General features: G+C 41.1%; 1 protein-coding gene across 1 annotated transcript; it reads left to right on the forward strand.

Moving 5' to 3' along the window:
- The first annotated feature begins 13,958 nt into the window (after window positions 1-13,958).
- On the forward strand, window positions 13,959-88,086 carry uqcc1 (ubiquinol-cytochrome c reductase complex assembly factor 1). Its single transcript, NM_203977.1, is given in 10 exon segments — window positions 13,959-13,995; window positions 26,483-26,578; window positions 34,903-35,010; window positions 37,544-37,651; window positions 41,135-41,207; window positions 42,762-42,819; window positions 52,384-52,492; window positions 76,320-76,397; window positions 76,701-76,814; window positions 87,165-88,086. Coding segments are annotated over 10 exon segments (903 nt in total). The 5' UTR covers window positions 13,959-13,971; the 3' UTR covers window positions 87,300-88,086.
- The last annotated feature ends 49,134 nt before the right edge of the window (window positions 88,087-137,220 follow it).

The following is a 137,220-nucleotide window of genomic DNA, read 5'->3' on the forward strand; positions in this document are numbered from 1 at the left end:
TAGGACAGGCAGAGTGCTGCCTGTGTGTGCCATACTCTGCTTGCCCTATGCTGCTTGTGGGAGGTGAACCTGGCAGGGGTTTGTTGTGGGAGTTTGTTAGCAGTTGGAAATAGCCCAAAGGTGTGTAATTATGTACTGGGGGTTGCTCTGCTATCCACAGGGGAGGAGGAGGCAAATGGAATTTAAGGGTATATCTTAATATGACATAATTCTTTCACATATGAGTGATGGTTGATATCCCCACAGTAAGGACCAAGCATTTGGGATTTTGCTGTGCTACCACCATTGTGATAAAATAGGTGTGGTTTGATGTGGGTGTGGTTTCAAAAAGGGGAGTGGTCAAAACTGGGTTCCATTAGCGGCCCTCCACCATGTATGCTAGAGAAATTCCGGCCCTCGGCACCGTAGAAGTTGGACAGCACTGGCATATGTAATTTAATTTACAGAAATAGGATCACATACTTGGAAACCTAACTAAGGATTACTTGTTGCCAAACCCCACAACCAGAGAAGAAGACAGGAGTGTAATTTAAAATAATCTTAAATGTCTGTCAATAACGTGAAAATTACATTTGCCGGATAATATCACAACCGATAGCCAAGTTTCTTTCAACACAAACTGCTGCCAAAAAAGGATACGGTAAAGTTAACTAGACCTAACACCATTAAAAACATTGGGCACATTAATAGTATCACACCTTCATGGCTGCTTAGTATAATTCTGATGTATGAAACCCCAAATAACAAAATTGCACAACAATAGCCTTATTAGTGATCAGTGCAGTTAGATATACGTTGCACAAAAGATGAAAATAAAACACATTTGTAAATTGTATTAAAACAAAATAAATAGCATTCCTTAATATCCTAGACCTAGGGAATATGCATTTGTTGGGCTTACAGAAATATTCCCAGATTAATGGCAAATTTCTCCTCCATCACATTTCAAATATGTAAAAATAAATGTGGATAAAATGCAGTCATTGACATTCATTTTTGTCAAAAAAGAAAACTAAGCCAGTATTTCAAAAATAGGCAATTTCTTGACAACTATTTGCTGAGCCTAGGTTGTCCAGTTACTGTCCACCTTCAGGTACTAGTGTACTCAAGTTCTAAGTACATAGGCATTAGTCTAGATCAGTGATCCCCAACCAGTGGCTCAGGAACAACATGTTGCTCACCAACCCCTTTGATGTTGCTCCCAGTGGCCTCAAGTTTTAGTTGCATAATAACCAGGTGTACTGCCAAGCATAGCTTCCAGTCCACATAAGACCTACTAAATAGCCAATCATAGCTCTTATTTAGTGCGCCCAGGAACATCTTTTAAGCTTGTGTTACTCCCCAAATCTTTTTACATTTGAATGTGACTCATGGTGTCAGGATCTGTTGGGAATCAAACTTTGGACTATGTGCAGAACCCACTGCACTGTGACTGTATGACTTCAAGCAGTGTTTGGTCAGTTGCCCTGCTGTGTATCCAGCATATCTACCTGTTTCCCTTTTGTCTCCACCCATCTTGTTAATCACAAATGCTGTTGGTCAAGCAATTAATGGGCTTTATAAGCTGGCTCCTTGCAACAGACAGTGCTCGATCATCGTTTGTTCCTGAGCCTGTTATCCATGATTCCTTATGCCTGATTTCTGAGTTCTCTGCCTGTGCCCTGCCTGGTTCTCCTGTTCCCAGATGGTACCCTCTTCTGTGGATTCAGTGGTTTGACATCCGGCCTGTTTACTCAATCCTGCTTGCTTGCTGTCTGCCACTGACCTCAGCCTGCCTTACGAACCTTGCCAGTCTTCTCCCAGCCCTGACCATTTTGCCTGTTACCAGACTCCGCTTATATATTGTTTGCCTCATCACAGACCTGTATCTTAACTCTTATTTTTGTTCTGTTTTTCATCTGTTTTGTTACTTAGTTCTTTAAATCTATTTTTCTTAACCTCACAATGGTCTTTGTTCACTATCCTGCCATAAAGGGGAGTTTCCCAAATTACTCAGCACATAGCCTCCAACCTGCTGGTCACTCACCAGTGGCCAATCCTGACACATGGGTAAATAAAGATTGGAGACCCCTGGTCCATCTGCCCATGCATATTTTTAGATTTACTAATATTCAAATGTCAGAATTTTAAGAGTTTTTCAATATTCAATTTGTATGAATTCAAACGCAGTTTTTGCTACATTGACAGCATAGTTACATAAAAAGTAAACTGTGTTAAATAACACTAAAATCACATTCTACTTTTCATTAACAACGAGTCTGCTAAATCATGAACATTTTTTAAATTTTAAAATAGCCCTCCCACTGATTTTTTTTGCAAATAAATCTCAAAAAATCAAGTTAGAAAAACTGGAATTGGAAAATAATTGTGATCACAGAGAGTTTAGAATTGCACACTTCAATGAACAACACCTTTACTGAATAATAGGCTCATTGAATTTGGTGACAATTTGGGAAATAGCAGGCTTTCTTCAAAGAAAATTTCTTTCTTGGAAGTAATTAATTTTTTGGGTTAAATTTCCCTTAAGAAGGGGGCATTGTTAAATACTTTGGGTGGTTCATTGCAAAAATCAGGTTTTAGGATTCTGAATAGCTAAATTTTGAATAAATGCAAGAATTGTATTTACATTTCTGTGAAGTCGTAAATATTTAGTGAAAGGTATGTTTCCATATGGCAATATGAATTTCATTACAGAATTTTTATAAAAACTGAGACTTTATGAACTTCTTCGATTTCAGGAAACATGAACGATGCCTTCCAAGGAACTACGATTTTAAGCAGTGTGGTTTTAGTGAATGGTTGTGTTATTCAAAGGGGGTGGCAATTTCGAATTCCTTGTGAAATTTTAGAGTATAGTAGCATTCCTTAAACATATTAAAGTTTAGAAAATGACAGGCTCAACCGTATACTTTCTAGGATAGTTGATATACTGTAGATATTAGACTTTTGCACAAAATCCACTTTGGGCCAGCTTATATATTGTTCTGTAGTACAAACCACAGGTAAGACCCCTCAGCAGTACAGTTTTGGTCTCCAGTAAACAAAGAAACAGAAAGGCCAGGCATGCTAGACAAGTGTCAGTTATAATGTGCTGTGTATGATTGAGTTGCTTACATTGGAGAAGAGGTAATAAGGGGGGATGTAACCACCTTGGATTCTCTTTTTTGGCACGGAGGTTAACATTGCCACCTTGAAGTGCTGGGTTGCTTCCCTGGGTCCCAGAGCATCTAAGATTGTAAGCTCCATTAGGTCATGGCTGCTGTGAAGGATGAACACCATTAGTAAAGTGATGGCATGTATATAAAATAAGGATAATAATAAATTCACCAGTAGGTTTTTTTAAAGGAGAAGGAAAGGCTAATAAAGAGTTAATCTCAAGCTGCAGGCATACCTTCAGTTCTCTCAATAGTGCCCTTAAGTCTCCCCATATTTCTCCTGTTCAGAAGATCAGAAGCCAAACAGGAAGAAAAAATGCTGAGCTGTGTAAAGAAAGTTCCCATAATGCCTCGCTCCTGCACAGACACCCAGACCAAGTGTACATGCTCGGTTTGTTAGACTATGGGGCAGATTTATCAAAACACGAGTTCGAATCCCGAATAGGAAAAATTCGAATTGGAAACGAAAATTTCTGAAGATCGCAAATACCACTAAAATGCTTATGAAAAAATCTTATTAGTCACGATAATATCGTATTGGCGATCCGAAAGTCACAGAATTTTCGTACCGAACCAATGTAAACAGCGGCAGAGCCGTTATGTAGTGTAGATCAAAAAAAATATCGGCTGCTTGCTGTTCTAGCAAGTATGACATATAAGACTGCTCACATTAATACTAAACAGTAAAATATTGATCTAAACATAAAACCATGTAGGGTTTATTTGAGCAAAAAGGTTAAACTTATCAGAATCAAGCTTTCTGGAACCCCAAACTATAAGTGCACCTCAACTGACAGAAGACTTTCACAATCACAAAAACAAGCTCCGTTAAAGCACATTTTGATTTTAGGGTTACCTGTTGTATTTGCAGCACTAATAGCCCATGTGGTGCGGTTTTGTGGTACTTGGTACTAGGCGGCCAATTGTATGAAAGCTTTTTATTCCCTGTTCCTCTGAGGAAAGAGTGTACTTTTATCTCAGTCCAACCACCATCTTTACTTGCAGTTACCTAAGAGGAAATATACACAATTAACTTCACTGACAGATTTAAATCAAAAGTCCAAGTAGCAGGCAAAAAAACAATGACTATATTTAGATTCATAAAGAAATGTTGTTCGATTTTCTGAATCTATTCGGTAGTCTACTATATTAGTCTGAAAAAGGAATACTAGCAAAAGGATATAAATGAATAAACCTGTATTCAATGCAAACCAAGCATTGCAAGTACTATCTCTATATTTGCTGATGATATTAACTTTTGCAACAAGTTCCATGCAGGTTGCTGTCACTGTGCAGAGCGATTTGACTAAACTGGGGAACTGGGCAGCAAACTGGCAAATGGGGTTCAATGTTGATCAGTGCAAGGTTATGCAATTTGGTAAAATGATAGTGTGTTGGGGTCTCCTTAACTGAAAAGGATTTGGGGATTTTTGTGGATAACAAGCTGTGTAACTTTAGGCAGTGTAACTCAATTGCTACTAAAGCAAAAAGTGCATAAAGAGGGCATTATCTGAAGAGATGAAAACAAAATTTTGCCTTTTTATAGATCTCTGGTAAGACCTCAGAGTTCTTAAGGACAATAATGAGCTGAAAAAAGTGCAGAGATATCCCACTAATTTGGTGAGCCAAGCTTGTGGTCTTAAGATCCACAGTTAGTTTGGCATAGGTAACAGTATATATAGATTATATTTGAGAATGTATTGATAGATCAGTATAAATATATGTTAACTGGGGTTCGTTTGGAACAGTTGAACTTGATGGACTTCTTTTCAACCAAAATGAATTATCTAACTATGTAAAAGTTAGAACTGAACACAGTTTTGTTTTTAAAGCAAGTCCTGTGGATGCTTTAAACTTATTACTACTCGATACTGGAAAGCTGAAAGCAAATTATATATTTCCCCTCAAGCACGCCAGAAAAATGTTTAAATATGGCATGACCCAGTATCTCCATTTTATCTCATAAAGCAACCTCAGAATATGATCTTGTTAGTAAAGCTAATCTTACTAATTGCTGTGGTCTCTCAGGTAGCTATAGCTGATACATTATATAGCTTTAAGAAGGGGCTGGATGGCTTCTTAGCAAGTGAGGGAATACAGGGTTATGGGAGATAGCTCTTAGTACAAGTTGATCCAGGGACTGGTCCGATTGCCATCTTGGAGACAGGAAGGAATTTTTTTCCCCTCTGCAGCAAATTAGAGAGGCTTCAGATGGGGTTTTTGCCTTCCTCTGAATCAACTAAAAGTTAGGCAGGTTATATATAGGCATTATGGTTGAACGTGATGGACGTACGTCTTTTTTCAAACTAACTTACCATGTTACTATGTTACGTTAGGCGAGAAGGTGAGCTTCTATAAAAGTCTATGTAAGGTATTAGATTAAAACCGACTGTGGTATACTCTCGTATACAAATATGAAAACAGACAGCAAGTCTTGTTAGGTGTCAGCATCGCTTTGCTATATAAAATACTTTCAAGAAAAAAACAAGGAAAAAGTTCAGACCATTCTAAATCAATAAATTCGCCTCTACAGACAAACCTTTAGCAGGAACTGCGAGTTTGGCCTGGGACATTGCCAGTCTACGCATTTCGAATGGAAAACCCGGTGATAAAACGTTTTCACCCATCACCAAAGCTTCAAAGACATTTTTCTATTTAGAAATTCTCAATATCTGCTCCCGCAGCAAAAAAGATAATTTGCAGCAATATCAATAATACTTTGAGAGAACAAATAATGGTTTCTTCTTCACCAGAAACATTATTTCACTAGGTTTGACCTCATCACTCATTTGCTCTGCTTTTACTCTTGAGTTTCATTGACCACATTATAAAGTTCTTTATCTTCTGGCAGACATTTCGGCAGCACATTTAAATTTTGCTGTCTAGGAAGAAGAAAGTTAACAATGCACCTTTTTACAGATTTCACATGTTTGAATGAGGCAGTTTGCCAATTCGTACACACAGTAGAACCACAGGCTGGAAAATGTTACATTCTGAATCAATTTTGTTTCTAAGTATATTTCATTTCTCCAATTTATTTCAACATTCTTATTTATGTTAAGCCCGTGTTTGTACGGTGGCGTTGTCATTGATGACCTTTCATTATTGTGTCTTAAATCTAAATGACGGTTTCATTTTTTGAAATTTCTGTATTTGGGTAAAGCAGATTTTAACAATGATCCTGTGGGGAATGAATAGGTTTGTGTATCGTACGTCATCCCATGGTGTAAATCAAATGTTCTTCTGGTGTTGCCCAAAATGTAAACATGTATGTTAAACATATATGGTTCTGCTTCTAGTCACTGCTGCCTTTGATCACACACGCCATTCATTTAAAACGTATGTAACAGGTGAAAAATGTTCTCCATGTGCAGTAACCTATAGCAACCTATCAGCAGCTATCATTAACTGGTCTTGTGTAGGTAGCACAACAAAAGCAAACATCTTATTGGTTGCTATAGATAACTAGACGTTTACAACATTAGCTTGTATATTTCTGTGGTTGGAAAATGTACCAGCTCCCTTAGCATCAGACAGATAAACCATTATATAACAAACACTAGCATCTTTTTTGCTATAGCAAGAAGTTCTTTCATGCCCTGCTTATTCTACAGGAATCTTACACACCATAGGACCTAGTTAAAGTAGAACTGTGCTTTTCAAAATGTTTTTTTTATTAAAACATCCATGACTATTATAAGGGTATTTAAAAATCTTAATGTCAATCATATCTTTCCTGTCCTGCCTCTATGAGACATAGTGGGGGGCAGGCAGTTACTTTCACTTTTCGATTTTGCACTTCCTAGATGTCACTGTCACTAAATTTGTTAATTCTAAGATTGAAGGAAACATAATTTATATATTTTATATAGTGTAAGTAAAGTTTATTTTGCCTGACTAACACATTAGAAAACAATTTGGAATTATTTCTTAGGGTAACAAGCCCCCTTTTAAACACCTGTAAAATATATAAAGCTGACTCTAATTAGGGTACGTTTCAACTTAAGTCACTAAGAACCACTGATTTTTCACCCTCTCAAAGCACCCCAAACAGGAATGGCTGTATTCCCAATGTGCTATAGTTGTATATGTGATGTGGTTATAAAAACAACTTCCAAGGGGCTAAGGACCTCAGAGGCTGCCATGGAGCATAAGATGTCCCCCCCACCTACATATGCAATGAATACTTTTTTATCATCAACGTATTTATGGGCAAGGCCATGATACTGGTCAAAGGGTTTGTATTTAAAATGTTGCCTTTTGTTCCAAAGCGTATATAGGAAATAGCCAACTGCATGGCTAGGCGGAAAATTTGTCTGTGAATTAGTCGCGCACAAGTGACATTTAAACAACATTTCAATTTTGTGACATTTAAACAACATTTCAATTTATTGGCATTTTTGTGAATTTCCCCCATTGTCACAGACCCTAAGAAAAAAAGAGGCCTGTTATACAAGTATGCAATCCTTTATCAGGAAACACATTATCCAGAAAGCTCCAAGTTACAGGGAGGTCATTTACCAGTACATTGTTCCTTGTACTTGGGATCAACTACATTGTTCTTGATCCCAACTAAGATTATAATTACCCCTTATTGGGGGCAGAAAAGCCCTATTGGGTTTATTTAATGGTTAAATGATTCCCCTTTCTCTGTAATAATAAAACAGTACCTGTACTTGATCCCAACTAAGATATAATTACCCCTTATTGGGGGCAGAACAGCCCTATTGGGTTTATTTAATTACATTTTTTACATTAACATTTATTTATAAAGCGCCAACATATTCCGAAACGCTGTACAATAAGTGGGTTACATACATTGGACATACAGAGTAACATATAAAGCAATCAATAACCGATACAATGGTTAAATGATTCCCTTTTCTCTGTAATAATAAAACAGGACCTGTACTTGATCCCAACTAAGATATAATTACCCCTTATTGGGGGCAGAACAGCCCTATTGGGTTTATTTAATGGTTAAATGATTCCCTTTTCTCTGTAATAATAAAACAGTACCTGTACTTGATCCCAACTAAGATATAATTACCACTTATTGGGGGCAGAACAGCCCTATTGGGTTTATTTAATGGTTAAATGATTCCCTTTTCTCTGTAATAATAAAACAGTACCTGTACTTGATCCCAACTAAGATATAATTACCCCTTATTGGGGGCAGAACAGCCCTATTGGGTTTATTTAATGGTTAAATGATTCCCTTTTCTCTGTAATAATAAAACAGTACCTGTACTTGATCCCAACTAAGATATAATTACCCCTTATTGGGGCAGAACAGCCCTATTGGGTTTATTTCATGGTTAAATGATTCCCTTTTCTCTGTAATAATAAAACAGTACCTGTACTTGATCCCAACTAAGATATAATTACTCCTTATTGAAGGCAAAACAATCCTATTGGGCTTAATGTTTAAATGATTTTTAGTAGAGTGGGAAGCAGAAAAAAAAGCACAAATATTGACTTATTTATTAAAAGCTCTGAATATAAAAAGCATGAAGGAATAAAAATGCAGAACAAATACAAACAAGATTCCAAAACCTCAAAATCCACAGTTTCATAACAATTTTTATGTACTTACAAATGAAAAAAAACACATTAACCTCTAAAACCACAAATTAAATAAAGATTGCTACAATTTGCCCAGGACGGCTCCCATTGACTACATGACCTCACAGCTTTTAGATGGTGTAATTTTGTATTAGTGTTTTTCGTTGTTTTTACACTTGATACATATAAAAAAAAATAGCATTTTAAGTTAACTTAAAGTACGGATATCCAAATTATGAAAAGACTCCATATCTGTAAGACCCCAGGTCCTCAGGTCCCATACCTGTAATTTAATATCTTTGTAACAGTATTTTAAGGGATCTTGTCTGCATTAGAGTGACAGCTGGAAAGGTGCTAATACATACTGAAGATTCTTGAAAGCCCTTCCCTGAAAGTTGTCCTAATATATAAGGTCACTTTAAACTAAGAAAGCTTTATCAGAAAGGTCTATGTAAATACAGCCACTCACAGAAACACTGCACTCCTCTATCAAAAGAAACACAGGATTTTTTGTCTCCTTTTTTGGGAACATGTTGTTCGGGTGTCTGACTTTCTCTCTCAGAAAAATCTTGAATTCCCATGGCCAGAGTCTGCACAGTTCTCTCCTCTCTCCTGCCCCCCCTCCCATAAGAATTCATAAAACTCACTCCCCCCTCCCTTAGGAATGTGTGATCTGAGCTATAACAGCTAGACTGCAAACAGGAAGCTATAAACACCAAGATAAAATGGCAGCTGCAATCAGAAAAAGCTTCTAGGGCTCTTTACTCAGGTATGATAAAGTTTTATTCAGAATAAATACAGCTTTCTAGGTGGCACTAATGTGGCAAATCTATTGGCAGTAAAATGCCAAAATGACTTTCCTTTTCTTTTAATAACATTGGAATATTTCAGGCATTTTTCCAACCTACATTTCATAGTATGGTACTTTATATATGTATCACGATCAGTATCCCAGAACAAAGAACAGGCACCAAGGGTTCGGCCTCGGCTCACACTTCTGTCTATAACAGCCGCCTTTCACGTCGGGAGAAGCCCTTCGTTACTCGGATGTCACCAGGACTTATAGTGAGAGACCCAAGGAGAGAGTTCTGAGCAGGCAAGGGAACCGAAGGTTTTTCAGGAAGAGGAACAATTTGGAGTAGTCAGGAACAGGCCGGGGTCATCAACGATCAGGCAGCACGGTACAAAGTCGGAATCCAGAAGAATGGGCAAAGATCAGTTCAGGCAGCAATACAGGAATAGTCAGGGACAGGCAGGAGTCAGAACACGGCAAAACAATACATAGAACACACCCAGGAACTAACAGGAAGTAGACCTACGTTGGGCAAGGAATACAGGGCAGTAAGCGCTTTAAATATTTGAATTTGGCGCCAAAACGACGTCACACGTGCCGAGCGACAGAACGCAAGTGCGCATGCGCGTTAAAAGGCAGAGCAAAGCGCGCGCGAGCCCGCCGCCCCACTAGACCACCAGGTATCGTTACATTATGAGGCTCATTTTTAATGGGTAGTAGTCTAGAACAAATATTGCCCTTAAAAAGTATGCTTAGAGTAATAAGGAACTCTCCCATTTGGTTATTAAACAGCAGCTTAAGTTATAATTGCATTTGATCCTTGCAAGGCATAAAAGATGACAAAGTGTTGCTCTTAAGACCTGCATTTTCTGGAAGTTCCACAATTCATATGCCTTACCGGTTGTGAGTCACGCTGACACCAATGCTAAGGTATTTTCAAGTGATTTTTTGCTCGTAGATAGCGTAGATTTAGCTTGGGTAACACATCTCCCTGTGTGCTATAACCCTCACAAACCTATATAACTGATTAAATTAGACATTACGTGGCAAGTTGTGTGAGTATATACATACACATACTGTTTAAAAGGGCAGTAAATTATATTTTAACCTTTAAACGCTTAGGAACTGAAATAGCCATTGAAACACTATACATCTGTAAATTACTGTTCAAGTTGTAAATGTGAGAGGACATTCCATAACTATCTTAAAGACTTCAAGTGGGGTCGCTTAAGGGAAGGCAAGTAGCAGGTTGTTAATCATGGGAAGGAAATTCTAATATTCATGCAAAAATATTCATTTTGCTGCTATTACTGATGTAGATCTCAATAATCCCCTTGTTATTCCAGAAACTTATAGAATGGGTTTCCAGGAGGCCAGGAAATTTCTCGGGCACATTGGGAGTGTTCTAGGCAATGCAGTATGTCTACTAAAACATCCCTGTACTAATCACATTTTCAACAAAAAGATGCCACATGAGCTATATAATCCTCTCAAACTGTAGCGTTGCTGCTGTATATACCCAAAAATACAATCTTGTCAAGAGCCATGCAATTTATCATGCATATTAGCCAATTTGGCTGCGGTCAAGGAAATCTGGAAACTACAAACACTTCTGAGTGTTTCAGCTGATCATGTATCCGGTGGTGGTCCACGACAATCAGAGCTCAAAACAATAGGCAGGCCCCGACTAGCGACCTGTGGATTCGTGAAAATGCCAGAGGGGCTGCTGTAAGATGCCATAGACAGTGCTATTTATTGGGCTGGCGGGGGGATGTTTAGGCCTCTGTGTACTGGAAATGCCAGGGCCTATTTTGACTCATAGTCTGGACCTGACAAATGGTACTTTGGTGTGGATCCAGGTCACTCATGCTAGTTTAATTTAGTTATTTTTCCCTTAGCAGGGGCAGATTAACTTCTGCATTGGCTCTGGGCTGTGCCCCTTTACCTGCCCTGTCACAGCCCAGCTCCACAGCAATGGGCTACCTTGCAATTAGGACAGGCCTGCCCTGACAAAGCAACATAGTAACTTAGTAAGTTTGGTTGAAAAAAGACATCTATCAAGTTCAACCTTGATGGCTATATAACCTGCCTTTTGCTACGTGTTCCAGAGGAAGGCAAAAAACCCCATCTGAAGCCTCTCTAATTTGTCACAGAGGGGGGGGAAATTCCTTCCTGACTCCAAGATGACAATAGGACCAGTCCCTGGAACAATTTGTACTAAGAGCTATCTCCCATAACCCTGTAGTCCCTCACTTGCTAAAAAGCCATCCAACTTTGAAGCTATCTAATGTATCAGCCGGTACAGGTGATTCAGGGAGGGAATTCCACAACTTCACAGCTCTCACTGTAAAAAAATATTTTCCGACTATTTAGATGTAAACTCCTTTCTTCTAATCGGAATGGGTGCCATTGTGTCAATTGGATGGACCTACTGGTAAATAAAACATTAGAGAGATTATTATATGATCCCTTTTATATTTATACACTGTTATAAGCGCCTCTTCTCTTTTCCATATCCTTCACCAACTTAGCTGCCCTTCTCTGTACTCTCTCTAACTCAATATCTCATTTGAGCACTTGAGACTAACACTGCATGGCATATTGCAGATGGGGCCTTACCAGTGCTCTGTAAAGTGCAAAAATAACTCCCTCCTCTCGCGAATCTATAGTTACATAGTTACATAGGGTTGAAAAAAGACCAGTGTCCATCAAGTTCAACCCATCCAAGTGAACCCAGCACACCTAACCCACACCTACCAATCTATACACTCACATACATAAACTATAAATACAACCACTAGTACTAACTGTAGATATTAGTATCACAATAGCCTTGGATATTTTGATTGTTCAAGAACTCATCTAGGCCCCTCTTAAAGGCATTAACAGAATCTGCCATTACCACATCACTAGGAAGAGCATTCCACAACCTCACTGCCCTCACCGTGAAAAACCACCTACGCTGCTTCAAATGGAAGCTCCGTTCCTCTAATCTAAAGGGGTGACCTCTGGTGCGTTGATTGTTTTTATGGGAAAAAAGAACATCCCCCATCTGCCTATAATCCCCTCTAATGTACTTGTACCGAGTAATCATGTCCCCTCGCAAGCGCCTCTTTTCCAGAGAAAACAACCTCAACCTCGACAGTCTCACCTCATAGTTTAAATCTTCCATCCCCTTAACCAGTTTATGTCCTGCCATTGCTTGCCAAGTTTATTGTCTACAAGGACTTCAAAGTCCTTCTCCTTCTTGCTTGCCAAGTTTATTGTCTACAAGGACTTCAAAGTCCTTCTCCATTATGGATTTGCCAAGTGCGGTCCCATTAAGAGTATAAGTGGCTTTCATTTATCCACATTAAATCTCATCTGCCACTTAGCCGCCCAGATTGCTAGTTTGTCGAGCTCCCAATACAAGAATGCCACATCATGGATAGAATCTACTGGGCTGCAATAAATTTTGAGTTGTGTGTCATCTGCAAACATTGATACATTACTTATAATGCCCTCCACTAAATCATTAATGAACAAGTTAAATAAAAGTGGACCCAGTACAGAACCCTGAGAGACTTAACTCCAAGTAGAGAATGTACCATTAACAACCACCCTCTGTTCCCGATCCTGTAGCCAGTTTTCTATCCATTTTTACCTGTGAGCCACATTCAAATGTAAAAAGAGTTAGGGAGCAACACAAGCATAAAAAAGGTCCTGGGGGTGCCAAATATGGGCTATGCTTGGCTATTTGGCAGTTCCTATGCAGGCTGGCAGCCTATAGGAGGCTCTGTTTGGCAGTATACCTGGTTTTATTAATCAAAACTTGCCTCCAAGTCAGGAATTCAAAAATAAGCACCTGCTTTGAAGCCACTGGGAGCAACATGTTATTATTTAATGGGTGTTTGGGTCTCTGTCTACTTGAAATGCCAGGGCCTATTTTGAGGCCTAAATTAGGGGCCAGGAAGACTGGACTAGATTGCAGTCCTGGCTGTTTCTGACTTTGGTGTTGTTATTCATGGGCTCTCTCTACACAGGAACTACTGTTGCCAATTGAAAAAGGACTAAGTTAGCTGGACAAAACAATACTAGCCAAGAATGTGCACACAGCCATTCTTAAGTCTAACAAGCCGTAGACCTATAAATGTCTATATTGAATAGGGAAGCCTTGCCTAACAACCCGTTGAAAATGAAAATTAGTTTTATATCATATATATATTGACAATCTTATTTTCAGTTCAGTGTTCAACACCGTATCTCAGTATGAGACACCTAACTAAACTGAAACATTTCACTCTAAAATCGGAACGCTGTTTGTCACAGCGCCGCTGCCAATCACAAGATGGCGGACTATTGACAGCGTTCGTCTGAGAGAAAGGCGGATGTGTGACGCTGTAACCATCGGAAGTGCTTCCGTACAGCATGAGAGCAAGAGATAGGCTCCGCGTCTGCGAGTAACACTCCGGCGTCACTATGGCAGCACTCGTCAGATTAGGAGTAAGTAAATTAATGATGTATTTATCCGCCGTGCTTCCCCCCCCCCCGCGGGCGTGTGTGAGTGGTATGGTCCATGCTGTGTCTGTCCCACCTGGAAAGGGGCTTGAGTGATTTGAATGGAATGGCTTATTATGGAACAAGGTGACCCTGGGTCATCATAGTGCCTTTATACTCATTTGTAGCAGCTCTGAACTTGTGTGTTGCTAAGTCACAGTGTTCTGTATATGAAGGGATGCATACAGAGAATAATATTGCTATATTGTAATGTACCATTAAACTCCTATAAATGTATAGAAGGAGGTATGCACTTTTGTAGATTGTAAGCTCTTTTGGGCAGGGCTCTCTTCCCCTCTTGTATCGGTTATTGGTTGCTTTATATGTTACTCTGTATGTCCAATGTATGTAACCTACTTATTGTACAGCGCTGCGGAATATGTTGGCGCTTTATAAATAAATGTTAATAATAATAATGTAGTCATATCAATGGCTAATATACAGTAGAGCCACTATGGTGCCTGACAACTTTGCAGCCCTAAGTTATTTTAACTTTTCCTTCCTTATGGCGATCTATATTATGGATCCCTTATCCAGAAAACCAGGGTCTTGAGCATTGTGGGTAATAGATCCCATACCTGTACAGGTTTTTCGGATCTTTCAGGATAAATGGTTGGATCATAAAGTGACACGTTATGATTTTGAGTATTTTGTCAGCTGAGTGGTTTGTAGTTCTGCAGCTGGGGGTCGAAAATCCAAATAGTCCTTAAATAGTGATCTTGTGAAAGCGCCAGTGCATTTTCTTGCCATTTTCGTCACTTAACGAACCTTCAAATAACTTAATTTCCAAGCTGAGATCGTAATCTCATGATCAGGTACCATACCTGATGAAAGAGTGTCTAAGAATCAGGGCTGTGGAGTCGGTAGATAAATTCTCCAACTCCTCAGTTTCTGATATTTCCGACTCCGACTCCACTACTCCGACTCCTCTGTTTTTAATACGCTAATGTATTTTATACATTCATACAGTCAATGAAAAGCTTCATGGTCACTCAACATGTTCGTTTATGCACTGCGTGCATTGGGCTTTATTCTTATAGCAGAGAAGTAATTAATTATGACTGTTTGTGAATTGGGACATTTTAACTTGCTTTATTTATTTTTTTTTTATTCCCATTTAAGTTTTTTTTAGTAGGAGTCGGTTCATTTTTTGCCGACTCCGACTCCAGGTAACCAAAATTGCCTTCGACTCCGACTCCACAGCCCTGCTAAGAATATCAGAAACAGAGGCCATTGTAAAAATGTATCTAGCTCTCTAAGTACCCGGGGGTGTATGGTAATTTTGTTTGCACGTTGTAAAATCATCACATTACAGCATTAGACTGAAGGACTACAAAAGGTAAAAAAAAAAAAACCTGACTTTTACTATTAAGGCATTCTTTGGTAGGACTTACAACTCTAAGTTATTCCAGTATTTCTTCTGACATTCAGTAGGAAGTTACCGCCCCACTGCCCTGGGCAGACTTAAGGTGCAGTAGCCGATTATTTTCACACGCATGCCTGACGAATAAAGATTTCTTCCCTGCTATGTTCCCGCATCTGCAGTACTGCATTGAATGTGAAGGGAAGTGGCGCTTACTTTAGTAAGATGGCAGCAGCATTCAGAAACCCGGGTTACGACTTTGGAACAGTGAAAACTATTTAAAGATTCATTTAGGTATGGGGAAATTTGTGCAAACACAACAGCTCTTGCTATTGTCAGTAAGCCCTAGTGGGTCAAATTCACTAAGGTACGAATCTGAATCACAAAATCTGATCATTTCTGATGATTGCAAATGTCATAAATTCTTTTCGTACTTATGATCCGAAAGTTCCAGAATTTTCGCATTGAAACGATCTTTTCCGATTGGCGATCCAATAGTCACAAAATTTTCATATCCGAACGATCGTAAACGGCTGGAAAACCTTTCTGACTTTGACCCTTCAGTGCATGATTTTGGAAACCTCCCATAGGACTCAATGGCACTCTGCAGCTCCAACCCGGCCCAAGGAAAGTCTCCCATGGGGCTCAATGGCACCCTGCAGCTCCAACCTGGCCCAAGGAAAGTCTCCCATAGGGCTCAATGGCACTCTGTAGCTCCAACCCGGCCCAAGGAAAGTCACCCATAGGGCTCAATGGCACTCTGCAGCTCCAACCCGGCCCAAGGAAAGTCTCCCATAGGGCTCAATGGCACTCTGCAGCTCCAACCTGGCCCAAGGAAAGTCTCCCATAGGGCTCAATGGCACTCTGCAGCTCCAACCCGGCCCAAGGAAAGTCTCCCATAGGGCTCAATGGCACTCTGCAGCTCCAACCTGGCCCAAGGAAAGTCTCCCATAGGGCTCAATGGCACTCTGCAGCTGCAACCTGGCCCAATGAAAGTCTCACATAGGGATCAATGGCACTGTGCAGCTCCAACCCGGTACAAGGAAAGCCTCCCATAGGGCTCAATGGCACTCTGCAGCTCCAACCTGGCCCAAGGAAAGTCTCCCATAGGGCTCAATGGCACTCTGCAACTCCAACCTGGCCCAAGGAAAGTCTCCCATAGGGCTCAATGGCACTCTGCAGCTCCAACCTGGCCCAAGGAAAGTCTCCCATAGGACTCAATGGCACTCTGCAGCTCCAACCCTGCCCAAGGAAAGTCTCCCATAGGGCTCAATGGCACTCTGCAGCTCCAACTTGGCCCAAGGAAAGTCTCCCATAGTGCTCAATGGCACTCTGCAGCTCCAACCTGGCCCAAGGAAAGTCACGATACTGAAGCTTGAATGAATCCGAAACTTTCGTACTCGTTGCGACAAATACGGTTTTGTCGCACAAATTGTTGCGCAAATTAACGAAAAAATTGCAAAAAATACGCACAGTTTTCGGACTCGATTGTACTTTGATAAATGGGCCCCCTAGTGTGTATTGACAGCACCTCCTAATTTTCATTTATTTATATAGGGCCAGGAAGTGCATTACAATAGAATTAACTTACAGTCAGTACTTTATTGATCTCAGGGATATGGGAGCAAATAGTTTTTGGCCAACCCTCCGCCTATTAGACTGCAACAGTTGTAAATCAGTTGGCGACATGTGGAACGTGACCCTGCATGACCCTGAGTATTTGGCTATAGGCCCTAGGACATTTTTGCCAAGCTTCAAAAGCACGGTCCCCCAATTACAGTGTAACAGAGTGGCATGCCAAAAAAATCTGTAAAAAAAAAAAAATGTTAAAACCCCAAGTTGGTGTTTTAGTTTCCCAAGCTTATTGTGATTCTTGATCCAATCCCCTGCATGTATGTATGTATGTATGTATGAATACACACGTGTGCATGCAATTAAACTGCACAGTGGTCGTGTGCTAATTGAGAGACAAATCAGGCAATTCAGTAGACTTTCGGGGATATGGTATGAACGCAGCACTTAATATAAACATGGTATTTTCTTTGATCACGCCGCCATCGCACGTCATATAAAACGGAAATGTTCCATGGTCGTTGGTAGAGCGTCACCCCAAAACAGACTGGATTTTTATTTGCATGTTAGTGTTAAGATGAATTGTGGCTTCTCTGAATCCAGGGAATAATCGGAGGTGGTGCTACGCTGCATTGCACGTACGTCAGTAGCGTTCCTACGGTGAAAGGATGTGGAAGAATACTGTGTTTAAAAGGCTCTTTGTTGCTTCTGGCAATAATTTGACAAAGCCGTTGTACTGTACAGACTTGTCCTGCTAGCTGGGTATTAAAGGAAAACTATACTCCCAGACTGAATACTTAACTAATAGATAGTTTATATTACATTTAGTGGCCTAAGAAAGGAGAAGGAAAGTTAAAAAAAATGGGGGGTGCCAAAAGTTAGGCACCTTCCCAGTGACTTTAATCTCTTCCCTTTTACCCCTGTTAGGAGAAAACTGCACCAGGCCGGGGTAGCTGCAAATGAGCAAATGATCCTCTTCCTTCTTTTGTCTTCATGACGTAAAAAAATGAACTTTAACAAAATAAGCAGCTCTTTCCCAGTATCTAGAAGAATTAAGTCTAAAACAACTGGACTTTTCTGAGTTTTTTTCCTTGAAAATGTTTCACCACTCATCCGAGTGGCTTCTTCAGTTCAAATGACTGGTAGGGAATTCCCCGGTATTTAAACTCTTGATAGTAGTACAGTCACAAAACTCAGAAAAGTCCAGTTGTTTTAGACTTAATTCTTCTAGATACTGTATATCATGACCTGGATGAATGAGAATCTTCATAGACAGCTCTTTCACAGGTTTCGAATCCCATACCTGTACACTAATCAGAAAGTTGAGGCTTCAATAACTAGTATTAATATTAACAAGTATTTATAAAGCGCCAACATATTCCTCAGCACTGTACAGTAATTGGGTGCTTACATTATGTATAAGAGGGGTAATTTCCGACAGCAAGTTCAGTTCTCGGGCCACAAATTTTCCTGCAGAGCGTTCCTTGAAAAAGCCCATTGGTTAAAGGTACTTGAGTCCACATGCGCTCCTTCTGTATCTGGTATAGTTGGGCATGGCTGTGTATTGTAATTATTGGCACAGGTACTCTATAGCAGGGGTGCCCAGACTTTTGCGCGCCGATCGACTTTGGCTTCTCCCAGCGTACGTACGCGAAGCAGCATACGTACGCATACCCAATAAAAGCGCCACACTTCTGCATTTCATGGTTAGACGTGGTCTACCAGAAGTCCACGGGGGACCGACTGGTGGACCGTGATCAACGTTATGGCCATCCCTGCTCTAAAGCTACCACCATCTCCAAACTAGGCACTATCTCCAGGGTTCCAACTGGGGGCCGCCCCAATTGCTGCAGAGCAGATTATTATAGATTTTAAATTATTTGCCTTCTTTTTCTGACTCTTTCCAGCTTTCAATTTCAAATTTCCATTGACCCCAGCAGCCTCTGTGAGGCTACAATTTTATTGTTATTGCTACTTTTTATTACTTATTTTTCTATTCAGGACCTCTCCTATCCATATATCAGTCTCTCATTCAAACCACATCCTGGTTATTGAGGTAATTTGGACACTAGCAACCAGATAGCTGCTGAAACGCCAAATTGGAGAGCTGCTGAACAAAAAGTAAAATAACTGAAAAAACAAATAATAAAAATGAAGACCAATTTCAAATTGTCTTAATATTATTCTCTACGTTATACAAAATTTTATATAAATCTGCCTCATGGTGTCTCTTCTGGCAACCTTTGCCCTCAATGAAGACTTATTTACAAAATATGTAGCTATGCAGATGCTCTGTTTACATTGCTAATAAGCAATGTGGAGTTTTTCCCCTACTCCGGATCAGAAGGTTGCTTGGTTTTTAGGAGACAAACAGCTTCTGAAAGATACTAAGCGAGAGCTTACATTGTAGGCTCTCGAGAGCAGGGCTCAACAGTGTCCAAATGCAACAGGGAATCAATTCTAGTAAAATGTTTGTATATGCAAACTGTTAGGTCTAGTAGAGGTGTGGGATCCCTTTATCTGGAAATCCGTTATCCAGAAAGTGCCAAATTACGGAAAGGCCATCTCCCATAAACTCCATTATAAGCAAATAATTCTAATTTTTAAAAATTATTTCCCTTTTCTCTGTAATAATAAAACAGTACCTGTACTTGATCCCAACTAAGATATAGTTACCCCTTATTGGGGGCAGAACAGTCCTATTGGGTTTATTTCATGGTTAAATGATTCCCTTTTCTCTGTAATAATAAAACAGTACCTGTACTTGATCCCAACTAAGATATAGTTACCCCTTATTGGGGGCAGAACAGTCCTATTGGGTTTATTTAATGGTTAAATGATTCCCTTTTCTCTGTAATAATAAAACAGTACCTGTACTTGATCCCAACTAAGATATAATTACCCCTTATTGGGGGCAGAACAGCCCTATTGGGTTTATTTAATGGTTAAATGATTCCCTTTTCTCTGTAATAATAAAACAGTACCTGTACTTGATCCCAACTAAGATATAATTACCCCTTATTGGGGGCAGAACAGCCCTATTGGGTTTATTTAATGGTTAAATGATTCCCTTTTCTCTGTAATAATAAAACAGTACCTGTACTTGATCCCAACTAAGATATAATTACCCCTTATTGGGGGGCAGAACAGTCCTATTGGGTTTATTTAATATTTAAATGATTTATAACAGACTTAAGTTATGGAGATTATGGAAAGATCCCTTATCTGGAAAACCTCAGGTCCCGAGCATTCTGGATAATAGGCCCCATACCTGTATTTGTATCCACTTACTCTTTAAAACACTCTTTAAATCAAACTAAAAAAATTAAAATCTCACAGCCTAAAACCTGCGGATATGCCAAGAAGTCAACTGGAGAAGCAAAGCTGTCAACCCGGTTGCACTGTGACACACTTTGCATCCCCTGTGACATCACCGGAAGTGATGTCACTGCACATGCGCATAGCAGGAAGTGATGTCACTGTGCATACGCACTTACGCTTCTGAAGCCTCTGAATATCCCTCATTCTTATTGCGCATGGGTGATGGGAAAATTGCCACAGAGTCTGTAAAACCAGGAGAATTGGGTGTAATGACGGAAGACTGGGGGCAGAGGGTCAAAATCGGGTAACTCCCAACAATATCGGGGGGGGGGGGGTTGACAGCTCTGGAGAAGTGTAAACTTTGTTTTTAAAAAACAAATGTAAGCTCTTTTGAGCAGGGCCCTCTTGTATTGATTATTGGTTGTTCTGTATGTTTAATGTCTACACCCATTTGCACAACAAATGGGTGTAGACAAATAATAATAAATTGCCATTTTATAATACATACATAAACTAATTTTAACATCAGTACTCATGTGCCCAGGACCTTAACTCTTAACAAGAAGTTTAAGAATTCATTTCAAAATATCAGTTATTTTTATCCAGTACTGCTAAAAACGAGCTTTGCCGATATCATGTATCTGTTGCTTAATGAAAGGCAACCAAAATCTGCTGTCTCAAGTGGAGCCTTACATAATTCTTATTTATGACTTCAGTCGGAATGCTCTACAAAGAGAAAGGTCAAGGCATCATAGAGGGTAGGAATCTAGCAGACTACTAAAGGCAATATAGGAACAAGCACAGCCATAGGGTGTGACATAAAGGGAAAGCCTCATGTATTTGTTTATTTCTATATTACACTGTTTACATAGTAAATAATTCACTCTAATTCACACATTTTTAGCTGTAATATTGGTGTGTAGGTGCCATCTCAGTGCATTGTGCCTGAGTCTGAGCTTTCCGAAGGAGCCAGCACTACACATTAGAACTGCTTTCAGCTAACCTATTGTTTCTCCTACTCCCTTGGATTTCTTACTATTGAGTGCTAATTTGATACCTACTGGGAGCTGCTATCTTGCTCCCTTCCCATTGTTCTGCTGATTGGCTGCTGAGGGGGGGGGGGATATCACTCCAACTTGAAGCGCAGCAGTAAAGTGTGACTGAGCACACAGGGTTGAACTGGGGTGGCTGCAGGGCCCACCGGGGCTTCTGCTTCAGGGGCCTCTGCACCCCCAATGGCCCCCACTGTGGCCTTTATAAATGAAACCAGAGGATCGGTGGAGGGCCCTGCGGGGATCGGATCGGGGCACACCGGGTTTTTTCCCAGTGCCCCGGCAGCCCAGCACTGGTCACATGGCTTTGGCACCCTGGGAAATAAGGAATATGGCCGTGTGAAATTTCAAAATTAAATATGAAAAAATCTGTTTGCTTTTTTGAAAAATGGATTTCAATGCAGGATTCTTCTCTATTAACTGATGCATTTTGAAAAAAAAAAACATGTTTTCCCATGACAGTATTCCATTAACAAAATGCTGGACATTCCTCTCACTCCTACTCCTTTAATAATAGACAGCAAATCTCAAGCATATGCCAAATTGTTATTCATTTCAAATGCTATGGGTATGTATGAAATCCTTTGTTTTATCCCAGCCTATAGAACATATGCTCATGACTCGGAGGTATTTTTCAGCACTGTAAGGATTACCTGATCTTGATACAGAATGGAATGCAGAAGACTTAGGGAACAGCAAGCATGGACTGACCAAATTCCACAGAGTATTCATACTAGTTTCTAATGCGGTCCAGCCTTTGCCAATAAACTCTTCCATTAGCCTGCTTATGGCTTGCATGTTTTGCTACCTGAGCTAAAATATCCTGTTTGTGTTAGTTAGACATTACTAGACTGAAGGTGCAACCATGCAAACTAAATGCATCAAAATCACCCAAGAACCAAGAGCACCTGGATTGTAACAATAATTTCAAAACACAATGCAATGTACAAAATGCAGGACACCAAAAAAAAGTTGGAACTGATACATCCCCTGTTTCTGCTTCGACTCCCTAATATTTGTGGTTTGGACCCTTTGCGTATTGGTTTAGTATATGTATTTCTGCTTTTTTTGGCACAATTTAATTGGGACTATGTTAAGGGCAATGGACTAAGTATAAGTAAACCGGAGTCTTTTTGCTGGGTAACACTGGTAAACAGCTCCTTGAACAGTCTTCTGATGAGGATGGAGTAGTCTAAACTTATAAGTGGGTAACAGACCGAAGCTAAGTCTGAATTCAAGCCAGATGCCAGAGCAATGACAGAGGTAGAGTTTAATGAACTGGCCACAGATCAGGGTAGGTGGCAGGCAGAAGTAGAGTACAATGAACTGGCCAGAGATCAGGGTAGGTGTCAGGCAGAAGTAGAGTATGATTAACTGGCCAGAGATCAGGGTAGGTGGCAGGCAGAAGTAGAGTATGATTAACTGGCCAGAGATCAGGGTAGGTGGCAGGCAGAAGTAGAGTATGATGAACTGGCCACAGATCAGGGTAGGTGGCAGGCAGAAGTAGAGTACAATGAACTAGCCACAGATCAGGGTAGGTGGCAGGCAGAAGTAGAGTACAATGAACTAGCCACAGATCAGGGTAGGTTTCATGCAGAAGTAGAGTACGATTAACTGGCCAGAGATCAGGGTAGGTGGCAGGCAGAAGTAGAGTACAATGAACTGGCCAGAGATCAGGGTAGGTGGCAGGCAGAAGTAGAGTACAATGAACTGGCCACAGATCAGGGTCGGTGGCAGGCAGAAGTAGAGTACAATGAACTAGCCACAGATCAGGGTAGGTGGCAGGCAGAAGTAGAGTACAATGAACTAGCCACAGATCAGGGTAGGTGGCAGGCAGAAGTAGAGTACAATGAACTAGCCACAGATCAGGGTAGGTGTCATGCAGAAGTAGAGTACGATTAACTGTCCAGAGATCAGGGTAGGTGGCAGGCAGAAGTAGAGTACAATGAACTAGCCACAGATCAGGGTAGGTGTCATGCAGAAGTAGAGTACGATTAACTGTCCAGAGATCAGGGTAGGTGGCAGGCAGAAGTAGAGTATGATTAACTGACCACAGATCAGGGTAGGTGGCAGGCATGGGCTCAGGAACAATGGAGTCAGTAATCACAAGGAGGCTGGACCACAGTGAGAAGCTTAATGATCAAGGAACAAGATGTTGCAGGAGGAAGCTTGTAGACTGCTGACACTTGGGGGCGTATTAATTATCATTGGATGCAAACATCAAAGGTGATGTTGCCCATAGCAACCAATCATATCTTTGCTTTTGATCTCTAACGTGTAGGTGACTGTTCTAATCTAATTGCTGATTGGTTGCTATGGGCTACATCACCAGCGATGTTTGTGTCCAATGTTAATAAATACGCCCCTTAGTTTTAAAAAGTTAGGAGGAAATAGTGAAGAAGGTAGATATACTAGAAGCCTGATATGGTTATTGGCTAGTAAAAGCTCCTAAACCCTACAGTAGTATACCAGTTATACCAGGTCCTGACTTTGCCCCCCTTTAAAGGAACAGTAACACTAAAAAATAAAAATGGTTTAAAATAATTAAAATATAATGTACTGTTGCCCTGCACTGGTAAAAGTTGTGTGTTTGCTTCAGAAAGACTACTATAGTTAATAGAAATAGCTGCTGTGTAGCCATGGGGGCAGCCATTTAAATTGAAAAAAGGAGAAAGGGCACAGGTTACATAAGAAGATACCAGATAAACTGTGTAGAATACAATGGGAATCTGCTACTTATCTTTTATCTGCTTAGTAACCTGTGCCTTTTCTCCTTTTTTCAATTAAAATGGCTGCCCCCATGGCTACACAGCAGGGTATTTATATAAACTGCAGTAGTGTTTATGAAGAAAACACACAACTTTTACCAGTGCAGAGCAATAGTATATAATATATTAATTATTTTTATACACTTTAATTTTTTGGTGTTACTGTTCCTTTAAGTACACTTATATCTTCTTTTGGGTTGTTTTTCAGCATGTCCATTATGCTGGCATGACTAAACCATTGGGCTTTTATCCCCATTAATACCAGTATATATATGTTTTTTCTTTGCTAGTTTCTTAGTCACTACACTGACCAGCACTGTAATAGGCTAAGCAGCAAACCCAAACCCATCTAACTGTGGCTTGTATGGCCGATATAGTACTACGGCTTTAGGGGCAGCAGGCAGCTGCTTTCCTTGCTTAGTACATGTTTCAGACTGTCTTTATAATGGCAAGTCCATACATCATTTAAATAAAAACAGGCTCCTCGGTTCATTTAAATGCTATTTACTTTTTTTTTTTCATACCTGAAATGTACCATGAGAAATGCCATCAATAATAGGTATAGTCGGGCTTTACTACGCGTAAAGTTTCCAGATTAACCTGTTTAAAGGTGTTGTCCCATTTCAGTCTTCAGAATAACATTTTTTTGAAAGCAACAGTGTGAAACAACATTAAATCCTCATCATTTTTGCTGCAGTCGATTTATTTCTAAAATGGACGCGTTCCAGGTGCGTGGCTTTTTGCCGTAGGGTTGGTACTTGGTCAGCTTGCAGGGGAAAGGGCTGCTTACACAACCCATTGAAGACAAACTCAGACGATGATCCTTTCTTTTATGTGTGACATGGCTACCTAACTGTGTCACCATTATAATTATATGCACATTTATGGTATATCCCAAGAAACACCAGGCCCAGTGGCTGCTGTAGGGCCCCATGAATGTGCTGCTGTTTCATGTTTCTCAAAGATTTGAGTGTTTGTGCCTTATACATTTTCCTGTGGGGCCCAGTACCTTGCCCAACAAAGTTTTCAAATCTGCTTGATAAAATTGGACAGATATCTGTCCTGAATTGTCCTTAAGCTGGCCATACATGCACCAATAATATCGTACGAAACCTTGTTTTGTACGATATTCGGTGCGTGTATGGCGGCTCAATGAGGCGACCGATATCACAAAAGGCTGCGGATATCAGTCAACTCGTCGATCGGCCAGATTAAAAGATTTTGATTGGGCGCCATTGAAGGAGCCCAAGCAAAATCTACGTTCAGGGCTGAATCAGCAGAAGAAGGTAGAATTCCTATTGTTTCTTCCTCCATATCTGAAGATTCAGCCCTGAAAGTCAGTGGAGGGTGGGAACGATCTTTCGTGTGACCAATGGGCGCACAAAAGATCGAAATTGCTACGTGTATGGCCACCTTTAGGGTGGCCATAAATTTGGACACTGTCACTGAGCCTTGGTTCCATTTGAGCATTGAGCCTTATGGGGTCATAAATTGCCTCACCTAGCAGATATTCCAAGTTTAATGGTTCTATCTATAACAGTGCATTTGTGTTTCCCAAGACTATGCAGTTATAGTCCAATAGTTACGTTCGATGCAGTTGGTCACATTTAGAAACCAAGTTTCTAAATTTCAAAAGCAAGTTCGGTCCCTGGGCACTTGGCAATTCTGAAATTGATAGGCCACCAATCAGACATATATATTTAATAGAAATTGTGGGTATTAGACTGTTTTGCCATAGGGACCCTTATGTGAGCAATATATTATATAGATATATGGAGATCAGCTGTTTTAATCCATACTGTTTTTTCTTACTTGGCACTGTAGGGTCTATACTTATGTGAATGGCATAGATGATCATATTCACCCAAGAAATAGGAATGATATATCATATACAAGTATATCCAGAAACCCGTTATCCAGAAAGTTCCAAATTATGGGAAGACCCATCTCCCATAGACTCCATTATAAGAAAATAATTGTAATTTTAAAAAGTATTTTTCTTTTTCTCTGAAGTAATAATGTAATAATAAAACAGTATTAATGGTAACTAAGCTATAATAGATCCTTAATGGAGCCAAAACAGTTCTAATGGGTTTGATTAATGTTTCAATTATTTTTTAGTAGGATTAAGGTCTCAAGCATTCTGGATAACAGGTCCCTTGCCTGTATTTAGGGCAGTTTTTCAAAAAAAAAATTCTCAATAAATGTTTCTAATAATTCACTAAAAAATTGGAATAGCTTTTGGAGAATGTTCTATTGTAACTATTTTAGTTCAGTGCATTTGTTCCAGCCTTACCAAACAATGTGAAATGATTTATTAGTAATCTGTTTCCTGTCTGTTTTCTTACACCCTTCAGATGAGAATAAACACACCGATAGCAGCATGCAGTGCATTACCCCAGAGCAGCTTTGTGCCCATACATTGCAGGGCAGCACGGTACAGCACAGGCCAGGTAAGTGTGTATGCTGTCTGTTGTTCAGATGGTTGCATGTCTAGCACACAAATACTTGTGTCTTCCCTGTATTCTTAAAGGAACAGTAATACCAAAAAATGAAAGTGTATAAAAGTAATTACAATATAATATACTGTTGCCCTGCATTGCTACAACTGGTGTGTTTGCCTCAGAAAGACCACTATAGTTTATATAAATAAGCTGCTGTGTAGCCATGGGGGCAGCCATTCAAGCTGGAAGAAAGGAGAAAAGGCACAGGTTACATAGCAGATAACTAGTAGATAAGCCCCATATAATGGAGGTTTATCTGTTATCTGCTAAGTAACCTGTGTCTTTTCTCCTTTGAATGGCTGCCCCCATGGCTACACAGCAGCTTACTTATATAAACTATAGTAGTCTTTTTGAGGCAAACACACCAGTTGTACCAGTGCAGGGCAACAGTACATAATATTGTAATTACTTTTATACACTTTCATTTTTTGGTGTTACTGTTCCTTTAAAGAAGAAGTAAACCCTTTTAGTCCCTGCATTCAAGTCTGATCTAGTTTCTAATTTATAAGTTGAAATGTCCAGCTCCTTTCCTCTTCTTCCTGGTACAGCATGAAGCCCCGTCCCCTCTTCCTATTCAGCGCTCCTCATCTCTTCGACTACAGGGTACTGCCTATTTCCCAACCCTGTGATGTCATCACCCCCCCCAAGTGATGTCACTGTCCGCCCCCCCAAACCCGAAGTCCTGTATTCTAGAGAAAAAAAGGTGGCAACCCTAGCAACAACCAGACAGATAGTGGAAAACCTACTAAATGGACTGTCTGCTATGTATGAGTGACACCACCAGACTTGTAAAGCAGCTCTATTACAATGCAAAGATTATTTTTGGGGCTTTAGTTCCCCTTTACTACTAGTCACTAGTGACGATATATACCCATATTTTGCCTATAAATATAAAACACGGCACTTGCTGTTCCTAAAAGGAGATTACTGCATGGGCGATTACTGAAAACTGCAAGTATTAACTGTGACGTTGGTTACTTAGCAGCAGAAACTGAACAAAATATTTGCCATTTAAAGGTCAGTCATTTTTCCACTGTAATATTCCTTAAACATCATAGATACCACGATCTTTAAGTGAGGTTTCTAAAAATGAAATCCTAAGAAAAACCTTATTTTCATAAACGTGGGGGAAAGTAGCTTGTGCTGGTTTGTATATTATCCAGACTGTAGCTATTTGGGGGTATGCTGTTTATTTATTGTAATCATCCTCCTATATTTCACATCAGTTCATCAACACTGGGCAAATTTGCCCTTGGGCAGTAACCCATAGCAACCAATCAACGATTGGCTTTTTTTTAGCCAGCTGCAGGTAGAACAATGAGTGCAGCAATTTGATTGGTTGCTATGGGTTACTGCCCATGGGCAAATTTGTCCAGTGTTGATAAATGACCCTCACTTGTTTTTGTCTGATTTCAAAATGGCTGCTTTAAAGGGGAACTCTGACAGAAACCCCTAATATACTTTTTACTGTAATCTGTTCCTTAAAAAAAGTATGAATAAATACCATTTTTATATGCAAAAATCCATCTGCAAAGTAGTTCTTTCTGCATCATTTGAAATTCTGGCGGGGGAGGAGGGACTAAACATTCATGTTACAAATTGTTCTCCACAGCTTACAGACAGCATGCAGGAACTGGCATCATAGATAGAAAGCTTTGTCAGGGTAGCCTGACCTTTTTGGTATCACGTAAACTGTAAACACATTTAAAACAGATCAAGTGAGATTTAAAGGGGAACTAATGCATAAATTGAATATTTAAAATAAGGCTCATCTCACTGGGTGTGATTTTTTTAACACTGGGCAAATTTGCACCTGGGCAGTAACCCATGACAAGTAATCAGAAGTTTACTTTCTTTGTTCTACCTGCGGCTGGCTGAAAAAAAATCTAATGATTATTTGCTATGGGTTACTGCCCAGGTGCCAATTTGGCCAGTGTTTATAAATGACCCCCAGTACTAAAATGCAAAACTTTCTGTACTTCAGCTAAATATTATTTACTGTTTCTAAATCAATAAAGTTACTCTGCACTATCTCTCTCAGCAATATGTCTTTCTTCATTCCTACTTTCTGCAGGAGTTGGAGTCAGATTTTGATTGACAGGTCTAATATATCCTTTGTGGGGGGTGCTCCATTTGCCTAGACAATGCATTAGAGCTCACTCTTTTAAAAGCATCAGAAATATTCTCTATCTACATTCAGGATTTGTGCCAGAGTCAGTTAATATGTTAGATTTTGTTTGTGCTGTAGTCAGTTATTTGAGATAGTTCTAACACATCTGCTAGTAAAGGGCACACCCCCTAAAGTGATGTATTCAACCTACCTGTCAATCAAAATCTGCACTCGAAGATTAACTTGGTTATCTCAGAAATGATGCTGAATTTTTAATTGACTATGTTTAGAAAGTTTCTTATTTCAGTGAGATGAACTTTATATTCATTTTTCATTTTTAAAATAGTTTCCCTGTAAGTAAATCAGTTAACTAACCCTTTTAGCAATCCCTATCAACCAATGGCAAGTTTGGTTTAAGAAGGTGGTCTGCAAATGTTACCTTCTGATTGGTTGCTATAAATACTAGAGCTGGTGTAAAGTTTATACAAGTATAGACCTGTGATCCAGAATGCTCAGTACCTGGATAAGGGTTTTTTCTGTACTTTGGATCTCTCTACCTTAAGTCTGCTAAAAATCATTTAAACATTACATAAATCCAATAGGATTGTTTTGCCTCCAATAAGGGGTAATTATATCTTAGTTGGGATCAAGTACAGGTACTGTTTTATTATTACAGAGAAAAGGGAATCATTTAACCATGAAATAAACCCAATAGGGCTGTTCTGTCCCAATAAGGGGTAATTATATCTTAGTTGGGATCAAGTACAGGTACTGTTTTATTATTACAGAGAAAAGGGAATAATTTAACCATTAAATAAACCCAATAGGGCTGTTCTGCCCCCAATAAGGGATAATTATATCTTAGTTGGGATCAAGTACAGGTACTGTTTTATTATTACAGAGAAAAGGAAATCATTTAAACATGAAATAAACCCAATAGGGCTGTTCTGCCCCCAATAAGGGGTAATTATATCTTAGTTGGGATCAAGTACAGGTACTGTTTTATTATTACAGAGAAAAAGGAAATCATTTTTAAAAATGTGATTTTTTTGATTACAGTGGAGTCTATGGGAGCGTTCTGGATAACAGGTTTCCATATATTGGATCCTATACCTGGAGCTTTTTTACATTATCTATAACTCCTACTGATCCTGGTTTAGTTGGGACAGTCACGATTTTGTACTCTAACATGAACAGGACTTACTGCAAAGTGGGCAGGGGGCTGATATGGGTGTAGCTGGACATGGCCAGGACACATTGGGGGTACAGACTGTCATTTTAACCCTACAATTGCACAGATGATTATACAGTTATTAACTGGCCGTTTTCATTATGTCTCCAACATCTTCATAAATCTGACATTTCAAGCACTTTACTTACATATGTTCTGGTACAAATGAAAGCATGGGGGAATGGCATAAAGATCCACAGCTGTGTTTATTATCCAACACTAACTAAGATCCTAGTGGAAGTCTGTTCGTGGCATAATACCTCAATGATCCCCAGATGTTTTTCAAATGACACTTAATCAGGCAAAAGTACATAAATAGTAAGAAATATGTTTCATAAATCACTGTAAAGTCAGCTGCAAAATCTCAGCATTGAAATTATTTTAGAGGAAATTCCAATGCCGTTGTTTATAGAATTATCCTATGTTAGTAATGTCAAATATCTCCAAAAGTGCAGGAGTGTAATGCAGAAAAGGCATATAACCGTGGAAAGCACGCGGCATGGCGAGAAGCGTCGCTGCCAGCGCTATGACACAGGAAGGCCCGGCGCCAGCGGCCCAGAAGGAAGACGATGACCTATATATCATGGGTTGCTGTGTAGTGAGAGCCTTGGTACCCACAGAGATTGTTTTGATACTGGAAGTTTTACTGGCAAGTGCCCGAACACGGTACATAGCAGCGGAACAGTCTTCTATTGTGGGATCAGCTCCCTGCTATTCCTTTTGGAGACATTCTCTTCTATAGGCAAACCACAGACAGTAAAGAAATCTGGCTTCAGAGATGCAAAGCTGCATAGCGGAGCCTAAATGCACAAGGCCTTTGGTTCACAGGATACTTTTGCTAGTTGATTGGAATTCGCTGTTCACGTCTCCTCAGTTGTACAAAAAGTGATTGTTTGGCAGTCCCGTACCAAAGGTCCCCTACTGAAGTATGGATATCTAAGCGTTTGCAGAGAAAAGCTACAATTCCACGTTAAAGCCATAAAGGGTCATTAATGAACGCTGTGCAATATTTAGACATAAATCTGCATGTTATTTACCCACAATGCAGAATGTCAGCATAATTGGGGCCAGGAAGTTGCACCTACATCAGTCTTGCGTCTAATTATGCTCATACAAATCATATGGAAGTTGTGGCTTATATTTTAAGGGTGGGGACCAGGGCGGTATTCATATAGATATAAATATATATAGATATATAGGCACCTAAGGGCCTTGTGCCTAGGGTGGCAGCCTTGGGTGCCTACAGTATATAATTAAAAAATGAAAAAAATAAAAACCGTTCCCCTGCCTTTGCCAGACCTACCTGTAAAAATCTGGCATTTGGAGCTTGGGTGGGGAGGTTCCAGGGATCTGGTGCATTGGGTGACATTACTTGCACCCATGTGTGCGACGTCACTTCTGCCATCAGAAATCATGGGGCCCCTCACAAAAACATTTTCTGGACTCCTCCCACACCCTGCCTCCCAATGGCCCCTCCCCTAATGACTCCTCCTATCAGTACAGGACACACAGACATTGGTAGCCAGGGCCCCTCTAAAACATTGATAGCCCAGGGGTTACGTTTTAAATTGGTGCCAACTCAGGCGTCCACCTGCTTCCTCCGGCTGCGACCTCTTGCTATGTCCCCTGGCTCCCTGCTGCATCCATTATTTTATACGGTTGCGCCCCGTGTGTATTGACGTCACACATACGCACGGGGCGCAACCAATCGGATTACCCGCTGACCACCAATGACAGGGCCCATAATTCTTTAAAGGGGTCCTGAGTTTAAAAACATTATCACTGCTGGGCCCCCTTTAAAGTGATGATCATCCGTGCCCAGGACAACTGTCCCCCCTGTGCCCCCTTGATGGCGGCCCTGCTTCTGCTGTTTGGTCCAGTGCCACCCTAGTGGAGATGGCTTTCAAATAGCATTAACTTGTGACTCTTTTTATGCAAGTCTGCAGCTCTCCGAGGGAACTCTAGAACTACTGCAACGTTCAGGGTGGCTTTTACTACAGGGTGCCCCAACATCTATAGGTGCACTTGCACATGATTCAAAGGTTGCAATGGCATCATAGAGCAATGATTTGGAAATGGATAGAGTATGTTTGAAGGTAAGTAATAATAAGTGTCAACACATGCAAAATTTCATCCATTTTAGCGTCACCACTTATGGCTGCCTTTGTAAACGACCCTCATAATGTTGGTATCGTATTAAACATGATCGAACTTTTGTAGAATTGGGAGAAAAGTGATAAATCAAGCTCCAGGTTCTGATCAGTCCCAGATCATTTGGGGCCATTTACAATGGAAATGTGCCCGTTTAGGGGCACTAAACCCTGGTGCACTGCACTGCTCAACCAAACTTTACTCAGCTGTTGGCTGCATTCAAATGCAAAAAATCCTCCAATGAGAATCCCAGCTGATCTGTGTAAATCTGGCTCCCTGTTCTCTGTTCCTGCAATTGGAGTTGGGAGCTTTAAGCACAGTTTCCCAACAATGATCAAGTCTGTCCCTTTATCCCCATGTCTGATTCCTTTGCCATATAATGAGGAAAAAATGACATTATCTCTATATGTAAGATAATAGCAAGATGTCAGGCATAGTTCTGGGAATCAGTCTTTTCTCTTCCACTAATACATTTTTTAGTTAGTAGAATGCTTGTTGAATTTTCTTGCATCTGTAATTACCGGTTTTGAAAACTTCTAGAGCAAAACTAGGGGGCGCTGTGGGACAGTGTTATGATTGGGTTTACATCCCCTTTAAAATAGCAGTGTTCCAGAATGGCATCACCCGGTGGCACACTTTGGTATTACTTTGGTTTGGCTGATATGAAATAGTGACATGTAGTACAAATTGTGTTATGGCTATAGGGGAGGGGCAAAGGGACTGCATATGTTTCAGTCAAGAGATTGGAAAAAGATGGGTTTTGAATTAGGTATAGAATGTGGCTACAATCATTTTAGCATGTATGAATAACCACAGTCTGCACATGGGTATATAGACACGGTATAAACATAATTTCAAGTAACTGCAAAATACATCAATTAAAAAATATGCAGCCTTTTCATGATTTTTAATGTAATAATATGGTTTGGAACAGTTCCCTAAGCCCCGCCCCCTGTTACCCTGCTGATCTGGCTGACTACTTTGAGACGAAAATGTAACAGCAGTCAACTGTCTTCAGCCTGCCTTCAGCCTGCATCCTCCCAATCCCACAATTCCCTGCTGCACACGTGATGTCACTAAAGAAAGTAACATTGCAGTGCAATGCATTGTGGGTTATGTAGTACTTGCATGCTGTCTGTAAGCTGTGGAGACGTTGTTACAATTTGTAACATCAGTGTTTTAGTCCCTCCTCCCCTGCCAGGCTTTCAAATGATGCAGAAAGAAAAGAACTGTTTTGCAGCTGGATTTCAGCATATAGAAATGGTATTTCACTATACTTTTTAAAGGAACAGGTTACAGTGTTTTTGATATACATGGGGTGTCTGTGTTGTGTGGGGCTCTTTAACAAATGTTGGTTTGGAAGCCGGAGTTCATTCCTTCATTCCTGATAGCATTTTTTCAGCCTTATACACCAGGTTCATGAAAAGGATCAGGAAGTTCTGGTTCATGAGCCCCAGGAACTTTGTCAAAGAAATTAAAGTGGTTTGTCTTGTTCTGTATCTTGCTTTGCAGGAGACATGTGTCCCACAGCAACCAATCAGACTATCATTATTTATACATTTCCTAGACCAGTAAAAGCCTTACTACTGATTATTTGCTGTGAATTACACTTGGTTTGTGCTATCTTCATAGTTTTAGAAAGAGGGCAACATGAGTAATGTAGTTAACCTTTTCCTGCTATTCTCCCGGTGCCTTGTTCCTTATAACCTCCATTTCGCCACAACAGACACCCAGCTGTATATCTCGTATAGTCTTCCTACAGATTGCAAAGGCTCACCTTGAAAAGGAAGTGACCTTCGTAGTAAAAATGATGATATTATTGGATTTGCTCAGTGCCAACCACTTAATATAATACTACGGTACCTTTAATTGGGACATGGTCCCTAGAATTTAGGTTATTTTGAGGTATGGACATTGGTTCTAGGTCTAGGGACTTTCATGGACTACCAATAGGGCAGCAAAGAAAAAGAGACATAAAAACAGTGACCAACTTGACGGACATCTAGTATGGCCCTAGGGCCAAACGATTGCATTAATAAGATATCACTGACCCAAGGTGGGCATATTGGGTGCAAGATTCGCTCGTTTGGCAACCTTGACAAACAAGCGAATCTTACCGTGTATGGCCACCTTTATACAGTGTGTGCCAGAGCTCTAATGTTCCATCTGTAACATAGTAACATAGTAAATTCAACCATAATGCCTATATATAACCTGCCTAACTGCTAGTTGATCCAGAGGAAGGCAAAAAACCCCATCTGAAGCCTCTCTAATTTTCCGCAGAGGGGAAAAATTCCTTCCTGACTCCAAGATGGCAATCGGACCAGTCCCTGGATCAACTTGTACTGAGAGCTATCCCCCCTACCCCTGTATTCCCTCACTTGTACTGAGAGCTATCTCCCCTACCCCTGTATTCCCTCACTTGTACTGAGAGCTATCTCCCCTACCCCTGTATTCCCTCACTTGTACTGAGAGCTATCTCCCCTACCCCTGTATTCCCTCCCTTGTACTGAGAGCTATCTCCCCTACCCCTGTATTCCCTCACTTGTACTGAGAGCTATCTCCCCTACCCCTGTATTCCCTCACTTGTACTGAGAGCTATCTCCCCTACCCCTGTATTCCCTCACTTGTACTGAGAGCTATCTCCCCTACCCCTGTATTCCCTCACTTGCTAAAAATCCATCCAACCCCTTCTTGAAGCTAACTGTAGACTTGTTCTTCCCATTAAAAAAGGAAATTATATAAATGTTGTGAAATGTTATGCTTGTGTGTTTTTTTTAGCATCTGAGTCATTCTAAGGGCGATCTGAGAGAAGTATTGAGTGGGCCTGTACACAGAACCCCTGCAGTAGCATCACAGATATGGAGACCACTGCACGTCACTCACACGGTAAGGATGATTTTGGACTGAATGTCTGGTTTGCTTATATAAGCCATTTTGTTGTCAGTGCAGGGTATTATGCATCTATAATATATGCTAAGGAGAAGGAAAGGTAAAAACCAAGTATGCTTTATCAGAAAGGTCTATGTGAATACAGTTACAAGCATTTACAGAACTGCTGCTCTGAGTCCTCACTGAAAAGAAACACCACTTTTCTTTTATTTTGAATACATGATCTTCTATGTCAGACTTCCTGCTCTCAAACAAATCCTTCAGGGCATGACACGAGTCTGCTCAGTTTTCTCCCCCTCCCATCTCTCCTCTCTCCCCTTCCCATCTCTGATGTGTAATCTGAGCTTAGAGCTATACCAGAAGCAGTGTGCAGGCAGGGAAGACTATGTCAGACATCCTGCTCTCAAACAAATCCTTCAGGCCACGACACCAGTGTGCTCAGTTTTCTCCCCCTCCCATTGGTCCGCTCTCCCCCTTCCATCGCTGCTGTGTAATCTGAGCTTAGAGCTGTACCAGAAGCAGTGTGCAGGCAGGGAAGTGAAGTCAGACCAAGGTATAATGGCAGCTGCTTAAAACAGACAGAGGGGACATCTATGGCTGTTTACTCAGGTATGGTAAAGCATTCAGCAAAATAAATATAGTGTTCTGGCTTGCGCTATTGTAACTTTCTATTGGCTATAAAATGCCAAAATGCCTTCCTTTTCCTTTAACTTTTGGAATGGGCATTGAAATAAAGAAATGTACAAATGGCCAACCACCACATGGACCCCTGGCTTTCTGCCTTTATTTGCCAGCAATGCCTGACTTGGTTGCTAAGCAGTGACCAATCACAAGTCTAGGAGGCCTGAAAATAATTATAGGTCATGTATGTCAGACCTGTTGAAGGCAGGGGTATAGAATGGGTTGTTGTTGACAGCAGCAGCAGCGGAACAAACTTCTGGACCCTGCCTTAATGCAAATAGACCATAACACTTTAACATACACAGAATGAAGCAGTCTGTTATTTTCCAACCAGTTGGAGCCCTCAGCTTTACCTGCACTGATTTCTCCTTCTTTCCTGCTGTCACAGAACATTACGGTGTGAAAATGTTAAAACAGACTCTTTGAAATCAGTTCTTAATATATTTGACAGTTTAAGAAGAAATGCAGGGAGAACATTTCCCCCACCTGCGAAATGGAAACTTTTACACGTGTAACGTGAGCCTTCACACAAAACCCATTTCTTTACATGCACAAAATGGCTACATCAAGGAGGAGAACATCTTTATAAAGCATGGCTAATGGATTCCGTAGTTGGCTGCTGTAGTCATGGGTCCTGCTGGGTGCTCAGCCTCCTACTTACCTAGAGGCACAAATGTTATATTTGTATAGTATAAGTCAGATTGCTCTGGTGTAGGCTAAAACACTTTATTGTTTGACCATCTGGGTAGTATGGTTAAAGAATAAGTAAACATTTTTTGTTTGTTTGTTTTTGAAATCTCTAAAATGAGTCTATGCAGCCCCCACAATAACATACCTTTCTCCCTTTTGGCACTCCTTGTCTCTCCAACTATAATAACCTCAAAGAGGTACCTACTGGGCACGCCTGATTAATTTTAATTGGAGCAGAGGCAGTGAGCATGCCCAGTAGGCACCTCTAGGTGCCTAGTTGAAGATAAAAAGAGTGCTCAGGAAGCAAAAGGGGGCAGAACCTTACGCTAGACAAGGCAGTGAGTAAAAGAGCTGCAATTTAATAGAGAAACAAAATAAATCTGCATGAAAGGAGGAAGGTTTTTTAGGGGATTTAAAAACAAAAGACTTAAAGGAGAATGCAAGTCAAAATTTAAAAAGCATACTGCCCATAGTCCTCCTATTGTTTAGTAAAAATGCCACACTTTTGGCTCATCTAATCAAATATTTACTCAGTCACACTTACTTCACATTTTCTAGAACAGGCAGCCATCTCTAAAAAGGTATTCTCCCTTCCTTTCCCTCCTTGCTTCATACTGCACATGTGTTTCATTCCCTCCCCCCCTCCCCTCTGCCAGTAACCTACTTAATGTTGTACATCCAGAGTTAGAGAAGGCAGCAGAGGCTTGTGTTTAAGAACCTAGCACCCCATCCTCAGTTGTGCCCTAGGCACGTGCCTCTGCTGCCTACCCCTAGTTCTAGTCCCGATGTCTGCCATATTTTAGTGTATAGGAAAAGGACCATGACCCTTGGACCTTCAATCTTAGTAGGGTGCATCTTGACCAGAAATGTGCTTCTTCTTTTTGTATAAATTTTAAAAACATGTTTGCAATACAATTTGTGTAAGAGATGCCCAACATGTGTTCCTCAAGTTCTACAGCTCCCAGTGTCCCTTAGCTTGACTGCTGCATCACAGGTTGGACATCTCTGTTTAAGCAGTGGGTATGCCATATTGAGGGTTTGACGTTAACATGTTATATCACTCAATTTTGCAATTTTACTGTATGACTTAGTCATTGATATCCTTAATTGCCAAATTCGTTAGTGTTTGCTCAATTCAAGTCTGTTTTCCTTCATATAGAACCAGACAACAAAAGACAAGCTTCAGCCATCAGAGGAAGAAGTTTCAACTTTTACTAAAATAATTGAAGCGATGGGTTTTACTGGACCTCTGAAGTACAACAAATGGGTGAGATGCATATAGTGGATCAGTAAACACTTGGGGTGTCAAACTCAATCACATGAAGGGCCGAAATCTAAAACACAGGCTAAGTCGCGGGCCAAATTGTTATTAATATACTTAGTAAGATACTAAGGGGTATATTTATCACAACATGTAAAAAGTGGAGTAAGACATTACCTGTGATGTTGCTCATAGCTCATCGATGTTGAAATCTGATTACTGATTGGATGCCTTGGGCAACATTACTGGTAATGCACTTCACGTTTTACACAGCATGATAAATATACCCCTTAGTCTTAGTTACTATCTGAGGAAAATGGAAATTGATCAGGCTGGATGGTCAGACACACTCAACAAGGGCCACATAAAACAGCCAGGTGGGCCGGATTTGGCCCCCGGGCCTTGTGTTTGACATATATGCTTTAGAGGGAGTGTCCAGATAAGGGGGGTATAAAGGATGGATGGGATGGATGAATATTACCAAGGGAATTAATGTGAAGTTGGTCCTACCTTTGTTGCTATAACATTCTCTACTCTTCTGGGAAGTCTTTCTACTAGATGCTAGAACAGTGTTGGTTGGGTTTTCTTTGGTTTATATTTGATACTTGTTAGACAATTAGGCTTGGCTTGCATGAGCATTCCAATTCATGGCGCAGGTGTTCAGTTGGGTTGAGGTCAGGACTTTGTGCAGGCCAATCTTGCACTTCGAAAACGAGCCAGAAATGATGGTTGTAGCTTCAATGGCCAGTTCCAGTAAGGGGTGCCTGGTTACTTTTGGCCATATAGTACATATAGGCTTTACCACCATTTCAAAAATATGATTATCAGTTTGTTATGTAGTGCTGACACATTAAGCCGGGCCTAAACTGGCAGATCTTTGCATGGGCGGCCAACTTGAGGTTTTACCTGATTGACGTAACTGGGCGGGTTGTTGTTTATCCCTTTTAAAACCCAACACCTAAAATACCCTGACCAGGTTGCCCCCTTTATTTGGATAGTGGTACTGCAAAGATGAATTAAACTCATCGCTGACCTAACAGTTATGCTTTTAATAAGGGGCTCTGTAAATAAGAAGTTGTGAAAAATCAGTATATATCCTAAGTTAGTCTTAGAAGAATTTAATGAGAATTTATGTTAACGGGTTTAACAAGTGGAAAATTAAATATGGCCTTCATTTTCCATTTACTTTAATAGTTTCAGCTTAACTTAATTTTAGGGCAAAAAAAAAAATCTTAATGCACATCAGTAAGTGGAAAGTGGAGCCAATTTTTTTTTTTTTTTTTTTAGAAAAAAATTAATAATTTTTATTTGAAAAGAAGAAAATAAGCGCTCTATGAAGTATTTAGTGTGCAAACTGTAGGACATCTGTTCCTTGTGGGTTTGTGGCATCTGGCATGTTCTAAATGCTGACATTTTAACTCCTTTTAAATAAAGGTTAAGTGATTTAATGAAAACGTTAGTCCCAGATTTTGCCATTTTGGGTGCGTTGAATCACACTTTTTGTGTATTTTGCTACCTTTAGATCCTTCGGAAGAACTTTCCTTTAAACACTTCCAAATTTACATAATGAGTCTGAATTTTGAAGACTTCGCTTGCTGAACGCAAGGTGTTCCATGGGGTCGTAGTACCTTGGAGACGCTCTCAGTGCATCAATGGGTTTCACTAATTATAATAGGAAGCAGACCCTGCACCTGAGAGGGGGGGCCAGGTCCCTCTGTAGGGTGACTGCGGGTGACCCCCCAATTTTTGTTTTGAGGGTGACCCATAATTTTGCCCAAAGGGGGTTGGTGAAACTCCTTAAAGGAACAGTAACACCAAAAAATGAAAGAGCTTTAAAGTAATAAAAATATAATGCGCTGTTGCCCTGCACTGGTAAAACTGGTGTGTTTGCTACAGTAACACTACTATAATTTATATAATAAGCTGCTGTGTAGCCACGGGGGCAGCCATTCAAGCTGGGAAAAAAGGAGAAAAGGCACAGGTTATTTAGCAGATAACAGATAAGTTCTGTAGAATACAATAGTGTTTTATCTGTTATCTGCTATGTGCCTGTGCCTTTTCTCCTTTGAATGGCTGCCTCCATGGCTACACAGCAGTTTATATAAATTATAGTAGACTTTCTGAAGTAAACACACAACTTTTACCAGTGCAGGGCAGCAGCACATTATATTTTAGTTACTTTTATACATTTTTTGGTGTTACTGTTCCTTTAAAGCCACTGTGTCATGATTACGGCACTTCCAGCCACATATGACTAGACGTGGCTATAAAGGGTCGTTTGCTATAAAAGGGTGTGGCTATAAAGGGTCTCTCACACACCTTGCACACAGGCTAGACTAGCAAAATAGTACCCCAAAGCTCAACCAACACCTATAAAACTAGGGATGTACTAAACCCACTTTTTTGGGTTTGGCCAAACCCACCCTGACGGATTCTGACGAATCCAGAATCGTGGGACTGGGAAGGGGCAAAAGTTGGCGCGCACGGCGAAAAATTTTTTCCCCCTGAAACATAACCCTTTCCAAAGGCTAATTAGCATATGCTAATTTATGCTAATTAGGGTTCGGTTCAGACAAAAAAGGCTGGATTCGGCCTAAATCCTGAACCAAATTCGGTGCAACCCTACACAAACCTCACACAAAAATTTTCTGCCACTACTCTTCTTCTGCTTCACACTGGCAATGAGAGATGCCAACACTCTAGTAGCTAAAGGGTTAATGTAATTGACCCCAAAGTAAATCTGACTATTTTTCACAGTTTGCATGGACATAAGGTAGCTGGACACTCCACCCTCCTACAGGGATGCAAGGGGGAGGGGCCTAGCAGGATACAGCATGAGCATGAGTTGGTCCTGGACTGGACCAAGAATATAATGACTATAACTCCCTACAGGAACATAGGAAATGTATATTATATTCATTGGTAATTCCATACATGCTAAACATCTCTGTGTGACCTGCCTCTTCCCAGATATTCCCATCTGATAAACCGGCTACCCAAAGCCAGTCATGTTTGGACTCGTTTGACAGGCAATATTGAATTAAACCTATACCTAGTTTTAGGTATGCAGGGGTGGGCCAAACAGATTGGGCACCCTAGGCAACCTGGTCGGCCAGGGAATCACAGGTATGGTTGCCCCCCCCCCCCCCTTTTTTTTTCTTAATATTATACCAGCCTTTCTGTCAGGGAGCAGGTGGGGGTGTCACATGGGGCAAGGAAATGGGCGGAGTATAGGCGGGTCTGGCCTTATAACATGGCTGATTCCAGACCTTTAGTAAACAGAGGCCTGTTAGGTATCTGTTTCTGGTATCCATATCTGTTTCTGGTACTGACCGAATGAATACATTGGACTGCTTTGTTATTAATAACTTTTACAGGCCTGTATCATGACACGCTGTATAGTGTATGTATACTAATCTAACTCTATTTTTGTCTTGTTTATAGATAAGAAACATAACCCTAGTTAATCTATTTTTGTCTTGCTTGCAGAAAATCAAAATTGCTGCCTTGCGCATGTATACTTGCTGCGTGGAAAGAATAGATTACGATGAATTTTTTGAAAGTAAGTATGTTCTTTAGCATAGCTCAAAATGTGGGACAGGCATGATGGTTGTTTTATGGGATTCTGTCCTTAGGTACAAGAGCATAATTAGGATCACCTTAATGTGTATTAATATTTTATAGTAAATGTTTTATAGTAAACATGAAATGAACCAAATAGGATTATTTTGCCACCAATATGGATTTATGCAGTTACTATCAAGTCAAGCAATTTATTAAGTGGACTTTTTTGTGTATATATATATATATATACACACACACACACACACACACACACACACGTCTCCAGAATTTTCCATCCCTTACTGTAAGTGAAATAGGATGTAAGCCATGGGGAGCCGGGAGGCCGGGGGAGAGGTGCAAATATAGGGTAACTCACGAAAATATGGTGGGGGGGGGGGGTTGACAGCTCTGATAAAAAATATATCATCTGCCTAGGTCCACGTAGTACTGCACTTTTTTTGGGGGGGAGTTGGAAACCCAATATGATTGTTCTGCCCCCAATAAGGGGTAATTATATCTTAGTTGGGATCAAGTACAGGTACTGTTTTATTATTACAGAGAAAAGGGAATCATTTAACCATGAAATAAACCCAATAGGGCTGTTCTGCCCCAATAAGGGGTAATTATATCTTAGTTGGGATCAAGTACAGGTACTGTTTTATTATTACAGAGAAAAGGGAATCATTTAACCATGAAATAAACCCAATAGGATTGTTTTGCCCCCAATAAGGGGTAATTATATCTTAGTTGGGATCAAGTACAGGTACTGTTTTATTATTACAGAGAAAAGGGAATCATTTAACCATGAAATAAACCCAATAGGATTGTTTTGCCCCCAATAAGGGGTAATTATATCTTAGTTGGGATCAAGTACAGGTACTGTTTTATTATTACAGAGAAAAGGGAATCATTTAACCATGAAATAAACCCAATAGGGCTGTTCTGCCCCAATAAGGGGTAATTATATCTTAGTTGGGATCAAGTACAGGTACTGTTTTATTATTACAGAGAAAAGGGAATCATTTAACCATTAAATAAACCCAATAGGACTGTTCTGCCCCAATAAGGGGTAATTATATCTTAGTTGGGATCAAGTACAGGTACTGTTTTATTATTACAGAGAAAAGGGAATCATTTAACCATTAAATAAACCCAGTAGGATTGTTCTGCCCCCAATAAGGGGTAATTATATCTTAGTTGGGATCAAGTACAGGTACTGTTTTATTATTACAGAGAAAAAGGAAATTATTTTTAAAAATTAACAAATAATTACATTTAAGAAAAATTATTTGCTTATAATGGAGTCTATGGAAGAATTCAGAACTTTCTGGATAACGGGTTTCTGGATAAGGGATCCCATACGTGTATATCATATACAGTTCTTCAAAATGGACATACCAGTGTTGTTTTTGACTATAGGAGGAAACCAGACAAGAGGTGAACATAGAAACTAAATGCATATAGTTCCTAATTATTTGGCTGTTTAATGTGTAAAGTGTAGTTGCATATAATTTTGTATTATAGAGGTATATCTGTGTCTTTTTAATTACAGAATGCAGTCTACCTGATACGCTAAACTCCTGGTTCCTCGTAACACAACTTCATGTCTGGTAAGTAAAATATTAAGTACGGGCCACCTGTTATCCAGAATGCTCTGGACCTTGGATTTTCCAGATAAGGGATCTTTCTATAATTTGGATCTCTATGCCTTATGTCTAAAAAAAAAACAAAAAAAAACAAGCTTTAATTAAACCCAATAGAATTGTTTTGCCTCTGCTAAGCATTCATTATATCTTGAGCTGGTTGATATTTATACCAAGGTTAATGCAGCAGGAGAGCTACTTTAGCGTTACCAGTTGCTAGTGAATAGGTGGATAATTGTACTGGTTATACTGTAATTGGCTGTAATCCACCTAATCCAGCTGTCTTGTTTAGATTCCACCACTCTTTCCTCCTTGCAGGGGATATTACTATGTTATGTTACTTTCCCAAACTTAGCCAACTAGACTAGATTAAAGGGGAACTCCACCAAAACACAACTTAAGCTTTTTGAAAAGTAAACATTTCAAGCAACTTTGCAATATACCTCAATAAAAAATATGCAGCCTTTTTCATGATTTTTAATGTAATAATATGGTTTGGAACAGTTCCCTAAGCCCCGCCCCCTGTTCCCCTGGCTGACTGCTTTTAGACTCAAATAAAATGCAAAAGGTGCCACTGTCCTCAGCCTGCCTTCAGCCTGCATCCTCCCAATCCCACAATTCCCTGCACACGTGATGTGAATAAGGAAAGGAACATGCAATGCATTGTGGGTTATGTAGTTCCTGCATGCTGTTTGTAAGCTGTGGAGTTGTTGTTACAATTTGTACTATCAATGTTTTAGTCCCTCCTCCCCTGGTAATATTTATAATAATACAGAATGAATGGTTTGTAGCTGGATTTCAGCATATAAAAATAGTATTTATTCATACTTTTAAAGGAAAAGATTACAGCAACAGGTATATTAGGGGTGTCTGTGTTGTGTGGGGCTTTTAACTAAGTCCCACAGCAGCCACTCATGTTTTTAATTACAAACGTAAGGACTGTGTTTACCTTTGGTGAGGGAGTGCAGCCTTCTTTCCCTTTTTTTCCGTCAGTGCAGAAGACAGGGGGCATAATATTTAGAAGCCTTATTCCCGAATGTTATCCTGACTGCATGTTATTGCTCAGAATACCTTCATCTGGTTATTTGTTGACCTAAAAGCATAATACCTTAGATGTCATGTGGCTGCCTTCAACTTTGGATGAGCTATCTGCCACATGAAGTTTAAGATACCTTCCTTTGTTGTACTTCAGAGAAGCTTTAAAGAAGAACTAAACCCTAAAAACAAATATGGCTAAAAATGCTATATGTTATATATTGTACATACTGTGCCAGCCTAAAGTTTCAGCATCTCAGAAGCAGCCATGATCCAGAACTTCAAACCTGTCACCGGAGCTCCCCATCTTGGATATTGTCTGCTACACTCACATGGTCTGTGTGCTCTGGGCAGCTGTTGAGCAGAAAATGAGGTTGGCCTGCCATATCAGCTGATGCTACAGGGCTGATTATTACATCTTACATCTTATGCTAATTGCACTGGTTTCTGAGCTTCCATGTACTGCTCATCTGTATTAATTACTAGCCAGCTTTGTCTTTTGAAATTTATATTCTATATACAGTAGAAGGGTGAAGACACACTACTACTAGTAGCAGCTACTTGTCGTGGCTACTAAAATAGACAATGCTGATCATTTACTGTCTCTGTGTGTGTTTTAGCAGAGGCAATTCTCAGTATTGTCTATGGGAGGGTATTTTCTGGCGCTTAGTAGATGTAAAAAAAATAGCTGCTACTAGTAGCTCTGTGTGTATTCACCCTAATGTGAGTGCGTCCCTAAGCTCAGGTAAGTGACAGCAGCACAAAGCAGAAAAGAAGATGGGGGGGGGTTATTAGGGCATCTTTGGGAGCACAGATCTTCCCTGCTAAAGATCTGTGGTTGCCTTGGGCTGGTACAGAAGCATGAAACATAGTGTACAACACTTCTGCCCTACTTCTTTAGTTAAGCTTTAGTTCTCCTTTAACATACACCATGGATAATATTTTCATTAAGTGGGGGAAGTCATGCAATAATGGGAAACCCTTTGCATTAGGGATTGCATTGGACTGCAAATAAACATTTGTGACAATCTTTACTTTGTCTTAATAATGGTGATGTCTAGACGCTTTTGGCTGTGATTAGTATGGGAAGTAACTGTAGGTTCTTCTTAGATCTCCCACCGTGGAAGTATAAAGTTCTAGTGGGCTATGAAACTTCAAGATGCAATGTGTTTCTCGTGCAGGTCTGGACTGAGATTCAAAATAGGCCCTGGCATTTCCAGTACACAGAGGCCCAAACAGCCCGATAAATAGTGACTGTCTTATGGCAGGGGTGGCCAGACTTTCTTCCTCCGTGATCGACTGACGACGCGGAAGTGCGGCGTGAATGCGTATGTAAGCGACGCAGAGTACATACGCATTCACGCAGCATTTCCGCATCCCCAGCTTGATCGCGGTCCACCAGGAGTCGTTGGGGATTGACTGGTGGACCGTGATCGACGTATTGGCCACCCCTGGTCTATGGCATCTTACAGCAGCCCCTCTAGTTTCCCACTCCTGGCCTGTCCTCTTGAACGTAAAGTCCCTGTCTGAGAAACCAAGGGATCCTTAGGGCTGCAGGTAGCATTGTTAAACCACGGAGTATGCAGAAAATAGCAGGATATATTACTGCTTTAAGTTCCTTAACAGTGGTTTAACTTACACGTCCCAGTTGGGATTTTCCTTGCACGTTCTCAGTGGATTTCAAGAGTTATTGCTCCGATATTTATGTTACACCTTAAGAATCCACATGCAATTTTCCTAAATTGCAGATTTGTTGCTTGTGAAAATATTTAACACCTAAGCAATATTTTTCCTTTTCATCTCTGAAGTAAATAGCCAAAAAAAAAAAATATTGTTTAATCTAGCATTATTGAAAAGGTCACAGTGTGTTGCAGGAGAAGGAAGGTATATTTCTTAATGTGTAACAGGAACCTTTGCTAAAGTACATTCAAACATTTGCTAACATGCCGGCAAGAGCTAGCACATCATAAATTGAACTGATTGCTGAGGCTGCCTTGAGAAGAAATGTATGGAGCCTTATTTAAACTCTAGAGTATATTTAATGTCTCAGACCATGAAACGGTTTCTTTAGGTCTGGAATCCCCCTCTGTATAGCCGCAGATATGGAATGTTCAGGCAGAAAAGGTTTGCAGGACTTTATCCTGCTTCTGGGGTTATGGTGGGTTGTCTGGAAATGTTACTTGACCTTGAAGACTGGGTGGACTTACAAGAGTGAACATTTGTATATGCTGCGTTTTATACAGAGCGCACTCTTCCATCCATATAATCATTCACTTGAGCAGATACGTGGCATTAACCACAAATGGGCAAGCTTGATGCATGTTCCTGTTGGTGGAAGTGTATTTAGAAACATATATTTCCTTGGGAACTATTTTTTGACATCAGTTCTATTTTTACCCGCTATTAGGGATTTTAGGCTGTGCTGTATCTGACGCTATCTGGCCAGGTATATCCACCAGCCTCCTTTGGAAATCTTATTGAGAACTTGCGCATGGGAAAATGGAAATGAAAAACTGATGGCAATGTTTCCTTATGAGGTCTTAGAAAGCACAAAGCAGTTTAGTAAGGGCTACACCAACCTCTAGCAAAAGAGAAAGTTGTGCTCAACATGAAACCATTAGAGCAATGTTCTCCAACCAGTTAACTTGGGAACAAAGTGTTGCTCACCAACCCCTAGTGGCCTCAAAGTTGGTGCTTATTTTTGAATTTTTGTCTTAAAAGCAAGTTTTGGTTGCATAAACACCATGTGTACTGACAAACAGAACCTTCTGTAGGCTTCCAGTCCTCACAGGCGTTACCAAATATCCCAATCGTAGCACTTGTTTGGGACTCCTTGGTGCATTTTTCATCCCCGTATTAAAGGGTTCTGATTCATCAAGAATTTTCCTATTCCATAACACATTTTTTTACAGGGACTGTGTTTTACTTGCAATTTGTTTTCCAAGATTAAAACTGAGATAAAAGTGAGGGTAGGACTAGCCTCAACAGAGATGAATTGGACGTAGTTGGCCACCATGAATATATTGCAATCAATAGGCAGAAAAATCCTGTTTTGTTTAAAGGGGATGGCATTTATAATAGCTTTATATATTTTGTATATATGAAATGGAGTTCTTAATGTGGCCCATGTTAGAACAGCTCTTAAAGGAGAATGAAAGTCATTTTGGCATATTACTGCCAATAGATTTGCCACATTAGTGCCACCTAGAACACTATATTTATTCTGCAGGAAGCTTTAATGTACCTGAGTAAAGATCCCTAGAAACTTTCTTTGTTTGTTTAAGATAGCAGCTGCCATTTTTAAGTAGCTTCCTACTTGCAGCTATAGCCGTTGGTAGCTCAGATCACACATTCCTAAGGGTGGGGGGGAGTGAGTTTTATGAATTCTTATGGGATGGGTGAGCAGGAGAGAGCTGCGCAGACTCTGGCCCCGGGAATGAAGAATTTTTCTGAGAGAGGAAGTCTGATTCCGAAGAACATGTTTACAAAAAAGGAGACAAGAAATCCTGTGTTTCTTTTGATAGAGGACTCGGTGCAGCTTTTCTATGAGTGCTTATGGCTGTATTTACATAGACCTTTCTGATAAAGCTTACTTAGTTTTTACCTTTCCTTCTCCTTTAATATCCTAATTATATTGATATGGGTTAGTGCAGAGGAACTCTTGTCTTTGTAGATATGGATTTTGTAGACACCCTCATCGCACCCATTTGCTGTAGTTTACACAGGAGCAGTCAGTGGAACCCTGTTGTGTCCAACAAAAATGTTTTATGAATTAGATAAAAGTGGGTGTAAGACTGGCCATACTGGCCAGCTTGAATATATATAGTTACATAGGGTTGAAAAAAGACCAGAGTCCATCAAGTTCAACCCTTCCAAGTAAACCTAGCACCCACACCCTATACTTGTCAATCTTTACTATCACATACATAAACTATATATACACAACCAGTAATACTAACTGTAATATGTTGCAAAATATGGCCAAAAAAACATGTTTTTGTCTAAAAGGGGAGCTTTATACACAGAATGTCTAAAATGTTTTAAATATCTTGACATGGGTGAATGCAGAGAATTTCTCATCTTTGTTTGACTAATAAGCCTAGCTAGCTTATTGTTAAGTAACTATGCTTTAATGAGTCCCATGGTCACGCTATATAAATAATTGCTTCTCCTTTTATTCTTCAAGTGTGCAACTAACTCTACATAGAGCGGGTATGGTAGGTACACTGAGGGGTCTGTTCATCAAATCACGAGTTTGAATCCCAAAATGGGTATAATTCGGATTGGATACAATAATTTCTGATGTTTGCAAATATCAAGAAAATGCTTATGAAAAAAACGGAATAATCACGATAATATCGTATTGGCGCTCTGAACGATTGTAACCAGCGGGAAAACCTTTCCGACTTTGATCCTTCTGTGCATGATTTTAGAAGCCTCCCATAGGAATTAATGGCACTCTGCAGCTCCAACCCGGCCCAAGGAAAGTCTCCCATAGGGCTCAATGGCACTCTGCAGCTCCAACCTGGCCCAAGGAAAGTCTCCCATAGGGCTCAATGGCACTCTGCAGCTCCAACCTGGCCCAAGGAAAGTCTCCCATAGGGCTCAATGGCACTCTGCAACTCCAACCTGGCCCAAGGAAAGTCACCCATAGGGCTCAATGGCACTCTGCAGCTCCAACCCGGCCCAAGGAAAGTCTCCCATAGGGCTCAATGGCACTCTGCAGCTCCAACCTGGCCCAAGGAAAGTCTCCCATAGGGCTCAATGGCACTCTGCAGCTCCAACCCGGCCCAAGGAAAGTCTCCCATAGGGCTCAATGGCACTCTGCAGCTCCAACCGGGCCCAAGGAAAGTCACGAAACCGAAGCTTGAATGAATCCGAAACTTTCGTACTTGGCGCGACAATACGATTTTGTCGCACAAATTTTGTCGAAATAGTCGTGCAAGCTACAAAATTGTTTCAGAAAAAACGCTCTGAGCATTCGTGATTAGATAATTATACTCCTGAGTATTTGGCTCAGCAACACCCCTTAGTTCCCCAAGTTCTTGAGGGAATTCCATCTTCCAGAGGTCAGGAGAAGGGAACACAGGAGACATCTTCAGTAACTGAATTTAACCTCTATGAGCCAGTGATTTAACCACTGAAACATCTCTTTCTTCCATAAGAAAGAACACTTATGCCAGTATCTCACAGATGTCAGTTGTAGTTCATAGTGTGCCAAGACAGATGCTAAGGTATACCCATGGCGCCAATAAAAGTCTTTTTTTTTTTTTTCATTTACACATTGAGTAGGCTTTATTGATGCATCTGGTGTGCACAATGTTCATGGCGCATCATTAATTGTAGTAGAAAGAAGGGTGTAGCCGTGTGTACCAGATGCATTAGTTAAGCCTGCTGTTTCTCCATGTCTACATTTTTTTTTGTTTGTCAGATGAGATGTTTAACTCAGTGACCTCAGTGATCTCACATTTCTCACCTGAAATCCAACAGGAATCATCATATACTCCCTGTCAGTTCCATGTGATAAAATGCTGCATATTGGGAATGACACTGGCCTGTTTCTGAAGGAGAAAGGTGAAAAAAGAGAAAAAAAACATGATTTCTGTTACGGAAAATATTACTAAAGTGTTTAAGCTCAGAATTCTAGTAGGTTTATTAACATTTTGTAAACAGAAATCCAATGTTACCTTTGTGGTTTGACAATGATGAGTCAGACTCTTAATGCTCTACAGGACCAGCATAAGGAACAGCGCTGATTCGAGCGGCGAGTTTTATTGACTGAGAAAACGTGTGTCTTTTAAACCCCAGATGGCAGGTGCAGTTGAAAAAAGAGAAGGAAACGGCAACATTTTCAAATAAAAATAAAGAATTCCATGACCTCACTGTTTCTACTGATAAATTGGTAGGCAACACTACATCAAGCATATACCTTCTCCTCGACGTTAAAGACTCGCAGAGTGACATGAAGTCAACTTGCAGAGTGACATGACTTCGTTTAGAGAAACCACATGAAAACGCACAAGGCCTGATTATTCTCAATCTGACAATATTGCCTCAAACTGTTTAGAGAATGGAACTTCATGTCTGGCAGGCATTTACTCAAGGGTCTTATTTGGTGTTTTAACAAGTATACTGTAAAGAGAAGTCCGTGATATCCCCTTTTATATAGGGCCAAGTTTGGACAAAGGTTTGTTTGTCAACTCGCCATCTCCAGATTCAGAGCTGTTATTGCAAATGTCATTAAGGGGAAAAAATGAAAGCAAAGTTGGGTGTTTAACTCATGGGATGTAATAGGTTTGGGCACTTGCTGGGTTTCCTAGTCTAACATACAGTTAGTGAAATTATGTTGTAACAGTTTCTTGAACATACTTCTGTCTGAAGTCGTGTAGCTTATCTGCTGCTCTTAACAATGTCGTTGTTGCAGTATGTAGACTTACCGTAAGTACTCACTGTCAACAGTTGGGGTAGGCCAATCAGATAAAGACAGGGACACTGCACTAGAAATGCTTCTGTGAGTCTGTACTTACTTACAAATATATAAAATATAGTTTAAGCTGGCCATACACGCAGATAAAATTGAACAAAACCTACTTTTGTAAGATTTTTGGACTGTGTGTGGGCTCAGAATTATCGCCCCGTTAATTTCATACCATGGCGATCAGTTGTTTAGTCAATCGGCCAGGTTAGAAAATTATGGAAATATAACGATAAAATCTGTATTGTGTATCTGACGATATTCTTGAGGGACCTACAATGCATTCCCAGAAAGTCACTACGATTGGTGTCTGCCAACTCTTTCATGTTCAAAACATTCTCCAGTTTGTTATTTTTAAGGCTTTATCCTACAATTTCAGTCTGAACATAGTTTCAGATCGTTGCATTTAAATGTACAACCGATATCCGAACATTTGTTGGAAGAAGACTAAACTCTGAACGTGTATGGCTCACCAGTAGAAGCGTAGGTCAGGGTGCTCATTCCCCAGACCTACAGCTTAAGGAGGTAGTCCACAGACAAAAAACAGTAGGCACTCACCAATGAACAGACTTATTAAAAGGAAAAGAGTCCTTTATTCCCCAGACTTATTACAGTAAAAATAAGCCTCAGTTTGGAGGAGTGTGAGCTTGGTAACCATACTTTATACCATTGTTGACCAAGGCTACCAAACAGCCTCATTCTAGGCTTGTAGAGAAATTTCGGTTCATTTTCACCTTTATCTGGACATAATTCTGATGGTGTGAGATGCACCAAAACATTGATACAATAAAAGAGACTGTTTTGTTCAAGCTTGTTGTCAGGTAGAAGTGCTAAATCGATGTGTATCGTTTTGGCATGCATATCCATGGTTCCTACCCTATCAAATTAATCCTACAGTTGGACTAAAAAAGTGGTTTTGTCTGTATCTAACTCAGTATGTTGCCCACAACCTTTGTATGGGTTACATGAACAACAGGTATCATATACATGGAGTGGAAACATGTTGTCACTTTGTCACTTGACTCTAAATAGTAATATTGGGGGCGATGTAAGGGGAGCAAGAGAAGAATAAAAAAGTTATGTTTTATAACCAACTACTAGATCCCCTTTGATATAAACTACTGCCAGGTTTCTGTAGTAAAATGGTCTCTTCCAATGAATACATAGCAACTATTAATATAAACAGCTTTTTCTCAACTGCACTTGACTGCTAATTGCTGATTGGTTGCCATGAACTGGGGCGAATATAATGCCCCTCTTGTTTCTTGAGCCCACAAGTTTTTTATTTAGTACATTACTCAAAAACTAAGGGGCAGATTTACTAAAGCTCTTACATTTCTCATTTTATTTTATTTAAAAAATTTGCAAAACTCGACTATTTCGAATTCTTGCACAAAAAAACAGCGTAAAAAAATCTGAAACCTCTAAAGTTTTTAAGCAAAAGAAGGATCCTCAAGGAAAGGGAAGGGACATCTGCCATTGCTGGGGGGCATGACACAGCATCTATGTACTTGCCCCCCAAAAATTAATGTGCCATTCAGAGTTAATAAGCAAAATTCTGTTTTTGTGAAGACTTGACTTTTTACTATATTATTATTATTATTATTATTAACATTTATTTATAAAGCGCCAACATATCCCGCAGCGCTGTACAATAAGTGGGTTTCATACATTGGACATACAGAGTAACATATAAAGCAACCAATAACCAATACAAGAGGTGAAGAGAGCCCTGCCCAAAAGAGCTTACAATCTACAAGGAGAAAGGGTTGAGGCACAAGGTGTGGATTAAAGCTTGCATATGTTTCTAAAGGGAAAATACACCATATTCCCTTAAATAAGTCATGCACCATCAACATCAATAAGGCACCAACAGAAATTGCTATTATTTATGATGATTTTATTTGACGCCAACCTGTATGTGTGGTCATTAACCTGCCAGTCTCAGTCTTGTCATGCTCTGAACAATAACAATTCATTTCATTCCGAGCCATTTCACCCCCCTTGATTTGTTTTGTTAGGATGTGCTTGGTCCGGATGAAGCAGGAAGGCCGTGCTGGCAAGTACATGTGTAGATACGTAGTGCATTCCATGTGGGAAGATGTTGAACAGCGTGGGAAAGTCATGGGGGTAAGTCCTTTTGTCTTAACGGATATTGTGTTAAAATCACATTGTAGTCTGAGCCTGATCGTGATACGTGAGCTGTTACAATGCGAACGTGATTTGCCCTAAATAATGAGCTGCCGGAATGTAGTCTTTGGATTTTTATCAGTACAGATTCTGCTTGATTTTTTTGGGAACTGGCAGTGTGTGTTGTCACGTAAGAACGAGGTGTTTCAATTACTCCATGTGCCAGTGCTCATAGCAAACACAACAATGAATACATGTATTAAAGGGGAACTCTGGCTTCCGCCCCACACAACACAGAAATCCCTAATATACCTATCAAAGTAATCTGTTCCTTCTGAAAAGCAAAGTTCCTGGAAATTATGTTTACTTTTCAAAAAGCTTAAGTTGTGTTGGGGCAGAGTTCCTCCAGTATCTGTGGTAAGTGTGTGTTTTCAGACTGATCAGTACACCTCTATCCACCTGTAACCACTTTCCATAGGATGTATGGTAAATGCCTAAAGCAGACGTCATAGAATTAAAGGAAAACTATACCCCCAGAATGAATACTTCATCAACAGATAGTTTAAATTATATTAAGTGACCTATTAAATAATCTCACCAAACTGGAATATATATATCAGTAAACATTGCCCTTTTACATCCTTTCCCTTGAGCTGCCATTTAGTGCTGGGCTGTGTGCTCCCTCAGAGATCACATGACCAGAAATAATGCAGCTCTAACTGTAACAGGAAGACATTCATTGGCTGATGTGGCCTAGCATGTATGTGTGCCTTGGCTTGTTTGTGTGCACTGTGAATCGTATGATCCCAGGAGGCGGCCCTTAATTCTTAAAATGGCAGTTTTCTATTTAGGATTACCCAATGGCACATACTACTTAAAAAGTAATTTTTTATGAAAATGGTTTATTTAGATGAAGCAGGGTTTTACATATGTGCTTGTTTATTTAATATATTTTTATAGAGACCGACATAGTTTAGGGTATAGTTTTCCTTTAAAGGAATGAAATCAATCTCGGATGCAGTGACAAGATAACCTAAGATGGAGTTCCAGTATTCCAGTAGAAATCAGATGAAGACGGATATTGGCTTTTGCTCCTGGGATAGTATGGCAGGGCCACACAGAGTAAATGCCAGGACAGCAAGCAAAAAGTATCTTTTATTCAGCCAACAGCAATACATGGAAAATAAAAGGTAGTTTTCTTAAGCAAAACATTTCAGAAAGAAAGAACAACTTACTTCAGCAGGATACAACAAAACATAAAGGATTTACAGACCTCTGGCCTGGTTACAAAGTATGAACAGGTACATAAGCTTCTATACGTTTGGTTCACAGACCTCTCGCTCCCTGTGTGTCTCTCACTCAGAGCCCTGAGAGACTGACAGGTAGGGTTTAAAGGCCAACTGATTGGCCACCCGAGGCTAATCACACCCAGCTGGTCAGCCTGTAGCCCCTCACTCTGGTACATGCTTTGACATTATAAGGCTGATGTCAGACATGGCGTATATTTTCGGCAAGCCGAAAAACGCTTGCCAAAAATACCGCCTTACGCCTCCTAGCAGAATTAATGAGATACGCTCATGTATGTGTGTGTCTGTGTGTGTATATATATACAGTGGCTTGCAAAAGTATTCGGCCCCCTTGAACTTTTCCACATTTTGTCGCATTACAGCCACAAACATGAATCAATTTTATTGGAATTCCACGTGAAAGACCAATACAAAGTGGTGTACACGTGAGAAGTGGAAGGAAAATCATACATGATTCCAAACATTTTTTATAAAGAAACAACTGCAAAGTGGGGTGTGCGTAATTATTCAGCCCCCTGAGTCAATACTTTGTAGAACCACCTTTTGCTGCAATTCCAGCTGCCAGTCTTTTAGGGTATGTCTCTACCAGCTTTGCCCATCTACAGACTGAAATCCTTGCCCATTCTTCTTTGCAAAACAGCTCCAGCTCAGTCAGATTAGATGGACAGCGTTTGTGAACAGCAGTTTTCAGATCTTGCCACAGATTCTCGATTGGATTAGATCTGGTCTTTGACTGGGCCATTCTAACACATGGATATGTTTTGGTTTAAACCATTCCATTGTTGCCCTGGCTTTATGTTTAGGGTTGTTGTCCTGCTGGAAGGTGAACCTCCGCCCCAGTCTCAAGTCTTTTGCAGACTCCAAGAGGTTTTCTTCCAAGATTGCCCTGTATTTGGCTCCATCCATCTTCCCATCAACTCTGACCAGCTTCCCTGTCCCTGCTGAAGAGAAGCACCCCCAGAGCATGATGCTGCCACCACCATATTTGACAGTGGGGATGGTGTGTTCAGAGTGATGTGCAGTGTTAGTTTTCCGCCACACATAGCGTTTTGCATTTTGGCCAAAAAGTTCCATTTTGGTCTCATCTGACCAGAGCACCTTCTTCCACATGTTTGCTGTGTCCCCCACATGGCTTGTGGCAAACTGCAAATGGGACTTCTTATGGTTTTCTGTTAACAATGGCTTTCTTCTTGCCACTCTTCCATAAAGGCCAACTTTGTGCAGTGCACGACTAATAGTTGTCCTATGGACAGATTCCCCCACCTGAGCTGTAGATCTCTGCAGCTCCCCCAGAGTCACCATGGGCCTCTTGGCTGCATTTCTGGTCAGCGCTCTCCTTGTTCGGCCTGTGAGTTTAGCGGGACGGCCATGCCTTGGTAGGGTTACAGTTGTGCCATGCTCCTTCCATTTCTGAATGATCGCTTGAACAGTGCTCCGTGGGATGTTCAAGGCTTTGGAAATCTTTTTGTAGCCTAAGCCTGCTTTAAATTTCTCAATAACTTTATCCCTGACCTGTCTGGTGTGTTCTTTGGACTTCATGGTGTTGTTGCTCCCTATATTCTCTTAGACAACCTCTGAGGCCGTCACAGAGCAGCTGTATTTGTACTGACATTAGATTACACACAGGTGCACTCTATTAAGTCATTAGCACTCATCAGGCAGTGTCTATGGGCAACTGACTGCACTCAGACCAAAGGGGGCTGAATAATTACGCACACCCCACTTTGCAGTTATTTATTTGTAAAAAATGTTTGGAATCATGTATGATTTTCGTTCCACGTCTCACGTGTACACCACTTTGTATTGGTCTTTCACGTGGAATTCCAATAAAATTGATTCATGTTTGTGGCTGTAATGTGACAAAATGTGGAAAAGTTCAAGGGGGCCGAATACTTTTGCAAGCCACTATATATATATATATATATATATATATATATAGTTTCTTAAGGAAATCTACTTGAACAAGCACATTTGTGTACTTACAGGGAAAAAAAGAAAATATACTATTATTTTATTAATGATTTAATTAATTATTAAGTTAGAACTTTTTCAAAACACTTTGAAAAATATATTATATTTGAGTCTAAGGTTAATACAGCTGTGAAAACAACGTCTGATCTCTTTGGCCTGGGCTCATATGGGTACATTCCATTTAAGCACATTACATTGCTGCCCTTAAGCAACCAAGTGTATAGCCTTGGCAGAATTTTTACCAGATAACCCTGTAGCCTAGCACTGACTTTTCATGGCATTATACTGTAACTAAATAGATAACCATAATTAGAAGTAATTTAATAGTTTAGCCTTACAGTTACCTAAACTGCTTAGTGGTGAACTCACATTTATGTTCCATTCTCTGAAAACGAGACGTGAGAATCATGTTTTGTATCGAACATGACACTGTTGTGTTTATATATTTAGCTGTAAAAGGAGGCAGTTTAGTCCCTTCAACAACAAACACATGAGCTACAGAGAGCTGATATTCTCATTGGAGAATCTTGCTGCATGTCAAATGAAAGAGGGCGTCGGCACAAGAAAGCATATACACATGCATACAGACGGAACACTGCACCCTATTGATTTGGAGAGGGAAGAGGGTGTGACTGTATGTGCTAGTAGTCAAAATAAAGTGTGCTTCACTGCAGTCCCACCATGCAATGTAAATGTATAAACCAACACCTGACTTTACTGGAGGTCTGTCTGCTTTTTTTTTTTCTTCTACTAGTTAAATTTGCAAATAGAATGCAGCAGCCAAAATACAAAATTTGGACACAAAACGGCATGTTTTTTAAACCTCAATGAAGTGTTTCCCCCTAATATTCCAGTGGGATTAGGAGTGCCGCTAAATTGCTCCAGATTTTTTTGATTAATCTATAAATTGATTGAAATTATGTTTACTTTTCAAAAAGCTTAACTTGTGTGTTGGGTGGAGTTCCCCTTTAACTAATCTGCCTGTCTCTAGTGCTCAAGTGGAAGTCCATAATATAAAAACTGGGGTTTATCAATGAACACAACCAACATGATGATAGAGTGGCTGCAGTGCTAGGTACAATACACCGTACAAAAAGCACTTGCACCTTGCCACTGTAGCAATTAACATGGTATTGCCTTTGGTCCAACAAATTGTATAGGTGTTAAGGGAACTTTTTACTCTAAATCTACTATTGACCAGGTATCAAGTACAGCTCCCTTTTCTTTGTTCCAACTGAATTGCATGCAGTTATAGCAGAGTTCCCCAACCTTATTTACTCATGAGCCATACTCCGAGGTAAAAAGTGTTGGGGAGCCACACAAGCATGAAAAATGTTCTTTGGGGATTCCAAATAAGGGCTGTGATTGGCTATTTGGTAGCCCCATGTGACTGCTGGCCTGCAGGAGGCTCTGCTTGGAGTAAAACTGTGTCTCTGGGCTTCCAAAACTTGTCTCCAAGCCAGAAATGTAAAAATGGCACCTACTTTGTGGCCACTGGGAGCAACATCAAAGGGGTTGGCAACATGTTGCTTCCAAGCCACTGGTTGGGTATCACTGAGTTAGGGTATGTAGAAAAATAAGTGGACTTCAGGTGAGATGCCCATGAATAGGTAGGTTCACGTCTCCATGTTGTCCTCATAACTCGATATCTTAATAAATATTTTGCCTCCTTTTGATACTGGTAACATCACCAATCATAAACAAGAGCGTACTGATCAACCATTGTCTTGTAGGCACCTACAGAGCATTCTGAGTGGAAGTGCTTCTTTCGCCAATTATATGTTTGTCTAAGATTGGAAATATAGAAAGCTATGGTAGATAGGTTTGGTAGAAAGGATCTTAAGCATCATGGGACTGAAAGTAATGTCTAGCCTGATCCATGATATAGCAGTAGAAGCCTTTAAGATTTATGTTCTGGAATTGAGTCCTTTTCAAAAGCAAGGTAACTTGGAACTTAGTGGCTCTTTACGGGAAGAAAGACCCTTTGAGTCTGAACGTAAATTGCATCCAGACAGCATTATTGAAGGCACAACAAATTATTGCAAATTAATAGTCAAACTGAAGTGATCTTCACCATTTTTTGGCCAGGGCACACTAAGATCTTTACTTAAAGAAGACTTCATTGCACTGCAGATAAATAACTTGACCCCCCCCCCCTCCCAGCCTGGCACTGGGCAAGCTGAGAGTAAGAACCATGTTTTGATTAAGGAAAGTTGGCAGGGCGAAGGGTAATCCTACACTATGCTGTCATTTTTGGCAAAACCAGCTTTACAAAAGTAGAGTTAATTTCAATCTTGGACCATTTGTTCAGTTTTTTTTTTTTTTCCTAAAGTTTGTATTTTGGTTTTCTTTATTTTTTTCATAAATCCATCTACAACAAATGATGAGGTTTTTATGCCCTGAAAGATGTAGGATGTCATTTTTAACGATGCTTTACACTGCTACCATTTTACTGCGGAGCTTATTTTCCACCCTTCTTTGAGTGCCGTCCTCCCTCCTTCCTAATGCTTGAGAGCAGAACCAGGGCAAAGCAATAATTTTTATTCACTTCTGAAAGGTTACAGTAATAAAGAGACCCTTGTTAAGATCAGAGAACATGGCAGCCCAAAGTTTTCACAGGCTTGTCATTGTTTATTTTATCTGTAATTTGGAACCTTCTGCACTCTTAAAACATTGGCAAGGGCATGTTTAACCATTGGTCTGCTTTAGCGGCACACAACCTGCTGAAAACCAAGTGTTCTTTTCATCTGCTCTCAAATGTACAGCACAATCTTAACACTGATTTCAAGAGTGTCTACGTTGGCAATAAAGGAAGCGTGGTTTTGTGTTACCTTTAAAACACGATCACACAAGTTCTCTGAAAAACTGGACAAACTGTACTATTCACCATCTGTGTAGTATAAAAGCCTATTCTTCACAGCATGGGCCTGTTTCATTACCAAATAGCGAATCATTTTTTATAGCCTTTTGCGCTGTCTGAGCATATAAGTATCAATTTTATCATCATCGTTGGCCTTAGAAAGTGCTACCGATTGTATTCAGCTCTGTGTATGACCTTGTTGCGTAGAGCTTAATGCCTAAGGTGCAAGGAGATTATGTGACTTGCCCAAATCTACAAAGTGCTGACACATAAGACATCATTAAAGGGATACTGTCATGGTTTTTATGGTGTACATTTTATTTCTAAATTACACTGTTTACATAGCAAATAATTCACTCTGACATTTAGAATCGTGTAGGTGCCATCTCAGAGTCTGAGCTTTCAGAAGGAGCCAGGGCTACACATTAGAACTTTCATCTAACCTATTGTTTCTCCTACTCCCATGTAACTGGAGGAGTCCCAAGCCAGACTTGGATTTCTTACTATTGAGTGCTATTCTGATACCTACTGGGAGCTGCTATCTTGCTCCCTTCCCATTGTTCTGCTGATCGGCTGAAAAACAGATTACAATGCAGGATTCTGCTGGAGAAGCTCTGTTAACTGATGCCTTTTGAAAAAAACTTGTTTTCCCATGTCAGTATTCCTTTAAGAATCAAAGCCTACCTAAGCTAGAGTCCACTAAAATAATGGATCATTTACAAAAGCAGCTGCCAGTGCCATTGTGCTAAAATGGATGCAAATATTGCCCTGCTTTAAACACCATTGTGTCTATCCTGATTCTACTCCTGAATCATGTGCAAGTTTGCCTGTTGACACTGGGGAGCCTTGGAGCTACTGCCATCCCGAGCATGGTGGTAATTCCATGGGTCCCACAGCAGATTGGGTCATTAGGCACAAAAAAATTCCTTCATTTCATTATAATCCATTGTGACGCAGTCCCCACTTTTTAAAATGCTAGCCTCAACTTACCCCCCATTTATAAACAAGAACATACTGTATATACTTGAGTATAAGCCTAGTTTTTCAGCACCCAAAATGTGCTGAAAAAGTCACCCTCGGCTTATACTCGAGTCGGGTGCAATGGGTCCCTCCAGACTAGCACCCTCTGTCCTTTGTGTGCAAATTAGGCCACCTGCAACCAGACCCTCCAGTGCCCTGGCCCACTCCCAGTTGCAATACTTATTCCCCCTTACGTGTCCTCCGAGACTGGGTCTGCTGCCAGTTCGCCAATGCACAATGAGCATGGGGTAGTACTCATATTGTTTTTCTTGACCCTCTTCTCCACTTACAGAGCTAGTTTACGGTTTTTCTTTTAAATAAATATTTTAAAAACATACCACTGATGCCTCAATTTATGTAATTTACTGGTTTTTATTTTGATTATTGAAACTTAGCAGAAGCTGCTGCATTTCCCACCCTAGGCTTATACTCAAGTTAATAAGTTTTTCCAGTTTTCTTAGGTAAAATTAGGTACCTCGGCTTATATTCGAATCGGCTTATACTCGAGTATATACGGTAGTTGCTTCTGTTTTGCACCATTGGGCACAACTGTGGCAGATACAACTGCCCCCATGGGCGTAACAATGCTGCAGTTTTAGGTGAAAACACTGCATTTTATATATAAAAAAAAAAAGAATGATTTGGGTCCAAAAACTGCACATTTTTATAAATCATAACCAGTTTTTTCCTGCAGCTGAAAGAGAACTGGAACATGATTTAATCTTGTTCTCTCTTATGACAGTTTAGATTAATATTGAACCTAGGAATCTAAAAGGGATAGATATTTTTGTTTTTTTACTAATAAATATTCATTATATTTCCTGTTGGAGCTCTTCATTCATTGCCTGATGGCACTAGCAGTCACTTGAGCTGAGCATTTCCATTCCATGCATTACCTCTGACAGCTCTAGAAAATGCTGACCAGTTGTTAAATACTGAACGCTTTCAGCTCTCTAACATTTCAGTGCTCCATTGCATGAACAGCTTTTCTTTATATCTAGCTGCAAAGTTTCATTAAAGTCCTGTTGTGGAGTTTGGGAGGGGGAAGATAAAAATACCAGATTCGAACAGAAGAAACAATAGTAATAGCATTAATAGTAGTAAAAATAAGAGGTGGAAAAAACTGTGTAATTGTATCATTTCATTGTACCATTTACTGCTATACTCCTATGTATTCCTCTGCTTTCATTATAAGTCTTTGGGCACAAGTCTGCTAGACTTACGGCCAAGTTCTGTAGCTCCTTGGTTACCCACAGTGTCAGTACTGGTACACGATTCAGCAGAAGTAGCAGGATGGACAGAATGATACTTGGCGCAACTATGCAAAAGTGCAAGACAAATTTTTGAGACCCAACCTGGCCCCACGGCCCAGACCAGCATTTTTGCTCACTTTGACCCACTACCCAAGCCACAACTTACCTTATCTGCAACCTGATCTACGATTAAACAGGAAGTGCTGTTGCTTCAAACTGGAAGTGGCATTATCAGAAGTGGGCAGGGGTAGAAAAAAAGTTGTTTTTTAAAAAATAATGCTAAAGGAGGAAAATGTAGAAAATATAGTTAATAAAAGATAAGAAATATGGATAAGACCCACAAGCCGCAGGGTACCCGCATTCAAAAATCCTACCTGCAACCCACAGGGTACCCTTTTCTCCTTGGGTACCCAACACACTGCAGGATTCTTGGAGCAAGTACCTTTAATAAATGGTGTCAAGAAGGGCAACATTTAGAAGGAAGAGGGCTGGAGAAATGTGTCCTGTAATGGAAAACACACTGAATAGATGTCCAGGCACAACATGCTAAATTTGAGATGGGAAGACATGATGTGCTTCAGTGGGCAGTGCAAACATAGCATATTACTGGAACATTGCTGAGAATCCATCATGTATTATTGTTTAACTGGAAGAGGTATCATGTTAGTTAAGCACATAGAACCAAAGGGCAGGACTGACAAACCTATGTCTCTAGGACTTGATATGACATGGGAATAAGAAATCAAAAGAAAGAGAACATAATGGATCAGAATCTTAGGGTCACTTATCAGTGCAGTTTTCAGACACAAATCGCCGTGAGTTTTACCCACAAATGACAATGCTGTGATCCTTTCTGAATTCCAACGTTATGCTGAGTTACGACCAGTGCGTCAAAACAAACATAATTGTGATTTCTCTGTGTCGGACTGGAGGGTCCGAGCCTCACCAGGGCCACCAACTTAAAGGGCCCATCACCCACACTCATTGCATACCCCCCCCATACCCTCTCGGGTTCCTCCTACATAGCTTTCATGCATCCTTCCTGCTTTGGCCAAAGCAAAATGATCACCGGGGCCCCTCAGATCCTGAGGAGACAATGGTCCTGGGTGCCCCGATGGCCCAGTCTGACCCTGGTGATTCTTTTGGCTGATGTGGCTTTTGGTGCAACCCACTGTGAGAACACTGGAATTACAGGCATCTTCAAGTGCAAGTACAAACACGAGTAAGCACAATCACACTTGCATTCCTATATTACCCTTTCAGTATCTTTTAATACAAACTTTCCAATAATCTTATCTAAATGGTCTTTTTTGTTCTGCCTCTCTCTATGGTTTACCTGAAAATGCAATCTGGTTATTAGAATGAGTGACCTCCTGGAGCCGGAAATAAGACAGGTTATGTAGTTAGATTTTTCTTACCATGATTCTTTTTGATTATTAACTAGTTACAGAGTAGTTACACAGTAAGTGAAGACACATGTCTACCAAGTTTAACCTTTTGCTAAAATAATTCCTACCTTCTTGTTAATCCATTGGAAAGTAAAAAAAACCCTCTAGGTAACGTCTGACTACACAAAATGATCCGTACATTACATTTCAGGTTGTTTATTATGCAATTAAATGCCATTTAGTAAAAGACACATGCCAAAGTTTCCTCTTAAGCAAATACTACGAGGGCCACAGCAAAAAAACAGAAGAGCAGCCCAAGCCCTATTCATTGAGCTCATGTTGAACTATTTCTTTACGTCATGGGCAACTTTAATATATTTGCGACCACAAAGCTAACATTTACAAAAGATTATACCCATACACACACCTCTACATACTAATCATATATGTTCCTTGTGCTTCTTCACCTAAAATCCAGCAGAGGCAGCCTGTTTGTAGGCATACATGGAGGAAAAGCTTGACACTGGCATTTGCGGTTCTGCTAACATGTCACGTGGATGCCACTGTGTCCACTAAGCAAACACAATGGCAGAACCATCATTCTTTTCACACATCATAAATATCCAAATGTCACCTATTTTTTAAAAAAAAATAAAAAATTCTTATTGGTTGCTATAGGTTACTGCTCCTGGGCAAACTTTGAACAATTGTTCCAGCAAGGAAAATAACTAAATGATCTGAAATCTAGAATAACTTCCTTCAGGGGTAAAAAAAAAAAATTTGAAAACATAATTTTGCCTCTTTATAGGTCCCTGGTAAGGCCTCACCTTGAGTATGGGGGGCAGTTTTGGGCTCCAGTCCTTAAGAAGGATATTAATGAGCTGGAGAGAGTGCAGAGACTGCAACTAAACTGGTAAAGGGGATGGAAGGGTTAAACTATGAGGTTAGACTGTCAGGGTTGGGGTTGTTTTCTCTGGAAAAGAGGCGCTTGCGAGGGGACATGATTACTCTGTACAAGTACATTAGAGGGGATTATAGGCAGATAGGGGGTGTTCTTTTTTCCCATAAAAACGATCAACTCACCAGAGGCCCACCCTTTAGATTGGGGGAACAGAATTTGGTAAGAGTGTGTCTATAAATGTGCACTGGGGTTCACTTAGAAGGGTTGAACTTGATGGACTTTGGTCTTTTTTCAACCCAACTTAACTATGTAGCTATGCATGATCTGATTGCTGGTCCGAGGAACAAATCAGAAAATTATCTGCTCATTTGGTGACCTCGCCAAATGACCAGGTCTTTAGATGTGTAGCCACCCAAAGGCCAGCCACCCATTTGGCAGCATTCACATTTGGCCAAATCCAAGTACCTGGCTGAACCAAATCCAAACTCTAATCGTCACATGACTTTTTACATTTTCATGTAACTTTGGACCAAAAGGTGACTGATTCTGATTTACCCCTTGATTTTAGCAATTCAAAATTTTAAAGTGGTTGAGAAACTGGCTGACTCTTTTGTGGTAGATTCGATATTCAACAGAATCCTGACATTGTCGGTGCACCCCAAAATGTTCTGCTCCGAAAATTGTAAAAAGGGGGGAAAGCATAGAACTGCATGCCCCCGTCCAAACTTTTCTAAATCTGCCTTTATGTTTGGAATGATGTGAGACACAACATTTGAAATCACTGTACCTTTGCACCCACAGAATTGCTCCCGCGATCCCTACGGGGCCTCGTAGATTTCAGTAGCGCAGGATGTCGAGCATCCCATTTATTGAGTCGTGGGAATATTAAGCGTAACCTCCTTTTCAACAGCGGCCAAATACACCAAGCTTACACCTTGTTCTGTTTGTTATACATCTGCACAAAGTAAATAGCAAACCCCCATAAGACCCACTACTGTTGATATATAATGTTTTGAGAGCAATTTGCTCAAGCTGTTAAAAAAGGACCAATTGACTACACAGCGTCAAGCGTTGAAGGGGTTAATGCCACATTTTAAAACTCTCGGGGAAAAAAAAGCATACACATTTAAGTAACACGATATGGGCCTTCATTTTCCTTTCTCCGAGCTGTTGGTTTTTTTTTTTACTCCAGGTACACGGCCCGAAGTGCTTCAATTAAAGCAGTCAATGTTTATTTTCCCTGATTCTTTACATTTGCCCGATGCCCCGTTTTGTAATAAGTGTTAAGCAATTCTCAAGGTAACAATTTTACTGTGTCATAAAAAGAGCATAGCAAATATATCGCAAGTCGCGGAATTTGTTTATTTAAAAACGGAGAGGTAATTTATTGAGTGTGCGACATGGAACCTGGTCTGCCTTATTAAAGCAAAGTAATGCTAATTTACAATGTATTCCGCTGAGAAAAAACATGTCTTGTAACTGGGATGGAAAGATCCTCTCTCATTGGTCAGACATGACATCATTGTTTGTGAGCTCCATAAAAAATATAATTGGACCAACAGATAAGTTGCAATCATAATGTAAACCTTCCAACGTGTCTTTGTTAGTTTATCAAGGGCTTATTAAAAAATTGTAATAACCAGATGTCAGTGGGACCGTGATCCCTTGCGCAGGTGTTTATAGTTCAAAAAAATTGTAAACGATCCACTCGTTGCTTTTATATGATGGAAAATTGATGGCTGTATATTTTAAATTTAATTACAAGCTTATTATAATAGCCAAATAGTTCTTGTGAATTGTGCAAGTCGCAGGAGAGTTGTCGGAGCAAAGGGCTTGGGTTAGGCTCTCCCATGCCTGCTTTGTTGGTGCTCAGGGATTGTATTTCTCCGATTTGAAAGAAATACCAACTCTAAATCGTATGTTGCTTTTATGCAGTGTGGAATGTTAGAATAACCTTGGATTTGGCTGTAAAAGCTCAACGCATTTGAAATTAAGCTAAATAATTGAGGTTGAATTGATGCGTATCAGTAAACTGGGGGGGACGTTACCCTCCTTGCATCTTTAACTTTCTGATGTAATTTTGGGTCATAATATACTAGGAATGCACTGGATTTGGTTCGAGATTCGGGCCGAATCCAGGCTTTTTTTGAAGGATTTGGTTGGGGCCGAATCCAGGCTTTTTTTGAAGGATTTGGTTGGGGCCGAATCCACGGTCCCGGACGAACCCAAAAAGTGCATTCGGTGCATCCCTGTAATATAAACAACTAGAGCGGGAGTTAGGTATATCTTCTTCTTGATAAACATTGACAGGTATGATCTAATATGCAGAAACCTGTTATTCAGAAAGATCCAAAATGTGGGAATGTCATTCCCCATAGAGCGCATTTTAAGCAAATAATCATTTTTTTTATTCTTCTTTTTTTTCTGTAATAATAAAGCAGTACCTTGTAACTGATGGTTAGTTTTGTTTGAAAAAATACAAAAATCTAGTTTAAGTTTGATCCTTTCAAATAATCCCCTGTGTATATATGTATGTATACCATTGTATCCACACATGACAATTAACTACACATGTGGCAACTATTATATACACAATGCATTTTTAGTGAATCTATGTAGTTATATCAAACAATGCCTTTAACAAAGCAGTACAGTACATATCTATACCATGCACATATACATATATATACTGTATATGCTACATTTTTTAAAGGCATTGTCTTCAATCCTTTTGACTTTTGCAGGTATACTGTCAAATTGTGGTGTTGGCAGTTGTTTGGATGTGTATCAGCATTATTTTCCATCCCTGTATGTTTGGAATATAAAAAGAAAACAAAAACCTATTATATTATCTAGAAAAATAAGTAATTAGACCCCTGGGGGGCACACAGTCCATCTTTTGGATCCAGTATTGTTGTATTTACTCACAGGATCTGTTGGACTTATGTTGCCATCCATGGTTCTACCCCTACCATAACTGAAGCAAAGATAACTGAACCTTCCAGTTCTTCTGGTTCTAGGTACCCAGCTTTCACATTATATATATATAGAGTGATGCTTTTATACGTCACTGTATATACTGTATTATGCTTCATTATATATATATATATATATATATATATATATATATAAACAGGTATCGGACCCCTTATCCGGAAACCCGTTATCCAGAAAGCTCCGAATAGACTCCATTTTAATAAAATAATTCAGAATTTTAAAACTGATTTCCTTTTTCTCTGTAGTAATAAAACAGTACCTTGTAATTGATCCCAACTAAGATATAATTAATCCTTATTGGATGCAAAACAATCCTATTGGGGTAAATTAATGTTTTATTGATTTTTTAGCAGATGTAAGGTATGGAGATCCAAATTACGGAAAGACCCCTTATCCGGAATACCCTTGGTCCCGAGCATTCTGGATAAAGGGTCCTATACCTGTGTATATATATATGTATATTTATATTATTAGCACAGGGCATGTGTCATATGTGTGTTCATTATACACCTTATACACCCCTCTAATAAACTTATATAGAGTAATCATATCCCTCAGGATTTCTTCAGACAAAACAACCCCAACCCTGACAGTCTAACCTCATAGTTTAACCCTTCCATCCCCTTTACCAGTTTAGTTGCAGTCTCTGCACTCTCTCCAGCTCATTAATATCCTTCTTAAGGACTGGAGCCCAAAACTGCCCCCCATACTCAAGGTGAGGCCTTACCAGGGATCTGTAAGTAAGGGATCTAAGAGGCAAACTTTATTCACTTTAGTAGACATTGATTGGCACTGCCTAGAGTTGGACAGTCTATTATCCTTAAACTCCCCAAATGCTTCTTAATTATAAAGTCCCTAACACAATCTTTTTTTCAGTGTATAAATGTATGTAGTAGACTTAAGGTATGGTGATACAAATTACAGATATAATATACCCCTTATCCAGAAAACCTCAGGCCCATTCTGGATAATTAATTCCATACCTGTACCTTTATTTTTAAGAAATATAAAGAATATTTCCTTATTCCCAAAAGCTTGTTGACACTGGGGGCCCTTAAAATACTCTCTGCCTGTTAAATAATACCAGGCATGCAATATTAAAAAATAAAATATTCTGAGGCAAAATGCTGGTCCGTATGAGATTTTTTTTAACATACCTGAGGATTATGGCCTAGAAGTAACTCGATTAGTTGAAAATACAAGGAATGTGATTTATAGAGGTAAGTTTCCAGGCTTTAAATTGCCCCTTGTACTGATCCTTACTGCTTTAATTCTTGGAGAATTATTTTTTGAGGGAGCTTTAGTTTTTTTACAAAAAAAAATGTTGCAACTCTAGTTCAAAGTGATCTAATCGATAAAGTTGGCGTTTTTGAGCTCTCTGAAAAGGCCTTCCTCATTAAAAAAAATGAAGTCTTCCTATCCCTACTCTTCCTTTATTTATGTTTGAAAAATGTTATAATGGTGTTATAACAAGTTTCTTAACTAAAAAGTGATCGACATTCCTCTGCTTATACCTAAAATGGGGGAAATATGGATTGTAACCTTTTAATGAAAAATTATTTGAATTTTTGCCACTATTTCCTATTCCTCCTTCTTGTCTGGGTGTTGACTTTGGCGCCATTACTTTACTAGTAAACAGAACTCTCCATATTCACACTTTACTTTTTGACGTACAAGCAATAGATTTCTAAAATTAATTCTAATCATTCCCCCCCTGTAGCTTTGCTGGTCATTTCAGTCTTTATTGGATTAAATGGTAACAATCATATAGAGCTGGGCGGTATGACCAAAAATTTATATCACGGTATTTTTCAAAATTATATCTGTGTCACAGTATTTGACGGTATTTTTTTTTTTCCATACATGATTAGGTGTTAACCCCATTTCCTAATAAATAAGAGAATAATTACTGCAGTATTGAAAATCAGGCAAGTGAAGGATCGGCAACAGAAAGTCGTAAGGTAAATCAGGCAGGCTAAGTTTCCCAGGCAAGGCCGCAGACAACATAGCACAGGAGGAGGCGTTTGATAGCTTTAAATACCCCCCACGCATGCGCAGAACCGGCACCATCAGCGCGTCGCGGGTGCTTTGACATGTACGTGTGCTTTGACGTACGAGCACTTTGACGTACGAGCACCTGGACGCGCGTGCGCAACATCCCGCGGGCAACAGGACGCGAAAGGAGGCGCGCGAGACCGGGCCGCACGGGTGAGTACCCTGACACCCCGGTATTGCTGTATCTGAAAAATTAATATAGTTAAAAAAAAAACAAAACACCGGAATTCGGTATTAAACAGTATATCGCCCAGCCCTACAATCATATAGTGTCAACATTGCTTCTGTGGGAGAAGAGTATAGTGATTGGACTGGCGTTACCTTGTACAGGTTCGAGGAGATTTCATTGAGTTATTGTTTGTACGAGCGGATCAGTGAATGTGAATAAAGCAGTGTTCAGCATTACGTTCTTCTTCTTACACATTTGTTGTTCTTTGGGAAGTTTAGTGAATGTTTCCTCAGCTCCCAGGCTTAAAAGGTCAATGGCAATTGCTCATTGCTGGGTTTAATATGTCCTGTGTAGTCAAGGGAGTAACGCAGAACGAAAGACAGAGAACGCTTGTCTCAATCTCACTGTTCCATATGCACTAGTGGTAAGAGTTGCGAGGGTCCTTTTCTCCAAGGCCAGATGAGGGCTGCATAAAGTCTATTGATAACCTCACCACTAGAACTAGAACTTTCGTACGATATTCGGTGCGTGTATAGCAAGTCGGCAAGTCGACCGATATCGCAGGAGGATATCGCCGATCGGCCAGGTTAAAAGATTTTGATCGGGCGCCATAGAAGGCGCCTGAGCAAAATCTGCCGTCAGGGCTGCATCGGCAGAAGGAGGTAGAAATCCTATTGTTTCTACCTCCTTATCTGCCGTTTCAGCCCTGAAGGTTAGTGGCGGATTGTACGATCTTTCGTGCGAACTATGGTCGCACGAAAGATCGCAAATCGCCACGTGTGTGGCCACCTTAAGGCAAGGAGACCAGTTATATGGCCTTTTATCTACTGCAAAACTCCTCTCAGTTCTTCAGCCGGAGTTCCACAAGACTGGAAACACGTTACCATGTAATGAAACCTACTTAAAAGGGTTAATGGGCAACTGTCCTGTTTGTGTGAAAGAATTTATAACGCACTTAGGGTTTGAAAGCTCATAGATTTTGTCAAGTGGACTTGAAGGGAATTGTAAGCTCGCCAAAGCGTGTCTGCAACTACAAAGCAAAAGTGTCTTAAATTTCCCATATATCATGACGCGCAACAAATCTATACACTCCATATAAAGAGAGCTATAGAAAGTGCTTCTGTTTTCAGATCTTGGCCAGATATTATATATTACCTAAGGAAGGAAATTCATAAAGCTGCGTCACACTTCATTGCCCAGAGCAACAGGAGTATGATTAGAAATCACCTAGCGCCAGCAGTTCCTATGTCATTGGAGGGTAAAATTGTATGTTTTCATCTTTCCATGTGAAGATCTTTTGTAAATGTTGTACCATACCACTGTACGCGTCCAGGTTTCTTGTTGCTTGATCTACTACCTACTGCTGTCACTCCATTAGAAGGCTCATATTTTACGCTGATCAAACAGGGGGTTTCTATAAAGATGAATTATAGTATTTGTAGCCAAAAGGATTCATGAGCAGCACACTGGGATTGAGAATGCTCTCCCCTCATTTTTATGCAAAACAGTAGAATGCTGAGGAGTACAAGTTTTACCTCTGACTTTTCCATTTTCATGGAGTGCCTTATAGACCATAGCTTAACCGGTGAGTTATAAAGCCTATCCAGAGGAACTGCTTGTCAGATCTCGAATGTTGACTGGTTTTGCTCTTATTTGGCACCTTTGTGGCTTTCTGACCAGCATATATTAAGGCGGCCATACACGTTGAGATTTTAATCTTTTTCGGATGAACATTCAGATATCAATTATATGTTTATATGCAACAATCTAAAACTAACATTCAAACTGAAAATTGTAGGATAAACCCCAAAACATAACAAATCAGAGGATGTTCTGAACATGAAATACGTAGTTGGCAGACACTAATCTTGGTGACATCCGGAAATGCATTGTAGGTTCCCCAAGGATATAAGGAAAAAAGGTAAGATAATATATCATATAAAGTAAAACAAAAACAAAAAACGAATGTAAATTTCTCTGCATATGATAATAAATGCTCCAATTCACAAAATACAATCCGTACCAATCAGGTCCGGGTGTAAAAACCCCGGACGTATCGCAAATGCTGTTCAAGGAACACAATGGTCAAGCATAGTCAGTACAAGTCAAAATAGCTCACCAGTATCCCTGGCTGGTCCGGGTGCTCAGGGCCCCGAACCCGTAGCTGAAGGGGAAAAAAAGCCGATTTCAAACGTAGTGGACACCAAGCGCTCCGGACTCCGGGGTCTTTCATAAAATCAAATCTTTATTGTTGCATTAAAAGAAGGAACGCATTCCTTCTTTTAATGCAACAATAAAGATTTGATTTTATGAGAGACCCTGGAGTCCGGAGCGCTTGGTGTCCACTACGTTTGAAATCCCCAAGGATATAGTCAGATACACAATACATGCACAGATTTTATCCTTATCTAACCAACATTTTCTAACCTGTCCAATCGACAGGATGATATTGAATCATTGCCAGTTAGTCCTACCTGAAGGCATGGGCTACGATGCTCATGTGTCCAAGGCACCCACCAACGAACAGCATGGGCAGGTAGGTTCATCTTCGCCGAAGCCCCCCTTCGCCTTGTAGCTAGGGGGAGTCCGTGTAATTCTTGGCCTGGGGTCAAGCCCAAAGGACTATGACACCCATCCAGGGTGCACAAATCAAACACAAAAAAGGTGCTGAAGTGTGCGGGTGCAATGCCATTGATTGCCTTGGTAAGGCTCCAAAAGAAAAATGGAAAAAACTTCCACCCGCCTAATGGCTGGGGCAAAGGAAGTGAAGCATGATTAGGCAGAAGGTGCATTTGCAAAGCCCCTGACTAAAAATAAGACAGGCACTATCCCTTATGGGAACACAGCTCCTCCACTTTCATCAAGCTTCCACTTGCCATCCTAATGGCCAGAGGACCAAGTGTTTCTCTTTCGATACTACACTTGATCTTAGCCAAAAGGCAGAGAAGCGACAGGATGATAATTCAGAGCCCACGCACGGTCCGAATTGTACTATTATATCGGTGTGTGTGTATGGCCTGTTAAGCCTACAAAGTGACTCTACTTTGGGATTGTGGAGACCATCTTTTGTTTGTATACAAACAGCAGGACATATGGAAAGGAACGCAAGTCTCCTTTCCAAGTTTTAACTCATAGCCAGTGTAGCTACAGACTCCAATTTTAACCCAGTTTCAGCCTCATTGGGGCTCCTTAGTGTACAGCCATCTGGATTATCTGATAGGCTGAAGCTCAGCCAAAAGTATATCATCAAATGTTTGGCAATGTCTCCTTTCCTTGTTATCAGTTTTCTTAACTGTCCCCAGTAGTTGAGTAAGATAATCCCAGCATTCTTGCTAAAGTTGCTGTTCTTTATACTGTAGTTGATCTGATCATTAGTAGTAGTGATCTGCAAGAAAGAGTGGACAAAAATCCTCACAACAGCAGTTAGAAGACTCTTAGCTGGATACAAAAGTTACATACATAAAATAAAATGTAACTGTGCATTATCATTAGCAAATATTTTTCCTTAGCAGGGAAGGTCGGCATCCATAAAGATGCCCCCAGTCATCTTTTCTATTGATTTAAAGCACATGTTCTGGGCTGCTGTCACTTACCTTAGCTTAGAAACAGACACTATCCTGCATATATCAAAAGCACCTAATTTTCCACTTGATGATTTTCCCCTAAGCTTAGCTTCCCAACGGCTGCTCAGAGCACACTGAGCATGTGCAGTGCCACTGACACTCCTAATAAAATACAAAATGATGACGTCCTGTGCTTAACTTTGAAGGCTCGAATCATTACTGGTATAGAGATTCTGCAACTTCCAGTTGGTGCACTATATAATATATGACTTTTTTTTATTCATATTTGTTTTTAGAGTTTAGTTCTTCTAACTCACTGATTACTACAGTAGTTCCTCCTTTTCACTTTCAAAAACTAAATATGTGATTCAGCCAGAGGCTCCCAACTTTTGTATTCGTACAGTTTAAGTAGGAGTAGAGGAAGAGCCATAGTTTCAAGGTTCCAGCTGTGCTACAGTTTACAAGAAGTTCAGCAAACTCCCTTCCTTATTTAGTCTTATAATCCATTCTTGCAGGTTGATTGGTTACACTGTTCATCCTGGGTATTTTGCCCTGACCATGGTGTTCTACAGAGCTATATGGTGTTGACAAAAATAGGGTTGTTATAGTGGAAGCTTCTCCTCCTGTATATGGGGCTAAGCCACAAACTTTCTCTTCAAATAGAATAATTCATGGGTAGACAATAGTGGTTTCTGTAGATGGAGCCAGTTGATATTTATCAATGACCCATTGAGAACATGGGTTAAAAAGGCATATAATTCTTGTCTTCCATTATATATAATATATATACACACATCCTGGCTTATAAAAAATGTTCTTGGCTCTAAAACATGTTGATTCACAAGATGCTGGTACCAAAATGGAAACAAAAAAAATCTAATTTACACACTATTCTAATATACTAACAGCCATACTGAAATAAGTTATATTTATAAGGTGTGGAAGTGGGGTCTTTGTACAGACACATAATAGATTAAAGAACACAAGTATAGCAAAAGGTAAAGCTGCGGCCTCCCTCATGGCGAATTGGAGCCAGATGTATTGAAAGCCATCTAAAAAAAACCATGACTTCATTATTTAGCTTTCCTTCCCAATACACCTATAATGTTTAAATTTTATGTAATTTTTTTTTCTCCTAAAAAGCAAAGATTACATTCTCACAGCAAGAGGGACAGACCAAGTCGTCTCTGCTTTGATTGACACAGCTAGTCATTGGGAGCTTAGAAGGCCCCCTGCTGTTTTGAGGGCCCTATTTGGATGACAGCCCAGTCAAGGTCTCCATCTCAGACCTCTGCTCTGCCGACCTGCTCTTAAGTGTCTCTAGACAGAAGAACTTCCAAGCTATGTCTGCCTTCTCAAACAAAGTTGGCTAGTTATTACCTAGTAAAGCCCTCCTGAGAACTGTCTAAGGCGCCGCTACAGCTGAGACCTGTGTTTTGAACTTTTGTTTTTCAGCCCATTACCACCTTTCAGGAATTAATTCTCCTTTATAATCTATATTTTCCAACTTTTGCACAGAGCTTAAAGTGTATGTACAAAAGGCCTCTGTCCCAAACACAGACCTTGTCTTTGTATCCAAAGGACTTTTATGTGCGGATGAATCTCTTGATTTGGATCAAATACTAAAGGGCTGGTTCACCTTTGAGTTAACCTTTAGTATGTTATAGAATAGTCAACTCTAAGCAACTTTTCAGTTGGTCTTCATTATATATTTTCTGTTTATGTGCTTCTTCATCTGACACTTTCCAACTTTCAAATGGGGGTCACTGTCCCCAGCATCCCAGAAACTATTGCTCTGTGAGGCTACAATATTATTGCTATTGTTACTTTGTATTACTTATTTTTCTCAGGTCCTCTCCTATAGATGTATCAGTCTTTCATTCAAACCACTGCCTGGTTGCTAAGGTAATTTGAACCCTAGCAACCATCTAACTGCTGAAATCTCCAAGCTGGAGAGTTGCTGAACAAAAGGTTAATAAAAAAAACCACACAAATAATAGAAAGGTGAACAACCCCTTTAAAGCTGCTTTGCATACCCTTCATACAAACTTGCTAGAACAACATTTGGTGTCCCATTAATGATAACAATTCTTGGTCTTTATCTGATCATAGTCAGTGTTTTGTAGTAAATTAAGATTGTGCCCATCTCCATGTGAATTAGTACAATTAAAAGTGTAATAGGTAATAAGGTGTCCTAGTCTTGTGGCCTCTCTTAGCATATTCTCTTTATGAAGTCAATGGATAATTTTGGAGACATCTTAGTTCAAGGGAAGAAGTTGATAAATTCCAAGACTAGACCAGGGATCCCCAACCTTTCTTACCTGTGAGCTACATTAAAATGTAAAAAGACTTGGGGAGCAACACAAGCATAAAACATGTTCCTGGGTTTCCAACTAAGTACTGTTATTGGCTATTTGGTAGCCCCCATGTGGACTGGCAGCCTACAGGAGGTTCTGTTTGGCAGTACATCTGGTTTTTATGCAACCAAAACTTGCCTCCAAGCAAAGAATGTAAAAATAAGCACCTGCTTTGAGGCCACTGGGAGCAACATCCAAGGGGTTGGTGAGTAACATGTTGCTCCTGTGCCACTGTTTGGGGATCACTGTTGTAGACAATAAAGAACTCCAATGCCAATGTAATCCAAGATTGTATCATGTTTGCTTGTTCCTGGCCTTGCCACCTCAAGCTTGTGTCACCAGATGGTGTCAGCTCTAGTCAACATAAATATAGAAATAATGCCAAAGTAAATGAAAGGTCTTTAAAAGGTACACAATTAGAAAACAAATGTGTGTGATAGTAAAACTTGTAAGCGACAGAGCCATTGTTTCCTGTTCCAGTGGGTATAGGGGTGTAGTAAATACTGATGCTGATATCCTTTGCGCTCAGAACAAGTCCATCTACTTTGGTCAAAGGAGTGTTGATAAAACCCATTTATAATTATTATAGCTGTTTGTTGGTTTGCCAACTGTAACACCCCAAATTCACCCCCACTGCCCCTGTGAATCACCTGAAATGTGTATAATATTTAATATAATAACATATGTATTTTTTTTTTTTTTGTTCTGTTTATTGAGCTCATCTTGGTTGTAGACTACTAGTAAATATAAAGATTATCATTATATACATTTAGGGGCACATTTATCAAAGTACGATTGATTCCGAAGACAAAAATTTGGTATTTTCTGCCATTTTTTTTCGTAATTTGTGCAACTTTTTCGTACTTTGCGACAAATTGTACGCGACAAAATCATATTGTCGCAACGAGTACGAAAGTTTTGGATTCATTCAAGCTTTGTTATGGTTACTTTCCTTGGGCCAGGTTGGAGCTGCAGAGTGCCATTGAGCCCTATGGGAGGCTTTCCTTGGGCCAGGTTGGAGCTGCAGAGTGCCATTGAGCCCTATGGGAGACTTTCCTTGGGCCAGGTTGGAGCTGCAGAGTGCCATTGAGCCCTATGGGAGACTTTCCTTGGGCCGGGTTGGAGCTGCAGAGTGCCATTGAGCCCTATGGGAGACTTTCCTTGGGCCGGGTTGGAGCTGCAGAGTGCCATTGAGCCCTATGGGAGACTTTCCTTGGGCCAGGTTGGAGCTGCAGAGTGCCATTGAGCCCTATGGGAGACTTTCCTTGGGCCAGGTTGGAGCTGCAGAGTGCCATTGAGCCCTATGGGAGACTTTCCTTGGGCCGGGTTGGAGCTGCAGAGTGCCATTGAGCCCTATGGGAGACTTTCCTTGGGCCGGGTTGGAGCTGCAGAGTGCCATTGAGCCCTATGGGAGACTTTCCTTGGGCCGGGTTGGAGCTGCAGAGTGCCATTGAGCCCTATGGGAGACTTTCCTTGGGCCGGGTTGGAGCTGCAGAGTGCCATTGAGCCCTATGGGAGACTTTCCTTGGGCCGGGTTGGAGCTGCAGAGTGCCATTGAGCCCTATGGGAGGCTTTCCTTGGGCCGGGTTGGAGCTGCAGAGTGCCATTGAGCCCTATGGGAGACTTTCCTTGGGCCAGGTTGGAGCTGCAGAGTGCCATTGAGCCCTATGGGAGGCTTAAAAAATATGCACTGAAGGTTCAAAGTCAGAAAGGTTTCCCGCCGTTTACAATCGTTTGGATAAGAAAAATGTTGTGACTTTCGTAACGCCATTACGATATTATGACTATTACAATTTTTTCGGAAGCATTTGCGTGACATTTCCGATCATCAGAAATTATCGTATTTAATCCAAATTTTACCCATTTCGGGATTCAAACTCGTATTTTGATGAATGTGCCCCTTAATTACAATGTTTTTTTAATGTATAATTCTGTTTCCAGTGCCAATATGGCCATAAACTGAAGTGTTTGTCTTTTGCATTTTAGATTGATTCCGTGACCCTGAAGAACAGTATGAGATCTATGACTGAGATTTTCTACGCTGCAATATTCGGCTATGACGAGGTATGTTATATTAATACTCTAATAGGGCAAAGTAATAAAAAGTGCAGTGTTTGCTCCGGGTCTAGTAACCCATAGCAACCAATTAGCAAGAAGCTTTTACTGGTTTGATGAAAGCAGGCATCTTATATATTGTTATTATCAAAGTATTTTTACTTCAAAGGGCAATATACAATATTTACGTCTAGGACTTGGATTCCTTGCACGTTAGCTCAAATATATATAGGGCCACAGCCTGTTGTTGTACGCTGCACTGTAGGATTAGTGGCTGAGTTGCATTCATCAAGTCAGCACTGTGTGTTTTAGGGAATTATATCTGATGACCGAATTCTGGCTGCTGCCCTGTGGAGGAACCTATTCAACAAACAATGTGATGACCCCCGAAAGCTGGAACTAATTGTGGAATATGTACGGAAACAGGTAAAACAATTGCCATTTTTTATTATTTATTAATTCATTTCTAATATTTTTATTGTTTTTTTACTGTAAAGGCTTCTTATCTCTAATTCAGTAAAATCTAACTTCTGTAGTGCTAATATTAGCCTCACGTTTGTTCCAAAAACTTGGGGATAGAGCAAGGCACGGATAGTTTGGACAACCAGCGGAAACAAGAAGGCTCAGTTGCGAATGTAGTGCAAGGTTTTCGGATACGTGTTGCATGTTATTCTCCACTATGGCACTGTACTTTACACTGTCATGTGGCCATCATAAAATATAGAGCTTTGTTATACCGACAAACTGGTATGTGGGATGACACAATTCATTAATGCACTGTATTTGCCGCTATGATATTTATGCTCCCGCTTATGTTAAACTATACACAGTGCAAGCAGTTTGGTGGGACTGGGACATTTTTATATATACGTCCCAATGAATGCAACATCATTGTGTTTTCTGATATATTGTGAAGAATGGGGCCAACACGTATATTTTCCACTGGGCCTTCAAAAGACTTGTTCCAACCCGACTCCCACCACAGTAGAGGTTCAAAACTATGAAGTCTGCTGGAGGATCTACACCAGTGATCCCCAACCAGTGGCTCAGGGGCAACATGTTGCTCTCAGTGCCCCCAAACCAGGGAGTTATTTTTGAATTCCTGACTTGGGGGCAAGTTTTGGTTGAATAAAAACAAGATTTACTACCAAATAAAGCCCCCTGTAAGCTGATAGGGTGCATAGAGGCTGCCTAATAACCAATCACAGCCCTTATTTGGCACCTCTATGAACTTTTATGGTGCTTGTGTTGCTCTCCAAGTCAATTTACATTTGGCTGTGGCTCACGAGTAAGAATGGTTGGGGACCCCTGATCTACACGAAGGCCAGTTAGGGTGAGATTTGGAGACAATGCTTATTTGCAGTGCAATATACTCATGGAAGCCCAGCATTAAGGTCACCCATGGAGACATATGGTTGAAGAGTATTCTTAGAACCACAGCAATGTTTTCATAAATCTATAAGCTTGTGTATAAATTAAGATGGCATCAGGGCAAATGTACCTCAAGGGGTGCTAGAACCCACAAAAGTCTAAAACACACATAACTGCATTACAAGAAAACCAGATTTCTGGTCCTGTTCCTGTGGGCAGATACACTAGACTGCCTTTTGATGCCCCTGTAACCTGTGATAAGCTGATATCCTCTCTGCTCTTCCTTCCATACAAATCCAGTGGTTGAATATTATAATGGATATTAAAGATGAATGAAAAGGCAAGTGGCACAAAGTTGGGAGAATGCCTTTAGCATACATACTGTTTGCTTGTACTTCTAGTAGAAAGTAGATTTTCATTAAATGAATTTATTGTTGATGTTGGGTAATTTTCTATAACGGTTATGGGACTTATCTCATATCCAGTGCTTCAATAAGTCTGAGTGCAGCCCGACCCGATAAACTTTTCCACATATGTGTGTGAGAAGCCGAGGTCTTTAAATGAGAGGAATGTTGAATTAATTTTAATTAACAGGGAACTAATGTGTTCAGCAACGTTCTGGCCATAAGCCCAGTGTAACTGGCACAGTTCCTGATGACTGGCCGCTGCTTGTTACTGCACTTTCCTCTTTGTGGCAGATAGAAAATGCACCCTGACGTGGCAAGAAGTAGCCAATTACTAAGAAGGGTTTATGGGGCACACCATAGTGATGCAGGGGTAAATAGCATGAAAATGACTCCCCTGTCTTGAGCAGGTGTCTTGCCCTCCCATAGGAAAAGTAGCAGCTACAGAGTGAATACAGAGTAAGGCATAACAAGGAAGCCAAATGATACTTTTAAGTCCTGTAAAAGCCACTGGCTCTGATCCACTATGCCACAGAAATATGTTTAATATCATAATAATAATATATTATTTTTTGGTGTGGCTGTGTCCAAAATAAAAGTATACATAAGGGCATTTTTTAAGATGGTAAAGGTTAGTCCTTGTATGCTTTCTTACCATATTTCAAAGCTGGGACTCATATTTTTTTATAGATAGTGTGATAAGTATGGTGAATTTTCAATCAAAATTCCCCAACATGGGGCAAACGGTCTACAATTACAGAAACAAGCAGTCAAGATCATTACAAAAACACAATAGTAGTAAACATAATTCTATTGGTAAGAATACCAAAAGCTTTCAATCACTGCATAGCAACAAGTATGATATGGGAATCCCATACATCAGCCCTAAGCCTTCTCCGCTTGTACAAGTGTAATTATATAAATATAGCAAAATAAAGTCTAAAGATATGGCTTGCTTATAAAGTTGATTTCTGGGTTCCGAAAACTGGATGTAATCTCTATGAGAGTTTTGATTCCATTAAGATACTAGTCTTATGGCCATAAATATGGGGACATCTGCCTGTCCAACATCTCCAAAACCAACGTTCTATGACGTTGCCCTCTCTTTACTGATAAACCTGCATCTACCCTGTACTCTTGTGGGGAGGCTTGCCCCCAGGTGTTAGAACGTTGTTGGTGGGATTTGATTCCATCATACTTAAAAGGTTGGGCATTAATGTTGGTGATTGGGCCTGGTTTGCAAGTTCGTCCCACATGTTCATCTGTAAAGGTGAAACTTATTCAGTGTGGACCTTTCTGGAGAGGGTTATTATACTGCTGAAACAGGACAGGGACTTCCCCAAACTGTTGCTGCAAAGTAGGAAGAAAGTAATAGTCAAGAAGGCCTTAGTATGATGTACTGTTATCTGTGCCAGTGGTGCTGTTTAAATAGCCAATGCCTATAATTAGAAGGGCTATTAACAAATATTTGACTCTGTAGTGTATTTGAGGCGTATGTGAGAGGTCCACCAAACAGCAGGATGTCAGTAACAGCATTTACCAGGACTCTTTGCTCTTTATAAAGGAGCCACGCCCAGAGATGACTTGTGAAACCCATGCTGAATGTGTGAATGTCTAAGGGCTGGATATATCTTCCCATTGCTTGTCTCTTCTCGACTCTCAGCTAGTAGAGACATTCAAACTTTTATTTCTTAACCAGATTCCTAAAGAAAAAAACATCTTAAAGGAACAGATAAACCTGCAACAAATTCTGGTAGCAAATAATGAAAGACATTATAAAGCCTTTATTTTATCCACTTTTAATATGAAGCAGGTGGCCGAGCGAGCCATTGTGCGGGGGAATCTGGAGCCCTGGACTTCGGTGACTGCGTCTTGTATTGCACAGACACATTACACATAGACCTGGCATGTGGTATAATTACCCACTAGGGGCATTTTCTATTATGGTCCTGTCCAAAGCTGATTCTTTTTTATTGCTTGCACATGGACCCGCGAGGTATACAGGGACAAAGGGAATCATCGCGTGCTACTTTCCATTACGGCTCGGAGAGCAAATATGAAGGTTTTCAGCACAACGTCTCTGCCGTTATCAGTCTCGTACCGAATCCCATAAAGGGAAACAAACGCTTAATAATCTTTCAGTTCGAAAAAAATGCCTTAATGTTTAATCTCAAGTGATTTTTTTTTTTGTAAGTCCGTCTATGGTTGGGTTTAATGATGTATTTTTCTGCATGGTCTGAACTGTGTAGCTTTGCAAAACACCTGTGTCTTACGTAATCCCCTTCCCAAATGACTGCATTCTCTTTAAACGGATTCTGGGAGATATTTTGTGAAGATATAACCAGTTTGGAGGAGTTGGGGAGTAGACATTAACCCTCTTGTACCATGGAAGCCTCAGCGCCAAGCACATTGCTCTGATTGGTGGAGTGGCTCCTGGAACAAAAATACTGGCAATCTAAGGTTTTAATTTTTTGTCAGCATAAGGGCCAATATTGCTATTTAGTCTTTTTAGAAACAGAAACATAAAAATAGCCTTTACCCTCGGTAGTACATGCACCATGGTGGGCCACTTCTTGAAGCCACACACGTTCAAATTGAATGTAACTGTTTGCATGGTGGCTAAATTACACTTGTGTTAAGCAGTGACTGTGCAAAAACAAATCAGTACAATTATGCAGACCTTAGAATCAATTTTCTCATAAAATCATTAGCTACGGCTTGTTTGCATGTTTTTCCCCTTCAGTGCCTGGGTTGATGAATGATTTTCCATAGACAGCAACATAACCCCAATTGGTCACAATGGGAGAAATATAGACATTTTAGCCACAGTCCCTTCCCAGAGGCTATTATCCCCCCACTGCTACTATAGGCACCATCTCTCCCTACTATACCTGCTATCCCACAGCCACAGTCCCTTCCCAGAGGCTATTATCCCACTGCTACTATAGGCACCATCTCTCCCTACTATACCTGGTATCCCACAGCCCCAGTCCCTTCCCAGAGGCTATTATCCCACTGCTACTATAGGCACCATCTCTCCCTACTATACCTGCTATCCCACAGCCCCAGTCCCTTCCCAGAGGCTATTATCCCCCCACTGCTACTATAGGCACCATCTCTCCCTACTATACCTGCTATCCCACAACCCCAGTCCCTTCCCAGAGGCTATTATCCCCCCACTGCTACTATAGGCACCATCTCTCCCTACTATACCTGCTATCCCACAGCCCCAGTCCCTTCCCAGAGGCTATTATCCCCCCACTGCTACTATAGGCACCATCTCTCCCTACTATACCTGCTATCCCACAGCCCCAGTCCCTTCCCAGAGGCTATTATCCCCCCACTGCTACTATAGGCACCATCTCTCCCTACTATACCTGCTATCCCACAGCCCCAGTCCCTTCCCAGAGGCTATTATCCCCACTGCTACTATAGGCAACCATCTCTCCCTACTATACCTGCTATCCCACAGCCCAGTCCCTTCCCAGAGGCTATTATCCCCCCACTGCTACTATAGGCACCATCTCTCCTACTATACCTGCTATCCCACAGCCCCAGTCCCTTCCCAGAGGCTATTATCCCCCACTGCTACTATAGGCACCATCTCTCCCTACTATACCTGCTATCCCACAGCCACAGTCCCTTCCCAGAGGCTATTATCCACCCCATTGCTACTATAGGCACCATCTCTCCCTACTATACCTGCTATCCCACAGCCCCAGTCCCTTCCAGAGGCTATTATCCCCCCACTGCTACTATAGGCACCATCTCTCCCTACTATACCTGCTATCCCACAGCCCCAGTCCCTTCCCAGAGGCTATTATCCCCCACTGCTACTATAGGCACCATCTCTCCTACTATTCCTGCTATCCCACAGCCCCAGTCCCTTCCCAGAGGCTATTATCCCCCCACTGCTACTATAGGCACCATCTCTCCCTACTATACCTGCTATCCCACAGCCCCAATCCCTTCCCAGAGGCTATTATCCCCCCCACTGCTACTATAGGCACCATCTCTCCCTACTATACCTGCTATCCCACAGCCCCAGTCCCTTCCCAGAGGCTATTATCCCCCACTGCTACTATAGGCACCATCTCTCCCTACTATACCTGCTATCCCACAGCCCCTTCCCAGAGGCTATTGTCCCACTGCTACTATAGGCACCATCTCTCCCTACTATACCTGCTATCCCACAGCCCCAGTCCCTTCCCAGAGGCTATTATCCCCCCACTGCTACTATAGGCACCATCTCTCCCTACTATACCTGCTATCCCACAGCCCCAGTCCCTTCCCAGAGGCTATTATCCCCCCACTGCTACTATAGGCACCATCTCTCCCTACTATACCTGCTATCCCACAGCCCCAGTCCCTTCCCAGAGGCTATTATCCCCCCACTGCTACTATAGGCACCATCTCTCCCTACTATACCTGCTATCCCACAGCCCCAGTCCCTTCCCAGAGGCTATTATCCCCCCACTGCTACTATAGGCACCATCTCTCCCTACTATACCTGCTATCCCACAGCCCCAGTCCCTTCCCAGAGGCTATTATCCCCCCACTGCTACTATAGGCACCATCTCTCCCTACTATACCTGCTATCCCACAGCCCCAGTCCCTTCCCAGAGGCTATTATCCCCACACTGCTACTATAGGCACCATCTCTCCCTACTATACCTGCTATCCCACTGCCACGGCTATTGTCATAATGTCTATAGGGCCTCAGCACTGCAAGGTAAAAGTGCTAACCACTGAGCCCACGTGGCATTAAAATGAGTGCTGTTCAGTATGGGTATAAGTGTCTGAAAGATAAATGATTATTTGTGATCCAGAACTAAAAGAAAGAATATTTTATAAATGACATGTATGTAAGACGATAAGACCAATGACTGATATTAATGCACAGCAGGCTCTGTATCATATGAAGCCCCATTTTAGTGGAACAAGGGCCCCTGCTTTAACGCTTACAGTTAACAAAATATCGCTATGTATTGAATGGCGCTGAAGCGTATGTTGCTATATGTGCTCATCAACCATTTTTACACAGTTACACAGTCATTGGTATAGAGTGTCAAGGTCCAGGAAACCAAATCCATAAAAGTGGAAAAAGCTGAACAATATTCGGCTATGTCAGTATAGTGGAAAGTGGTGACTTGGCAGGGGAACTCTGTAGGCTCACTGTTTGAGGCCTGATGCTAATGATTGGTGAGGTTGACTACAAATTAGCAAAACCTACTAAAAATTTGATTTCATACGTCTTGATCTACACCCTGTTTTCCAAAGAAAAATGCTTAGATCTCCTAGAAAATAAATATTACAGGGACAAGGTTTGTTTATATAAATCCTCACTAGTGTGATGTTTGGCAGGTAAAGCAAAGGTGAATGGAAAGCAGCAGGGCTTGCGATAGAGACGAGACTCAACGGAGTGATGGAAGCAGAGCCCCCACCCCCAACAAAGCAACGCTAAGTAAATCAGTGATGCCCAACCTGCAGCTTCAAATTCTCTTGGCACCCTCTTAGCACCCTTGGCTAACTGAAGGTGCTGAAAGTTGTAACCTTGCAGTTTAATAACGTGGATTTCAGAGCGTTGGGGTCGGGAGCAATATTGGGCACCTGGAGTAGGAGCTGGAGTTGGCAAAAATGTACCCACTTCTAATACATTTAAATTGTAAACTAAATGTTGTAAACTCACTGGGAAAATCACTATACAGTATGACTTACGGCTTATTGGGAAAAATTACAGAGAAAATGGTCATAGCAACAGCTTTGTTTATTACACGCAAAGCTGAAAGGATGTTGCTTCAGCTCATAGGAGCAATGCTGGATCCTGTTCTGTGTGGGATTGGGCAGAGGTATTGCTAGGGTTAAGGTCCCCATACACGGGCCGATTCTAGCTGCCACTATCGGTCCCTTAGATTGATTCGGCAGCTAATCGGCCCATCTAAGGGGACTACCGACAGACCTGCCCGACCGATATCTGGCCTGAAATTGGGCAGATCTCGATCGGGCAGGTTAGAAAATCTAGTCGGATCGGGGACCGCATTGGCCCCCGAATCGACTTTCCCTATACCCGTCATTATAATTCGATCGTATTAGCCTACACGCTCCCTGATATCGCCCACCCGTAGGTGGGGATATCGGGTGAAGATCCGCTCACTTGGTGATCTCGCCAAGCGAGCGAATCTCAACATGTATGGGCACCTTTAGGCATTTGATCTGTAGGATGTCTTTTGAGGTTCTAATATATGATGTGCAGAAGTATTTTAAGTTGTAGGCATAGAATGTTATTGTTAGGTCCTATCATATGATGCTTGGCAGGTATCATGTGGTCCTGGTGATGACGTTCTAGAGGTGTTTTAAGGTTCATAAGGGAACATTATAATAAAATCTAAAAAACAAACTATTGTATAGTAGGTCGGGGCCTTTGGATCTATTATAGGTGGCAGAGTATTCAAAGTTTGACAGACAGACATTGGGACATAAGCCACCAGTGTGACTTGTAGTCATTTCTAAATCCAAAGTGCTCCCCCTGTTTGCATTTAGAAGTTGCTATATGAGGTACGCAGATTCATTTCACAGGGGTAGATGCATTGAGTCTGGAAAGGCTGTGCGCTGATTACCGATACATTGGTGGAACTTGTAGTCACACCACGGAGACCTTGTCAGGTTCTATTCATTTAAGGCTCTCAAGGAAGTCGCTGAAATAGAAGCATAGACAGTGGGTTGGTTGTGGTGCAAGGTCTCAGGGCTGGTCCTTCTGGTTAATCTTTAGCAACATCTATTGTCTCCAGTTGGATTTATGTAGGTGCGCCCCCCTCTCCCCGAGGTGTTCTCACCTAATGTGCTTTGACCATTAACACCATGGAGCTAATGTAAAGTCAGAAAGAAATGGCAGAAGTTGCAATGAATAAACAGCAACATGCAGTGTAACTACTATTTGCTGTGTTTTATTTACAGCAAGGTTTTCCACAAACAGCTATTTTTCCAGTTCACTCAGTATATGAAAGATCATTCTTTAGACCCCAAACGGACTGGTCCACTGGCTCACTGGCAATCTCAAAAAACTTTATAGAAAAACTTTGTCGTGCTTATCCCCCATTTTCTAATTCTTCTTTCTAATTCCTCACTCAGCCCCTCACAGGAGTTTGACTGTATTCGCTATTTCAGCCTGAGTAAATACCCCCCCATCTATCCTGCACATCTGCTGTGTCCCATGGAGCATTCTGGGAGACATGCCTACTATTATATATACACATACACGTATATATATACTAATACTGTGTATTTTTGTGTGAATGTTTAGCCCAGTATAGGATTCTGCTATGAAGAGAGTGGTTTGATGAAAAAAGTATTATACCTAGCTTTATAAATAAAAAAGTATTATACATAGCTTTATAAGCTTTATTACCCCTTATTGGGGGCAGAACAGTCCTATTGGGTTTATTTCATGGTTAAATGATTCCCTTTTCTCTGTAATAATAAAACAGTACCTGTACTTGATCCCAACTAAGATATAATTACCCCTTATTGGGGGCAGAACAATCCTATTGGGTTTATTTAATGGTTAAATGATTCCCTTTTCTCTGTAATTATAAAACAGTACCTGTACTTGAGCCCAACTAAGATATAATTACCCCTTATTGGGGCAGAACAGCCCTATTGGGTTTATTTAATGGTTAAATGATTCCCTTTTCTCTGTAATAATAAAACAGTACCTGTACTTGATCCCAACTAAGATATAATTACCCCTTATTGGGGGCAGAACAGCCCTATTGGGTTTATTTAATGGTTAAATGATTCCCTTTTCTCTGTAATAATAAAACAGTACCTGTACTTGATCCCAACTAAGATATAATTACCCCTTATTGGGGGCAGAACAGCCCTATTGGGTTTATTTAATGGTTAAATGATTCCCTTTTCTCTGTAATAATAAAACAGTACCTGTACTTGATCCCAACTAAGATATAATTACCCCTTATTGGGGGCAGAACAGCCCTATTGGGTTTATTTAATGGTTAAATGATTCCCTTTTCTCTGTAATAATAAAACAGTACCTGTACTTGATCCCAACTAAGATATAATTACCCCTTATTGGGGGCAGAACAGCCCTATTGGGTTTATTTAATGGTTAAATGATTCCCTTTTCTCTGTAATAATAAAACAGTACCTGTACTTGATCCCAACTAAGATATAATTACCCCTTATTGGGGGCAGAACAGCCCTATTGGGTTTATTTAATGGTTAAATGATTCCCTTTTCTCTGTAATAATAAAACAGTACCTGTACTTGATCCCAACTAAGATATAATTACCCCTTATTGGGGGCAGAACAGCCCTATTGGGTTTATTTAATGGTTAAATGATTCCCTTTTCTCTGTAAGTATAAAACAGTACCTGTACTTGATCCCAACTAAGATATAATTACCCCTTATTGGGGGCAGAACAGCCCTATTGGGTTTATTTCATGGTTAAATGATTCCCTTTTCTCTGTAATAATAAAACAGTACCTGTACTTGATCCCAACTAAGATATAATTACCCCTTATTGGGGGCAGAGCAGTCCTATTGGGTTTATTTCATGTTTAAATGCTTAAAGCAAGAAGATACAAACTATGGAAAGATCCCTTATCCGTAAAACCCCAGATCCTTAAGGTCTTGATCTGTGGGTAGACAAAGGGTTAACTCCGTCTCACACGTATTCCATTCTTTTGTTTGCGGTTATAATGAGGCTAATGCTTGTCTCCACGACCCGTTACTGTATAGAAGTACTTTAATTTCTGTTATACAGCCTCTATTCACGGTGCATTAACCTGCCTCGCAACTTCCACTAGATAATCTGTTCCGCTATTCCTGGAAACTCTATATTGCTGCATTTAACTCCGCACCGGCCAGAACTGTGTCTGATTATTTGTTTGATGAATAACTGATTATTTGAACTGGCTGACTTATTAAACATCAGCCCTGGCCAATAACCCAGCCATTGCAATAATCTGCTTTGTATTTCAGGTGCAGTTCCTGGATACTCTCGATGGAGAAGACCTTCTGTTGACTGGTGAAGTAGTCTGGCGCCCTCTGGTGGAAAAAGATGCCCAAAGCATCATGAAACCTTCAACGCCGACTTATAACGACGAAGGTCTTTAAACAAACCGAGGGGACTTCATACAGTAACCCCGTAGGATGCCAAGAGAGAAGCCAAATGCGTGGGTCCTCCACCACGGTTTATGTGTTTGTCAGATGATACGGCATGTGAACGAGTTTTCTGAGTTAATTAGTTTACATAGAAACAATCAGGGAGTCGCTGTACATGCAGATAGCGTTGACACAATCGTTACCCCCTCATTAGTTCCATTGGGGGCTGAATTATACTGTGCAATACAACCAGTCATCCATTCTTGGATTAAAGAAGTTGGCCGAATTCATGTTCACAGCTAAATTTCTGTTCCTTTTCTTTTATCCAGAATATAACAAAATGTGAAAGACTGTTTGGTAAAAATGTGGGTTTTTTTAATTGTCTATTCTCTAGAGTTTCTTTATGTATGGCCCTCATTTACTAGCACAGGTGGAAATGTGCAGCTGGGCCCCAGTCAGTAATGAGCTTTGATCAGTCCAAGGCAGTTAGAATAATAAAAACAGGTGTCTGATTGGTCGGTAACATTTACACCAGTGCTAACAATATGGGGGCCTTTTTCCATGTTTATACTTCTCCCAAACTTGCCTAAACAAAGATATTTGTGTAAAATGTCTCCTGCCTACAATTAATGTAAATGTGACACACACAATGAGGGGCTGGGGTATATTTATTAATAGCTGAAAAGTTCAATACAGTTAGTCTTGTCTTAGTCTTCATCCTTTGATAAATATGCCCCCATTTCTTATTTTATATCTGTGTCCCAAGTGCCAAACGTCATTAAACATATAATATTCTGAAGCCTCAATCTCATTTTATGTATAATTCACCCTGTATTATGTATAATCTTTTAGAATTTGGGGGGGGGGGGGGGGGGGGAAACTAGTATTTAGGTTGCTTCTGATAAAGAAGAAGGTTGTTTTTTTGTGCAAAGCAGAAAGGGACTTTCCCCTGGGCCCGAAGCCTTGGAGATATTCTGCTGGCCACCAAATATCCATGATAAAAAGCCTTATATTTGTTGTTGATGTCAAGCAGCATCCATTGGAGGTCAAAAGCTGTCCAATAGTGCTAGCCCTTGTAGGTCACCTACAGTATATCTAGATGGCTACTGGTTGAATGTTTTCGATTTATGTTTTTGGTTCATGATGGGGGCGTCATTTCTCGAACTCCATTTGTTAAGTTTAGTTCTAGAGCACACTGACTATAGGAGAGTCCAACATTCAAACATTTTATAAAAGTGTTGTGTAATGTTCAGGAAACTATGAATAGAAATGAAGGGCAAATGTTCTTCTATATTCCACACCCTGGAGAAAGACCCCTTTAGCCTGAACGTGTTCCTGTTTTTTTTTTCTAGTCACCTCGGATATTGCAGCATTTTTTGAGAACGTTGATTTTGGTAAACTGACCATTAGTTGGTCTGTTTTCATGGAGCATCTCCAGTATATTCTACCTGTGCTTTATCCGCTTTTAGCACCATGGAAGTATCTCTCAGCCTTTTTAAGGTAATGGAGCTCATGAGACTATTCCTGTTACTTTTCCACCACCAAATGTTTGCGGGAACTAAGTTTATCATGGGTCATAGTTATATTTACAGTCATTAGAGGCTTCCCTTCTCTAATGCTACCAGCTCTTTTACTTACATTACATTATTGTTTGTAAAATGCTAAAATAAATATATATTCATGTTAAACAGTCTTGACGTGTCCATGTAGATATGTTCTCTCTCTGGCTTGAACCCAGTTTGCCTGTATATTTTCAAAATTAGGTAGCATTTCACCCTCAGCCATCAGTAGGTACAGAGACTCACCTACCCAGCATGCCACAGGCAGAGAAAGTCATTATTCTAATGTGTATTAGTTGCCCCAATGCCCTACGTCAGTGGTTCTCAACCTTCCTAATGCTGTGACCCTTTAATACAGTTCCTCATGTTGTGGTGACCCCCAACCATAAAATTATTCCTAAGACCATTGGAAATATGTGTTTTGCGATGGTCTTAGGCGACCCCTATGAAAGGCTTGTTCGACCCCCAAAGGGGTCCCGACCCACAGGTTGAGAACCGCTGCCCTAAGTGGTTAGAGCAGGGGTCCTCAAACTTCTGACCCAAGGGGTCGTATCAAGGGCACCTCAGACTGTTGGGGGGCCGGACCACCATCAACAGCACAACTCCCCCCCGCGCGCGGTGGCGGCAAAATGTGGTCGCATTTCCCCCCTCCCCCCCGGCGCTCCCTTCATTCCCGCTAAGTCCTACCTGCCCTCCATCCTCCCTCTCAGCTCCCCCGTCCCACTGAGTCCTCTCTCTCCACTGCCAGAGGTGAAGATGCCGGGTAAATTCCCCTAGGGGGGCGGATCCGGCCCGTGGGCCGTAGTTTGAGGACCGCTGGGTTAGGGGCTCGGCAAAAAATATCACCTGGACATAAACTCCTCTACTCTTTTAGCAGAGAAATGTGTTTCTCCTGGTGAAAAATTCTGTGATTTTCCCCATAGAATTGTAGTGGAGAAAATTCGCTAATGAATTTACCCACAAAGGAATGACGTATGTTGGATATTAGAAGTGTCGTAGATAATGGCAGTCTGCCAGCCTCAATCTGGAGAAATTTCTCTTGGCAAAAATTCATTCTGGTACTCTTAGTAAATTGGGAATATTCACTGGAGAAACCTCACCTAGAGATGAGATGTGAATGTGATGATGCCAATGCAAAGATAATTGTCCAAAACGTATTCTTGTTTTAGTAAATTGGCGATGTTGCTGGGAATTTTCATCCTTAGCAAAATTACTCCAAATTTTTACTTTACACCTTTAGTGAATATACCCCAGCAGGTCTTCATGCAGTCAAGCTTTGCTTATTTACATGTTATTCTGGAACAATCCTAAATTCAGTCTCAGGGACAAAATGGGTGGTGTTGGTGGGGGTAACACAAAGCCGCTAATGGGGGAGTCAGCTTTAAGGGAACTTAGGGTGAGATTTGGAAGGTAACTGTTCATTTGTTCTCCTAAATGAGGATTTAGCATCTTCCCCTTGCCTGTTCAGATCTACAGAATATGATTCCATGTATCACTGGTTGGATTGTACCAAAGTTACCAAGTTTCCTGTGGGAACCATGAAGCTACAGTCACCGGTGGCAGTATCTTCAGGGCTCCCCTTAGTCAAGAGGACGTGGAGTGGAAGAAGCGTCACTGAGCATAACTATTCAAATGTCTCCCACCCATCTTAATCCACTGGACAAGCTCTGCAACATGCAATTTCCGTACAATGCTCTACAGCAGGGGTCTCCAACCACCGGGCCGGGGACCAGTGCCAGGCCATGGGCTGTGCTAAACTGGGCCACCTCTGGTCCTAATTACCTGTGATCCCAACTAAGTGACAACTGCTATGCGAAGCCCAGGAAGCTTTCTACTAATCACAAAAAGGACCAAAGTAGTTAAAGCTCCAAGTGTCAGGGGATGTCACCACTTAGGTGGGAGTAAGAAGAGCAGAGGGGGCTGGGTGCATCTAGTTGCAGGGAAACAAGCTCAGGTCTATATCCACCACCCCTGGTCCTCGGAAAAATTGTCTTGGTGCAAAAAAGGTTGGAGACCAGAACAGTCCTATTAGGTTTATTTCATGGTTAAATGATTCCCTTTTCTCTGTAATAATAAAACAGTACCTGTACTTGATCCCAACTAAGATATAATTACCCCTTATTGGGGGCAGAACAGCCCTATTGGGTTTATTTCATGGTTAAATGATTCCCTTTTCTCTGTAATAATAAAACAGTACCTGTACTTGATCCCAACTAAGATATAATTACCCCTTATTGGGGGCAGAACAGCCCTATTGGGTTTATTTCATGGTTAAATGATTCCCTTTTCTCTGTAATAATAAAACAGTACCTGTACTTGATCCCAACTAAGATATAATTACCCCTTATTGGGGGCAGAACAGCCCTATTGGGTTTATTTCATGGTTAAATGATTCCCTTTTCTCTGTAATAATAAAACAGTACCTGTACTTGATCCCAACTAAGATATAATTACCCCTTATTGGGGGCAGAACAGTCCTATTGGGTTTATTTCATGGTTAAATGATTCCCTTTTCTCTAATAATAAAACAGTACCTGTACTTAATCCCAACTAAAAAAGGTCGGAGACCACTGCTCTACAGGTCTTTTAAGACTTTTATTGAGGAAACCCTTTGTATGGGATTCCATGTATTTTGAAGAGGCATAAGGATCAAAGAATGACTGAGAAGATTGGACGAGGAGTTGAAGGGACCTCTCTCCATTTACAGCATTTCCCCGATAACCAGCAGACGCCCTAAAAGAAAAAGTTTCAGAAGCATATGTACATCCTATCCAAGGTATAAATGCATGAGGTGCAATCGTGCACAAAAGACCAATGTCAGCGCTTTTGCTTTTTTACTGATCTTGGAGACCTTCCAACCTCAGCAGCAATAAACATGTTCATCTGTACTCAGCATACCAGCACTTCTACTGCATGAAACAGCTTGCGTAATAATGGTAATTACTGTGGCAATGCACAATTTAAATTAAACACAATCACTGAAGAAGCGAACATCCTGAAGTCAAATGTGGGCTGTCTGCTAAAATGTTTTCTTGGAGCCCCAGTGTCATCTTTCATTGGTCAATTCCTACCACATCGTATCCCTTTCCTCAATTGCAAGTTATCTGACTGAGCATTTGTAGCTTAAACTGTTGTCTATTGGGCTGCACCTCCAACATAAAGGAACCCCGAAGAAAGGGTTGAAAAGATCTGCAAATTTTAGATGTTGGATCAGGGGTCAGGAATAGTGATGGGCGAAATGTTTTGGCAGGCATGGATTCGCGGCGAATTTCCACGTTTCGCCATTGGTGGATTGTTTCGCGAAACGGATGAAAAAATTTGCCGCGGATGAAAAAATTTAAAAAAAAAAAAGAATAGCCGCGCGACAAAATAATAGCCGTGGGCGACAAAAGAATAGCCTCGCGACAAAAGAATAGCCGCGGGCGACAATTTTTTTTGACGATCAACATTTTCGGCCTCACTGATTCGTGACTAGTCGGGAACCTTTTTGGCTGAGAGAGCCATAAACACGACATATTTTAAAATGTAATTCCGTGAGAGCCATACCATACAATATGTTTAGCCTTCCAATATGTTTAGCTGCAGATGCTGTGGGGCAAGGTAGGGTGGGTCCCAAGGATGTCAGATGCGATGCAGAGGAGGGTGTTGGCCTGCGCTCGGTGGATAGGAGACGTGTTCTAAGGCTTAGAACATGTCTTTTATCTGCCGAGCGCAGGCTACGCCCCCCAATTATTGTTTTTATTAAAGATGTGGCAGCGAGGCAGATGCAGCCATCAAAAGAGCCACATCTGGCTCCCGAGCCATAGGTTCCCTACCCCTGTGTTAGATCATCAATTAATCTTAAACTTCTATCCTTCTGCCTTCTACTTCATAGTGTGCAAAATAGAGTTATTGTTGAAAAATCTTGCTGAAAAATGTCTACGAAGATCTTTCAACAAGTTCATGATATACAGTATCTAGTAGGATTAAGTCTAAAGCACCTGGACGTTCTGGGCTCTCTTGGAAAAGCCCCTCGGATGAGTGGTGAAACGTTTTCAAGAAAATCTGAAAGTCCAGTTGCTTTAGACCAGGGGTTCCCAACCTTTTTTGACCTGTGAGTAATATTTAAATATAGAAAAGTTGGGGAGCAATGCAAGCATGAAAAAATCTCCTAGGGGGTGACTAATAAAGGCTGTGATTGGTTATTTGGCAGCCCAGTTGTAACATCCTACCTGGATTTGAACCAGGATCCCACTGCTTGCTGTGTAACATAGTAACATAGTAAGTTAGGTTGAAAAAAGACATACATCCATCACGTTCAACCATAATGCCTATATATAACCTGCCTAACTACTAGTTGATCCAGAGGAAGGCAAAAAAAACCCATCTGAAGCCTCTCTAATTTGCCGTAGAGGGGAAAAAAATCCTTCCTGACTTGCTTTCCTTGCCTCTCACCTATTTGAGCAGGGCTGCTGGGTTCCTGGTTCCCTTCAATGATATCCTGAGTTATCCGGGCAGGAATGATGGCTCCTGGTGCTCTTACACCTGTTTTGAATCTTTATTTATCTAGCCTATGAATCCCTGCCTCCCAGTTTCTCCCCGGCCCATTATAAGTCTATGCAATATACTGTATATACTCGAGTATAAGCCTAGTTTTTCAGTCCCCAAAATGTGCTGAAAAAGTCACCCTCGGCTTATACTCGAGTCGGGTGCCATGGGTCCCTCCAGACTAGCACCCTCTCTCCTTTGTGTGCAAATTAGGCCACCCGCAACCAGACCCTCCAGTGTCCCGGCCCGCTCCCAAATTCATGTTCATCTTCCATCCTCACCTGTCCCATTCTGCACTATATATTGCACTTTATATTCTATATAAACTATATATAGTTTTGAAGGATTTTAACTCTTTGTGTTTTAGCTTGGTTGCTGATTGAGCTAAGGGGGTAGTACTCTTAAGGTATCATTGTTGATACCATATTGTTTTTGTTGACCCTCTTCTCCACATACAGAGCTAGTTTACTGTTCTTCTTTGAAATAAATATTGAAAAACATATACCCCACTCATTTAATGTAATTTTATTGGTATTTATTTTGATTATTGAAACTTAGCAGTAGCTGCTGCATTTCCCACCCTAGGCTTATACTCGAGTCAATAAGTTTTTCCAGTTGTCTTAGGTAAAATTAGGTACCTAGGCTTATATTCGGATCGGCTTATACTTGAGTATATACGGTAGTTCCTGGGTGCGCATTTTTGTCCTGTCTGTCTGGTTCTGACCCCACCTGTATCCTGACTTTAGGGTTGATTCACTAAAGTGCAATAAATTTTATCGCACGTTTTTTTGCGTTAAAATAGACGTGACAATTAGCGCGTGATTCACTATAGTATTACCGCGTGTGTTGTTGCATATCACATGTGTTAATTTCGCGCAGCCGCATGTGTTAGTTAGCACGCTGAAAAGAATACTAACGTATGATTCACAATCACTTAGGCGCACTAAATATCGCATTAGTCTGTGCAAAAATTAACCCCTACTTGGGGCAGGCGATAATTATAGAAAAGTACAGTTAATGAGCTTTTGGCAACACAATATGGACTTTGCAGTGGGATTTATTCAAGTCTGTGTTTCCCCTAGAGTGACGCAACCGCCAGTTTGCAGGGAAATGGTCGTTTTTAATACAGTAATTTTACGAAAGTATGGCTAACATGGCGTGCGTGTATTCGCGCAACTATTTATATGCGGCTACAATTGATGAAATGTTTCGACAGGCATGGATTTGCGGTGAGTTTTTGTACATGCAGCGAATTTTTCTGCGGCAATTTTTTTCATGCGTTTTGCAAAACTATCCGCCAATGGCAAAACGCATGAAAAAATTTGCCGCAGATAAATTCACCATACGTCCAAAAATTGTCGCAGGCGTCAACAAAATAATAGTCGCGGGCAACAATTTTTTTGGCCGCACGCCATTTTTGCCGTTTTGCTAATTTTTCGCTAAAGATAAACGTAACAGATTCGCTCATCACTAGTGGCTACTATTTATAAGCAGCTACTATTTATATGTGGCGACAATTCATATGCGGCGACGATCTATTTGCGGCAACTATACGCGGGCGCATGTACCATCAAATACCGAACGAAAATAGTCTTTGCGAGTTAAATAACGCATGCAATATCGCGCGTAAATTAGCCCAAGTATGCTTATAGTGAATCGTGCGTTAAGTCGCGGAAATTTAGACGCGATAAAATTTTTACCGCATGCTATAAATAGCGCACGTTAAAACGCACTTTAGTGAATCAGCTCTTTTGAGTGAATTCTTCCTGGATTGACCCCTTTGCCTGTTTGACTTCACTTCTGGATCTGAATTCTGTACTGCGCTACCGTTCTGGGTTTGACCCAACCTGCCTGACCCTGATTCTAGTAAGCTCCCTCAGTCCTTCAACGATCTGGTTTCCTTGCTCACCCAGAACCTTTGCTCTGGTCCTCTCACTTTAAGACTTGGCGGCTCCCGAGTAACGGAAGGCTCCACCCAAAGCCAAAGGTGGCTGTTATAGGCGGAAGTGTGAGCCATGACCGGGACCCTGGCAATTGTTCTGGATTACCAATCGTGATCAGTGTGGCTTGGCAGCCTCCTAGAGGCTTTGTTTGGCACTGTGCATGGTTTTTATGCCTCCAAAGCTGTGCTATCATGCCAGCACAGACAAATTTTCAGGCCAGCGCTAAAAGAATTTTGTGAGAAAACACAAAATTTTGTATTTATTCCGACCTGAGGGCACACAGGTTTAAAATGTGTGCACAAAAGAATTTTTTTGTGCACATAGCCAAAAATAATTGGTGGGAATATTGGTTGGGGAGCAACATGTTGCCCAGGAGCCTCTGGTTGGGGATCGCTGCTTTAGACCTACTTCTGCTAAATTGTGTCAATTGTTTGAAAATCTGCAACTTTTTAGCTGTTAAATCAGTATATTAATAAATGATGAATATTCTTTGGACCAAAAACATTTTTGAGCTTCTATCCTTGTGTTTTCTGTTTGCCAAGGCTTAAGGTTGGCCGGACATGATGATGTTGAAAGTGTGCGAATTGTGCATAGTGTTTATAAACAAAGCAGCATTTTTGTATTTTATTGGTTGCTTTCCTTTTCCATCCCATCTCTCCCTTCCAGGTACTGTTTTATTATTACAGAGAAAAGGGAATCATTTAACCATGAAATAAACCCAATAGGGCTGTTCTGCCCCCAATAAGGGGTAATTATATCTTAGTTGGGATCAAGTACAGGTACTGTTTTATTATTACAGAGAAAAGGGAATCATTTAACCATGAAATAAACCCAATAGGGCTGTTCTGCCCCCAATAAGGGGTAATTATATCTTAGTTGGGATCAAGTACAGGTACTGTTTTATTATTACAGAGAAAAGGGAATCATTTAACCATTAAATAAACCCAATAGGACTGTTCTGCCCCAATAAGGGGTAATTATATCTTAGTTGGGATCAAGTACAGGTACTGTTTTATTATTACAGAGAAAAGGGAATCATTTAACCATTAAATAAACCCAATAGGGCTGTTCTGCCCCCAATAAGGGGTAATTATATCTTAGTTGGGATCAAGTACAGGTACTGTTTTATTATTACAGAGAAAAGGGAATCATTTAACCATTAAATAAACCCAATAGGACTGTTCTGCCCCCAATAAGGGGTAATTATATCTTAGTTGGGATCAAGTACAGGTACTGTTTTATTATTACAGAGAAAAGGGAATCATTTAACCATTAAATAAACCCAATAGGGCTGTTCTGCCCCCAATAAGGGGTAATTATATCTTAGTTGGGATCAAGTACAGGTACTGTTTTATTATTACAGAGAAAAGGGAATCATTTAACCATGAAATAAACCCAATAGGCCTGTTCTGCCCCCAATAAGGGGTAATTATATCTTAGTTGGGATCAAGTACATGTAGCCCACTTTATAACGCGGTTGTGGCACTACCTGCTGAATTACTCTGTTTTGGCGCATCCAGGAGTCCTGAGCCCCGCTTACTATGGGGGAAGCAGGGACTTCTCTGTTAAATGGCGTGCCTCCACCCAGGGCTCTGTTATGGGAGAACTACAACTCCCTCCCTGGGACTTGATACTTTGGTGTAGTGCTGCCTGAGACCTCACACAAGCCCCCAAAGGGAATCCCCTCCCTGGGGCATTCACTTACTGGTATGTAGGTGCTCCTTGAGGCAGACACGATGAACACACAGTTGTGATGAAACAGTTGGTTGTTTATTAGGCAGGACCTCTCCAGGAGTGGCAATACAAATACAGTGCAGGGGACACTCTCCTTCCTTACTCCTTCAGAGTACCTACCCCTGTTGGGTAACTTATCGGTACTCCCGCCAGGATGATCCCTTATAGATGTCCTCCCCGGTACTCTACGCCAAGAGACCCTCTCTAAGGGCTCTCCCCAGTACTCACGCCAAGACGGACCACCTCCAGGACTCATCCCCGGTACTCACGACTAAGTACCCTCAGAGTAGTACCCCTTCTAGCGGCAGCCTAACCACCTACCTAGACTCTTGGGTCCCTACACTCCAGCTGATGTACTGCTGGGGGATTCTAATCCCTGTACCACTCCTGGAGGGGCTATTTCTGCCCATTCTTACCTGTGCCCTAACTACATCTCACTCCTAGAGTGACCTGACACAAGAAACCTACTAATCTACCTTTGGGAAGAATACCTCTGCTCTCAGAGGCTCTCCCTTAACTCTGGCCTACAGCACATGGCTGCTTTCCCCTTATATGGGCCTAGGCACCACCCTGTGGCCATTACCCAAAACTGCAGGGATCCTCCCTGTTAACTATAACTATACCAGCTCTACCCACTATCCCATGACCAGCACCACCCAGGGGTCTGCGCACAGGGGTCTCTATCCTAAGGGCCCAGATTTGGTAAACCCCTACATACAGGTACTGTTTTATTATTACAGAGAAAAGGGAATCATTTAACCATTAAATAAACCCAATAGGACTGTTCTGCCCCCAATAAGGGGTAATTATATCTTAGTTGGGATCAAGTACAGGTACTGTTTTATTATTACAGAGAAAAGGGAATCATTTAACCATTAAATAAACCCAATAGGGCTGTTTTGCCCCCAATAAGGGGTAATTATATCTTAGTTGGGATCAAGTACAGGTACTGTTTTATTATTACAGAGAAAAGGGAATCATTTAACCATTAAATAAACCCAATAGGACTGTTCTGCCCCCAATAAGGGGTAATTATATCTTAGTTGGGATCAAGTACAGGTACTGTTTTATTATTACAGAGAAAAAGGAATCATTTAACCATTAAATAAACCCAATAGGGCTGTTCTGCCCCAATAAGGGGTAATTATATCTTAGTTGGGATCAAGTACAGGTACTGTTTTATTATTACAGAGAAAAGGGAATCATTTAACCATGAAATAAACCCAATAGGGCTGTTCTGCCCCAATAAGGGGTAATTATATCTTAGTTGGGATCAAGTACAGGTACTGTTTTATTAATACAGAGAAAAGGGAATCATTTAACCATGAAATAAACCCAATAGGGCTGTTCTGCCCCCAATAAGGGGTAATTATATCTTAGTTGGGATCAAGTACAGGTACTGTTTTATTATTACAGAGAAAAAGGAATCATTTAACCATTAAATAAACCCAATAGGGCTGTTCTGCCCCCAATAAGGGGTAATTATATCTTAGTTGGGATCAAGTACAGGTACTGTTTTATTATTACAGAGAAAAGGGAATCATTTAACCATGAAATAAACCCAATAGGGCTGTTCTGCCCCAATAAGGGGTAATTATATCTTAGTTGGGATCAAGTACAGGTACTGTTTTATTATTACAGAGAAAAGGGAATCATTTAACCATGAAATAAACCCAATAGGGCTGTTCTGCCCCCAATAAGGGGTAATTATATCTTAGTTGGGATCAAGTACAGGTACTGTTTTATTATTTTAGAGAAAAGGGAATCATTTAACCATGATAACGGGTTTCCGGATAAGGGATCCCATACCTGTGTTATTGGATAATCCTAATCAATGTAATTATCAATATTTTGATAAATGATGAATAATCTTTGGTACAAGAACATTTTTGTTTGGCAAAAAAGGCAAATTATTTAAATGCACATAAAGTAAGAATAGTTGCAAATCTGCTTATATTAGTCTGAATTAGGAAAAGCTATGTTAAATGAGCTGGGCTAAAATACAGATTTGTAATAGCTGTTTTTAACCCAATTAAATTTGATCACTATGGTTTTTCAAGGTGGTCACCATATTTAAGACAAAAAAAAGTGGGAATGTCGAAGGACAGAAATTCACCAAATTTTAGTTGCCGAATGATACATTTTAGAAATGTGAATTTCGAAAATTCAAAGTTGAAAAAATAGAATGTTTTTTTACTGTGATATTCTTGAATTTCACTAAATTTGCCCCTGAATCTTCTACAATCAGATTTTTTGGTTTGGCCTTTATCCTGAATCTAACTGACCTTTAGTATGGGCCAGCATTAAAGGGCCAGCGCCTCAGTTGGGAACTACCGCCTTAGTATATTGTGACAAAATGGTGTCGAGAGGAAGGAATACTGTATGTATCAAAATCTGAGAGAATTCTATGAAACATTTTATCATCATTTTTTTTATCATCATCTTTCCAAGCTCTGATTTATCATTTAGATCTACGCCAATAAGCTGTATATATTTTGGCCAACGACTAAACCTTCTTGCTCATAAGGAGCTTTAGCTCACGAGCAATTACTGACTGAGGGGCAGATTTATCAAAGAGTGAATTTAGAGCTCACCACAGTAACATTTCCCCACTCTCATTCATTCCTATGGGATTTTTAGAGACCTATTTATCAATGAAAGTTTGATAAATTCACCTTAAAAATCCTATAGGGATACATAAAGGGTGGGGGAATTTTACTGTGGTGAGCTTTAATTCCACTCTTTATTAACTCTGCCCCCAAAGACATTTCCTAAATATTTTGAGATTTCTATATCAATATGAACACAGTTTGCCTGAATTAGGGCTGATGTATATAAAATGTAGGTTCTACAGTACTTTTAGTACCTATTATACCAGTAATACAAAAATATAGAATTTTTAGACAAAAACACAAATTCCAGTTTTACAACCATTTTCCCGAGAAAGCTTTGTGCCCATTTTTGCACTTTTCATGACCCTATAAATCAGTGATCCCCAACCAGTGGCTCGTAAGTAACATGTTGCTCCCCAACCCCTTGGATGTTGCTCCCAGTGGCCTCAAAGCAGGGGATTATTTTTGAATTCCTGGCTTGGGGGCAAGTTTTGGTTGCATAAAAACCAAGTGTACTGCCAAACAGAGCCTCTTTAAGGCTGCCAGTCTACATTGGAGCTTCCAAACAGCCAATTACAGCCCTTATTTGGCCCCCTCATGAACATTTTTCATGCTTGTGTTGCTCTCCAACTCTTTTTATATGTGAGTGTGGCTCACGGGTACAAAAGGTTGGGGATCTCTGCTGTAAATGGTCTGTGGTGTAACAATTCCAACCAAATTTTTTAGTAATATGACACCACATACCACTTATTCTTCCCGCAGCCTGTGGTTGCATTTTATCCTATTTATATTTGTATTCATTTGTGCCTTACTTTAATCCAGTGATCCCAAACCAGTGGCTCAGGGGCAACATGTTGCTCCCCAACCCCTTGGATGTTGCTCTCAGTGCCCCCAAACCAGGGAGTTATTTTTGAATTCCTGACTTGGGGGCAAGTTTTGGTTGAATAAAAACAAGATTTCCTACCAAATAAAGCCCCTGTAAGCTGATAGGGTGCATAGAGGCCCCTAATAGCCAATCACAGCCCTTATTTGGCTCCTCCATGAACTTTTATGGTGCTTGTGTTGCTCCCCAAGTCTTTTTATATTTGACTGTGGCTCTCGAGTAAGAAAGGTTGGGGACCCCTGATGTTGGGCAATGGGCAGTACTGTACTGACAATACAGGGCTCTCCTTTGCCTTGAAGCCCTTGGTGCTCCAAAGACTGGGCATCTAAATTCTAACAGGGTATTTTGTGCACATTGCCCTATAAATGAGGTCTAAGTCGCAGCATTATATACCCTAATCCCTCTTTTATTCCGCTTTAGTTCTCTATTAAATAATAACATCATAGTTTCCTACACACCTCTAGACTTTCCATCCAGCCAATCAAAAAAAAAAACGCCATTTTTATTGAATATATCCCATTAGTTTTGTCCCTTTCAAGCTATGCGGCCGAAGCTTATCAAAGCCTACAAACCCCTTCTCCATCTTCCATGTTATTATAAAGAACCTCATTCTGTGAACATTTCCCAGCTGCCAGCTTTTTTTTAATTTTTTCCAGCGAACTCGACGAAACGGGGTCCATTTCCACTCCGGCGAAGAAGAAAATAAAAAGCTATTTGGTTCCTTCTGTTTTTCAAGGCAAACTTCCTCACTTTACCGTCGTATAAAATGAGTCGTATAAAGGAACTTTATAAGTGTGAGGTATATCCCACTTCTATAAAAACATTACAAAGCAAACAGAGCTTTCTCAGTTTACTTTAGATGCTTTTGTTGCAAAGTGAGGGCCACAGAAACCACTTACGTGAGACAATATCACCTTGTAATGCATTACAGCTGGGTTCTGTTTACATAGAGAGGGGCTTAGCTGTGGAGGAATTTGCTGATTAATTTCTTTTTAATGGGAGAGAAGTCTACCGGTACCAAAATAAACTTTAGCAATGTGGATCTTGCCATTCCTATTATATATGGAAAAGTTAATGGCAAGGGCCTTGGCTTAGTTAAATTCATATAAAAATTTTGTAATTTATTTTCTCCCAGGTCCTTATCCAACGTCATTTTTTTTTTTTCTTCTTCTTCTCCTCTTGACGTTTTGAAGAAATACAACAATAAATTTACACGGCTTAAACGAGTCGGTTGCTGTACTTTGGATTTCGCATTTCAATCTCTTTTCCTTTGGACGTTTCCTGCGTGGTGTTTGTCTCCAAGGTGACAAACTTCAAGGAAAAATATGGAAGAATTTTTAAACTTAGTGCAAAAACCACATCATGGTTGCAAAAAAAACTGCTAAACCTTGTGAAAACAGGATCTATATTTAAGGTTGGAACGGGGGGCAAATTGCTCCGTGCGGTTGGCACAGGGGAAAATGACAGCTCTCGAGCTGGCGCAAATGGACGGGTTTTTTTTTTTTTATAAGGAATATTAATGGGAAACGACAAGGCGCTCTTTGATGGAGGACGATACAAAGATACGATTTTTTTTTTATCAGTTTTCAATGCCGCATCTTCTGGAGGTCAATTGAGGTGCTTCTAAAATAATATTCCAAAAATGTAAAATATTATGTGAAAAGAAGCTCTGAAATCTTCACATTTGCTCTTCGTATCTGCTCCTTAACAGGTCCAGTTTTAAAGAGTCATTGGTGCTAAATACAGAAGATTATCCCAACTTGCATAGTTTTTCAATAATTCTCCATAAAGGCCATGTTATGAAGAGTGCCATTTATGCCCCAGTTTGGGGCTTCATTTTAACTTCTTATAAGGGGATTTAACAGAATAGGAGGTCCATGGGAGATTATAAGAAAAATGATCATGTACAGTAGTACAGGTATGGGACCCCTTATCTGGAAACCCGTTATCCAGAAAGCTCCGAATTACAGATAGCCCGTCTCCCATAGACTCCATTTTAATCAAATAATTTAGAATTTTAAAACTGACTTCCCTTTTCTCTGTAATAATAAAACAGTACCTGTACTTGATCCCAACTAAGATATAATTACCCCTTATTGGGGGCAGAACAGCCCTATTGGGTTTATTTCATGGTTAAATGATTCCCTTTTCTCTGTAATAATAAAACAGTACCTGTACTTGATCCCAACTAAGATATAATTACCCCTTATTGGGGGCAGAACAGCCCTATTGGGTTTATTTCATGGTTAAATGATTCCCTTTTCTCTGTAATAATAAAACAGTACCTGTACTTGATCCCAACTAAGATATAATTACCCCTTATTGGGGGCAGAACAGCCCTATTGGGTTTATTTCATGGTTAAATGATTCCCTTTTCTCTGTAATAATAAAACAGTACCTGTACTTGATCCCAACTAAGATATAATTACCCCTTATTGGGGGCAGAACAATCCTATTGGGTTTATTCAATAATAATGATTATTTAGCAGACTTAAGGAATGGAGATCCAAATTATGGAAAGATCCCTTATCCAGAAAACCCCAGGTCCCAAGCATTCTGGATTATAGGTCCCATACCTGTATAAATATTAATCTTACAGCTTTGATGATTGGTGACTTTCACAAATAAAGGCTTCCCTACCTGCAGCTGTACATGGGGAATGATCCCAATGGACAATAATATCAGTTAATTGTTGGGATGCACCGAATCAGCTATTTTGGGATTCAGACAAATCCTAAAACCTTCATGAAAGATTTGGCTGAATCCTGAACAGAATCCCAACCCTAATTCTGTTCAGAATTCAGAAGAGAAACATTTTTCAACTTTATTGTGTTACGAAAAGTCTCATGATTTTAAGAATTCAGTTTGGCTAGCCACTTGGATTGGGCTGAAACCTGTGAAAAGGCTGAATCCTGGCCAAATCCTGGATTTGGTGCATCCCTAGATAATTGTTGGTTTGTCTTTCTCAACTACTCTACTAAGTAATTTTAGTAGAGTAGTTTAGAATTTAGAAACAACCTTTGATAACTGAATTACCTGCACCCACCTAAACTTATGTCCAAAAAAGACAGTAGCAAGATGGAGGATTGACCTCCAATAATGCTCTACAGAAATGGAAGAAGGACCTCAATATCATCTTAGAGTTATTGGACCACAGAATGCAAAGGGAGCTGAGAAAGTAGGGCTGGGGAAGGGGGATATCTACAGCAAACTGCTGTACAGACATTAAAGAGCCATTTACTAATGCTTGATTTCCTTGGTTTGGGTTTTTTTGACACCAAAAAAGAGGTTTTTTTTTTGCGATTTATTATATGACAAAACCGGATGCAAAAATACACCTATAAATAAAACCTGTTGAGATCATGTAGAAGTCAATGGCAGATGTCCCCCCAGGTAAGGTGCTCCACAAGGAAAGAGCTGGCCGGGAAGTGCTACATGTCCTGTTTTGAAAAAAAAAAAAAAGCCATATTTTCCCATTGGCTCAGCATACAACTGAATAACAAGTAGTTCTTTTATCTCCAGTCCTTACCCACTACCAAGGTACTATAGCGGGCTCAACCTTCTGGATATATTTGGATTTAACCCAAATCAATAATTAGTCCAGGGTTTACATCATAAATCTATTGGCAAAGGTGTTTGTTAACTACCAAGGTAATCACCCAACATGCAGGTTGGACAGTATTTATGCAATTCCCAGCTGGATATCTTGTGTTATTTGCAGTGATGGTCTGCGCTTTCTTAAACCCAAGAAAAGTTCTAGCCCCCAAATGTTATAAAAGGCACTATATTTGCCCAGTAGCAGTAACCAATAAGATGTTTGCTTTTCAACAGGTGACCAGTAAATTCTACCTGCTGATTGGTTGCTATGGGATACTGCTCCTGGGCAAACATGGTTTTTATTTAGAATATAGAACATATCTATTCATTATAGCAGGACTGTCCAACTGGAAGCTCAGGGCTTGGATATGGTTCTTCTAGAGATTATTATGGACATATAGCATATAGACATATAGCATACCCAAGATCTGCATAGACATATATATGTATAACTTTATTTATAAAGTGCCACAAGGGTACGCAGCGCTGTACAATCTTACAATAAACACAATTACACACAGGGGGGACAAGTGTTATAATAAATACAATAAATAAGTATAAATACACAGGGAGTAAGTGCCATGTGGTATGAGACACAATAGGAAGGAGGTCCCTGCCCCGTAGAGCTTACAATCTAAGACTTCTTTGTATCAATGCTTTATAATAAGTTTAATATTTTTTTAATAGGTGCATGACTATAGTATCACATGTTTCATTAACACAACATTTTTCATTGTGGACACACAGTTGCATTATGTGTTCTTGATCTCTAATGTCCCACATGGGACAAACCTGAGAATCTCCATGATTCACAGGGGAGGAACTGACCGCTTGGTACAGTATAGTTGCAGTGCCCCCTAGGCATCATACAAAACATTCAATACCGGGCATGTCTAGGCAGGACTTAAACATGTCTCCCCGCCATTTTGCATGGCTGGCCTCCAGGTATAAGCACTTCTTGTCGAGTAGACGAGATGATGTATCTGGAGCAAGCTGAAACATTTTTGGTGTATGCTTATTCATGAACCCACTCAACGTATACACCCAGCGTAACCCCCTAAGCAAAGTAGCTTATTGTAAGGTGCTTTGTTCAGTCATGTCATAATCTGCCTCCTACATCTTTGTCTTTACTTGGGATCCTATAGGCGTTGCTCACTTTTAACTCAACTTTGAGTATGACTATAGTACAGTGATCCCCAACCAGTGGCTCAGGGGCAACATGTTGCTCCCCAACCCCTTGGATGTTGCTCTCAGTGCCCCCAAACCAGGGAGTTATTTTTGAATTCCTGACTTGGGGCAAGTTTCGGCTGAATAAAACCTACCAAATAAAGCCCCCTGTAAGCTGATAGGGTGCATAGAGGCCCCTAATAGCCAATCACAGCCCTTATTTAGCTCCTCCATGAACTTTTATGGTGCTTGTGTTGCTCCCCAAGTCTTTTTACATTTGACTGTGGCTCCCGAGTAAGAAAGGTTGGGGATCCCTGATGTAGAGAGAGCTAATCTAAGAAAATTGGCAATTGGCAAATTGATAGATAGATGATAGATAGATAGATAGATAGATAGAGATAGATAGATAGATAGATAGATAGATAGATAGATAGATGATAGATAGATAGATAGATAGATAGATAGATAGATAGATGATAGATAGATAGATAGATGATAGATAGATGATAGATAGATAGATAGATAGATAGATGATAGATAGATAGATAGATGATAGATAGATAGATAGATAGATAGATAGATAGATAGATAGATAGATGATAGATAGATAGATAGATAGATAGATAGACAGACAGACAGATAGATAGATAGACAGACAGATAGATAGATAGATAGATAGATGATAGATAGATAGATAGATAGATAGATGATAGATACATGATAGATAGATAGATAGATAGATAGATGATAGATAGATAGATAGATAGATAGATAGATAGATAGACAGACAGATAGATAGACAGACAGATAGATAGATGATAGATAGATAGATGATAGATGATAGATAGATAGATAGATAGATGATAGATAGATAGATAGATAGATAGATGATAGATAGATAGATAGATAGATAGATGATAGATAGATAGATAGATAGATAGATAGATGATAGATAGATAGATAGATAGATAGATAGATAGATAGATGATAGATAGATGATAGATAGATGATGGATAGATAGATAGATAGATGATAGATAGATAGATAGATAGATAGATAGATGATAGATAGATATGGTGATGATGCTCTTTGTCCTTCTGTGCTTATCCACACTGTATCTAACCCTTTGTTCCGTGCCACCGGCAGAGCGTGCCTGTAGGAAGGGGCAAATACCGGCACATCCGTTCCTATTCCCCATGTTACGTGAGTAACATTGTGCTGTTCCAATACTCACATTTTTCTATGGTTTCACAGACCCACGGACACTGCCATTACTCAAGGCAGAGGAAACAGAACACCTCAGGCAAAGATAAAGCTAATGGCCCCCGTCATTTTCATGTGGGTACAGCGGGGAATGTAAATGTGCTTATTCAGTGCCAGAGAGCCGCGCTGTTGGGTAACGATGGGGCGCCCCACCCTGCAAATGAACAGAGTGATGTGAGAAGCATTAGGCCTGTGACGGGCTCCTGGATTGGCTCCAGCTCCTCTCATGCTTTACTGTATGCCTTCTGGGAGCTTGCAAGGAAAACCTTGTGCCTTAACGGGATACTAAATCACAGGCATGGGATCTGTTATCAGGAGTCTCTATTGGAGCAAATAATTCTTATTGTATTTACATCCTTTTTTCTAATAATAAAACAGTAGCTTGTACTTGATGGTAACTGAGCTGCATGAATCCATGTTGGTGACAAAACAATCCTATTGGGTTTATTTAATGGTTAAATGATTCCCTTTTCTCTGTAATAATAAAACAGTACCTGTACTTGATCCCAACTAAGATATAATTGCCCCTTATTGGGGGCAGAACAGCCTTATTGGGTTTATTTAATGGTTAAATGATTCCCTTTTCTCTGTAATAATAAAACAGTATCTGTACTTGATCCCAACTAAGATATAATTACCCCTTATTGGGGGCAGAACAGCCCTATTGGGTTTATTTCATGGTTAAATGATTCCCTTTTCTCTGTAATAATAAAACAGTACCTGTACTTGATCCCAACTAAGATATAATTACCCCTTATTGGGGGCAGAACAGCCCTATTGGGTTTATTTCATGGTTAAATGTCTTTATTAGCCATAACAAAAGGTGCTTTAACTTATAGCAGGGGTGCCCAGACTTTTTCCCCCGGCGATCTACTTTTGACTCCTCCCGGTGTACATACACGACGCAGCGTACATATGCGTACCCAATAAACGCGCCGCACTTCCGCAGAAATCCACGGGGGATCGACTGGTGGACAGTGACCAACGTTTTGGCCACCCCTGACTTATAGAATGACCTCTTATCTGGAAACATTTCTTATCTCTTATCTGGTGCCAAACATTCTGGATAAAAGATCCCACACCTGTAATATTAAAAAATGTATATGACAAGTTTCAGCCTCATTACAGACTGACAGTGGGACTTTTATGGCAGTCGTTCTGTGCAACATCCCCAGGGTCAGACTGGGCCAGCGGGAAAAACCCAGTGTGCCCAGCAGCCTCCACCATAAGTGAAAACCATAGAAGCAAAATCACTTTGGAGGATTAGTTCCCCTTTAAAGATCACTACCAGAACATAAGAAGTTATCCCCAATGATAGGTTCTGACATGTTGGGCTGTATTTTGCTGCCGGGCCCAGTTACAAGTAAAATGCTCTGTTTGTGCTTCAGCATAGCTGCCTTAACTATGGGCCGGGGGCGGGGCCTGACATTACTGGGCAGGGTAGTAATGCCATGTGGGTTGGGCAGTGATGTCACAGGGGTGGGGCTGTGACGCGGCGATTAGCCAATCTCAGGGAGTCCGGTCTGGGCTTCCAAATTGGGAAAACCGGACAGGCAGTTTTGACCCAGACAGCCCTTATGAAAACCAGGCTATCTGGGTCAAAACCAGACATGTGGCAACCCTAATTGTAAGTGCAATCACCAACTGTAATGATGCTGGAATTATTGGTAACAAATGCTGCATTGCAGGGGAAAAAGACAAAGTGATTGAGTCTAAAATTGCACACTCTGGTGTGGTAGTGAATGACCACTGAAAAATATGAAATATCTTGATAAAAGAAATCCATTCAGAACTAGATAAATGGTCCTGGAATGGTTATTTTGTTAATGAAGAAAGGTTTCCCTCTTGTGGCCAAAATGTACTACTGCAACATATTATGCAGAACTGACTTATTTTCTCTGCTCTTTTGATCCTTTAGTTCTGCTGCTGATTCCAATGTAGGTTTCACTTTCCACAAATATTAACCCCCAGTATCTATACCTGCTAATTACCCATCCTGACCTTCTATACCAGGAATAAGTGTGAGATTGGGAGCAGGGACTTCCTTATCTTGTGTACTTAATGGTCTTATGAAATCATATTCTATCAATAAACAGTAAATCCATATAATATATCGTAAAGACAGCAGTTAAAATATATATATATGGCTGTAATCAGTATATATATGGGCACTGTTTATTCTGTAGAATGCTAGGGTGCTGGGTTTTATGGATAAGGGGTTTCGGGTAATGTGGAGCACCAATGCCTGCAAGAAATCCATGTATCCAAGTATATTCTGAACAATAATTTGGCCTTTTTCTCCTTTATGTAGCCCATATGGCAGAGGTGATGTTATTATGTTACCAGTCCATACTATACAGTATCTCTCTCCCATCTCTGTATGTGTGGCTGTACAGGTAAGGGATCTGTTATTCAGAAAGCTCCAAATTACGGAAAGGCCATCTCCCATTTTTAAAAATTATTCCCTTTTCTCTGTAATAATAAAACAGTACCTGTACTTGATGCCAACTAAGATATAATTACCCCTTATTGGGGGCAGAACAGCCCTATTGGGTTTATTTCATGGTTAAATGATTCCCTTTTCTCTGTAATAATAAAACAGTACCTGTACTTGATCCCAACTAAGATATAATTACCCCTCATTGGGGGCAGAACAGCCCTATTGGGTTTATTTAATATTTAAATTATTTTTAGTAGGCTTAAGGTATGAAGATCCAAATTACAGAAAGACACCTTATCCAGAAAAACCCCATATCTTAAACATTCTGGATAACAGATCCCATTTATCCAGTTAGCCGTAGATTGTTTTTAAGCCAACACAGAGGGGTGCTACTGTAATGCAGAATTTATTGCTTTGGTTTTAGGCACCCAGCCCAAAGGAACCCCAATACTGAGCACAGCCACAACTTCAATGTTAAAGAGTAAGAAGCTTTTTGCAGCATATTTTCTGTTTTGTGCCTTCTTAGGGGGATTTATATTTGTATTCGTACTATGGTAAAGTACATTACTGCAGGCTTCTGTATAATAGTAACACAGGAGAGAGATGTTGACTATGGACTATGATTATGGACTGGATTAAATGAGCAAAGGGCATTATCACCATCTTGACTAGGGTTGGCACTTGCCCGGTATTAGACTGGCGTAGCCATTAAATCCCCAGCTAGGGCTGGCACCGGTATTACAAGTTTGTTGGCAATGTACTTGGACTCAACTCTGCTCTGCCTATAACCCTGCCCAGTCAGCCCATTTCCCTGCCCAGTCCGGCCCTTTGTCCCACCCATTTTCCAGCCCCATCCACCTTTCCCCCACCCAGCTGCCCATTTCCCGCCCCTTACATCATGGCTCCGCCCTCGAATAACATCACGGGCCGCCTCACCAACCTGAAGACCAGTATTAGCGACAAAAAAAGTTGGAAACTATAGTCTTAACTGGAGGAAAATCTAATTTGGGTTTTTCATAACATGGTGCTTGAAACACAGCATGACTGGGAGAAATATAATAATATAGAACATAGATGAATAGTAGATGTGTTTGGATGAGGGTGGGGGGGATATACAGTGGGTATGCTGGGTGGTCCCATGGTGGGAATCCCTATAATGTAATTTCTACAATAGATAGATGGTATGAATAGTTGTGGCCCCTATATGATTTATTGCTATCTTGGATAGTAGGGGACTTATGCCCAAGTTGTGATTCAAAATAGACCCACAGCCATACCCAGTCCTAATATACTGGCCTATGGCCCTTAGCAGTCGCTTTGGCATTGTGTATACAGTATATTAAGTATTTGCCCTTCTATTTACTGCACAGTTGTACTTATTGGTGCATTATATATGTTTATTATTAGTAATGCCTTATGTCAGGTTTGGGCACAACATACCCACTGGGTACAAGGAGAAACCCTGGAGGCTGACATTGTGGAGAACACACGGAAGAGAAACCTTCAGACAAAAAAAGCAAGTCTATCAGCTCTAAAAAAATGGATTTGTGTAAACCAGGCCTGATTATAGTACAGGCACGTGATTGGCCACTGAGACACATTTGTATATTACGTGTAGACAAGACAAGTTCAGTGTCCGGTGTTGCAACCCACGGAAATATTTTCAAGCAATCTGTTTCCTTGACCAATAAGACGCATTATAGCCTTCCGGCTGCTTTATATGGATACTGACCATCTGTGCAAACGGCAGGTCAGACCGGTTTTTCTGCTGAAGATTATTATGACTATTATTATGATTTCAAGCCTGTCAGCCCCCAATACATAGATACACTGTTACACAGGGAATACATCAGATTGGAAGAAGTACTGTTCGTTTGCTACAAAAAGAATAATGGAATCTCGTTGTGTTCACATATGCCCAACTTGTAAATAACTCATTAACTAGGGGGCGATAGAGAGCAATATTATAGGTCTGTATGTAGCCCTATCTCAGATCCCATCCAGATGCCACTAGGTCCTGAGCTGGACTATGGTATATCAAAGTATTAATGATGTATTAATACCGAGTGGCAGGAGATTTTATTAATTGATAACCACATTGTCAGGACTTGAACCCGGTCCTGTGTGCTAATCTACAGGAACATGTCCCTGCTGAGCCGCTGTAGACATTTGTAGCCAGATAAACATTTGCCACCTCCTCTGGCTTCATAATTTCCACCCCCAAGCTCATTAAGGTCAGATGCCTGTAATGCAGTCACCAAGGGCTTATTTAAGTCTGCCTCTTCCTCCATTTCTGGCTTAAATGAACCTGCTATTCATGGTCAGGCCCAGTGATCCCCAACCAGTGGCTCAGGGGCAACATGTTGCTCCCCACCCCCTTGGATGTTGCTCTCAGTGCCCCCAAACCAGGTAGTTATTTTTGAATTCCTGACTTGGGGGCAAGTTTTGGTTGCATAAATAACATTATTGAATCATAGCCCATATTTGGCACCCCCAGGACCTTTTTTGATGTTTGTGTTGCTCCCTAACTCTTTTTACAACAGAATGTGGCTCACAAGTAATGCAGGTTGGGGATCCCTGGTCTAGCCTTTCTAGTCCTACAGTTCCTGGCGGGTTTGTCAGTCTATTCCTGCCCTATTCGGATATTATTACTGTTTGATCTCCTGGTTCTGACCCCTGGTCTGATTCTTGGACTTGTTGTTGCCTGCTGCCTGCCTTAACATCCACCCACCATCATACTCACTCACTTTTCCTTCTTTGCTGCCTGCCCCAACCCAGTGCCCACATATGAAGGTTGATTCACTAAGGTGCGTTAAAACGTGCGTTATTTATAGCATGCGTTAAAAATTTTATCGCGTCTAATGTTTCGCGTTTTATCGCGCGATTCACTAAAAGTATATTTGCGTTAATTTAGACGCGATGCTGTTTGTGTTATTTAAGTCACGAAGACTATTTTCGTGCGGTATTCAACGCAACACGTGCTAATTAACACATGCGCGCTACTTGTCGCACACACGCCATGTTAGCCATACACACCATTACGCTCGTAAAACTACTGTTCGGAAAATTACAATTTCCCTGCAAACTGGCGGCTGCATCACTCTGGGGCCAGCACAGACTTGAATAAATCCCACTGCAAAGTCCATATTGTGTCGCCAAAAGCTCATTAACTGTACTTTTCTATAATTACCGCCTGCGCCAAGTAGGGGTTAATTTTCAAATAGACAAATGCGATATTTAGTGTTTGTGAATCATGCGTTAGTATTCTTTTCATTCGCTAATGTACGCAATGCGTTAAAATTAATGCATTCGGTTGCGCACGCGATATGCGACTTGATGCATGCGACAAAACTATAGCGAATCGTGCGTTTTTTTCCGCGTCAATTTTAACGCAAAAAAGCATGCGATAAGTGTTATCGCACCTTAGTGAATCAACCCTATGGACTCTTTCTGCCTGCAACCTGCCTTTGGCCACTAGCCAGTTACATGGACTTTCTTTCTGCTTGTCGCTTATACTTAATCTGCTAGTCATACTCATAAGTTCATTTAAGTGATGGTATCACTAATATTGCCCATGTAATCTTTATTTACGTTCTCCCACCACCCCAATTCCATAGTAGAGAAAGGCCTGTTGGCTCCATACAGGAAAGAACCAAAGTCAAAGCACAAGAGCGATACAAGGGTCCTACAGAACCAGCACTAAGATACACATCAAGTTCTTCCCATAAAGGAACCCAATGCTTTTTAATTGCAACTAAAAAACTCTGCATTTGTTCCTCTATTCTCAGATTTACAAACAACAGGCATGAGATATTTTATCCAGAAACCCAATATCCAGAAAACTCCAAATTATTATAGAGAAAAAGCAAATCATTCTTAAAAATCTGAATTATTTCTTAAAATTGAGTGTATAGGAGATGACCTTTACGTAATTCGGAACTTTTTGGATAATGGGTTTTTTGAATAACGGATCCCATACCTGTACTTGATGGTCACTAATCTGCCTAAATCCATACTGGAGGCAAAACTAGGCTACTGGGTTTGTTTAATGTTAAGACTTAAGGTATGATTTTTTACAAAAAAAACCCTTTATGCCTAAAACCTAAGGTCCCAAGAATTCCAGATAACAGATCCCATACCTCTACCATATTCTGTAGAACTCATAATGAACTCTTAGTGGCCTCTGTCTTGACTCTACCTGGGAACCACCAACGTTACAAGTAGAATAGTTGAAGGTATAAAGAGCAGTTTATTGTTTTACTTACAAACTCTAACCTACAGTAGATGTTTCTGGCTCTACCGCTTTACCAGTCTTTTGGATCGGATGCAATTTTGTTCCCAGGTCACTTTAAATTGCACACCGGGAGGGAGAGAGACAAAAATAGTGTAACTGAAATATCCCTATAATGCCATGATCCCTATATATCCCTGTAATTATATTCTGGAATGTTATCATTTGCATTTGGAAATTTTGTATTTTTCCCATGCCTAAAAATAATGGGGGTGCGGTATCACTGTACAAATATGTCATTAAAAAAAAATGGTCCGAATCCCTGTGCATTTCAAAGTCATCTAGAACGGCTAATGACTTAAACCCCGTGGCTACTGACCTCTTGCAGCCATTATCTGCTGAACGCATCCGAGAAAATATGTTTCCATAAGTGATATTTCACTGAGAATACCATCATCCAAGTTGTTTGTCAAGATAACACTTGAGTTACAAAACAAAATTGTTTGCCTATAACTGGTAATGCAGTTTTCTAAGGGCAATATGTATGGTTTAGCCAAGGTCTAGTTACCCAACTAACCAGCTGGTAGCATTTACAGCTGTTAGAAAGCAGACATTTGGGTACTATGGGTTAAGATCTGCTTATTTGGTGAGGTCACCAAACGATCTTTCCACCGATATGCCTTTTAAGGTGGGTGATATCAAAATAATCCGATCATTTGGCCCTTGTGAAAAAGGAATTTTTCTTTTTTAAGAAAATATAAACCGAACATAAAGTTAACAAACATAACATAATAGTTCAGATGAGGCCGTCCATTAAAAAGTAATAAACCTTCATCAAAACCCACCCATTCCCTCCCAACAGAAGAGAAGAGAGTCATCTTTCAAAGTCCATGATGGCTTCTATTCCCACCCCCTCCCACAACAAACACACTTGATCCAAGTCCATAAATGTCTGCTTGGTGTAGCACACAACCACTCCCCCACCCTAACCCTTTCCCCCACCCAAAAAAGTGCCTAGGAGCCCCAGTAGCAATAAAACTAAACCAAAAGAAGGCATCTACCAAGGCATCTGGTGAGTGATGTTTAGAAATAAAATTGTGAAATAGGATCTGTCAGACGGCAATAGGACCTGTCGGAGCGAGGACTGCACAATAAACTGTTCCAACATGAAAATCAAACCAGCCCGATTGACATCTTGCCAATTTTAGGACAGCTATCGCTTTAGTAGGCCTGTTGGGGGTTCCCCAAACACGGGCAGTGTATGGCCACTTTTACTGAGAAAACCTTAAGGTGGCCATACACGGGCAGATTTCAGCTGCTGATTTGGGTCCTTCAGACCGATTCAGAAGCTGATCTGCCACTGTATGGGTTCCACTGACAGTCCTACCAGACCAATATCTGGCCAAAAATTGGGCAGATGTTGAAAAGGCAGGCTTGATTTTCCTGTTGGATCAAGGACCACATGGGCTCATTGATGCAGTCCGCACTCCCTAGGGGCAAACAATCACATTAGAACGATATTGGCCATATTGAGGGAAAGAATTGCTGGTTTGGAGACCTCACCAAACAAGTGAATTTTACTGTGTATGGACAGCTAGGAGTGTTGCTAGGTACCAGGTTAATCTTAGGCCAACCGGAAACCTGGACAGAAACACAAATGTGGCAATTTTTTCAGTTTGTTGCACAGCTAAGGAACGTGAATTCAATCTAATGATATGAAATGACTTGAGTGATTATCACCCACCCACCTATAGCATCTAGGTAGTTCCAAGAAAGAATAAACCCAAGCAGTTGTTTGTGAGACTGTTTAGCCTATAACAGAATGAATTGGTATTAGTGAGACTGGGGCCCCAAGTCAGTTGGCTGTGCTCATCTTAAGCTCTGTGACCTCCATAGAGCCTTGGTCTCCACACCAAGATTAGGCCTTGGCTTCTCCGCACCCCCTCCCCAAATGCCACCCCTGTGTGTTATGTGCAAATCGGCACAAGGCAGGAAACTGTTAGTATTTTAATTAAGTGACTGTTCAGCAACAGTCCTTCACCACACAGAACAAGCAGCAGTCACAGACGCGTGCCCGACTGGATGCACAAATCAGCACTGGGCTAAGAACATATGATTCATATATGACTGATGCTACACAGCTTTGCTAAGCATATGAAAAGATTCTATCTTGTGCTCAGAGACTCCAGGCATGTGATGTGGTATCCAGAAATTCATGCTCCGAAATGACTGATTTGCTATGTGCTCTGTAACATAGTAAGTTAGCTTGAAAAAAGGCACCTGTCCATCAAGTTCAAACTTCTATGCCTACATATAATCTGCCTAACTGCTAGTTGATCTAGAGCAGTGATCCCCAACCAGTGGCTCAGGGGCAACATGATGATACAAGAATACAGTAGCCTCCAGCTGCATACTGTAGTGATGTGCAAAACGTATATTTTGTTGGTGGCAAGTGGCTGAACTCTACCCATGGCCCATCCTACCCATGACCTTACCATGAATGTATATGTATGTATATCTTTATTTATAAAGTGCTACTTATGTACGCAGCGCTGTACAGTAGAATACATTAATACAAACAGGGGGTTATTAAGATAATAATAGATAAATACAAAGTATAACAATAAATACAGAAAAATACAAGTTACAGTTGCAATAAGTTAAGAGTCAAAGACACAGGAGGATGGAGGTCCCTGCCCCGTAGAGCTTACAATCTATATGGGAGGGTAACTTACAGACACAAATAGGCCAATATAAGTGCTGTAGGTCACAGTGGGTGACACTACAACATAAGTGCCAGTTTCCAGATCAGGTGCTGGGTGAGTGCTCCAAAAGGGAGTCTTTAAGTTTAGTTTTAAAAAGACAGAGGGAGGAAATCAGGGAGGGCATTCCCAATGTAAGGGGCAGCAAGGCATAAAGGTTTAAGGTGGGAAACAGCAGTAGTAGTGGGGGGCGCAACCAAACGATTGCTCTGCGAGGAACGAAGGAGTCGGCCAGAGACACAAGGGAAGAGATGTAGTGAGGAGCAGAGGAATGGAGGGCTTTGAAGGTTAAGAGAAGAAATTACTATGCCACTATCAACCCAGCCAGCTGCCTTCTGTTGACTTATTTATATATATGCTCTTGCATGCCGTACCCCTTCTGGTGATGGGTTGGGTGCGGGTATATAAATAATGCTTGCTTGCTGGGGTATTTATATACCTGTGTCCAACCTGCCCGTATCTGATGTCACTAATACACTGGCCTTCCCAGAGGTGCAGGGTTCCTACTAATGAAATGCCACTAGGTTAGCATGCAGCATTCTGGACTGCTCAACATAAGCTCCCACCCCACCCCAAATAATGCTTTTTTTATACCTTCGGTGACACAGATTTCTTTGAGCACTTTCCCACAAATTAAAAAGCATAATTATGCACAAAAATGCACAGTATGTGTTTGCTTTAGAAAAACATTGCAAAGTGTGTTAAACAGTGTGAACCTGTCTTACAACATTGTTATAAAAGGCACCAAAACCCACACTGCGGCAGAACCAACAATCAATAAGTAAAAAATATCCCGCCATTCTCATGTGCCATAACCAGAACTTTGTCTTTGTTCTCGGTCAATGAAGGGCAATGGCTTTGTTAGCCAGGTGTGTGTTTTGTGGAAGTGCCTTCCCTTGTGTGCGATTAGTAGAGTGCAAAAATAGCTGCCGAGCAGCAGGGTCATGTCAATGCATGGTGCGCCCTTCTGCTAAGTGTCATCATAGGAATGTTGAACGGTGAGCGCGGGAGTGGTGAGTTATACTGATCATGGAAGACATCCCAACGGGGTTGCTTGCAGGAGAAAAGCATCTGTGGTTCCTTAGGGTTCCTCACCACATGGACTTCTGAATATACAACATGGGAAGTACTATCCACACTGGCGCAAAGCAGTTGCCCACTTGCTCAAGGGGGTCTGTGGCCCATTTGGTAACTATAGAGTATTTTTTGACTTGTCTTGCACCAAGGTCTGCCAAACATCCATCACCAATGACCAATACAACTGAACATGTATATACTTCTTACCAGCCTCCAGAAGGTTCAATGTGCATATGCACTGCTGTACCTGGGAATAAATACTGGAATATAGATAGAGTTGAGGGGAAAATGTAGCATTGGGTCCTGATTTTCTCATCTTTATCCTATATCCTTTGGTATGTTTTGGTTTAGAAACCCTTCTGTTGCTGTGGGAAGAGTCCACGTTTACATTACTACACTTAGATGGCAAGCATAGTCTCCTGCTGGTTATACACAGGTAGAGATGCATATGAACTAACTGGAACCCTAGTATTTTATCATACTTGAGACAAATGGGTGGACCTTTGTGCACTGAAAAAATGGAGGTGTCCAGGAACCTATATTACTCATGGCAGTGCCATGGAGGAGTATTTGGGCTCCAGTATGACCTAATAATCAATAATATTATATTGTGCTACACCTATTACACAATCAGTAGTTGCACCCAGTGTTGGACTGGCCAACCAGGATACCAGGAAAACTCCCGGTGGGCCCAGGTGTCAGTGGGCCCTTCTTCTCCTGACCATTTTGCCTGTTTCATGGTCATTCCCTATTTCTGAATGGGAAGAAACAGGAGAATTAGATGGAAGGATAGATGCTAGCATGTAAATAAAAGAGACTGGGAGAATAAAGAGGTTGGGTGAGGAAAGGAGGAAAAATAGTTTGGAGAGTGGGCCTAGGGTCTAAGGTTTTCTGGTGGGCCCCTGAGGTCCCAGTCCGACACTGGTTGCACCCCTGGTTTTTGGGAGTGTGTTTACTAAGAATGGAGATCAATATCACTGGGGATGTTGCCAGTCTTTGCTTTGATTTCTAACTTGTAGGTGACTGTTCAAAACTTATTGCTGATTGGTTGCTATGGGCAATATCACTGGAGATATTTATCTCCAATCTTAGTAAACATGCCCCTAAGTTGTATGCTGGACATATAGATTTACAGCATCAGTATGGAAGATGGTATGTAGAATATGGAGTACTGAATGCAGTGAGAGGCATAGACATGACATTATAGTACAGATGATGTTCCTTCAAGCCCTTCTGGAAGGTGTCAGACAGCACATTTTGGTTTAAAGGGAAACTCTGCCTTCTGAACCGAAATTTGTTAAAAAAAAACCCCACACAACACAGAAACCACTAATAAATAATAATAAATCACTGTAATCTGTTACTTTAAAAAGTATGAATAAATACCATTTTTATATGCTGAAATCCAGCTGCAAAACAGTTCTTCTCTTTCTGCATCATTTGAAATCCTGGCAGGGGAGGAGGGACTAAAACACTGATGTTACAAATTGTAACAACTTCTCCACAGCTTACAGACAGCATGCAGGGACTACATAACCCACAATGCATTGCACTGTGACGTTCCTTTCCTTATTGACATCACGTGTGCAGCAGGGAATTGTGGGATTGGGAGGATGCAGGTTGAAGGCAGGCTGAGGGACAGGCGACTACTGTTGAAAAGAGTGTTCCTTTATATGTTTGAACAGAGTAACATATTGCCTGAGACTAATATGACAGACATCCTCGTTCCTCTTACAGATGCTGAGTGAAATACTTGCAGTTTGTTTTCCCTGAAATGTTTGCTGAAACAATGGAAAATGTTGGACTTCCACGCAATGGAAACTTACTGTTTTGCAGTCGTCGCACAAGTTAAAGGAGAAGGAAAGGTACAAATCAATGGGGGGGTGGCCAAATATTAGGCACCACCCCCCAGTGATTGTAATCGCTTACCTTTTATCCCAAGTTGGAGCTCCCGTTAAGAGAAAACCCCACCAGCCTGGGGTAGCTGCGATACTGTAGGGTGAAAATGGCGACTTTCTTGTTACAGTTCCGCTTTTCACTCTATTGCGCATTTGCAAGTGGCGCGAAGACAGAAGAAGGAAGAGAATTGCTCTCTCCCAGATACCCCAGGCTTGTGCAGTATTCTCCTAACAGGAGCACCAGTCTGGGGTAAAAGGTAAGAAATAACAATCACAGAGGGCTGCCCAAGATTTTGCCACAGTGATTGTGCCTTTACTTCTCCTTTAAAGCCTTCAAACTGCTATTATCCTTCTATACTCCAAAGGAATCTGCCTGCCTCTATGCCAATTAACAAAACTTGTTCCAAAAAACTTGATTACAGATGTGCTTGATTTTTTAGCACCGGGTATTTTGAGGGCGTTCCTTCCACAGTCCTGAAATAATTGCCACATCTATTTTATTTTGCTATTACGCCATTGTTTAGTCCAGAAATAGCAACTCCCCTGCATCATCATCATCATCATGGCACCACCATTCCTTGATCCTCTTGCTTAACATTTTGAAGCAAACGCAGTAATTTGACTGTAGTGGTTGTGGTAGAGGGGTTTCCATGTCCCCATTACTCGGTGGGAATCCTCTTGCACAGAGGTACAACTGCAAAAATGCCAAATTGTCAGTGGTGCCTTCTTTCCAGTTAGCCATAACAGGAGCAAAAACAAACGTGGAAGGTTCCCAAGTGCATTCGGATGGAAAATATTCCTTAGGGCAGGGGTGGGCAAACTTTTTGGCTCACGGGCCACATTTTCTTACCCCCGGGCCGGACCGGGCCAGGGCGGGCAGGGCCAGGCCAGCGTTACGCCCCCTTCGTCTCTTTAATTCCGGCACGCCAATGACACCAAGTCTCGCGTGATGAGACTTGGCGTCGTCGGCGGGCCGGATTAAAAAGGCCAAGGGGCCGGATGTGGCCCACGGGCCGTAGTTTGCCCACCCCTGCCTTAGGGTGTTCTTAGCCCTTCTATTCGCATCAAAATGCAAGCAACCTATAACTTCGCTTGAGTGTTCCAGCTTACGTGACAGGTTTCGTGACTTGCTGTATGGTAAGTTTGTGATGGTGAAATACGTTCTCAGCTGGTAATTAGGAAATAAAGCCTCATTATTTGAACACAGTTATTATGGGAGTAGATGTTGAAAGTATAGCATGTAGGCTCGGCGTAAGGGAGAGTTTTAATGGAATACCTGAAGCTCTACAGCAGGGGTCCCCAATCTTTTTTACCCATGAACCACATTCAAATGTAAAATAAGTTGGGGAGCAACACAAGCATGAAAAATAGTTCCCAGGGGTGCCAAATAGGGGCTTTAATTGGCTGTTTGGTAGCCCCTTATGTGGACTGGTAGCCTACAGGAGACTTTATTTGGCAGTACACATGGTTTTTATGCTTCCAAGCCAGGAATTCAAAAATGAGCACTTTCTTTAAGGCCACTGGGAGCAATATCCAAGGGGTTGGGGAGCAACATGTGGCTCCTGAGCTACTGGCTAGGGATCACTTCATTTGAGGAGGTTACTAAGGAGGAGGAATATCCAAGGTCCTTGGAGGAATAAAGTTGTCACTTTGGAGACCTGGTACCTGGTGATGTAACGGATGGCATTGTTAGGTAAAAGTAGGACAAGTTGGCAACAGTAGGACAAGTAAAAGACATTAGAAGGAGGCAGTAGGGAACAATGACAACTGTAACACCTTGTTAAGTGCAAAAAAACTCAAAAACTCCAATGTAAAACTTCGGCATCTAAAAACTTGTGAGTTTATGTAGAAGTCAATGGGAGTTGTTTTAGGCAAAGTCAGGCCATATTTGCAATTCGAGATTTTTGAGTTTTTCACAGTTTCTTTGATTTTGTTTTTATTCAAAAGAGTTTATATTAATGAACTTTAAAAAAACAAAAAAAACTTCAAGTTAATTCAAATTAGAAAAAAAAACTCTCCAAATCACAAACTCAAAAACTGATTAATAAGCCCATTCATATCAATATTAGCGCTATTAAATATCCCATAGAAATGAATAGAAAGTGGGTGAAGTCTTTTGCTGTGAGCTTTAATCTCATATTTTGATAAGTGTACCCCAAAGTTTATACAGGGGCAGATTTACAAAAACTCTAATAATGCTCAAATTTTTCTTTTTAAAAATTCAGTTACCAGTCATTTGAGTTGAAGAAGCCACTCGTATGAATAGTGAAATGTTTTCAAGAAAAACTCAGAAAAGTCCAGTTGTTTTAGACTTAATTCTCCTAGATACTGTATATCAGGGGTCGGGAACCTTTTTGGCTGAGAGAGCCATAAACACATATGTATTTTAAAATGTAATTCCGGGAGAGCCATACAATATGTTTGGCCGTGGATGCTGTGGGGCAAGGTAGGGTGGGTCCCAAGGATGCCGGATGCGATGTGGAGGAGGGCGTAGCCTGCGCTCAGCGGATAGAAGACGTGTTCTAAGGCTTAGAACATGTCTTATATCAGCCGAGTGCAAGGGTAAGGTAGGGTGGGTGCCAAGGATGCTGGATGAGATGCGAAGGAGGGCGTGGCCTGCGCTCAGTGGATAGAAGACGTGTTCTAAGGCTTAGAACATGTCTTATATCAGCCGAGCGCAAGGGTAAGGTAGGGTGGGTGCCAAGGATGCTGGATGAGATGCGAAGGAGGGCGTGGCCTGCGCTCGGCGCATAGAAAACATGTTCTAAGGCTTAGAACACGTCTTCTATCCGCAGAGCGCAGGCCACGCCCCCCATTATTTTTTTCATTAAAGATTTGGCAGCGAGCCAGATGCAGCCATCAAAAGAGCCACATCTGGCTCCCGACCCATAGGTTCCCTACCCCTGTTGTATATCATGACCTGGATGAATGAGAATCTTCATAGACATATGGTCAATGAAACTCATTTCCACGAAAGTTTGACATTTACTAAAAAGTCTTAACTGAGAAAGTCTGTGCGGGAAAAATCTCTATTTTTTTTTTTAAATTGTTGCATCGAAACCTCTACTTTTTCGTATTGTTACACAAAAAAACAGCGTAAAAAATCCGAAAACCTCTAAAGTTTAGATGCAAAGAAGGATCCTCCAGGGAATGGAAGGTTTCAGCTGGCCAATTTTCGGACTTTTGGCTGTTTTGTCGCACAGTAAGTCTCAAAAAAAATTTCTAGAAATTTTAGAGCTAAAAAATCTGAAACAGAAAAAAAAAAAAAATGCGAGCTTTAGTAATTGGCCCCCATAATGTTTGAAACACCACTATGGCAGGCAAATAGGAGCTTAATGAAGAGCTGAGACCCAAAAGAAACTCCAACAAATGCTGTCGTTATCATTCTAATACAGGTATAGGACCCATTATCCAGAATGCTCGGGACCAAGGGTATTCCGGATAAGGGGTCTGTCCGTAATTTGGATCTCAACACCTTAAGTCTACTAAAAAAATCAATAAAACATCAATTAAACCCAATAGGATTGTTTTGCATCCAATAAGGATTATTTATATCTTAGTTGGGATCAATTCCAAGGTACCGATTTATTTCTACATAGAAAAAGGAAATCAGTTTTACAATTCTGAATTATTTGATTATAATGGAGTCTATGGGAGACGGGCTTTCCGTAATTCGGAGCTTTCTGGATAACGGGTTTCCGGATAAGGGGTCCGATACCTGTACTACATTTTGATATAATTGCCCTATTTACAGTACGCAACACAGTGTATGATAAATATATCTTGACCTGAGAACAGGTAATAAGTCAGAAAGAATATTAGATGGTTTTTAACCCTTTGAAATGTTCCCTTTTTTTTTTTTCAAGTCCCCACCCTTAATGTAGCATAACAATAATGAAGACAAGGAGTGAGAGTTAGAAGAAATTCTTGTTGAACAAGCATTAGCTGAGCACTGGGAGACAATAGGCAAGGACTTCTTGCTTTAGAAAGTGCGCGGGAAGAAAGGCAGACTGGGTGCATTTGCAAAAAGCCCTACTGTCGTGGCAACATGCAATAAACCCTTGGTTTGTAATGCCTGTTATGCTCCGCTCTCTACTCTAGTACTGAAGTAGGAAAATGGCAGCTAAAGAATGTGAAATAATATATACTTAATATTTTTGAATTGGGTAATACAGTTTTGGTCACCCCTCAGCTACTCCAGCTCTCACACGTATGTTATTCACTGGGTACAAAATGGAGTCGGTATAGGCATACATGCAGTGGGAACTCTGATTGTGCTGTCCTTGTTCCTTATGTTCTAAGCAAGCACAACTTGAACAACTTGGCAGAGTGATCCATAAGGGGAGCAGGAAGGTGCAAAGTATAATGCATTTACCTTTTGCAATTTTGCCCCCACTATAGCGCCTCTTTTGGGTGGGATAAAAAATCGTTGACTACAATTTTTAGCTTATACTTGAGTCGGGTCCCTCCAGACTAGCACCCTCTGTCCTTTGTGTGCAAATTAGGCCCCCCGCAACCAGACCCTTCAGTGCCCTGGCTCGCTCCCAAATTCATCTTCATCTACTATTCTCACCTGTCCCATTCTGCACTAGACATTTCACTTTATTTTCTATATAAACTATATATAGTTTTGAAGGATTGTAACTCTTTGTGTTTTAGCTTGGTTGCTGAGTACTCTTAAGGTATCATTGTTGATAAAACAATTGTTTTTGTTGACCCTCCACTTACAGAGCTAGTTTACAGTTTTTATTTGAAATAAATATTTAAAACCATATACCCCACTGTTGCCTCATTTAATGTAATTTTATTGGTATTTATTTTGATGAAACTTAGCAGTAGCTGCTGCATTTCCCACCCTAGGCTTATACTCGAGTCAATAAGTTTTTCCAGTTTTCTTAGGTAAAATTAGGTACCTCGGCTTATATTCGGATCGGCTTATACTCAAGTATATACGGTACATGTGGAAACGGTTTCACTATGTTGCTAACCATGCAAAGGACCCGGCAAGGTTAGAAAGAGAGGAACCATGTACACTCAACGTGGATTTAATATATATTGGGAACTCTAGTTAAGTAATGGGAACGCTCCGAGCAATTGGCAGCACTAAAGTTTTCCCTGCTCCACTTTGAAACTAGGTTGCAATAGAGCTTTCATCTTTAATACTTCTAAAGCAACTTTCCACTTTCAGCATCTCTCTGATGATGCACACCCATGTATTTAGCTCCAGGACTGAGTGTAGTGACAGCAACTAAAGAGTTTAATACAACATGGGGCTTGTGCTTCCAAAAGTACTAGATTAATATCCTTTGAAAACCGTAGCCATTGATGTTTGTGCTATAGGTCCCACACAGAGAGAAAAAGTACTTGTGAATGATTGGCCCAGGGAACATGTAACTGCATGGATTCCAGCCAATGTCTCAACAAGCAATCCCATAGGCCGGCTCTACAGAATTTCCCTATAGGCTCTAGAAGGGTTGGTCTCATTGCCCTCGATCTCTAGCTATTTCTCAACCTATTGATAGGTCTTAAGACTTTTAGATTTGAGGTTTTCTGTCCCAATGATGGGGATTTCCCCCAGTGCTTGCAAAAGTCTCAATTTTTGTTTTCTATAAAAAAAATGTATACACACATAACCTGTGAAAATGTGCAAATGGGTCTGGTGAGTTTGTTTTAGTTTGAGCAATGGAAGCAATAAACTTGGTAAAACAAAAGGCACGCCATGGGAAAAGGCATCTGTTCATGATGCACACCTAATTGCAAAGGGCTTTATGGCCTTGGGGAATGAATGTGTGTGGGTGGATGTTGTTTCCTCATAACACTATGTACATGGCTGTCACATAAAAGACTTCGCAAAAACTGAAAATAAATTGAATTGTGGCTGGGGTTACCCAGTTCTTCCTTATAAAATGCATCTTATTGCTTCTTATAAAAGTATAACCTTTTTGCCTTGAATAGAAAGCTTTCAGTGGAAAAGTGTTCATTTCTTATACAGGTATGGGACCCCTTATCCGGAAACCCATTTTCCAGAAAACTCCGAATTACGGAAAGCCCGGAAAGCCCATTTTAATCAAATAATTCAGAATTTTGAAACTGATTTCCTTTTTCTCTGTAATAATAAAATAGTACCTTGTAATTGATCCCAAATAAGATATAATTACCCCTTATTGGGGGCAGAACAGTCCTATTGGGTTTATTTAATGGTTAAATGATTCCCTTTTCTCTGTAATAATAAAACAGTACCTGTACTTGATCCCAACTAAGATATAAATAATCCTTATTGGATGCAAAACAATCCTATTGGGTTTAATTAATGTTTTATTGATTTTTTTAGTAGACTTAAGGTATGGAGATCCCCATACTTAAAAACCCCCCTATCTGGAATACCCTTGGACCCAAACATTCTGGATAACAGGTCCTATACCTGTACTTCGTTCTTATGGTTACTTTTTCTGCAGCAGATTGTAGGAGTTGTTTTTTTCTTTATCACATAGAGATATAAAAATCACCCCTTTAGACATGAGAAGATGAACTTTCATTTGAGGCAATGAATATGGTTCTTCACGGTGAAGGCAGTGAGGTTGGGGAATGCCCTACCAGGGGGTGTTTTGATGGCAGATTCTATTAATGCCTTCAAGTAGGGCTTGGGCATAGGCGGGTGTATAGATATACTTTATATAAAAGGGTACGGACAGGTATGTATAAGTATGTGTGTGTGTGTATATACAGTATATATATATGCACTGGAGGGCCATTTGGAGGGGATGGACTTTACTCATCCCAGATTAACTATGTAACAGAACAGCACTAGAAGCTGGATTTTGCTGCAAATATACCATAGACATTTGAAACTGAATAACCTGGAAATAAAGCATTAGCCACTCTGTTTTAATTAGCTTCTATTCATGACAAGAGCTAAAACCTCTTTAACTACAAAGCAGGTGCTGAAAAATAAATTTGTTAATCCCTGATATTTGACATGCCTCGGCTAGAGCAATTCTTTTCCCGTCAATCACTCGGCCGTAATGGTGAGGAGATGACATGCATCTAACAAGTACTAAAATACTTTCAGCCAACTCAGCTTGGCCTAAATGCTCATGTAATGTGTGATGCTGGCCCATATCAGGTAAATAGTTTAGATCAGAATTTATAATCCTCAACAATGGAAGGTCCTTATTGCATGACTCAAGGGACACAAGGCCAAAAAAACCTGACAATAATGCCCTTGTTATCACTGTACTGGTATCTTAAATGATCTGGTATCTTAAATGAACCTTGAAGGTCCAACCTTTGGTCAGTTTCCACGTTACAGGTTCAACCTTTGGTTTGGGCCCCATTAAAGCAGAAGGAAAGGCTAATAAAGAGTTAATCTCAAGCTGCAGGCATACCTTCAGTTCTCTCAATAGTGCCCTTAAGTCTCCCCATATTTCACCTGTTCAGATGATTAGAAGCCAAACAGGAAGGAAAAATGCTGAGCTGTGTAAAGAAAGTTCCCATAATGCCCTGCACCAAGGGCAAGACCAGTGTACATGCTCAGTTAGTTAGACTATGAGTCAGCTTCCTGCTGATTGGCTCAGATCCACATTCCTAAGGGGATGGAGTGAGTTCTTAGCATTCTTGAAGGAGGGGGAGCAGGAGAGGGGAGAGAGCAGAGAGCTGCATGTCTCTGGCAGAGGAAAACAGACAACAAATCTTTTGACAGAGAAGTCAGTGCAGCGTTTCTGTAAGTGCTTATGGCTGTATTTACATAGACCTTTCTGATAAAGCTTAATTAGTTTTTACCTTTCTTTCTCCTTTAACAAATGAAATGGGTACAGAAATAGTAAAACACTGGTGTATTAGTTATTCAGCCATAGTTCCATGAACATTTAGGCAGCAAATGCATAATTACCCACAATCTCACTCTAACTGACCTTCAAGCTGGGCTTACAGGTATCTAGGAGTACAAATTGCCATTCTGCCCAGTTTTCACTTTAACTGACCTTCTAGGGGAGCCCCCCAAGCAACTGCTCCAAAATCCCAGCCTCATAGTGGGGAAGCCACTGCCTTAGGCATTTAGGGTTTTTTAAACCCAACCTAAATGATAAATGCAGGCTTTGCTGGCATCAGCCTTTCCCTGTGCCCACATGGAGCGGGTTTCAGTGCTGAAATGCACTCAGGCCAAACCAATGGTGCCAGGTGGAGGCACAGGGATAGGCTGATGCCATTTAAAGGAGAAGGAAAGGCTAATAAAGAGTTAATCTCAAGCTGCAGGCATACCTTCAGTTCCTGCACTGACAATGTGACCGGGATGCGAGCTAGGGGGTGTTTGTTCCTGGGGGGGGGTGCGAGCGGGTGGTTTGAGTTGGGAGGTTTGTGCTTTTTCTGACCCGTGCATCACTATTATACCCTTGGTATAGCACTGCAACCAACCTTTCCTGTGTTTGGTGGAAGGGGGGGGGGGGCGAGCAGGGGAAATCAAAGATGGCGGCCGTGACAAACTGCAATTACTGCAAAGTTAGAAGGTAATTTTTGGGAGAAGTTAGCATTATTTTAAAAAATAAAGTTGGCGATTTGCTACAGGCAAGGGGGCTCTACAATATATTAGGGGCTATATTACATTACATTAACATTTATTTATAAAGCGCCAACATACCCCGTAGCGCTGTACAATAAGTGGGTCACATACATTGGACATACAGAGTAACATATAAAGCAATCAATAACCGATACAAGAGGGGAAGAGAGCCCTGCCCAAAAGAGCTTACAATCTAGTAGAAGCCTTTCCTTGCAGATAGGTTCTCAGCCTGTCAATTAATGAGTTACTGTTTAATTAATGAGCTAACGGGAGTGACTTCCACCTTCCTAATAGGAAGTGATTTGTTTCCTTTTTCGTACAACTTTGTAATGGTGACTAGACATTAAAATTCCCATAATCGAATTAGTCCATCCAGTAGAGGAGTCTTGGCATAGGTCTTTCATAAATCATACTTTGTTTTAGTCTTTATCCAAATCATATGTGTCATACATCATCAGATGATTGCTGACCTTAATCACTGAAACTAACAAGATACAATCACATGACTGCCATGAAATGTACAGGTATCGATACAAGGAAGCAGAAAAACATTAAGATTTATAGTATGAGTCATGGTTACTGCCAATGATAGAACTGTCTTCTCGACAGTTTATTTGCAAACTACAGAGCAGGCTTTAACCTATCTCTAAGGTTTAAAACACAGAGCCAAACACTTAAAGGAACAGTAACATCAAAAAATTAGAGTGTTTTAAAGTAATTAAAATATAATGTGCTGTTGCTCTGCAAAAAACTGGTGTTTTTGCTACAGAAAAGCTACTATATAAATAAGCTGCTGTGTAGCCCCGGGGGCAGCCATTCAAGGAGAAAAGGAGAAAAGGCACAGGTTACATAGCAGATAACTAGTAGATAAGCCCCATATAATGGGGGTTTATCTGTTATCTGCTAAGTAACCTGCGCCTTTTCTCCTTTGAATGGCTGCCCCCATGGCTACACAGCAGCTTATTTATATAAATTATAGTAGGGTTTCTGTAGCAAACACCCCAGCTGTACCAGTGCAGGAATGGCTGCCCCCGGGGCTACACAGCAGGGTATTTATATAAACTATAGTAGGGTTTCTGTAGCAAACACCCCAGCTGTACCAGTGCAGGAATGGCTGCCCCCGGGGCTACACAGCGGGGTATTTATATAAACTATAGTAGGGTTTCTGTAGCAAACACCCCAGCTGTACCAGTGCAGGAATGGCTGCCCCCGGGGCTACACAGCAGGGTATTTATATAAACTATAGTAGGGTTTCTGTAGCAAACACCCCAGCTGTACCAGTGCAGGAATGGCTGCCCCCGGGGCTACACAGCAGGGTATTTATATAAACTATAGTAGGGTTTCTGTAGCAAACACCCCAGCTGTACCAGTGCAGGAATGGCTGCCCCCGGGGCTACACAGCAGGGTATTTATATAAACTATAGTAGGGTTTCTGTAGCAAACACCCCAGCTGTACCAGTGCAGGAATGGCTGCCCCCGGGGCTACACAGCGGGGTATTTATATAAACTATAGTAGGGTTTCTGTAGCAAACACCCCAGCTGTACCAGTGCAGGAATGGCTGCCGCCGGGGCTACACAGCGGGGTATTTATATAAACTATAGTAGGGTTTCTGTAGCAAACACCCCAGCTGTACCAGTGCAGGAATGGCTGCCCCCGGGGCTACATAGCAGCTTGTCTATATAAACTATAGTAGGGTTTCTGTAGCAAACACCCCAGCTGTACCAGTGCAGGAATGGCTACCCCCGGGGCTACACAGCGGGGTATTTATATAAACTATAGTAGGGTTTCTGTAGCAAACACCCCAGCTGTACCGGTGCAGGAACGGCTGCCCCCGGGGCTACACAGCGGGGTATTTATATAAACTATAGTAGGGTTTCTGTAGCAAACACCCCAGCTGTACCAGTGCAGGAATGGCTGTCCCGGGGCTACACAGCGGGGTATTTATATAAACTATAGTAGGGTTTCTGTAGCAAACACCCCAGCTGTACCAGTGCAGGAATGGCTGCCCCCGGGGCTACACAGCGGGGTATTTATATAAACTATAGTAGGGTTTCTGTAGCAAACACCCCAGCTGTACGAGTACAGGAATGGCTGCCCCCGGGGCTACACAGCAGGGTATTTATATAAACTATAGTAGGGTTTCTGTAGCAAACACCCCAGCTGTACGAGTGCAGGAATGGCTGCCCCCGGGGCTACACAGCAGGGTATTTATATAAACTATAGTAGGGTTTCTGTAGCAAACACCCCAGCTGTACGAGTGCAGGAATGGCTGCCCCCGGGGCTACACAGCGAGGTATTTATATAAACTATAGTAGGGTTTCTGTAGCAAACACCCCAGCTGTACCAGTGCAGGAATGGCTGCCCCCGGGGCTACACAGCGAGGTATTTATATAAACTATAGTAGGGTTTCTGTAGCAAACACCCCAGCTGTACCAGTGCAGGAATGGCTGCCCCGGGGGCTACACAGCGGGGTATTTATATAAACTATAGTAGGGTTTCTGTAGCAAACACCCCAGCTGTACCGGTGCAGGAACGGCTGCCCCCGGGGCTACACAGCGGGGTATTTATATAAACTATAGTAGGGTTTCTGTAGCAAACACCCCAGCTGTACGAGTGCAGGAATGGCTGCCCCCGGGGCTACACAGCGAGGTATTTATATAAACTATAGTAGGGTTTCTGTAGCAAACACCCCAGCTGTACCAGTGCAGGAATGGCTGCCCCCGGGGCTACACAGCGAGTTATTTATATAAACTATAGTAGGGTTTCTGTAGCAAACACCCCAGCTGTACCAGTGCAGGAATGGCTGCCCCGGGGCTACACAGCAGGGTATTTATATAAACTATAGTAGGGTTTCTGTAGCAAACACCCCAGCTGTACCAGTGCAGGAATGGCTGCCCCGGGGGCTACACAGCGGGGTATTTATATAAACTATAGTAGGGTTTCTGTAGCAAACACCCCAGCTGTACCAGTGCAGGAATGGCTGCCCCCGGGGCTACACAGCGGGGTATTTATATAAACTATAGTAGGGTTTCTGTAGCAAACACCCCAGCTGTACCAGTGCAGGAACGGCTGCCCCCGGGGCTACACAGCGGGGTATTTATATAAACTATAGTAGGGTTTCTGTAGCAAACACCCCAGCTGTACCAGTGCAGGAACGGCTGCCCCCGGGGCTACACAGCGGGGTATTTATATAAACTATAGTAGGGTTTCTGTAGCAAACACCCCAGCTGTACCAGTGCAGGAATGGCTGCCCAATACACAGCAGCTAACTTATATAAACTATAGTAGGGTTTCTGAGGCAAACACACCAGTTGTAGCAATGCAGGGCAGCAGCACATTATATTGTAATTACTTTTATACACTTTCATTTTTTGGTGTTACTGTTCCTTTAATCCTAATTCTTGGTTTCAAAACCATTTTTAAGATGTATACATTTCAGAATCTAAACTGTAATTTGAAGTTCTTAAGAACACTCCCAAATAGTGATAAGCAAACTTGCAATGTTTCTCTTACATGTAAAGTTTTGTTGAATTTCACCAAATTGCATTGGTGTCCACATTAAAGCTAAATTACCGTATTTAAGCTGAAGAATGCTGGGGGTGCCGTGGGGGAGCTGGAGGATGCTTGGAGGCCCTGGGGGACGCTGAAGGATACTTGGGGAGGGGGGCCCTGGGGAAAGCTGAAGAATGCTGGGGGTGCCGTGGGGGAGCTGGAGGATGCTTGGAGGCCCTGGGGGACGCTGAAGGATACTTGGGGGGGGGGCCCTGGGGAAAGCTGAAGGATGCTGGGGGTGCCGTGGGGGAGCTGGAGGATGCTTGGAGGCCCTGGGGGACGCTGAAGGATACTTGGGGGGGGGCCCTGGGGGAAGCTGAAGGATACTAGATTTTCCTCCTTTAAAATTGGGTGCGTCTTATATTCCGGAGCGCCTTATAGGGCGAAAAATACGGTACATTGCAGTTACGGGGTTCTACCTGCCCTGACCACTGCTTCAGTCTTTAATGCCTGCCCTGACCCTTTCACTTGTTCCATGGGTTATGGTGTTTGCTGCGTGGACTTTGTAATTTCCGGCTGTGCTTCTTGCCTACAGATATTGCTGTTACGCTCACCTGGTGTCTCAAGTGGGGTTACATTCCCCCTCACTGTGTCCAACCCTGCCTAGTGTATGTTAAGGTCCCCATACACGGGCCGATAGTAGCTGCCGATATCGATCCCTTGGACCGATTCGGCAGCTAATCGGCCGTGTATGGGAACTCCCGACGGGCCTGCAAATCCTGAAATCGTCCAGATCTCGATCGGGCAGGTTAGAAAATCTAGTCGGATCAGGGGGCGCATCAGCTCGTTGATGTGGTCCCCGGACCGACTTTGCCTATACCCGCTGTTATAATTCGATCGTTTGGCTCCAGGGCCAAACGATTGAATTACACTGGATTCTCCCGAGTTCGCCCACCCGCCAAACAGACTTTTTGAAAAGCTCATAATAAGGTGAAATGATAAAGTTAAATGTTGTAACAGTTACCCAGAAGAGCAAATAAGCATTCACTGTTACCCTGACTGCCATCAAAGCTTCACCCCATCCAATACAAAGCCATTCATTTGAAACTATAGCTATGAACATAATAAAAGTACAGAATAGTTGAAGTGTGTCTACTTGGAATAATACTTTACTTCAGAACTCTATAGCATGCTGAGTGCAAAGTGCTGCTCATAAAGAGTAGTGAGCCAGCATTTCCTGAAACTTGTAGCAGATATTTATGGCACCATGGCTCCATCGATCTCCGTGAGTCACTTCCCAATGACCCAGTGAAACAGGGCAATTAGCCCCAGTCCTGCAATTATCATATTGCTGGGAGGTGAACAAAACACCCGAGGGCTCATTTACAATCTCAAGGTGCAGCACTATAGGAAAAGATGGGTCCATCCCTCTTTCTTTTCTGTGTGACATTCAGGGCCCCTATGGTACAAATGGTTTAGCCCAGGCCCCATTCTTAAGGTGGCCATACATGGGCGATTCTATCTGCCGATATCGTCCTTTAGACCGCTTCCGCAGCTTATCTGCCCGTGTATGGGCACCACCGACGGACCTCAACAACCGAGATCTGTAGGTGGGCATATCGGGAGAAGATCCGCTTCCTTGGTAACCTTGCCAAATGAGTGGATCTTATAGTGTATGGCCACCTTTACTCTCTAGTAAAGCTTTTGTTTGTTTGTGTATATTTTGAGGGAGAACAGCATGGTTCTCTCATTCTTATTCATGGTTCTCTCATTCTCTTCATCTTAGGGACATAACTATAGATAAAGCATAACCTGCAACTTCTATGGGGTCTTGGAGGTATAAAGGCTCATGTGGGGTCCTAATTATAAGCAATTTCAGGAAGATAAGTCTTAATCCCAAAGTTTATGGAGACCCTATAATGATTTTGCTGTGGGGGCCCAGTAATTTTTAAGCAGCTAAGTCAAAACCAGTTTTGGAAAATGCTAGTATTCCATTCTCTACAGCAGGGGTGGCCAAACTCCAGGCTGCAGGCCACGTCCGGCCCGTTGGTCTTTTTAAACCCGGCCCGCCGACTACTTAAGTCTCATCACGCGAGACTTGGCGTCTGGGGACTGATGAGCGGAAACAGCGTAAAGCTGCGAGGCCCGTCTGTCAAATTTGTGGTCCCTGAGCCAAAAAGTTTGCCCACCCCTGCTCTACAGCTAGCAGCCTATGGTTATAGGTACATGCCCACCCTGGTAAGAAAGGATCTTTGACACAGAATAGAGGCTTATTTTAAATAGGGTTGAAAAAAAAAAGAAATACTAAAATTCTACTGCATGTAGATTTGTTTTTCAAAGGATATACGTCTCCTACAAACAAATTTGCACAGTAGTCTATAAAGATAAACATTGGGTTAAGTGAAAGGGTGCGCATCTCTATACGCTGAGTGCCAAAATAAGCAAAAGAGCCACAATACTGTCTAAGAACAGGGCACACCCAGAATTCAGTTGTTCATGGATCTGTCGCCCTTCAACAGATTTGCCCTGGGTGTATAAACTTACTGTAACTACACAGCCAACACTCATTCCCAATTGACATGTCCTACCTAGAATGTCTAATTAAGCCCCCACCTCCTGTTTTCATCCAGTTGTAACACACCCGAGGCTGGCCCCATAGTCTGGGAAGCCCTGTTCCAATTAGATTATATTCATTTATATCTGGGGTTTCCTGAACACTTTTGTTTCCTGGCTATCCAAAGCCTCAGGGCTACCTGCCATAGCCCACATTAAACTTACAGGCAGAGGTGTAAGGCCAGAAAATTGTGCCCATTAAATAGACTTACTGGCACTCATAGCTACTAATGTCCATCAGTTTTACCAGCTGCACCTACTCTGGCCCAAAGTGCATCATGGTCTGGCCCGAGGGTGCCCTGTACCCGACACTGATCTTGGCCAGATGGTAAGTACTGGCTCCCTTACCATGTTGCTGTTACACAAGTTAAAATGCACATAACTGAAGGTAATGTAAGTACTTTACTAATAGCTACGAATTTTTACACCTCTGATAACAGGTGCAAAATGTTGCATCTTATGGCTGTGGCAATAGGTCCTGTGCACTCACCCGTTATCAATATGTATATATATAGGGCATACAGACATTCTGTGCATTAAGCTACCAAGCAATGCCCTCCCAGGGATTGTTTTCCATATATTGCAATATACTTCAAGCTGGCCAACTACGTCAGAGTCATCCCCGGTCTGGCCAGTCCTACACTCACTCACCCCCGGTCTGGCCAGTCCTACACTCACTCACCCCCGGTCTGGCCAGTCCTACACTCACTCACCCCCGGTCTGGCCAGTCCTACACTCACTCACCCCCGGTCTGGCCAGTCCTCCACTCACTCACCCCCGGTCTGGCCAGTCCTACACTCACTCACCCCCGGTCTGGCCAGTCCTACACTCACTCACCCCCAGTCTGGCCAGTCCTGCACTCACTCACCCCCGGTCTGGCCAGTCCTACACTCACTCACCCCCGGTCTGGCCAGTCCTGCACTCACTCACCCCCGGTCTGGCCAGTCCTACACTCACTCACCCCCGGTCTGGCCAGTCCTGCACTCACTCACCCCCGGTCTGGCCAGTCCTACACTCACTCACCCCCGGTCTGGCCAGTCCTCCACTCACTCACCCCCGGTCTGGCCAGTCCTACACTCACTCACCCCCGGTCTGGCCAGTCCTACACTCACTCACCCCTGGTCTGGCCAGTCCTGCACTCACTCACCCCAGGTCTGGCCTGTCCTACACTCACTCACCCCCGGTCTGGCCAGTCCTACACTCACTCACCCCCGGTCTGGCCAGTCCTACACTCACTCACCCCTGGTCTGGCCAGTCCTACACTCACTCACCCCCGGTCTGGCCTGTCCTACACTCACTCACCCCCGGTCTGGCCAGTCCTGCACTCACTCACCCCTGGTCTGGCCAGTCCTGCACTCACTCACCCCAGGTCTGGCCTGTCCTACACTCACTCACCCCCGGTCTGGCCTGTCCTACACTCACTCACCCCCGGTCTGGCCTGTCCTACACTCACTCACCCCCGGTCTGGCCTGTCCTACACTCACTCAGCCCAGGTCTGGCCTGTCCTACACTCACTCACCCCCGGTCTGGCCTGTCCTACACTCACTCACCCCCGGTCTGGCCAGTCCTACACTCACTCACCCCCGGTCTGGCCAGTCCTACACTCACTTTCATCTGATTTATTAAGAATTCTACTGCTTCATTATACATTTTACACAGGGACTGACAGGGAACTACAAGGAGCTGGCCACTGCTCCTGTATAAACTATAGAAAAAAAGGGAAAGTTATACTCACCACTATTCTGTGCATTAAAGGACATGTCAACACCAAAAATTATTTTTGCCTAATAAAAGAAAACATAATTCCATGCAACTTCCCAATGTGAGTTTATTGAAAATTTTTAGTGCTTTATAAGTTATGTGTAAATGTAATTGCTATTGAAAGCAGCATTTGCTGAACTCCTGGTTGTTACTTGTTAAACAATGTTGCAAAGCTCAGTCTCCTCCTGCGAGTCAGGTCTGTCAGGCTGCTCCCTTGTGTTACATTGTTTCAATTAGTTGAGCCCATAGGGCAGAGAATAGAAAAGGACAGACAAACACTACTTCTAACAGCAGTTATACATACAAATAACTAAAAAAAATTACAAATTTGTAATTAATGTATATTGCAAAGTTGCTTACAATTATGTTTTCTTTTATTGGGCCAAAAATTATATTTTGGTTTGATTTGCCCTTTAGGCTACTAAAAAATACCCTCCCTTTAAACAAAACAGGGATTGTTTCTCCATATATTGCAATATATTCAAGCTGGCCAACTCCATCAGAGTCATAAATTCTGACAATGTTACATTGCAGGTAAACGGCTAATTTTCCTTTTGGGCTTGTGAAAGAGTTTTAGAACATTCTAGATTTTAGAATCCAATAGGAGCACCATACAAAAGCTTAGCTATTAGCTAATTGTGCAATACAAAAATGAGTTGCAGCTGCTATATTTTTATTAACTAGCAGTTAGGCAGGATATATAGGCATTAAGGTTGATGATGAAACTTGGACATGTGTCTTTTTTCAAACTTACTTACTATGTTACTATTTAAATTAAGGAAAAGATAATTGATTAAGAATTGCAGATCTTATCTGATCTGTTTTGCACTATAAGAAAAATAAAACCTAATACAGGCATGGGATCCCTTAAACTGAAAACCCATTATCCAGAAAGCTCCGAGTTACAGAAAGCCTGTCTCCCATAGACTCCACTTTAATCAAATAATTCAGAATTTTAAAACTGATTTCCTTTTTCTCTGTAATAATAAAACAGTACCTGTACTTGATCCCAACTAAGATATAATTACCCCTTATTGGGGGCAGAACAGCCCTATTGGGTTTATTTCATGGTTAAATGATTCCCTTTTCTCTGTAATAATAAAACAGTACCTGTATTTGATCCCAACTAAGATATAATTACCCCTTATTGGGGCAGAACAGCCCTATTGGGTTTATTTAATGGTTAAATGATTCCCTTTTCTCTGTAATAATAAATCAGTACCTGTACTTGATCCCAACTAAGATATAATTACCCCTTATTGGGGGCAGAACAGCCCTATTGGGTTTATTTAATGGTTAAATGATTCCCTTTTCTCTGTAATAATAAATCAGTACCTGTACTTGATCCCAACTAAGATATAATTACCCCTTATTGGGGCAGAACAGCCCTATTGGGTTTATTTAATGGTTAAATGATTCCCTTTTCTCTGTAATAATAAATCAGTACCTGTACTTGATCCCAACTAAGATATAATTACCCCTTATTGGGGCAGAACAGCCCTATTGGGTTTATTTAATGGTTAAATGATTCCCTTTTCTCTGTAATAATAAATCAGTACCTGTACTTGATCCCAACTAAGATATAATTACCCCTTATTGGGGCAGAACAGCCCTATTGGGTTTATTTCATGGTTAAATGATTCCCTTTTCTCTGTAATAATAAAACAGTACCTGTATTTGATCCCAACTAAGATATAATTACCCCTTATTGGGGCAGAACAGCCCTATTGGGTTTATTTAATGGTTAAATGATTCCCTTTTCTCTGTAATAATAAATCAGTACCTGTACTTGATCCCAACTAAGATATAATTACCCCTT

Source organism: Xenopus tropicalis, chromosome 10 (genome assembly GCF_000004195.4).
Source record: "Xenopus tropicalis strain Nigerian chromosome 10, UCB_Xtro_10.0, whole genome shotgun sequence".
In the NCBI taxonomy this organism is placed as follows: domain Eukaryota; kingdom Metazoa; phylum Chordata; class Amphibia; order Anura; family Pipidae; genus Xenopus; species Xenopus tropicalis.